General features: G+C 37.1%; 5 protein-coding genes across 6 annotated transcripts; 3 read left to right on the top strand and 2 right to left on the bottom strand.

The window, feature by feature from the left end:
• The first annotated feature begins 270 nt into the window (after positions 1–270).
• Positions 271–36,466, top strand: LOC149816013 (uncharacterized). 2 transcript variants are annotated; one of them, XM_089987082.1, is made up of 6 exons: positions 271–642; positions 1,755–1,845; positions 2,019–2,182; positions 3,357–3,384; positions 3,585–3,693; positions 36,013–36,466. In XM_089987082.1, exons 1-6 carry the CDS (start codon positions 430–432, stop codon positions 36,092–36,094), a joined length of 687 nt encoding a protein of 228 aa, XP_089843208.1. In that variant the 5' UTR covers positions 271–429; the 3' UTR covers positions 36,095–36,466. The 2 variants fall into 2 exon arrangements, with proteins under 2 accessions (XP_089843208.1, XP_089843209.1); XM_089987083.1 differs by lacking the exon at positions 36,013–36,466 and having other exon boundaries at positions 272–642; positions 3,461–3,596.
• Positions 36,467–38,013: 1,547 nt separating this feature from the next.
• On the bottom strand, positions 38,014–60,401 carry LOC149816012 (glucose-6-phosphate isomerase 1, chloroplastic-like). Its single transcript, XM_089987081.1, has 14 exons — positions 59,583–60,401; positions 58,744–58,866; positions 57,978–58,076; positions 57,810–57,893; positions 56,679–56,822; positions 56,539–56,604; positions 56,270–56,338; positions 56,061–56,168; positions 40,464–40,516; positions 40,227–40,365; positions 39,739–39,895; positions 39,554–39,632; positions 38,508–38,574; positions 38,014–38,417 (listed from the first exon to the last, which is right to left on the bottom strand). Exons 1-14 carry the CDS (start codon positions 60,114–60,116, stop codon positions 38,283–38,285), a joined length of 1,857 nt encoding a protein of 618 aa, XP_089843207.1. The 5' UTR covers positions 60,117–60,401; the 3' UTR covers positions 38,014–38,282.
• Positions 60,402–69,986: 9,585 nt separating this feature from the next.
• Positions 69,987–83,558, top strand: LOC149816011 (uncharacterized). Its single transcript, XM_089987080.1, has 5 exons — positions 69,987–70,123; positions 80,076–80,153; positions 81,954–82,029; positions 82,985–83,058; positions 83,140–83,558. The coding sequence occupies exons 1-5, from the start codon at positions 70,022–70,024 to the stop codon at positions 83,209–83,211; spliced, it is 402 nt and encodes a 133-aa protein (XP_089843206.1). The 5' UTR covers positions 69,987–70,021; the 3' UTR covers positions 83,212–83,558.
• Positions 83,559–84,050: 492 nt separating this feature from the next.
• LOC149816010 (Pentatricopeptide repeat (PPR) superfamily protein) lies at positions 84,051–85,880 on the bottom strand. The gene has a single exon (XM_089987078.1). It carries the CDS (start codon positions 85,830–85,832, stop codon positions 84,300–84,302), a length of 1,533 nt encoding a protein of 510 aa, XP_089843204.1. The 5' UTR covers positions 85,833–85,880; the 3' UTR covers positions 84,051–84,299.
• Positions 85,881–109,491: 23,611 nt separating this feature from the next.
• LOC149816009 (14-3-3-like protein D) lies at positions 109,492–112,991 on the top strand. Its single transcript, XM_089987079.1, has 4 exons — positions 109,492–110,245; positions 110,436–110,558; positions 112,335–112,451; positions 112,800–112,991. Exons 1-4 carry the CDS (start codon positions 109,757–109,759, stop codon positions 112,818–112,820), a joined length of 750 nt encoding a protein of 249 aa, XP_089843205.1. The 5' UTR covers positions 109,492–109,756; the 3' UTR covers positions 112,821–112,991.
• The last annotated feature ends 8,905 nt before the right edge of the window (positions 112,992–121,896 follow it).

Genomic DNA, 121,896 nt, shown 5'->3' with positions numbered 1-121,896 from the left:
AGAAATTGCCTTTTGAAGTTTCTAAATTTTATTTTGAAAATAACGTTCGGAAATTGGCGGTGGCTCATGAGTCATGGGACGGACAGAAAAAATTAAAAGAAAGAACAAAAAAAAAATGGAGAGGAAAGAACGGATTTCAGGGGATGAGGTGAGGAGGTCTGGTGGAGATCAATCAAGCCAATAAAGAAAATGATGAGGGCATATTAGGTATTTCGGATAACCACAAAAGAACTCCCGGCAAAGTCATTTTTCTCGCCTTTCCTTCCTTCTTTGGAGAGGTTAGAGCTTTAGAGCTTAGAAAGAACCAATCATCATAGTATACGCAAGCCCTGCGCTCTCGACCGGGGGAGCCGAGGAAGAAGCCAGAAGACACGAAACCGAAGAGGCATCGAGATGGAGGCCTGATCGACACCCAGCTCCCCTACGAGGATGGCGGATGTCCTGGACTCGAAACCCGATGCGTCCGGTCGTTCTGGGGTTGTCGCCGGGAAGGAGATGGACGAGATTCGCGTCCGGAAGCGGACGTTGGAGGCCGTCCTCCAGCAGTGCCAGAGAGCCCTTGAATTGATCGGGACGGTGGATGACCCGGCCGCCGCCGATGAGGAGGGCCCTTCTCAATCCGGCGATTCCGAGGCGGCCGAGGTCCTTTCTCTTTTTTGTTCCTGCTCTTGTTCTCGGATTCCGCATTATAACGGTTTCTAGATGCCGAATTCTTGGTGGTCAATTGAATTTGAAACCTCTCGTGATCTGTTTGTGTATCTCGGGAAACATAAGGGTTTTGATTGATGCGTTTTGGGGATCGTTTGCGTTTTCCACATTTCATGTTGAATAATCTGATGCATTGCATGTATTAGAGTTATGTTTTAAGTTCTTTGTTCTGTTTGTCGACTGCAAATTAGATTTTGGAAGAGAATTGGAAATTGAATTTGAATCATACTTCATGTTGTATGATATTTAATTGTGGTTTGAGGGAAAATTTCTGCTCTCTTGCTCGGTTCACTGGATTTTAGCTCCATCATAGCTTCGTTACGGCCATGTCCTTCCCTCTCAAGCCTCAATTGTCCGTGTGATGGATTGTTAGGGAAGCATCTTTTGTACTGAATGTTCTATTTGACAAACCTTACAATCTATCAGTGAATTTATTGTGAGAATCCTTTTTCTTGGTCTCATGAATCCCTCCCTTTCTTTTCTGATCAACTCCGACAACCCTAAGAGAAACTTCCATAGCTTTTGAAAAGACAAGATTGAGGGCGATTTCTTGGTTAGCTCCCGTTTCTCAAGTCAATAGCAGCCGCAGTGAAATTTACATGGAAGTAGAGTCGTTGTGACATACTAACTTTCTTGAGTAGAGTTCACAATGATAAATGCGTGAATAACTTTGGAGAAATGATGTTGGTTGTTGACATGCTCTGGCTATCAGATTCAGAAACAGCTGGGCCTCATCTTTGATACTTTTGCCAAGGCATTCAGATGTTTCTTTGAACTTCATACCAAATATATCGAAGCTGTCCGTCTTTGAAACCATCAGCCTAGAGAAGTCATATATTTTCATTATATGTGACTGAACTCTCTTGTGGCATCATAAATTATTATTATTATTTTTTTTTCAAGTGCCTTTTAGTAGCATAGTTAATGTCATAACCATGGATCTGAAGTCATCGCTAAGTTCTCATGTCAACCACCTTTTTTTTTTATTGTGATGGATTTGTGATTTTAATTTGTTTCTATTGTTGCTTTGCACTCCCTATACACAGTTGTGTGACCTTTTGAAGTCAAGAGTGGAGTCACCGAGCTTTCTTGAAAAGCTTGGAAGCATCCATGTGTCAATCCCTGAGAATGTGTCAGGTATCTTTTGGAAATTATATCTTTTAGTTGCCCTTTTTCTGTTTCTTTAATTTTTTCCTTGTCCTCTGTGTGATTTGGAATACCAGCTCGTGTTTGTACTCTCTGTAGAAGCTCTCCTATTATTCCATTTCTTGTTGAGATTAAATATGGACGACTGCTTGGCTTATTTGCAGAGGAATGTTGCTCATGGGATGTGGTTAGTGAGACCGATCTGTGGGGAGAACACATTGATGGAGATGGTGGGTCAGATGGGTACGTCGTGGTTAAGCAAGACGACATAGTGGAAGGAATTGCCTGTTTCATGGCTGCTTATCTGTTGTCGCTGAAGGAAACTAAAGTAGGTTGCTGTTGCATTTTATGTAGTTGAACTTTTGATACCTTTAACACTTTTTTGTTTATTTATAAAGGAAAAAACAGAAGCTTTCTTTCATAGTCACCGATATCGCCGATATATTGAAAATATTGTGAAAATATAAGAAATTTGAAGCCAAACGTTAGTAACGGGAACATATTGCGATATATTCAATATATCGGCAATTCATATATCTCGCGATAATATCGCGATATTATCACGAGATATATCGCTACAGAATCTGCATGATTTTCAGATTCTGATTTTTTAAAAAAGCCCCAAATTTATTATAGATAAAATTTTCGAAAAATTAAAGAAAAAAATGAACTTGGCCTCAAAATTTGGTTAAAAAACCAAATCAAATCGATGTGTTTTGCACATTTCGTGTTTTTTTTTCAAAAGATCTTGTTTTCAAAAAATATGAAAAATGGAGAATTTTAAAAACAAAAAAAAAATTACTATTAATTTCTATTAATAAATACGGAATGATTTGCAAAAAATCTTGACTATTGAGTGAGATTTGGGTAAGATATGAGAAAATCCCCAAATAGAGTGTCGTGAGGGGCTGTTTCTGAAAAAAGGTCATTTTGGGGATTATTCAAAACTTTAAAACATGGGGTTTTAAAAAGTTTTAAAGGGTAAAATAGGAAATAAAAGTAGAAATGTATTTTAAGGGTTTTAAAAGCTAACTTAGTTGCTCATTTATCAATTTATCTTGTCTATTTTAAGGTCTTTATTTTAGTTTTCTTTAATTTTTCTATTTTCAGTATTTTTACTTATTTTCTTAGATTTTTTTATTTAATTTTTTATATATTGCCAAGATATTGCCGAGATATTCCCGAGATTTATCAACTTTTGAAAATCTCTCCAAGAAATACCCTCGCCGATAAATTACCTTTAACGATACAAGTGACTAAGTTTCTTTTATCCTTGGAAAAACAGAAGCCTTTATCAGGAGATAATTTTTGAGTTGCAAGTAATTTTGCTGTCTATGCGTTTTTAAGGTTTTACATGTTTTCACTTGCATCTTGGACAGTTGTCGTCAGCATATTTACTTTGTTTCTGCACTTGGATTAGGATGACTTGAGAAGAATCTGATTTGTTTATTTAGCTTAGTCACTTGCTTGAAAAGTTTTTTTATGGGTTTTGCGGTTTGCAGGAACTAACACCCAATCAACTTCAAGAAGGTAAGTGTACTGCTCTTGGATCTTTTTATGAATCCAACTCTCATATGCCTCTGTTTTTGTATCTGGGTTTAAACAGAGAGAAGCAAACTTAACCATTGTGCTGGTCCTACAAAGACTGGAATGAAGTTATGAATCTTGTCCCAAGCTGTCAAAAGCGTGGAGTAATTTTGTGTTTCACTTTTGTGTTGTGAACCATGCAGCTCTTAGCAAGACATTCTCTGTGAAAAAGAAAAAAGGAAAACTACGGAGGGCATGGGATGGAAGCAAAGTTATCTACAATGTAGCTTCTTGGGGTGCCACAGCTATTGGGTGCGTGAGTATATTTTTAATGCTTTTTGGTGTAACTTTAAGTGTTATGTGTTGTTTTCGTGAACTATTCTGCTTGTTGTGCTTTGGGAATTTTAGCTGATATGTTCTTATTATGTTGACTGTTGAGTGATTTTCAAATCTTTTAGCAAGGTTTCTTCATTTCATTTTGTCCTTTTCTTGAGATTGGATATTCCTTTTTTTCCTTCTTGGGAATTAGCAGTTTTTGTGATCTACCTATGTATCTTGTTGCTCAATTCCTCAAATAATTTCACAGGACTTGATTTTATATGCTGATAAGTTTGTCTTTCACAGATATGCTGGAACTCAGTGCCAGTCCATTTTCTGCTGGTGTCATTGAATGCTTTTTGTTCCTATCAATGTGCTTCTTACTGTTCATTTAGCTAAAACCATATAGAGTGCCTTCATCCCAACCATTAGTGAGAATTGCCGGAAATTATTTTTGGCACATTTCATATGACAATAATTTTCTTGATTGAATGATCTTTTGGGTGCTCGTTTTATTCTAAGCAATCAACGCTATATTTCCTTCTGCAGTAATAATGAAATAAAAAAAAAATTGCACACGTTTTCCTGTGATCATCATAAAACTTCTCTTGATGCAAGGAGATGTCACAACAGTAATACTTGGCTATTCACAATTGCAAATCTTTCACTATACCACATCCCCATTTTCTCTTGACACTTGAACAGAGCGTCATTGGACACCAGTTCTGTTGCTTTTTCTTATTTTCATAGCCACACAAATTCGTGCAAGATTTTCTTAGGCAAAGGTGGCTTAGAAGCATGACTCGCTCATGGTATGAATTTCAGTGAGACAACCACAATAATTGGTTCTGTCCTCTTGAAAAAAATCCACTGCTAGGCTCTCAAAGACAGGCATATCATAGCAGCAATCAACTGCCTCAATGGAGTGTAGTGTGCATCTCTCATGTTTCCTGTTGCATTTATTTCCTTTGACAGAAACATAGTTCCAGAAGTCGGATAGTTTTCTCAATGCATTACAGGTGAGCTTCCATTATCCTTCTGATTCAAGAATTACAAGTCTCCCATGCATAGTCCCTTGTGCCTTGGATAAGCTTGTACTCTGAATTTTTGTGCTTAATAAGAATACGACAATACAGCTGGGATTTAGTTGACCCTGCACAAACTTCAATTTTCCAGCAACAACCGGAATTCCTGAAGTTAAATTTGTTATGCAACTCTAAATATTTTTCTGCCAATGTCCACAGCCTTATGGGTCCATTCACATTGTCTTTCTGTCCACCTAAATCAGATGGAAATTTCTCTTTCTCAACTAGTTTTATTTTGTCATCTTCTATTGTCATAGCCTCCAATTTTCTGTTAGTTCTGTAAACTTGCAGTTACACTCGTATACCAAATGCGTGTGTGTTCAGATGATGAGAGCAAGGTTCAAGTTGAACATTTTACCATCACCAACCCAATAACAATCATGCCCACACACACCCAAGCAGAATGGGTTAGTCAAGCGCAAACATCGCCACATAGTGGAAACTGGTCTAAGCATGTTGAATAGAGCATCTCTCTCGTATGAATTCTGGGTTAATGCCTTCCGAATAGTTACCTATGTTATCAACCAGTTGCCCGCCTTGGTCCTGAACCGCAAGTCACCCTATGAGATGTTTTTTTACCCAACTTCCTAACTACCATCACCTTCGTGTTTTTTGTTCTCTCTGGTATCCTCTTGTCACCCCCTACATGTCTAAGTTTCAGCCCAAAATCAAAGTTTGTATTTTCCTCGGCTATGCTTCTCGAAACAAGGGATACATATGTTATGATCCCCACTCTCACCGCACATACATTATCAGGCATGTCTACTTTGACGAGTTCACCTTTTTGCGAGTTTCCCTATCCACTTCGTCATCCTCCGTTGACCTCTCTCACTGGGGCTTTCCTGCTCCTGTTGTCCTTGCCCCTGCCTATGACAGGTTTGACAACACACACCCTGTTAAAATATATACATATACTTATATATATATACATATATGTATATACATACATATTTTATTTCTTTTTATTTTTCTGTACAACCAAAACCCGATAGGGGTGTTTTGGTAAATTACCATGTATCTTTTTTCTTTTTTGTATTTTTCTCTTTTCTTTCTTTTTACCTTTTTCTTTTCCTTTTTTTTTTTTTCATTACGAAGGACCACAAGGGGGCCCACCCATCTAGTTGTTGGGGCCCCAACAGTCATATTTATGACCGTTGGGGCTCCCAACGACTAGAAGGGAGCCCCCCTTGTGGTCCCTCTTTTTAGCTCTCCTCCTCTATAAATAGAGGAGGCTCACACTTGTATATGTATGGTTTTTTCACCCACCTTATCTCTTCAATAATATTAATCTTATGCCTTATAGGCACTTTACCCCTTAGTGGGTTACGTATGCACTCTTAGTGCTTGTGTTCTTGGCTTCTTCAAATTGTGTTTGGCATTTTTAGTGTTTTCGCCTTTTTCATTACATGGTATCAAAGCAAGGTTGGTGATTGGGATTCTAAGCAAGGAAGGTGATCGGGATTCTCTTCTTGTTGGTGTCTTGGGACTTGTGCCTATCAATTTTTTGAAGAAAAGAAGGTTATTCGGTACCTATGGAGCACGAATCTAAAGTGGAGCTCTCTTTTAAGCTCAATGAATCCAATTACTTTATGTGAGCCTCCGCTATGGAAAATCATCTAAGAGGTAAGAAACTTTGGGGTTTTGTTATGGGAACTACTCCCGAACCCTCTCTTGTTCTCACTAAAATTGAAAGTGGGATTGAAAAAGCTTTAGATGACGATGAACGCATCAAAGCTATCAATGACCATCAATCAAAAGTTGAGGATTGGGAAAGTAATCATGCCAAAATCTTGGCATGGTTTATGAACAATGTTGACCTCAAAAATTGTGCCAACATTGCTAAGTTTAGAAAAGCCAATGAAGCATGGTTCTTTCTTAAGGGTATGTATACCCAAAAGGATCTAGCTAGACAATTTTTTTGTCAAAAAAAAAATTAGATCTACTAGACACGCGGATATGAGTGTCCGTGACTACTTTAGTACTTTAACCTCCCTTTGGGATGAGCTTGTTCTTCTTGAGCCCAAGTGGGTAGCTCTGGAAGATGTTGAGATAAAAAGAGAACAAATTGAAAAGGAACATTTCTTTCAATTCCTCCATGGTCTTCGACCGGAATTTGAACAAGTTAGGGCATCCCTTCTTCATAGAAGTAAAACTTTACCCATTGAAAACGCTCTTGCCGAAGTATGCCAAGAAGAAACTCGTCTTGGCATAAGTATTAAGAGTGATGAAATTTTGGCCGTTACTAGGCCCGGATCAAATGTAAAAGCATATAGACCTCCCCACTTTAACAAAAATAATGGATATAGAAAGGGAATGATTTGTCACTATTGCAATGAACTGGGACATATCAAGCCGGTTTGTCTAAAGCTTAAAGGAAAAGTGGCCGTAGTTGGAGAAATTTTTTCAAAGAAGGAAGAAGAAAGTGTCAAAGAAGGAGATATCAAAGAAACTCTTAACCATATTTTTGAAGTTCTCCAACATCTTCTCAAGACTTCTTCTCCTTCAACATCGGGAGCCGCCATCGCTTATTCTTCATTACCTCCAGGTATGTGGATACTAGACTTTGGTGCTTCTTTTCATATGATATCTCATAAAAACTCTCTTTCTAATGTATTTTCCGAACCCATATCTTCTTATGTTTCAATGGCCGATGGGACATCTTTAAAAATTGAAAGTGTTGGAACACTTGATTTTAAAACCTCTCAAAACTTTTTTGTTCCTAAAGTAAGTGTCGTTCCAAAAATCATTATAAATCTTTTTTCCGTTTCTCAAATTACCGATCATGGATGCCAAGTCACTTTCTCACCTAAAGATTGCACCGTGCGGGATCTCCAGTCAGGAAAGCTGATTGGGCAAGGCCATAGAAGGGGCCATCTTTATTTTATGGACTTTTTGACGCTTCTATCAAAGTCATTTTGTAATCTTGTAAATGACAAAAGTATTGAAGTTTGGCATGAGAGACTAGTCACCCAAATTTTGTAAAGATGTCTCTTTTTTCTTTTTTGAACAATACTTGTAAAGTCAAACACATGACTTGTAAAGATTGCATTTTTGGGAAATCTAAAGCTATTCCATTTCCTCAAAGAAGTTATGTCACCACTTGGCCTTTTGAACTTGTTTGTTCCGATGTATGGGGACCTTCCCCTATTTTATCTAAAGGAGGCTTTTTATACTACGTGGTCTTTATTGATGATTTCACTCGATTTACATGGATTTACTTCTTAAGTCGCAAATCTGAAGTTTTCTCCTTTTTTAAAGAATTTCATACAATGGTTAAAAATCAATTTTTAGGAAACCTATCCATTCTTAGATCCGATTCGGGAGGCGAATATATGTCCAATGAATTTCAAATCTACTTGAAAGAAAATGGAATTTGTCATCAACGTTCTTGTCCAAACATCCCGCAACAAAATGGTCTTGCAGAAAGAAAGCATAGACACATAATAGAAACCACAAAAACTTTACTTGTTTCCAAGAATATTCCTAAATACTTTAAGGCCGAAGCGGTTCTAACCTCAACATATTTAATCAATAGAACACCATCTTCCTCTTTGAAAAATATTTCTCTATTTGAAAAACTTTATAATATGTCTCTTGACTACAAAAGACTAAAATTTTTTGGATGTAAATGTTATGTCTTAACTCACAAAAACGATAAACTTTCTTAAAGGGCAATTGAATGCATTTTCTTAGGATATGACGAAAAACAAAAAGGCTATCGATGTTTTGATCTATTAAATAACAAACTTTATATCTCAAAAGATGTTACTTTCTCAGAAAAAGAAAATGGTTTTTCGCATAAACTAAATGAACATGTTGATTATTCATTTTTGTTTGACTTATTGCCTCAAGAAAAAGATATAGATAATCATGTTAATATTGAACCTTGTGAGGAATATATTGAACCTACGGTTAATGTGCAACATGACCTTCAAAACTTAAATGAAAATGTACCAAGTCACACACAAGTCTATTCTAGGAGAAATGAAAGTAATCCTCCTTGTGCTCTTGAGAAATTCTCTCAAAACGAGTCAATAGAAGAATCCTCTCAAAGAAGATCAAATCGTATTTCTAAAATAGCTAATAGATTTGTATCTTATGATTCTTTTTCTCCAAATTTTCGAGCTTGTTTATTAGCTATTAACTTTTTCCATGAACCATCTCATTACAATGATGCTAAGCAATATGCTCATTGGAATGAAACAATGAAACTTGAACTTAATGCACTTAAAAGAGCACAAACATGAGAAATCATTGATCCCCCCAAATGGCAAGAAACCCATAGGATGTAGATGGGTTTTCAAAGTGAAAACTAAAAGTGATGGTTCTTTAGAAAGATTTAAGGCTCGTTTAGTAGCCAAAGGATATGCCCAAGAATATGGGGTGGATTATGATGCGACATTTGCCCCTGTTGCTCGCATGACTTGTGTACGAGCACTTATTGCAATAGCATTTATTAAAAAATGACTTATCTTTCAACTTGATGTTAAGAATGCCTTTTTAAATGAAAATTTGTGTGAAGAAGTTTATATGGAACCACCTCCGGGTATGAATTTAAATGGTAAAATTTTAAAATTAAAAAAGGCTTTATATGGACTTAAGCAAGCTCCTAAAGCTTGGTATGACAAGTTTAGTAATGTATTAATCAATTTGGGATTTATTTCTTGTTATACTGACAATGCTATTTTTGTTAAGAAAACAAGTGACTCCATTGTTATTTTACTTCTGTATGTTGATGATATGATCATCACTAGGAGTGACAAAAAGAGAGTAAATGATGTTAAGTCCATATTAATGAAAACTTTTGATATGTCTGACCTTGGATTTTTGAGATATTTTTTAGGTATTGAAGTGACATACTCTTCCCGATGATACATTCTATCTCAAATGAAATTAGCAGCAAACATTTGTACCAAGTCAGGAGTATCCGATGAAAAGAAAGTTGAAACTTCTGAAGTTATCAATGCAAAACTGAGACTTGAAGATGGTGTTCTACTTGCGGATCCACCCCCCTATCGTCAATTAATTGGATCTCTTACTTACTTATCCATCACCCATCCAGATATAGCTTATGCGGTTCATGCTGCAAGCCAGTTTCAACATGCACCTACTTCAGTTCACATGGCGGCCGTGATGCGAATTGTGCGATACATTAAAAATACCATCTCCAAAGGACTTTTCTTATCCTCTTCTTCATCTCTTGAATTAACTGCTTTTACTGATGCTGATTGGGGAGGAAATCTCAATGATCGTATCTCAACCACTGTTTTTTGCATATTTTTAGGTGAATCTCTCATTTCGTGGAGATGCAAGAAGCAACAAAAGGTCTCACTATCATCAACTGAAGCTGAATATCGGGCCATGACAATGACAACTATGAAAATCGTATGGCTTAGAAGTCTCCTTTGTGATATGAGCGTCCTCGTTTCTTCTTCCACCAAGCTGTGCTGTGATAACAAAAGCGCAATCTACATCGCAAGCAATCATACTTTTCACGAGCGGACCAAGCATATCAAAATGGACTACCACTATGTTCGAGACGAATATCTCAGAGTAACTATCACATTATCATATGTTCAGAATATCAGCTGACTGACTTCTTCACCAAAGCGCTCCCAACTCCACGATTTATGTTTCTTCTTAGCAAACTTTCAGTCTTCTCCCCGTAAAGTTTGAGGAGGCGTGTTAAAATATGTGTATATATATATTTATATATACATATATATATATATATAAGTATATATATACATATATGTATATACATACATATTTTATTTCTTTTTATTTTTCTGTACAACCAAAAACCCGATAGGGGTGTTTTGGTAAATTACCATGTATCTTTTTTCTTTTTTGTATTTTTCTCTTTTCTTTCTTTTTACCTTTTTCTTTTCCTTTTTTGTTTTTTATTTTTTCATTGTGAAGGACCACAAGGGGCCCCACCCATCTAGTTGTTGGGGCCCCAACAATCATATTTATGACCATTGGGGCTCCCAACGACTAGAAGGGAGCCCCCCTTGTGGTCTCTCTTTTTAGCTCTCCTCCTCTATAAATAGAGGAGGCTCACACTTGTATATGTAAGGGTTTTTCACCCACCTTCTCTCTTCAATAATATTAATCTTATGCCTTATAGGCACTTTACCCCTTAGTGGGTTACGTATGCACTCTTAGTGCTTGTGTTCTTGGCTTCTTTAAAGTGTGTTTTGCATTTTTAGTGTTTCCGCCTTTTTCATTACACACCCATCATCCAATCCTGCTACCCTTCCCCATGCTGTCGAGTCTGCCTCGAGTCCGACCGAGCCCATTTTCTCACCCATTTTCATGCCAGACTTGTCCTCATCGTTCCTACTGAGTAGTCGTCGGTCTGATATGCCCAGCGCTGGTCACGCTCCCCGCCCACGTTCAACTTCCTCATTTGAACCACTGCTCCCTATTTCATCAGTTTTTCCTGATCCAGTATATCTCGCGTCCCCTTGACCATGTTCATCACATGGTCACTAAGTCCATGACAGGATCTCTTAAACCCTGGTCCTTCCTATCTATGCTATATCCCATCTCTTAAGCATGTTTCAATGCTGAGTTGCTTGAACCTGAACCCACCTCCTTCAAACAAGCCAACTGGTTTCCTAAATGGTGGGCTGCCATGGCTGAGGAATACCAGGCTCTAATTCAGTACCTCAGATTGTTTTGGTTTGTGTGACCTCATCCGACATCAGATTGAGGTGAATTTCATTTCTTTGGATTACTTAGAGTGTTGGATACACTCTATAACAAAGAAACTTGGGAACTATGTCACATGGGTGCGGGTGCGGGGATTTGGCACTTCCAAAAAACTCGGGTGCGGGGGTGCGGCAGGGGCAAAAATGTAAATATATATATATATAGAGAGAGAGTGAGTGAGAAGAGAGAGAGAGAGAGTGTTCCCCTGGCACGGGTCCCAACTTTGCTATGTATTTTTTACTAAAATAAAATACAAGCAGACACGACACGGGAGGTTAATTTTTTTCGGACCCGACTTTGGTTTGAACACACAGTAGCGTACGGACCATCCGGCGGGTAAGAGACGAGTGACGCCAAGCGGGAAGGATCACGTGACTCAGCGGTCACATCAACAGCCACAGTCCCTTTAATTTTAATTTTCGAATGCGCCAAAATTCCCCCCCTCGCAACCCCGCCTCTTTGTTTCTCAATACTCAATAGTTACTATTCTTGTTTAAAGTTAGGAACGTCATTTCAGTGACTTCCTCTGACATCCATTACCATTTAAAAGTTAAGTCATGACTGTTCTGAAGCAAAAATCGAATGGCCAGATTTATTTAGAAAAAAACTTTTATACCAAATTCAATAAAGGTGGCATTAAAGTCTTGACTTTTATGTTCAATCGTTGTTTACCGCGTCACTCACTCGATGCCAACCCCTCGGTCACAGCGCCTACTTGACCCCATATAGTGAAGAGAGCGCGACCTAAATTTCCCTCCAAGCCCTAACACTCTCTCTCTCTCTCTGGGGTTAGGGGGATGGCAGATTTTGCTCCTAATGTGGAGGACGGAGAGCTCTGACTGTCGTCCGATGTGTTCCCGAACGAAATCTACTGTCCGAACCGTCACCGTCACCCTCCCTCCAAATTCGAACCGGAGTTCTGCGAGCTCACGTCCTTCGTGGAGAAGCTCGCCCACCAGCTTGCGTTTGTCATTCTGGACTATTCCCACCACTATTCTCCCCACCCTCTTCCCCACCTCAACCTCTTATCTCAAGTAAAATCCCAACGTCCCCTCTCTCTCTCTCACACACACTACCGTTTTTGTTGTTTGAAGGTATTGATCTCTCTCTCCCTCTGGGTTCAGGTGAAGCCCCAAACGAGCAATGAAGGGTACGCGTTTAGGCTACTCCACTTTTCAGGTAACCGGTTTTGCCAACAAACTGGTTCAGCAGAGCGTCTCGAGGCCGGTTCTCAGTTCTACTCAGCTTCTGATCAAACCGGGCCATAACCAGGTAAAAGAAAATGAACCAAAATGACCTTGGGTGCGTTGACCGCCTGGCACCCAGGGTCAGGTTGACCGCACCGGGTGCCGCACCCGCATCCGCGTCGCGTCGACGAGGGTGCAGCACCTGTCTAGCCGAATCCCTTTGACCTAGCTTGGGAATTATGTCAGATTTGAGGAAGTTACAATAGTTTATTGCTTAGGGCACAGAGGACAGAATTTGATCGAACAGGACAATGAAGTACAAGATTTTTATATGTTTGAAAATTCATTTCTCCCAACCCATGATGGTTTTAAACCTGAAATTTTTATTACAGTTACCCACTTTTAACTACAAACTCACAAAATTTTAGCCCCATCTGACACCTGTATAGTGAGATATAATGTTTTTCCCACAACCTGTTTTTTGCTTACTGTTAAACTATGAATTCTGTCATTTCTGACAGACCCGACTTTCCCAACCTGTTTGACCTACTTAAACCCATCTTCTTGACCTGATTTTTTTAATGATCCTAGCCAATACTACATACTTTGAAGCCACACTAAGCCCTGAGACCATACTCGGACCAAACCCAGAAGTCACAAAACCAAACCAGTTCTGTTAAAGACTAAACCTGCTGAACCACATATACATCATGTCTGACCACAAGAGTGAAAAATTCATGCAAACCTTTGAGAGAATCATCAAGGAGGTATCCAAGATGACATGGAGACATTTCTAGTAGAATGAGGAACCTTAAACCAGAAATAATCAAGGCGATATTGAATGATATTCAGGATGTACATTTGTTGGTTTTGTAGCAACAAGTGGTTGAAAGAAACCACATCATTCACCAAGTTGTGATCGTGCTCGAAGAGGCGCTTGTGAATCTTCAAAAGGCATTGTTTGGGGCTAGAACACGAGGAGTCAAGGAGCTTACCAAGGAGGTTAGAAGCAATACTTGTAAATAGTAGAAGAGCACCAAGCAAATGAAGACCGACCACAAAAAGTTGAAGCACTTCCAATATCTCTAACATGTAGCAAGCATGAAGAAATTCTAGCTGATGAGTCCCATAAGGAGTCACTCACATCCCTGAAAATAAAAGAAAAAGAAGCATCTAGTATAGAAAAAGATGAAAATGAAAACAAAGGGGAAGACCCAGATGAAATCTTAGTTAAGGATGATATTCAATTTGTTGTACATACCGAGGAATTGATATTACTGGATGCCAACCTTACTGCATTTTTTGCCAATCTTTGTGAGGAATTGGATCAGTTTATAGAAAATGCATGGTTGCCTGCTTTGTTTGCAGAACCGGGTGAAGGCTTCACTGAAACATCACAAGGAGATAGTCCTTGAGTACGCAAAAATACATCAAAACTTAGCCAATAAGAGGTGGTGTGATGTCCCTTCTAAAGAGAAATTTGTGGAACTGCAGACAATTCAAGTTGAATGGTGTCTGCTCAGTAATAAATGCACTATATTGCAACCAGTTCATCAACTTGAACCTGCGGAAACTCTATTGCTTATATAAGTTTAGCATAAGAATATCTTACTCAAGCCATCAACTTGAAGCTCCTACAGAGTGCGAGAAATTCTGTTGTTAAAAGGATACTCTATCCTCAATACCTATTTGCAGCAATGGATCCTTCACATGACATTCAAAGCTACTTATGCTAAGAAAATCCATGCATCGAATGTCCAATGTCATGTCAGCAAAGAAGTCTGTTCATTGAATAATAGAGCAGTCAAACTCGCAACGCTAATTAATGAGATGAGCAAACAAGTGATGCAGTTGTTGGGAGTAGAGTTTAGCTCAAACAAGCATGCACTCCTCTGCCCTCTACTACAGCTTTTAAATTCATTACAACAGGGATCATAACTTACGGCGTTCTTTAAACACCCATACAAGAGGCGAGTTGCTGCGAAGGGTGGATTGCTGAGTTCTGTTAAGATGGAGCTTGGCAACATCAGTTCACTTGACCATCTTTAGCTGACAGAAATCTCGGCAAAATCCCACTCTAAAACAGTAACATCTCCACTACTGCTGTGATTTCTGGATTGAATTTTTTCTTGCATCAGTACTACATCGAGAATAGAATGTCGGCACAAACTGAAATGACTTATTATCATCTGAGCAATGGAAATTGTCCATACTTCATTGTGCATTGAGTGCTTGGATGCTGGTGAAGGGGGGGGGTATCAGTTAGGGATGTAAACTGGTCGGTTGCAACCCGATACCTGATCCAAATACAAGTCTATTAAGCAGATTTGGTAGCCAAATCTGGATCCGATTAATGATCAGATCCGGTTTTGGTATTAAGTTTTGCATTCAAACCCGAACCCGAATCAGACCAAAAACTCTACCCAATTGAGTGTAAATACCAGGTTTTAAGCTAGTCAGATCCGGGTTTTGCGAATTTGAACATCGAACAGATTTTAAAATTTGTAGGTCATTTCAGAAAACACATCATTTTTGACGTATAATAAGATCATTTTCCATTTAAACAAGCTCTTTACAGCTGTACATAAGCCAAACTATGAGCAACTTGTTTCATTTCTCGGCCCTACTACTCTGGGCATTTGAGAGTTTTAGCAAAGATTTTTTTATAGAAAACACTCTTTATAAATTATAAGAACAAAAATGGGCTCAAAATGAAAATTTCTCAAAAAAGTTGGACCATGGCAACGTCAAAGAGTTTCAAGAACCCAAACCCTAGGGGTTAGCATAGTTGGAACAGGGTTAGACAGTCAATCAGGGTTCGATTCCTGCGAGCATTACTCCCCTTTGGTAAGCCGAAGCCGGTGAAATTTTTATCAAACTACCCCTAATTTAAGTAGATTAAGAGTTTTTGGATATAAATGTTTTGTACTTGTTGAGAAAAGAACAAATAAATTATCCCCCAAAGCTATTGATTGTGTGTTTCTTGGTTATGCGGAGAACAAAAAAAGGTACCAATGCTATGATTTAAAAAATGATAAGTAATATATTTCAAGAAATGTGAGTTTTCTTGAAAATGAAAAAGGTTTTAATATAGATAATCCTAAGGATGACTTCGAGTATTCCTTTTAATCTATGTCACACGGACTCGGCTAGGGGGTCGATGCATCCGCGTCGACACGCCCAGACACGGGTGCGGCTTCGGACACGGTCAACCAAGTGTCAGACTCGGTCAATGCACCAGGGTTGAGTCCTTCCACATTTTGGACTCGGTCAACTTTGGCCGAATCTATTTTGGTTCATTTTTTAGGGCAAAAAACTAAAAAAAATATTATATATATATATAGCTGAGTCCCCGTGTCCAAAATTTTTGAAATTGCGCCGTACCCGTATCGCACCCGCACTCGCACCCATGTGACATTAGCTTTTAATTTGATTTGCTGCCTAAGAAAAAATCGTGATGTTCAAACTTATTCCAGAAGAACTGTAGTAAATCCTTCATGTGCACTTGATAGGTATTCTCATAACCAAACTTGTGAAGAAACTAGTATTAGGAAGTCAAATAGAACCTTTAGGCCACCTAATAGGTGTGTTCTATGATTCATTTTCACCTAGATATATACTTTATCTTATGTCCATCTACTCATTCCATGTTTATATTTTTCCACCTGAATCCGATTAAGCCAAACCCGATTAAGTCGGACTTGGTAATGCCTAGATCCTACCCGAATCCGAACCGTTTACATCCTTAGGAACAGTGGGGTTTGTGGTGCTCCATCACCAACTGCTGACTGATATTTGGTTTTAGACTTTTAATTAAGGTCGTTTAGGGAGATTTATGTTGATGACTATTTGCTTTATATTGACCTTATCATGTATAAGGTGTTAAAAATGTAATACCATAATATAATTTCTTTTTTGTTTTTTACTTTAGTTATGTTTTCTAGTTAGAAACTAATTAGGATAGCTCTTTTAGTTTTCTTATTTTTATTTTTTAGACATTTTTGACCCTTTGCTTTTTTGACCAAAGTCAAAAAGCAAAATGTACTAGGGAGTCGTTGGACTCTCAACGGCTCTATTTAGAGCTGTTGGGAGCCCAACGACTCCCTATAGCTGCCTCTCTTATGTATTATAAATATGGGACTTCTCTCATTTGTAAAGCATGACTTTAGTAAGGGTTTTTTTACCCACTCAATAAATTCTTTTTCTCTCTTTATTGAATATCCTTTTTTTGGGTATTATTGTATTAATCCTTGTGGTTCTTGTGAGTGTTCTCTTTTTGGTATTTTGATTGAAGTGATTTAAAGCTTCTTTTGGTGATAATCCAAAGAACTCGTTATCTTACATGGTATCAGAGCTTGGTGATCAAGCTAAGTTTGTTTTCGGTGCATCGGAAAACATGCCACTTAAATTTTTTGGTGCCACTCAATTTTTCGGAAAGGGAGTTAAGTTCTATCGGGATCGTGCAAAGAACTTCGAGGAGCACTTGCACTCACTATCAGTGGTGGAGTACTTATTATCCTCTCTTTTCTCTCTTTACTTTTAACCTTGTAAAATGGATGACAATGATAATGTCACCGTTAAACCCATCAAGCTTAATGATTCCAACTATATTACATGGGATTCGATAATGAAGCACCTCATATGGGGAAAAGGGTTATGGGGATTAGTTGATGGTACCGATTTGGAACCTAAACTAATTCTTACAAAAGTGGAAGGAGAGAAAGAAATACTTCTTACCGTGGTTGAGAAAAACAAAGCCATTACCACTTACGAAAAAAGTGGAAAGAATGGAGGATGGGACATGCCAAGATTATGTCTTTGCTCATAAGTAGTGTTGACATAAAAAATGCTCAAGCCTTGCAAAGTTTGAATATACTAACGATGTGTGAGACTATCTTAAGAAAATGTATTCTCTTAAAGACACTATACATGTGTACAACCTTCAAGACAAAGTTCGCAATATGGTTCAAGGGGACAAAAATATTAGAGAATACTATAATAGCTTATCTGAGTCATGGAAAGAATTGACTCTCCTTGAACCAAAGTGGCATTGTCTACGAGACATAGAACTCTGCCAAAATCAAATGAATGCAAAACATTTTTTTTAATTTATTAATGGGTTAAGATCGGAGTTTGAATCAACCAAATCCGTTCTTCTTCATCGAGGAAATGTTCCTTCCATAAAAGACACAATAGAAGAGTTAAGTATCGAAGAAAATAGGCTCAAGAAAAGAATCTTTAAGAGTGATGATGACTCGCTTTTAGTCGTATCTAAACCGAAAAATCATATTCGTACATACAAACCTCCACACTATGGGTGGACAAATGATAAAAAATAAGGAAATGAATTGAAAAAAAAGAAAAGTCATTTGTTATTATTGTCGAGAACTAGGGCATGTAAAGACTTACTATCCAAAATTTAAGAAATCCTATGAAAAGGTAGCTACGGTCGAATCCCTGCAAGATTCAAGTGAGTCATCTATTGGAAGCATGTCTCTAGCATGAACCTAGCCCAGACCATTGGGCCCACATTAAACAAATTCTGCATTATTTGAAAGACATAATTAGTCTGGGTCTATAAATCAAAAGGGTTCCCTCTTTTTTATTGTCGGTGTTTTCTAATACTGTCAGATGATCATAAATCTACAAGTGGTTATTTGACTTATATGAAAACCAATCTATTATCATGGAGCTCACTAAACAACATATTGCTGCCAAGTTCAACACAAAAGCATAATGTAAATTCTTTGCAGGTGCAACATCTGAGCTAACCTGACTCAAACAATTATTATCAGAATTGGATGTCCTCCCTTGTGAAGTTCTTATCTTATGGTATGACAATCTTGGTGCCATATATCTTGTTGTTAATCTAGTGTTTCATGCATGAACTAAGCACATCAAAATTGATTATCATTTTGTGGGAGAGAATGTTGCTAGAGGTGAAATTGATGTTCAATTTGTTTCCTCCCAAGAACAAGTTGTTGATTTCTTGACTAAGCCGCTTTTTGGCCCAAGTTCAGTTATTTCAGAGCCAAGCTTAACCGCTTGGAGGTAGGTTTAAGGGGAGAATGTAAAGTTGACAGATTCAGATTGAAACCCAGGTCCACATCCTGGACTAAGCTCCACCGTAGATAAAGAGAGCATACATAAAGTGAAGCTCCATGTGTGCTCTCACGTTGACAAGGACTCTAATGTGAACACGTTAGTTGTTGGTATAAGTCTTAATGTAAATGAGTGTACCATTAAAAAAGACTTTCATCAACTATAAGTTGTTGGTATAAAGACTTTCATCAACTATTGGCCGAGGCCCCTGTCAGCTGTTTTGTCAGGTAGGGGCCGATGCCCCTGCCATGCGTGACCTTGTTTGGCAGGGGTAGAGGCCCTTGCCCTTCGCTTCCTCGTCAGGTAGGGGCCGAAGCCCCTGTTATTTTATTGTTCTGTCGGAAGGAGCCGAGGGCCCCTGCCGCCTTGCTGTTTTCGGCAGTGGCTCGTCCCTGTCGCCTAAACCTACCCATATCCTCATCGCACCATTAATTAGATTAGCTTAATTAAATGTTTCGCACTCTTGCAGATTTACGCAACAGGTCTCGATCGTGCTCTGCGGCTCAACCCTCATATTATCCTCACGCGTAGGCGTACGCAGTTGCACGACATCCCAAGGTAGGGTAAAGTCGCACAAGGGGCAATAAGATCTAATTAAGTTGAAATAATTAAAATGTCTATGCTAGTTGTACTTAGATTTATACTGCTGTTGCGTGACTTATTATTCTTGTCTCCATGTTTATGAGTCGAGGTACGGTTTTACTCTTCGAGTATTAATTTGTGTATTTGCTTACGTGTTGAAGGTGGTTTCGCACTTTTTGCAATACTTATGCCCTAAATTGCTTGCATGTATACTTGCCTGTACCTTTCTATGGGTGGATGTACAATTTCATTATTCGATTATTATTTTGCGTAGTGTTTATGAATTTGAGGTGTGGTTTCGTATTTCTTGAAATACATATGCCCTTGTTTGCTTGCATCCATTTTTGCCTGCACGTTTCCTTTGAGTGAGGTACGACCTTGTGTCTCGTGTATTACTTATGACCTTATGTGTTTGCCTGTCTAAGTGGTCAATGTATGGTTTTGGTACCTCATGTATTACTTATGTGCTTTTCCCTCGATGTGCGGCATCGCAGGTCGAGAGTTGTTTGTTGACATGTTATAACCTGCATATGCTCACACTCATGGTAAATATGTACTTACATAAATGTAGTCTTGTGCCTATCCTGTTATCACCTGTTTTCAAAACACTAGAAGTTGCACTTGTGCACTATAGTTCTTTTAAAGAGGATTTCCTTCTGCAAACCCAGGGCTCTTCAAAATGCACAACTTTTGCAAAGTATGATTAAGTCTTGCAGGATTGCGAAGTCACATTTGGCCCCTCCCAAGTCCACACACTTGGGAGAAATGTTTTATAACCTTGACTCAAGTTGCGGCTCATTTTGAATAACCCCGATCAGGGGCATGAGCATATGAATGAGTGGGGTTCTGTTGAAGGACCCATTCTTTATGTATCAATCTAGTGTAACTTGTCGATACTAAGATAAATTTTGGATGTAAGATTGATAGTGTTGTGTCTTGTGTGAATGACTTAATGTGGCATTATGGCTTTTAAGGATGAATCGTGCCAAATGAGCACTTTTATATTCTTTGAGTTGTTATGAAGTTGTGTGTTGGGTATCCCTTTTGAGAAGCCCACAAACCTCCCTGGTTCAGTATAGCGTACTTTTAGACATGCACAACATGTTAAGTACTTTGTTGATCGGACGAGAGATCCGAGATGACCTTGCATCATGAAATATGAAAAATGTTGTTGAAGTGAATTCAAGATTTATCTTGTCAGGCTGTGTTGTATTAATTCTTTTGCAGATAACATCTGTTGGGGTTTCTTTTGTGGAACCATATCCCTTTCATCGTAGTCGTACTTATGACATGTACGACCGTACTTTTGACAAGTACGTCTTCTTACGTTGCGATGATTGGATGAGTAGGTTGTGGCAACCTCGAAGAACGCAAATAACAAAATGTTGTGATCACCTAAATAAGTGATGTTTTCGCCTTCACCGGTAAGATACTCGAGTGGGTCGAAAGACCAGAGTATGTAGAATGAGTCTTCAGTTAACTACCCCTGATGTACTCATTCGAATCGCTGACTCCTGTCAGGAGAGAGGACAGGAAGGTACAAAACTTCGATGGACAGGCCATTAATGGCAGTTACGAGCAAAAGACTCGGCTTCCCCAGTCATCGGAGTTAGGGGAATGGGACTACCATAATTATCCTAGGTGGTAGCTCTCCATGTTTGGGATGCATCCATTGTTTATGCTGCTTTGGGGATTTCTCTCTTGGTCACCGACCGTCCCCTTAGGTGCGGACTAAGTCAGCTATCCGGGTTATCATAAAATACATAGCATAATAAACCCCCGGATCAGTCTAGGCTGTTTCTAGAGTCGTGTCTTGTGCGTACCCGCTTGGCCAGTTAATATCGAAACATAATTTAAATCCGATCACACAATGTCTTCAGTTATGCACGTATGAAAGTTATAGGGTACAACCGGTTCAATACTTATGGAATTGTGTGTGTGGTTGATGAAGCATTGTATTTTGCTAGTTAACTTTCTTGTGCAGTGCTTTGCTTGTAATAGTTAGCCTACTTGTGCCAGTGAAATGCTTGTATTATGCTCATGATAGTTTGCTCTATGACTCTGCTGAAAGCAAATTGCTATCTAATTGCCTGTCTACTTGACATATTAAATTATTCTGCTTAATTATGTTCAATATTGTCTTGTCTGTGCACCTACCAGTTTTTAGTGAAACTGACCCATTTTATGGGCAGGTTTTGGATAGGTGATACAGTCTGCGATGGCATGATGGCGTGATGAGGTCAAGATAGAGCTTTTTCCTTGACGTTTCGCTCCTGAGGACATGTTGGTAAATTTGGTATAAAGTGTGTTTCAAAATTTCTCTTTTATTAAACCGTGAGTTAATAAAACTGTTTTAGTAAGCTTCTTCTTGGTTTCAACAAATGAATTCTCAATTATTGAAACTCTGTTTCTAAATCATTTGATTTCAATGGTTGTGCGGGATTTGACAAAAGGAAAGTTTACGCTGTAATGTGCTCAAGATCCATTGACTTGTGGTTTTAAAAATATCATTTTCCGCTGAAGTATTATTTAAACTTTGATTATTGTATGATTTCAAAGCTTTCTAAACTTTTCTAAAAAGTTACAAGTCCTGGATTTTTGGGGCGTTACACTATGAAAAGGTAGCTACGGTCGAATCCCTGCAAGATTCAAGTGAGTCATCTATTGGAAGCATGTCTCTAGCGTAATTGGTGGAGGCACTTCAACCACTTCTCAAAGGAACATCCTCATCCATTGGAGCTGAAATTTCTTCCGTTGGCATTTTCAATTCCAGTAAATCTCTTTGGCTTCTTAACGCAGGTGCTTCATTTTATATGACACCAAATATAAATATGTTATCCAAATGTTATAACTCAAGTGGGTCGAATGTTTTTACCGCTGATTGAACATCTCTTGAAATCAAAGGAATCTACAATTTTGAAAATATTTTCCAAAATTCAAAAAGATTTTGTATTCCACAAATTAGATATATTCCTAAACTCAACCTAAATCTCTTATTTATCTCTCAATTAACTAATCATGAGTATAATGTTTCATTTTTCTCCTGTGATTGTCGAGTGCAAGATCACTAGTCAGGGAAGCTGATTGGAGAATGCCACAGAGAAGGAGGCTTGTACTACATAGATTTTTTGGACATACCCAAGAGTACATTATTTTGTAATGTTCAGAAAATAGACTTGGATCTATGGCACAAGCGACTTGGTCATCCTAGTATATTCAAGATTCAGTTTTTTTCAAAGATGAAAAAGTTTTGTAATTTTGAAGCTTTTACATGTGAAAAATGCATTCTTGGAAAAATAAAAAGACTACCTTTTCAAGAAAGGACCTTTGTTTCTTCTCAACCACTTTTAGTACATTCAGATGTTTGGGGATCCGCACCTATTGTATCAAAAGGAGGTTTCATGTATTATGTAATTTTCGTAAATGACTTTATAAGACATACTTGGATTTTTTTTCTTAAACATAAATCCAAAGTTTTCTCACTTTTTCAAATATTTCACAATCTAGTCAAAAATCAATTTAAGAATGATATTTTAATATTTCACACTGATTTAGGGGGGAGTTTTTATCAAAAGAATTCAAAGATTATTTGAACCTATACGGTATTTGCAAACACTCTAAATTTTTCACCTTCATTAATAAGCCTTTCTCTTTGCCACTGGGACCCACTCTCTACAACCTTCAGGGAACCAGCTGGTCAATATCTGAGTCAGGGTTGTTCATAGCCCAAATTTTATAATAAATTTCAATACTTCATCCTACAATCAAGATTCAATCCTCATTTTGGCTCAATTTCAATTATCAGTTCTCATCCTTAGATGAGAATTTTCAATCCTTTGTGTCTGCCAGGGGTTCGGGATTCCAAGTCCCTCATCCAGGGTTTACATTTCATGTGTCATTGCATATCACTACATGCATTTGGCATATCAACTTATATCATTTCATGGCATTTTTGAGATCCAACACTCTGGTTTTTCAAAATATTTAATCCACATTCGATTTTAAAACTTTTCTTTCAAAATCAATTCCAAATACCTGGGTTTTTAAATCGGCATTTTGCCATTTGTTAACCCTCAGGATCTTATGTTCTTTTATTTCAAAATATTTCCTTTGCACAACGATCTGGATTCATTTTAAAATCAATTTTTAACTGATCTCAGTTCTCAGATGAGACCCATTTAGGTGATGTCGCTTCTAGATTCTTCAAATTTCTCAAATTTTCAGAGTCCTAGTTAGATTAGGACTTTATCTTTTTACTTTTTAAACCTTTTTCAAATTTTTATTTTCGTTTTAAATCAAAGGTAGTCTTATCCCTTGTCCATTCCTGTCATTTTTGCTAAAATCTCAGAGTTTCAGTCGGATTAGGACTCTTTTCTAGAGTTTCAGTCGGATCATGACTCTACTTTTCACTTCTATTTTTATCTCTTTTCGAGAAAACCTTTTAAAACCTTTCATTTTGGCCAAAATTTTAAGGTTTCAGTTGGACTAGGACTCTGCCTTAGAGTTCTAATCGAATCAGGACTCTATCCTGATTTCATTTTCAAAAGTCCTTTCTAAATTCTCAGAAAACCAAAAATTCTCAAAGTTTTAGTCGAATTAGGACTCTTCCCCAGAGTCCTAGTCGGATCAGGACTCTGAACCTAACTTCAATTTTTATCTTATTTTTACCTGTTTTCTAAAATCCTCTCATTTGTTTTCTAGAAAACCCTAAATTTTAAGAGTTTTAGTCGAATTAGGACTCTGTCTCAGAGTCACAGTTGGATCAGGACTCCAACTCTGATTTTAGTTTTCACCTTGTTTTTATCTATTTTTGGGAAAAAGTTTTTAAAACCTCCTTATTTGTTTAAAATTCTGAGAGTTTTAGTCGAATTAGGACTCTATCCCAGAGTCCCAGTTTGATAAGGACTCTGACCCTAACTTCGTTTTTCAGCTCATTTTATCAAATTCTGAGAACACCTTTTAAAACTCCTTTATTCATCTTTCAAAAATGCCAAAATTCTAGAGTTTTAATTGAATTAGGACTCTGTCCCCAAAGTTCCGGTCGGGTCAGAACTCTATTCTGATTTCACTGCTTGTCGCTATTTTCACTTGTTTTCGAAAATTCTTTCATTTGTTTTTTAAAAGAAGCAAAATTCTAAAGTTTCAGTCGAATCAGGACTCTGTCCCAGAGTCTCAATCGGTTCAGAACTCTACCATGATTTCATCTGTTACCTTTATTTTGTTTTTCGAAAACAAACCCAAAATTTTAGAGTTTTAGTTGAACTAGGGCTATGTTTTAGAGTTTCAGTTGGATTAGGACTCTAATTCTGATTTCAAATTTCATCCTATTTTCACATGTTTTCTAAAAACTCTCTCAATTATTGTCAGAAAAACAAAAAAAATCTAGAGTTTCAGTCCGATCAGGACTCTGTCCCAGAGTCCTAATCCGGTTAGGACTTCATTCTAATTTTTGTTTCTACTTCCATTTTCATTCTCTTCATTTGTTTTAAAAAATTAGTCCATTTCGCAGAGTTCCAGTTGATTTAAGACTCTATTTCAGAGTTTCGGTTAAGTTAGGACTCTAACCCTGATTGCTTTTTCTGACTTATTTTTATTTATTTTGAGAAAATCTTTCAAAAACTTCTTCATTTGGCTTTCAAAAACCTAAGTTTTAGAGTTTTAGTTAGTTTAGGACTCTGATCTAGAGTTTCAGTTCGCTTAGGACTCTATTTGTAAATCTTCTGATTTTCATTCGGTGATTTTTACTCTGTTTTGAAACCATTTGCAACAACAACAACAACTACGCCTTCATCCCAAAACAATTGGGGTCGGTGATATGAACCAACAAAGAAAATCATTATGGGTCTTCCACATGAATCCTTCTCCTCCATTCATTTCTATCCAATGCCATGTCCTCGGTGAGGTTCAAAGCATTCATATCCTTTCTTATCACCTCCATCCATGTCTTCTTAGGCCTACCTCGACCTCTTTTAACTAATATATTTTCCCATTTCTCCATCCTTCTAACTGGAGCATCATTAGGCCTTCGTCGAATATGTCCAAACCACCGTAAACGATTCTCTCTCATCTTATTTTCAATGGGTGCAACGCCTACCTTCTTATGTATCTCCTCGTTCTGAAACTTATCTTTTATTGTATTTCCACACATCCATCTCAGCATATGCATCTCAGCTACACTCATTTAATGTCAAAATTATATAATTTTTTAATGCAATTTAATTTTAGGGTTATCAGAACTATCCATGTTGATTTTTACAGATTTTTGAGTTTATTTGATATATTATTTGATTAAATCATGAAAACAGGGTGCCCGCGGAGTCCCGATTCGAGTAAAACACTGGCGAAAGTCACTGCTTTTGTGATATTTCGATTTTTTTATAAAAAGTTTCATGTTTTTAAATGTTTGATCATGTTTATATTCATGCTATGGTACTTCATACCCGATTTGGCTTTTATTTGAATCCATTTGAGTCCTAAATCTAAAGTTTTACCAAAATCTTTTCTGAAAACCCTGATTTCAAGGCCATAGTCTTGTTTTCAGGTTTATTTTTGTCATTTTCTCTAAATTTCGAATTTCAAATTTCAAAGTTGTTTATCTTTATTATTTATTCAATTTTATATTATATTTTATTATGTTTATCTTAGGGAAACATGGAAAAGGGCTTATATCCAGATAAATCCAGTAATTTTCAGATATTACTGGATAAATCTAGAAAGGCCAACATATTTTCACTAACAAGTTTGCTAGTTTTGCAAGGACATTCAAGAGTGTATTTTATTTTATTTTCCCTTTTTATGTAAATTATAATTATAAATTTGGAATAAGAATTTACTTTTCCTGCTTAGAATAGGATTGCATTGCATATAGTTTTATTTTTCAATAATGTTAATGTGTGATGGATGATGATTCATGCATATTCAAATTCACCATGGTCTACACGAATGACACGTACACCAGCTTCTAAGGAGTTGATAAACTCTGTGGGTTTCGTATTTGTGGTCATAGTGAGAATACAAACAAAACTCAGATTTATCATCTTTTTTTAAGCCACAAATGACCTACACTCTTAGGCATCTTCAGAAATCATTGCATATTTCAAAGTTTTTTTCAAGTATTTTTTCCTTTTAGAACCAAATGAGGTATTATTCAATACATATTCGTGGCCATAATCAGGGATATGTAGAGAATTTATTTCATCAAAATTCTATAAGGTACATAATTTTTTTTTTCAAATGATTTTCTCGAATTCTTCAGAAAATATTTTTGCAAGTTACATTCATTCATTCATCTAGGTTTAGATTGCATCATGAATGATTTTCACAGGGCTACGCGCTCATCCTTTTGATCAATTCAAGGGTTCAAAACTTAGAAAAATCGATTTTCTCAAAAAAATCTTCAAAGTTTTCTCAGAATTCGATCTTTTCTTAAGAAATAGACTTTCAAAGAGGCTTCTCAAACATAATTCACGATTTTCAAGATGTCTTCATCTGTAAATATTTACAAGTATTTCCAAACCTTTGAAGCATATATCATATTTTCGATCTGCATTTTCTGAAATTCATAGCACATGCCTGATTCTTTGTGCATTTAGGAATAGAACATTGATTTAGACAAGTTAAGTAAAGCAATTGATCCTTGGTTCAATTACCCCTGATTATGGTGCCATGAACGGTTGAACCTCGTACCGACGGGCGAGTCTCATTCTTCGAAATTATCCTGCATTTTAAAACAGATGCGAGTTATTTTCAAAATCTTTTTCAAATGTTAGTTTGACTTGCAAAAGTAAAATTTTGCAATGATAACAGTATTACACATAAAAAATCATGTCCCTATACTCAACAAAATGGTTTAGCAGAAAGAAAACATAGGCATATTATAGAAACAACAAGAACTTTACTCATTACATATCAAGTACCAAAAACCTTTTAGGCCGAAGCCACTTTAATTGTAGTTTATCTTATCAACATGATGCCATCTTCCTCACTAAACAATATTTCTCCAGTTGAAAAACTTTTTAAGCAAATTCTTGATTATTCTAGGTTGAAGATTTTTTGGTGTAAATGTTTTGTTTTTACAGATAAAAATGATAAACTCTCTCCATGAGCTATTCTTTGTGCCTTCTTAGGGTATGCGAGTTACCAAAAAGGCTACAAGTGTTTTGATCTTAAAACTAAAAAATTATATGTATAAAAAAGTGTATCATTCTTAGAAAAGGAAAGTTCTTTTGAAATTGAGAATCCTATGAAAATAGATGAGTATTTTTTCTTGTTGGACTTAGTTCCAAAAATTAATGAAGGAGACATTGAGGAAAGTCAAGATGATCAAAATGATATGATAAGTACAGAATCATTTGGTGGTAATCAAGATTGCATTCAATATTCTAGGCGGAGAATTTTAGAAAAACATGTGCTTTTGAAAAATATACTAAAGAACAAGACCAAACATCAACTAGAAAGTCATCTAGAGTGTCAAAAGTTCCTGAAAAGTTTATGTCCTATGAGTCGTTTTGACTAAAGTATCAAGCCTATATTGCTTTAATACACTCCTTCAAAGAGACTTTTAACTATGCCACAGCTAAAGAACAACACAAATGTGTTAAAGCTATGACAACATAATTAGAAGCCTTAGAAAAAGGCAAATACCTGAACTATTCAAGACATTCCATAAAAAAAAAACCTATTGGTTGTTGATGGGTGTACAAAGTTAAAACAAAGAGTGGTGGCACTCTTGAGAAGTTTAAAGCCCGATTAGTTGTCAAAGGCTATAACCAAGAATATGGACTAAACTATAAAGAAACCTTTGCCCTAGTCGCTAGGATGACTACCGTTAGGCTCCTAATAGCTCTTGCTTCTCTAAAGAAATAGCATATTTATCAAATAGATGTCAAAAATGCATTTCTCAATGGAAGCCTGGTTGAAGAATTGTACATGAACCCACCGCCTGGTATCAATATTCCTAAAGGAAAAACTCTTCGTTTAAATAAGGCTTTGTATGGACTTAAGCAAGCCCCAAAAGCCTGGTATGATAAGTTTAGTCAGGTTATGTTTGATTTTGGTTTTAAATCGTCTTATTGACACAACTTTGTTTTTTAAGAATTCTGATACAGGTATTACCATTCTTCTCATCTATATTGATGACATGATCATCTCTGGAAGTGATAAACAAAGAGTTAACAATATTAAAAAGTTTCTCAAAACACACTTTAAAATGAGTGATTTATGTTTTTAAAATTATTTCTTGGCATAAAAGTTGCGTATTCTTTTAGAGGCTATTTGCTAACTCAATCTAAATTTGCTCTAGATATTGTTGTCAGGTCGGGTATTTCAAATGGAAGACACGTTGACACTCCCAAAATTGTAAATGTCAAAATGAAAATTGATGATAGAGAACCACTTGAAAATCCAATACCTTACAAACAACTTGTTGGGGCACTATTATATCTTTCCATTACAAGACCTGACATTGCGCATGTCGCTCGCACAACGAGTCAATTTCAACATGCTTCTACCATTATTCATATTGGAGTTGTTTTTGTTAATATATATATATATATATATATATAGCTATGTAAACCGAAATACCCATTAAGGGTATTGCGGTCTTTTCACTAAATAGGCGTCAGCCCCAAATGGGCTAACATTTTATTTTGTCTTTTGTACTTTCTTTGACTTTTATACTTTTTTGTTTTGTTTTTTTTATACAAAAGGGGCAGCTCATGTGACTGTTGGAGCAGCCCCAACAGTCACATGTTCAGTCCCTTGTTTCCCAATGTATTATAAATAAGCCCCAATGGGCCATGTATTTTTTACTACTCTTTTGAGTGTCTTTTTATGCAATAACAATTTGTTAAGACCCTTGTGTGGGTGGTTTCGTTAATTCAATCATGTGTATCAGATTCAATCCGCTTCATTTCATGGTATCAGAGCTTTGGTGATCCAAAGACATTTTTTCTAAAAGAAAGATCATGACGATATCAAAAGGAGGATCGTGGGCTTAGCAGCTACAGCAAATCAAGGATTGTTGCATCGAGAAGCGTGCCATTTCTCAAACAAGTCTTGTATCTCTATCTTTCTCTCTTCTTCTCACTATCTCTTTCTTTACCCTTTCTCTTTTCATTGTAAAGAAATGGAGAATGAGAGAAGTTATAATCTCCATTCCCGTACACCTAAACAATACCAACTATGTGATGTGGGCATCCATAGTAAAACACAAAATATGGGAAAAGGGGTTATGGGATTTGGTGGATGATATCGAAAAAGCGCCCAAGCTCGTTCTTACGAAAATTGAGAATGGGAAGGAGGTTGCTCTTCAAGGTGAGGAAATGGGTAAAGTCGTTTCCGATTATGAGAAAAAATGGAAAGAGTGGAGGGATGGGTCATTCTAAAATTATTGGATGACTCATCAATAGTGTTGATATTCATAAATGCTCTAGCTTAGCAAAATTTGATTTGCTAGTGATGCTTGAAAATGTCTTAAGGACATGTATAGTCTTAAATATATTGCCCACGTATGCAATGTCCAAAATAAAGTAAGAAGCATGACTCAAGGAAAGATGAATATTAGAGAATATTACAATGTTATCTCTCTATTATGGGATGAATTGACTCTTCTTGAGTCAAAATGGCATTGTCTTCAAGATGTAGAACTTTGTGAAAATCAAATTAAAACAGTGCATTTCTACCAATTTGTGAATTAGCTTAGGCCCGAATTTGAGGAAACAAGATTGGCTCTCCTTTATAGAGGAGGTATGCCATCCATAGTCGAAACTCTTGAAGAATTGACTATGGAAGAGAATAGATTAAAAAAGCCATCCGCTTCAATAGATGAAGAAACCGTTCTTGCTATGTCTAAGCCCGGTAATCACACTAGGAGTTACAAGCCTCCTCACTTTGTGAAGAATGAGAATGGGAGAAATCTCAATAACTATGTTGTATTTGTAGATGACTATAGTAGACATTCTTGGATATTTTTTCTTAAGCAAAAATCAGAAGTATTTGAATGCTTTAAAAAATTCTATTTTTATGTAAAGACTCAATTCGAAACCAACATTCAAATTTTTAAATCTGATTCCAGGGGGGAATTTGTATCAAAAGAATTCAAAAAAATTCTTGACCTAAATGTGATTATACATAAAAAATCTTGCTCATACACTCAACAAAATGGTCTAGCTGAAAGAAAGCATAGACATATTGTTGAAACCACTAGAACACTTCTTATATCAAGAAATATTCCAAAAATATTTTGGGTCGAAGCCGCTCTTACGACAGTTTATTTGATAAATAGAATGCCTTCAAAAACTATTGAAAATATATCTTCCATTGAAAATATGTTTAAAATCTCCCTCGATTATAAAAGGTCGAGAGTCTTTGGATGTAAATGTTTTGTTCTTACCCATAGAAATGGCAAACTTTCCCCAAAAGCAATCCCTTGTGTTTTTCTAGGCTATGTTGAAAATCAAAAGGGATATAGATGCTATGACATGGAAAGAAACAGGTTATATGTTTCATGAAATGTTACATTTCTGGAAAATGAAGATGGTTTTAGCAAAGAAAAAATCCAAGAAAACTATGATTATTCATTTTTTTTTATCTTATCAATGAACATGATGGGTGTGAAAACATTCGTAATGAGCATGAGAGTGAAAATGAAGACACTCATGATATAAGTGAAAATGTAGACAATGGTCTTGATAATATCGACCCACTTCATACTACCATACAAACATACACTCAGCGGACCAAAGATCACCCACCATGTGCCTTAGAAAGATACTCACAAAATCAAGATGTAGACTCTGCTAGTATTAGAAAATCAATAAAAATTTCCAAGGCCCCTAGTAGATTTGTGTCTTATGATTCATTTGAAGCAAGATACCGAGCATGTTTAATGGCTATACACTCATATACTGAACCACATCCTATTATGAAGCAAAAAACCATCAAGAATGGATTAAAGCGATGAATGATGAATTAGAAGCTTTAGAAAAAGCAAAAACTTGAGAAATTCAAACATTACCCAAATGACGAAAAACTATAGGGTTAGATGGGTTTACAAAATTAAAACTAAATGGTATGGGACATTAGAAAGATATAAAGCTCGATTAGTAACTAAGAGATATAGTCAAGAATATGGAATTGACTATGATGAGACCTTTTCTCTAGTTGCTCGAATGACAACTGTCAGATTCCTTATATCTATAGCATCAATTAAAAAATGGACTATCTTTCAAATGGATGTAAAAAATATTTTTTTAGTGGTAATTTAGATGAAGGGGTCTACATGGATCCTCCACCAGGTTTGAATTTAGCACATAGAAAAACTCTTAGGTTACGAAAAGCCTTGTATGAATTAAAACAAACTCCAAAAGCTTGGTATGATAGATCAAGTAATTTAATGTCTCAACTTCATTTTAAATCTTGTTTTACTGACACTGCATTGTTTGTTAAGTCTTCCAATACAGGGATGGTCATACTGCTACTCTACGTGGATGATATGATAATCACAGGAGGTGATATGATAATCACAGGAGGTGATATGCATGGAGTAAATCATATTAAAGATGTGCTTAAAGATATCTTTGATATGACAGATCTTGGTTTTTAAAGATATTTTCTTGGTATTGAAGTGACTTACTCACATCGTGGTTATTTTTTATCACAGATTAAGTATGCAACAGAAATTATTGAGAGATCAAGACTCTCAGATGAGAAACAGGTTGATACTCCAGGGGTCATAAATGCAAAAATAAAGAAGGATGATGGAGAACCTCTGCAAGATTCAACCCCATACAGACAAATGATTAGAGCTTTGTCTTACCTTTCTATTACTCGTCCTGATATTTCTCATGATATTCATTCGGTCAGTCAATTTCAGCATGCTCCCACTACAGTACATATGATTGCTGTAATGAGAATCATTAGATATATTAAGAACTCTATAAGTCATAGACTGTTTTTGTCATCCTCTTCCTCATTAGAAGTCATTGCATACTCAGATTCTGACTGAGGAGGGGATGTGAATGATAGAATTAGACACTCAACTATTGGTTTATGTGTTTTTGTAGGTGACTCTCTAATCTCATGGCGATGCAAAAAGCAACAGAAGGTGTCTCTCTCCTCAACTGAAGTTGAGTATCAAGCCATGGCAATGACCACGTCAGAGTTAGTGTGTCCTCCGACAATTACTGGAGGACTTGAGAATCCACATCAAAGAACCCTCTAAATTATGCTGTGATAACAAGAGCGTTGTGTATATTGCAAGCAACCATATGTTCCATGAGAGGACAAAATACATTGAAATGGATTGTCACTATGTTCGTGAAGAATTTCTGCGAAAGACTCAATTGCCCTATGTTCCATCAGAGTATCAACTAGCGGATTTCTTCACCAAAGCGCTTTTGTCACCCAGATTTCACTTCCTACTTGGCAAGCTCTCGGTTGTTCCATCGTGAGTTTGAGGGGGGGTGTTAAGATATAGTTTATATATATATATATATATATATATATATATATATATATATATATATATATATATATATAAACTGAAATACCTATTAGGGGTATTTCGATCTTTTCACCAAATAGGCATCAACCCCTAATGGGCTGACATTTTATTTTGTCTTTTGTACTTTCTTTGTCTTTTGTACTTTTTTGTTTTTGTTTTTTTTTTATACAAAAGGGGCAGCTCATGTGACTGTTGGAGCTGCCCCAACGATCACTAATGTGACCGTTGGGTGCAGCCCCAACAGTCACATGTTCAGTCCCTTGTTTCCCATTATATTATAAATACGCCCCAATGGGCCATGTATTTTTTACTACTCTTTTGAGTACCTTTTTATGCAATAACAATTTGTTAAGACCCTTGTGTGGGTGGTTTTGTTAATTCAATCAAGTATTCTACTTGATTGAAAGTGTGTTCTTGCATGTGTATCAGATTCAATCCACTTCATTTTAGTTTTACACATTATTAGATATATCAAAACATCTATTTTTTGAGGCATTTTCTTGTCTACTTCTTCTTTCTTAGATTTAAATGCTTATACTGATGCAGATTGGGGAGATGATCCCAATAATCGACACTCAACTACTGTTTTTTATGTTTTTTTAGAAGAATCATTGATTTCATGGAGGTGCCAGAAGCAACAAAATGTTTCTCTCTCGTCAATTGAAGCCGAGTACAAGGCGATGACTACCACCACCATGGAAGTAGTCTGGCTAAGGCGCTTGCTTTATAACATGGGTGTTGAAAGTATAGGAGCATCAAGACTATGCTGTGACAACAAAAGTTCTATTTATATTGCCAGCAACCAGATATTCCACGAACGCACCAAGCATATTGAAACGGATTGTCACTACGTGCGATAGAAATTTCTACATAGCACCATTGATCTTTCCTATGTTTCCTCAGAATATCAACTGGCAGATTTTTTTTACCAAACCTCTCACCGCTACTCAATTTCACTTTCTCTTGAACAAACTTTCGGTTATTCAATCAGAAGTTTGAGGGGGGAGGTGTTAAGAATATAATACCATAATGTAATTTCTTTTTTACTTTAGTTATGTTTTCTAGTTAAAAACTAGTTAGGATAGCTCTTTTAGTTTTCTTATTTTTATTTTTTCGACATTTTTGACCCTTTGCTTTTTTGACCAAAGTCAAAAAGCAAAGTGTACTAGGGAGCCCAATAACTCCCTATAGCTGCCTCTCTTATGTATTGTAAATATGGGACTTCTCCCATTTGTAAATCATGACTTTAGTAAGGGGTTTTTTACCCACTCAATAAATTCTTTTTTTCTCTTTATTGAATATCCCTTTTTGGGTATTATTGTATGAATCCTTGTTGTTCTTGTGAGTGTTCTCTTTTCAGTATTTTGATTGAAGTCATTTGAAGCTTCTTTTGGTGATAATCCAAAGAACTCGTTATCTTACATAAGGTTGGATTTCGTGAATTTGGTACTGCAAGTCCCACTTAGCTTGTAAAATCCCTTTTAATATTATTTTTAGCAGGTAAGTTTGATGGATAATGTTAGGCTTTACATAGTTCCTGTTAGATGTTTGTGTCCATGCAATTTTTGAGAGAGGGAGAGTGGAGTCCATTCATTCCACTGGGGCAGCTGGTGGATGTTGCTTGCCTTCATCAACTTCAAAGATCTGAACTGAGTTGGAAGCACAGAATGCAGCATCGGTGTCCTTGGATGGCCACCATGTGACTTCACAGATATCTCTTCTTTTTATGTTCTCTGTGCAGGATGTACTGTCTGTTGTGTTTGTATGTCCTTCCACTGCATACATCTAAAGGCTCTTTTGTTTCATGGGAAAAAGAATCTTTTCCCACCATGGGCGAGACAAACACCGACAAGTCGGCCCCACCATTTCGTAGGGCTACCTTTCCTCAGAAAACTGTTTTATGCCTCCCCATCTGGGGAAGTGGTTGCCTGCACTAGTCCCACTGACTGTGGGAGCTTTTTTGTGTACCTTATGAAAGGCACATCTCTTGCAAGTTGTAACAAATGGGCCCTAAGAGTAGGGTTATCTTCTACATGCAAATTGCTTTCATTTGATGCTGTATGGGTTCACCTATAGGAAAGACATGTATCTTGCAACAAATGGGCCCTAAGAGGAGGGTTGTCTTCTATATGCAAATTGTTTCATTTTGATGCTGTATGCGTGCACATCATTTTGATGATTTGAATAGAAATGGATGAACATGAGTAAAAGGTACGTGCTTTTACATGGCCACAAGTGAATCAATTGTCAACTATTTATGAGCTATATTCTGACCATGCCTGCAGTACACATAATGGAGGTTTCACAATGTGCCGGAACTGGGACATCTTATGCTGATATTTTGTTTGGATAAACACTTGTTGCAGTTTGTATAGAGCAGAGAATAATTTTTATCATCCATCTCACTTTCAATCTAAATTAAAAAACACACCTTCAGGTCTAATTCAAAATATCTAGTTTAGTTTTTGTAAAGTTATGCAAATGCCTATTTTCCACTCCAACCGTTAAATGTGTAATCCTGTCCATTGCACACACACACACACACACACACACACACACACACACACACACATATATATATATATATATATATATATATATATATATATATATATATATATATATATATATATATATATATATATATATAGAGAGAGAGAGAGAGAGAGAGAGAGAGAGAGAGAGAGAGAGAGAGAGTAACAATGTTAAAGTTAAACACACTTGCAATGAGGGTAAGCCGGTAAGGTCATATAACAAAATGATATTAGAAAGAAAAAGAAGAATGGAGAGGCAAGGGTAATACAGTTTCTAAACGCCCTATACCTACTAATGGATTGGGATTTGATTAACCTAATGGAGAACTTAGTGGCTCAATTAAACCAAACTTAGGTCGTCTAATTTTGGATCAGGTGTCGTGTTTTCAGAAAAAATTGCTACAATCTCATATTATGATTGGACATTCTTACGTTTGAATGTTTTTGAACTGGTTGTCTTGTATTTCTTGCTTAATATCTTGATAGATGCATGGAAGGTTTATGATCAACTTGCTATAGGTTGAGTAGATGAGCTGCATTTCTCATTGGCTTGTTTTGTGAATAAACGTGTGCATTCATCTAATCTCTGTTTCTTTTTACAGGATATATCAAAACCCTGCACTGTTTAGGGCTGCCTCGATGGCCTTCTGGACATCCTGCCGGGTTATATCGAAGCTATTGTGAACCTCTTCATCTGTCTATGACTTCATATGTTGCATTGTCATTGATTGTTGACTTTCCTCAAATGTATAGAGCCTAATGGAGTGTGCAGATGCTTTAGCATCAGAGGTCATCCAATCAAACTGGGGGTGGTTGATTGCTTATCTCATGCTTGCTCCATTTCTGTATATAACTTGATTCTTTGGTACAATTTCACCAAAAAGAGCAATGTGCGTTCTCTAGTTATCATTTCACGTGTACTGGAACAATGGCAGTTATTGTTCTTGTTCCTTGTTTAACAAAAGCCATTTGGTGAAAAGGTGCCGTGGCAAGTTGTGACTTATGAAAAAGATATCATATCTGATAAATATGATGGTTATAAGGAGGGCTTCGCAGTGAGAACCCGAAGACTTATGACCAGGGAATGTATAATGATTTTTTTTGCAATCGATGTGTTTGAAGGGTTGAAGCATAACGAGGTGTTTTTGAATAATACATTGTCTTGGTGTGAGCCTCATGTCTTTTGTGGATTTAGATACTGAAAATTGGTAATAAATATCTTGTTACACAAACCACATTAGTATTTGATTATTTTAACAGGAGGCTTGAGCTTCCAAGGCAGGTAACTTAAGAAGCCTCAATTGTAGGCTTTTGAAATCATATATGCAGGCACACAAACCACATTAGTCTTTGATTAAGAGGTTTAAGCTTTTAAGGCAGGTTGACCCAGGAAGCCTTAAAAACGAGATTTCAGAACTGCTCTTCTACGATTTCCATGAAGAAGAGTTCTTGGAGATTTAGGGAAGACAAATTGTTGGGGGTTTTGCTTTTCCCTTTGTTCTTTGTTTTTGGAAACTTATTTCTCTGTTCTTAATCTTGGCTAGTAAGACAACTGCTTTATCTCCCCTTTTTGCACTTGGGCGTAGCAGTACGGTCTCACATTAGCCGGTTTGGCTTTCGGCTCTATCGTTATCACGTGGTCATAGCTCCTCACGGGTGACAGTCCACGTGGCTCACTGAACACTAATCAATACTCGGTGAGGACCTGCTCCAACTGTGGGTGCACCTCTGTTTTGCCTGAGGACTCAGGTCATTTGGTACGACTCAGTCTCAATGGGAGGTTCTGCGGCTATAGCGGTAGACTTCTGTTGAATATTCTTAAACGCTGAAAGTTTAGATATTGTTTTGATTTATATTGATAACTGCTAAAAATAGATGGAAAAATCAATAACGGTGAACGTATTTGAGAAACCATCACATTTCAATATTACTACCTCGAGTGTGGTAAAAAATATTTCACTTTGCAATTTTGAGCCCTTTGTGTGTTCCAGCCTCTGGCAAATCTCCGGAATATTCGAAAATGACCATATACGCAGCAAGCAGGCAAACCCTGCTGTTGATTGAGGCTGGCTGATGTGTTAAATTTTTGTGTAGAATGAAGCAAGATTTTTTTTTAATCAATGGGAAAGTGCGAACGATTGCCTCGTTGCATTTCTGGAGGGGAATCAGCTTCAGACAGCATTTCTACCCTGGTTCAATGGTATGAGCATCGAGACATTGCTTGGATACACGTATTTGTTTGCTCAATTGGACCCTAGAGATGCATTAAACATGGTTCGTCTGATAGGAAACATGCCTGTCAAAGAGTAACCATTCTTTTCTTCTATGGTATGTGAAGTGAAAAGCAACTCAAGAGTGAAGGTCATAAATTCACAAGCGTCAATGTTAGGATCAGTTAGTCAACTAGGGGGCGATCAAACCTGGATGAGACGCAAAAATCTCAGGCAATGTAATCACCCTGAAAGCCTTAAGCCAGCAAACTTCAACTCCGACCAATCAGGATTGCTATTGCTGGCATACATAGTTAATCGCTCTTAATTTCCAACGTGGGGGCAACTAGGGCGCTCAGCTGCACTTCACACAAACCAAAAAGGGAGATAAAATTTAAAGAGAGCACACGCAAGTCGTAACAATATTTCCTCTCTCCTCAAAAAGATGTCTGTACTCTTAAGAGAGTTTTATTTAGACAAGGAAAAAGATAACAAATAGCCTCTCAGACAATTAGATGTACAATGTCGACAACAAACCACAATCTGTCTATGCCTTTTACCAGGAATGTAAAACGTTTCAGCCTGTACGCCAGAGATACTGTTCTGTTGACCTTGACAGTTCAGATCCTAAAGAATCAGTAAGCACAAGGTCTTGATGAAGCTCATGCAAACAGATCATCAACATTGCACTCTCCAAGAAAAACTTTGATGCTTCGTGGTGAACCGCAGCTGCCCTCTGCTATAATTGCTCTGTCATTTGCGGCCATATGTGCAATAATCTTGTATATCATTTCAATCTGCACAGAAAAAAAAAAGGTAGGTGACGACTATGCAGATGATATGGCCACACAAAGTAAATGCACAAGCAAACAATATGTAAATCATACTTCTTCTGGGGCGTGGCAAAGATCCGCAATTTGATCCAGTGTTAATGGCTCAACAGGTTCCTTGCAGCTAATAAGCCATAAAAAGAAGATAAGCGTCATTTTATCAGCAGCAAGTACTTGGAAACTTGCAAGTTTCAACGAAGTTAAACATGCTCATGCAAAAAATAGAAAAGATGACAAACTATGCATCAATATGAATGGACCCTACAATTGAATGTTATTCACAGGCAGGGTGCAATCATTACTTCCAAAAGCTCAAACGTGTTTTAATCATTCTGAAAGCTTAAAGGTGCTTTTACCATTTCATACAAGAGAGATTTCTGACCAAAAGAAATCTTTTTGTCAGTATTTTAATTCACATTTAGCTATAATAGGCCTCAATTGAGGTTGACATCCACTTCCCATACACATAACCGCTTGTGTTGATGTGGTTCCATTAGTGACAAACAATTACCATTTGATGGTCTTTGTCAACTATATCGAAAGGAGTAGAAAGAATAGAGATACAACTTTAATTGATGTAGATAAAGGACATACCTTATCCATTGAGAGTGCAACATGCACTTTTGTCCGCCTAATCATTCTACTTATCTTTTGTCTCTCAATGTTCATCAACAAACTCACCAATTTGTTTTTACAGAATCATGCCTCTACATGGTAGGCGCCCAACTCTTTCCCTTTCTCCCCCATTTCCCTTTTCCATTTTGGAGCATGTACGCCTGTCTGTGTATGGTATTTCCACCATTTTTTGACTGCATCAGGGTATTCTTATTTGCTACATCATTATATTTTATTGCTTAAAAATAACGTTATATTTTCACTAGTAGAAAAGAGAATATTTGACTCTTAAAGCATGTGTGAGTTTCCAATCAAAAGTTGACTAGAATTTCACAATTAATGGTTAAAGAAGAAAGAAAGAGGAATGTCATGAGTAATATAAGAAACTAACTTCATTTGTCTGGATCAGTATCATGAAGAAACTAAATTTTGTCGAACATAAAAGGTGCATACTTTCATATTATCACAATGGGTCCCAAATAGGTTACCTGGCCTCGTTTAGAACTGCAAGAATCCTTTTCTGAAGGGCCAATACTTCTCCTGCTGCCTTCTTCCCAGCCTCCACACCTGAGTGTATGAGAACATAAATCAGGAAAATCAGTAGTTGAGGATGTCATACATCCTACACTCGCTCTAACAGGGTCAATAAGAGATGATAGAGCAGTAAATTTACCAGGCTGGTGGTAGGCATTGATGTTAACTAGGGATGCATATATCCCAACAGCACGTTCGTAAAGCGCTATTAGTGCTCCAACTGACCTAGGAGTTACTTCTTGAACAGTAACTGTTAAGGACTCACGGTTATTTGCATAAAGGGCTGAACGTGTTCCCTGAACAAATCTACACTTTCAGAGAAGCATTTTGACAATGTAAAAAGTCAACAGCAGAAAGGTTATGGAAGTATACAGTAACAGTATATCACCAAATTGAATTATGTGGAATCAGAACAGCATAACAAGGAATATATAATGATTCATGAGAAGCTTTCAGATCATTCACCGTGCCTATTTCAAGAGGATATACAAGCAATGTTATGTAAGGGAGCGGGGGCAGTCTGGTCATTACAGTTGAAATGTTATATTACTGATGGGAAAAGAAACTCATCACATGCATTTAGTATCCATTCAGATGCAATGCTGAGTAAAACATTAATATACAGACCTGTAACATGCCAAATAGGTAATCACCACATGTAACACCAGGCTCAAGCTCCCAGTCATGGCCAGGCGGCCTGTCACGCAAAACTTCAATGAACGTAACAAAAAAGTTGTGGACGCCTTCTCTCAGTTGTTGAATGTAGCTGTTAAGAATAAAGGAGAGAAAGTGCAACAATCTATTATTTATTATATCTGAAGATAGAGAAAAAAACTAAGGTTCAAAACATAACATAGAACCTACGCATGTTGATCGGTGCTCCCTTTGTTTCCATACACAGTAAGACCCTGATTGACCTATAAGAGAAGGAACCACCTGTTAGACTGTCAATATAGATAGGAGAGGCCAATATGTAGAATAAAAACAGAATTATGAGCTGTTATTTTTCCGTTTGGTTATTCTAGCTGTTAAAATACTGTGTATATATTCATACCTGATTGATATACGTATATTTATACAGTATACGTATATCAGGGGTATTTTGGTCATTTCATAAAATGTAGTTTAGTACAGTCCATTAGGGACTGAAAAGTCTTTTTTATTTTTTATTTTTGTTTATTTAATGTATACAGTCATTATGACTGTTGGAGGACAGTCCAACTAGTCGTTGGACTGCCCCCAACGGTCATAAATATGACCAATGTTATTAAAAACATGCCTTGAAGCACGCCTCGCCTTGAGACGAGGCCCTCTGCGCCTCAAGGCGCCAAGAAGAAGAAGATATATTTAATTAGTTTCTTAGTTACGTTTTATAGGTTAATCTCATATTTTTTAACTTTTATAGGTTAATCTCATTTTTTAGTACTTATTTGAGATTTTCTAAGTTTCTTAGTTACTTTTTATATGTTAATCTCATATTTTTTAACTTTTATAGGTTAATCTCATATGTTTTAGTACTTATTTGAGATTTTCTATTGCTTATTGGTTGTTGCTTTATAGGACATATATTTTCAATTATATAATTAGTTTTTCAGTTATGTAATCAGTTTCTTAGTTACTTTTATATGTTAATCTCATATTTTTTAGTACTTATTTGAAATTTTCTATTTCTTATTGGTTGTTACTGTAAAGAAGCCCTCAAATATGGGCAGCAATCAAGTATATCAAAGACTTGAAAAGAAATATCTCTCGCAAGATACACTAAATCACATAGATTTTACAAAATGCACCAAGGCATACACTTAGAAACATCAGAATATTATTGAGAAGAGGCATGCGAAAAGCTTGAAATCAAGCTTACAATACAAGAGGGCTACAGCCCTTTTTATATACAAAAGAGTGAGGCTGGCTAGCCGTTGGGCCAGCCTCCAACGGCTCTAACTGTTGGAAACTGGCTAACGGCTAGTCAGCCCGTCAACTCCTAACAGAATAAAATAAAAAAAAAGGAAATACAAAAATAGAAAAAGAACAAATTACAAAAATACCTATATACGAAATACATTTGATAATATATATATATATATATATATATATATATATATATATATATATATTATACTCTCAAGCATATACGTATGTACAAATTCTAACACCCCCCCTCAAACTTACGGTGCAATCACCAAAAGTTTGTCCAGAAGAAAATTGAATCTTGGCGAGCACTGAGCCTTGGTAAAGAAATAAGCAAGTTAATATTTTGATGCCACATAGGGAAGATCTTCTTTAGGTACTTTTCATGAACGAAGTGACAGTCCATTTCGATATGCTTAGTTCGCTCATGAAAAGTGTGATTCCGAGCTATGTATATGGAGCTCTTGTTATCACAACATAATTTGGTAGGATTTTGAAGATGCACTCCCATATCTGAAATAAGTTGCTTGAGATATACGATCTCCATGGTAGTAGATGTCATTGCTCTATACTCAGCTTCTGTAGATGACATGGATACTTTTTGTTGCTTTTTGCACTTTCAAGAGATCAAGGATTCACCTAGAAATATACAAAATCCAGTTGTTGAGTGTCTATTATTTAGATCCCCGCCCCAATCCGCATCTAAGTAAGCAATGAGATATAATGAGTAAGATGATAGAAAAACTCCCTTATTGATGGTGCTTTTAATGTATTTGATGATTCTCATGATTGTAATTTGTACCCATATGAACTGATATAAGCATGCTGAAATTGGCTAGCAACGTGAACAACATGAGCTATATCAGATCTTGTAATACTTAAGTACATAAGAGATCCAACCAGTTGTCTGAAAAGAGTTGGATTGTCCAAAGGGATCCCATCATCTGCTTTCATCTTTGTACCAACAATCTCAGGAGTATCAACAACTTTGTCATCTGTCAATCCTGACCTGTCAATGATATCTAAAGCAAACTTTGTTTGTGACAATATATATCCTCTGTTAGAATATGCTACCAAGATCAGTCATTTCAAAAGTATTTTTCAAAAGTTGTTTTACTTTTTTTAATTTTTTCTGTCACCGCCTATAATTAGCATATCATCAATATATAGAAGAATTCTTAACAAACAAAGCCGTGTCAGTAATAACATGTTTTGAAACCATATTCAGTAATAACATGTATCAAATCAGGCTTTGGGTGCTTGATTGAACCCATATAGGGTTTTTTGCAATTTAAGCACCTTGCCTTTAGAAACCATCAATCCAGGTGGAACATCCATGTATACTTCCTCATTAAGTTCACCATTTAAAAAGGCATTTTTAACGTTCATCTAAAATATATTCTAATTTTTAATAGAGGAAATTGCAATAAGGGTTTTTGACTGTGGTTATCCTGGCAACAGGGGCAAAGGTCTCTTCATAATCTACACCATACTCCTGAGAATAACCTTTAGCAACTAACCTGACTTTATGTCTCTCCAAGGAACCATCACTCTTGGTCTTGACCTTATAAATCCATCTACAACCTATGGTTTTCTTTTCGGGAGGTAAGTTTATAATTTTCCATGTGTTGGCACTTTCAAGGGCATCTAATTTCATACGCATGGCCTTTTCCCATTAAGGTAGTCCTCTGGCTTCATTATAACAGGAGAGTTCAAAGTAAGAATGAATGGCTAAAAGGCAAGCTCTATGTTTGGGAGAGGAGTCATAAGAAACAAATATATCAGGAATCCTCGAGGTTCGCTCAGATCTACGAATGACAAGTTGTTTAGTGGAAAATTCTAATGATTCGTGAACACCTTGATTTACATTTTCGGTGGATATGTTTCTATGTCTTCAAGTGTACACTATTGGTTCCACTGATATTCCACCCTCAATAGAAGACTCGATAGAAGTTTCCTGATTTTCATAATGATCATTACAACCATAATTGGAAAGGAATTTAAATAGAAAAGAGTAATCAATATTTGCATTTTGTGAATTACATCCTTCAAATCCACTTTCATTTTCAACAAAGCTAACATTTCTTGAAACAAGGAGTTTATCATTTTTGACATCATAACATTTATACCCTTTTAGCGATTCAGAATAACCAATGGAGGCACAAGGGATAGCCTTGGAAGATAGTTTATCTCCTTTATCATTCAACACATAACACTTACAACCAAAGATTCTAAGTCTTTGGTAATCAGGCTCATACTTAAATAGTTTTTCAAAAGGTATTTAATTTGATAAAGATTTTGAACGCATTCTATTTATAAGGTATACCGAGGTTAGGGCAGCTTCAATCCAAAGATTTTTTGGAACATTCCTAGAAATAAGTAGAGTCCTTGTAGTCTCGATAATATGTCGGTGTTTTCTTTCTGAAATATCATTTTGTTGTGGTGTTCTAGGACAAGATCTTTGGTGTAAAATTCCTTCATTTTCTAAGTATTGTTTGAAATCATTTGATAAATATTCTCCTCTATAGTCTGTTCTTAAGATTTTAATTATACTTTCAATTTGAGTTTTGATCTTGTTATGATAGCTTTTGAAGGATGCAAACACTTCGGATTTAAACTTAAGAAAGTAAATCCAACAGTATCTAGTATAATCATCAATGAACACAACATAGTAGGAGAAGCCTCCTTTGAAAACAATAGGAGCGGGACCTCACACATCCGAATGAACCAACTCAAAAGGCATAGAGGAGTAAAATGTCCTTTGTCCAAAAGGTAGAGAGATCATTTTTTCAAGTATGCATTCATTGCATTCAAAACTGACTTTACAAAGATTCTTAGTAATAGGTACAAAATTTAATTTCATTATATTTGGATAACCAAGTCTATGATGTCAAACTTTGATATCTTTGGTTTGGATAGAATTACAAAAGGATTCTTTTGGAATACTCAAGGAGTTCATATAATAAAGATCTTGCCTAAAACCCCGTGATCCAAGATTTGAGAAACAAAAAGTAAGTTAAGATTTAATTTGGGTATGAATCTAACTTTTGGAATAAAAAACTCGTGATTTGATAAATTGTTTTTAAAATTTCCAACACCTTTTGCTTCCGAAGAAGTTCCATCGGCGGTAGAAACAAAAGATGCACTTGAGTTAAATTGACATTCAGATAGAATGGATTTGTGTGGGGTCATATGAAATGAAGCTCCAAAATCTACAAGCCAAGAACACATATCGAGAGTAGAGGAAGATGCAATCGATGCCCCAGATGTAGATCCTTTGAGCAATGGTTGTAATGCCTCTGTCAATTGCGATAATGACTTGGAGAGATCCTTAAGACTCAAGTTGTCTTCTTCTTACTTTGATGAAGCTGCGGCGGCCCTTTTTTCATAGGGTTTATAGTCCTTTTTGAATTTTGGACATTGAGGTTTAATGTGATCGGGCTCGTGATAATTGTGACAAATTACTTTAAATTCTCATCTATTTTGATTTTTGTTGAAGTGAGGGGGCCTATAAGGTTTGATATAATTTCCCGATTTGGAGGCGGCAAGAGCACAATCGCCTGCTTGATTGCTACTAAGCGTAATAAGAACACTATCACTTTTGCTCATATTACGCCTAGTTTCTTCTCCACTAAGCTTAGTGAGAATTTCATGAATAGGAGGAGATGATGAGGAAGATAGCAAAGAGGCCCTAGTTTGTTCAAACTTGGGTCTCGAACCATAAAGGAAAGCAAAAAATCTATCTTCTTCAACTTGAGCCCTCCTCATTTCAATAAACTTACCTTCCCATTTTGGTTCAAATTGCGCAAGTTGGGTCCAAATGGAAGACAACTCCATGAAGTAGTCTTTAACACTCTTATTGATGCAGAGCATTCGGAGATTCAGAATTCAAAAGCAGAGTTGGATCTCAATCTAACTCTCCAGACCAAAAATAGTCCAAATCAAAAATCGTTTTTTGGAGCATGGCTTGGGAAGGCCATACCATCTTTATGGTGGCTCTTCCCCAAGCTCTAAGCCTATTAATGAAGGGAGGTCGACCAAGGGGAGGGGGGGGGGGCTTCTTTATTTTAAAAAAAAAATTGTTTGGTGGCTGAAAACTCGGTGGAGAGAAATCTTGTGTGGAGAATACTCATTTCTTCTTGGGTGTGAGGGTGATCTTGTCTAGATCGACCTTGCGAGTTGAAACAAATGTTCTTGGTTAGAGTTGGTTGTCGATTAAAGCTGATGTTCGTGAGTCGTCATTCCGGTGTCAATTGCTTTCCAGCGACATCCATTGTCATCTTCATCCGGATATCATATTCTCTGGTAGATTATTTGTTGTTAATTAGAATAAATGTTTGAAGTATGCATGTTATTAAGTGATTCTACTAGTCACAAAACATTCGGTTCGATTTGTTATTTCATAATTCAATTTCCTGTCAAAACCCGAATTCCCGAATTGTCTGGGATGACTCAAAAAAACAGTCGTATCAGCCTCAATACTAATCGGTTTCTGACGTTCTTTAGCTTCCCGGAAAGCTAAAACGATCATCTACAACTTTGTAGTTGAAGCCATTGCATGAATCGTCCTTCTGCACCCTTGAAAAGTGCTGATAAGATTTCTATCAGACAGGAGTTCACTGTCACCTGTTTGGTTCAGAACACACTTGGAGGTGTTCGGTATTTTTTAATTATCTGGAGATTCCCTGCAAGTAAAATTAATTTGTTTGATTTTGTGGAAAGCTAGAACCTAGATCTAAAACTTTTGTGTTCAGAGTCATAGCTGAATCCTTGTTTAGGTGTCTCAAAAATATCAGTCTTTTACTGTTGTTGAATAGTTGGAAATTTAATTCATTTGATAATATCTCATACAATTTTCAGAATTCAAAAATTTGTAGACTCATAGAAAACTCAAAAAAATCTAAATCTTAGTTCGTTGGAAAGGTCTAAATCTAACCTACATTTTCTCAATTGGTGATTTTCGCAAACTCCACCGTCTGAGAGGTGGAAAACCCCTACGAACAAACTGTCCACGGAGTTCGAAAGTCTGTCATAGGCTCGTTTGTCTGTCCCAGTATCGAGTCCGTGGAACGGACACCTCTGATCTGAATCCAGTGATTTCGGATTCGTTGGAAAGGCGTGTGAATCGCGCACAACTTTCCTTTAGAACGCATCTGTCGAAATAGAGCGCACAGATCCCGAAAATCCTATTTCCCTGAGTCCTGTTCGGACTCATCTTTCTGAAAGCTTTCGCGCATGTTAAGATTTGTTTGGATCTTAGACCGTGGATCGGTGTTCACCGAGTCCACATCACTTATCCCCTTGTTTGATGTTTCTAGCTTTCTGATGCAGTGAAGGAACCGATAACTCTCGCTAATGGATGTCGGCGTCGGCACTCGTTGATGCAGAGTGAAGATCGGATTTGGTGATGCACTTGAGGTGTAGCAAGTAGGGGCACAACTTCCACGATCGTGCGATGTGCCAAAATGATTAAAGAGATCACCATAAACTAACGGTGTTGTACTGCTGGTTTTATTCAATAGGCTTTGAAACAAGCAATGGGAAATAAAACCAAAGGCAACAAAAGAAGCAATGAAAAAAAACAAAGTTGTTGCAAACTGACATGACAGAGAAATAAAGAAATGAAAAGAAAAGCTGTTGAATGAGACAAAAAGGAATAAATGCAAGGAAAAATCTGCAGAAAGACAAAATAATGGAGAAAGGGGAAAACCGACTGGAAAAGAAAACGACTCAGCAAAAAAGAAACAAAAGGAAAAACCAAACTGACGGCTGCTGCAATTCTGAATTCTCTATCTCCCCGCACGCAACCCTAAGTTGGGTTATTTAAAAGGGTTTGGTTGGATCCGGGTCTCGGATCCGGACCCAAACTCAAAACATGGTTGTGTGTTGTTGGGTATGGGACGTGCTCTGCATCATTCTCCCTGGGTTGGGAAGAAGTCGGCTCTGACGACTTGTTGTCACCACGATATGCATATAAATCAGACACATTGACGATAGACAACATGTAGCGATATTCCTGGACTACTCTAAATCAAAGCCTATAGATTTATTTTGAAATTGATCGTCTATAGCATCTGCTATGGCACTCATTGGAAGCATAAGCTGAATTTTTGTCCCTCCAGCACGCGGTCTTAAGGGTTTGGCTAGAATCCCAACAATACAAGCATGCTTATCAAAAACTAGACCACCTCCTGAAAACTTCACTAAATCTGCCCTGAATGCATAGTGGCTCTGCTCATCGTCCATAGAGAAATCCCTGTTCAGGATCTTTTTCCCAAAAGCAAACCCAAACGGCTTCAAAAGATCAATCATTGCTGGAGTGTTCAATGTTCTGTAAAGAGACCCGTCATTCCCAATTGTCGAAACCATAATAATATTATTTACAGTCAACTCCCAACTCATTTCGACCAATGGAAGGTCTAAGTAATCAGGTCCACCAATACGCAAATTTAAGACGTCCATATTAGTTGAAATGGCATAATTGAATGCATCAAGAAACCATGATGGATATGACACCACTTGTTGGATGGACGCGCGACCGACATCCCTGCGCAGGCCCTGCGATGCAGTCGCAGAGGCTCGTTGTCATTGCTGGGGTGCATTCGCACCTTGATAGTTCGGTTGGAGGGTACCTAGACATGGGCGACCCAGGGTCGTTGCTGATTCGAGATGGAGGGAAAGTACCAAATGGGTAGAACTGCCGCAACCTGCTTCCTTGTGCAAGGTTTTCTTAACGCTTTCTAGTCGCGCCGTGTGCTGAAGCGTCATCGGGGCTAGATCGACGACGGTAGTATCAACAGGGTTAACCGCGCGCGTGCCTAACTGGTTCAATTGCACTGTGTGCGCATCCACCTTGGATTCAAGCGCATCCATCTGTGCTTCGACCCCATCCATGCGCTTCAACAGACCGACTACCTCCTTTTCTAGGGATAGCATATCTTTCTGCATCTCCGTCAACTTGTTGAGCATCCACTTCATGATCTCCTCTCGCGCATTTCCGCTTATAGGATCGTTCCTCGCTTCTTGCGTCATGTCGTTGATGAAGGAGGGGCTGAGCTCTGATACCATTTTGATGCAGTGAAGGAACCGATAACTCTCGCTAATGGATGTCGGCGTCGACACTCGTTGATGCAGCGTGAAGATCGGATTCGGTGATGCACTTGAGGTGTAGCAAGTAGGGGCACAACTTCCACGATCGTGCGATGTGCCAAAATGAGTAAAGAGATCACCATAAACTAACGGTGTTGTACTGCTGGTTTTATTCAATAGGCTTTGAAACAAGCAATGGGAAATAAAACCAAAGGCAACGAAGGAAGCAATGGAAAAAAAAAAAGCGAAGTTGTTGCAAACTGACATGACAGAGAAATAAAGAAATGAAAAGAAAAGCTGCTGAATGAGACAAAAAAAAATAAATGCAGGGAAAAATCTGCAGAAAGACAAAATAATGGAGAAAGGGGAAAACCGACTGGAAAAGAAAATGACTCAGCAAAAAAGAACCAAAAGGAAAAAACAAACTGACGGTTGCTGCAATTCTGAATTCTCTATCTCCCCGCACGCAACCCTAAGTTGGGTTATTTAAAAGGGTTTGGCTGGATCCGGGTCTCGGGTCCGGACCCAAACTCAAAACATGGTTGTGTGCTGTTGGGTATGGGACGTGCTCTGGATCACTTTCTCTTGAAGGTAATATTTATGTGCCATGTCATTTTCGGTGAACATACCTTTAAGATATTCTCTTTTTTTAGCATAAAAGATTTGAGGCAATCTTAGTTTCAACACCACTTAGCATCCATGATAAGATTTTAACTTTTTTCATGTCCCATTCATCTAATTTTTAATAATAGTCTTTCATTGCTTTTTCTTTCTCTTTTCCTTCAATATTTGTTTCAACACTATTTTCACATATAGTAATTTTAGGAGTGGGTTCGAAGATAGTACCTCTAACATACCTCTGTAATCCTTGACTTTTTATGAATGTCTCCAAGTGTCCCGCCCAAATAATGTAGTTGCTACCATCAAGTTTGAATGGAGGGACGAAGTTGGAGTTGCTTGAGTTGTGTGACGAGAAATCAGCCATGTTGAAACAAGGAAGAAGAACCCATGATCCAATGAAAGGTAAAGAGAAAGATCACGGGCATGCCTTACGAGGTGGCTTCCACAAGCACCAATATTCTTTACGAGATAGCTTTCCATGATTAAGCACGAACAAACAACCTCAAGGCTATGATACCATGTAAAGAAGCCCTCAAATATGGGCAACAATCAAGTCTACCAAAGACTTGAAAAGAAATATCTCTCACAAGATACACTAAATCACATAGATTTTACAAAATGCACCAAGTCACACACATAGAAATATCATAATATTATTGAGAAGAGGCATGAGAAAAGCTTGAAATCAAGCTTACAATACAAGAGGGCTACAACCCTTTTTATATACAAAAGAGTGAGGATGGCTAGCCGTTGGGCCAGCCTCCAACGTCTCTAAATAGAGTCGTTCGAAGCTGGCTAACGGCTAGTCAGCCAGTCAACTCCTAACAGAATAAAATAAAAAAAAGAAATACAAAAATACCTATATATGAAATACATTTGATTATATATATATATATATACATATACTATCAAGCATATACGTATATACAAATTCTAACAGTTACTTCATCAATAAAGCATTTATTTATTTATTTATATTTTTAGATATTTTTTATAATTTTTTTAAAGTTTTCAAAAAAAAAAATTGTGAAGCGCCTCACTACGCCTTAATGCTTTTCACGACACTGAATATGACCGTTGGAGGCATTCCAATTAGAGCATGTGAGGCTCTATAAATAGAGCCTCACCTCCCTCTGTATTCCTATGCTTTTCTAAAGCATTTGATGAAGTCTTAATATAATATTTTTTATTATGCTTGTGTGAGCCTTGTGCTTTTGTGATATTACGGATTTCATATTTTTGTCTTTTTTATGAGATTGTTATTGGTCCATTAGAGACCATATTATATTTGTGCACTAGTGTACCCCTTTGTTGGCATTGTATTTGTGCAATCTTGTTTTATTACATGGTATCAAAGCTTGGCTCTTGAAGTAGTGAAAGATATCTTGGGATTATCCTCCTTGTGGCGGTGCTCTTCAACTTTTAGTTCTTATCCATTCTGTCTAGACAAGAATTCTTCATTACGGGAGAAAGAGATTTTGCCTCCGTCATCTCCTACAAGCTAAACAAAAACAATTATTTTATGTGGGCAACCGCTACGAAGAATCACATTAAAGGTAAAAAGCTATGGGGTTTTGTTAGTGGAACCACTAATGAACCTCAACTCAAATTGACAAGAAGAGAAGAAGATAAAGTCAAAGCTTTATCTGAAGAAGAAAAAGACAGCTTTGCAAGAATATCAAAGCAAGTTGGAGGATTGAGAAGCTAGCAATGCTCAAATTCTCTCATGGTTCATGAATACCATGGAGTTCAAAATCGCCACCAACATCATCAAATTTAAAAAAGCGTGTGATGCATGGATTTTCCTAAAAAACACCTTCATCCAAAAAGATATGGCTAGACTATATTATCTTCAAGACAATGTATGTAATACTAAACAAAAAGATAAAAGTGTAAGAGACTTTTATGGTATTTTATATTTTATTTGGGATGAACTAGCCATGTTAGAACCAAAATTAGAAGGTTCGACTATTGAGATGAGAAGATCACAAGCAGAAAAAAAACTTTTCTCTTTTCTTTATGGTATCCGACCGGAATTTGAGCAAGTTAGGTCATCCTTGCTTCATAGGACTTCGACTCATTCTATAAGTGAGTCCCTTGCTCAAATTTGTCAAGAAGAAACAATACTTGGAAAGCACAAGTCTAATGATGAGGTTCTTGTCGTATCAGGACCCGAAAATTTTGTACAAACATATAAACCACCTCACTTTGAAAAAAAATCAATAGAGAAGGATATAATGAGGGAGAATACAAAGATAAAATCATTTGTTATCATTGTAAAGAACCGGGGCATATAAGACCAGATTGTCCAAAGTTCAAGAAAGTGACCGCAATAAGTGAAGAACCTCAAGAATAAAAAAAAGGGGGCAAATTCAATGATTTGACAATTGCCCAAATAGCAGAGGCCGTCTCACAAATTCTTAAAGTCACTCCTTCTACATCCGACGTCGCCATATCCTCCTCTTCTCCTCCAGTTAAGTCTATTTGAATTTTCGATTTGGGTGCCTCTTTTCACATTACTCATAATGAGTCTCTATTATCTGATTGCACTAATTCATATTTTTCATGTGTATCAACTGCCGATGGTACTTCTTTAAAAGTTAAAAGTACATGAAACCTCAACAATATTTCAAAAAACTTTTTTGTTTCAAATGTAAGGGTTATTCTAAAATTAGACTTGAATCTTTTTTCAGTTTCTCAAATTTTCGATTATGGGTATAAAGTATCCTTCTCATCTAAAGCTTGTTGGATGCAAGATCTTCAGTCAGGGAAGCTGATTGGGCAAGGCCATAGAAGAAAAGATCTTTACTATATGGATAAATTATGTTTACCCAAAAACTCTTTTTGTAATCATGTCAGACATTAATTTAGATCTTTGGCATAAAATATTAGGACACCCAAGTATATCCAAATTATCTCATTTTTCATTTTTGGAAAAATTTTGTAAAGATAAAGATTTTGTATATGAAGAATGTATGCAAATGCAAATGATGCCTTTTGGATCTAGAACCTCCTTGACTAATGAAAATTTTGAATTAGTGTATTCGAAAGTATGGGGTCACGCTCCCGTTATGTCAAAAAATGGTTATTCATATTATGTTACATTCATAGATGATTTTAGTAGACACACTTGGATATACTTCCTTAAACTCAAATCTGAAGTCTTTTTGTGTTTTAAAAACTTTCATAATCTTGTTAAAAATCAATTTGAAACAAATATTAAAGTCTTCCGCTCTGACTCAGAGGGAGAGTTTCTTTCAAATGAATTTCAATTATATCTAAAAACTCATGGTATTGTACATCAAAGATCTTGTGCTAGGAAACCCCAACAAAATAGTATTTCCAAAAGAAAGTATCGTTAATTTATTGAAACTACTAGGACCCTACTTATTTCAAAAGAAATTCCAAAAAAAAATTGGGCTTCAACCGCCCTCACCGCGGTATATCTAATAAATAAAATGCCTTCTCAAACGTTGAAAAACAAATCTCCTATTGAAAAACTTTTAAAAATTTCTCTCGATTTGAAAAGACTAAGAGTATTTGGATGTAAATGTTTTGCGCTTCTTTAAAAATATAACAAACTCACTCCTAAAGTTATAAAATGTATTTTTCTTGGATATGCCGAAAATAAAAAAGGCTATCGATGTTATGATCATACAAATGATAAAATTTATGTCTCTAGAAATGTTACTTTTCTTGAAAATGAAAATGGATTTGATTTTGAAAAAACTAAGGAAGAATCCGAGTATGACTTTTTATTTGATTTGTTACCTAAATCAAATAATGAAATTATTGATGATAATGACATTGATGATTTTGAGTCTATTAATGACTTAAGTGAAAAAAGAGAACCAATTCATGATCTCTTACAATACTCTAGACAAGATAATGGAGAGCATCCATGTGCTTTTGAAAGGTATAATCAATCAACAAATGTTGAAGAAACTAGTGTCAAAAGATCTGAACGAATGCATAGACCTCCAAATAGATTTGTCTCTTATGAATACTTTTCTCCAAACTATAGGGCTTGTCTTCTAGCAATTCATTCATATCATGAACCATCTAACTACAATGAAGCTATAAAAGAATGGGTTGAAGCTATAAAAATAGAATTAGATGCATTACACAAGGCTCATACATGGGCAATTCAACCTCTTTCCAAGGGAAAGAAGACAATAGGGTGTAGATGGGTCTTTAAAATCAAAACAAAAAATGACAGATCCCTAGAAAGATATAAAGCAAGATTAGTTGCAAAAGGATACTCTCAGGAATATGAAATAGATTATGAAGAAACATTTGCCGTAGTAGCTCGCATGACCACAGTTAGGACTCTAGTTACAGTAGCATCTATTAGAAAATGGCCTATATATTAGTTAGGCGTTAAAAATGCTTTCTTAAATGAAAATTTAAATGAAGAAGTGTCCATGGATCCTCCCCTTGGTCTAACTATTGAAAATTGTATGGTTCTTCGTATTCAAAAAACTTTATATGGGCTTAAATAAACCCCTAAAGCATGGTATGATCGTTTTAGTAGGATTGTGTTGAACCTTGAATTTAAATCTTGTTACACTGACATTGCGAAGAAAATTGAAGAAATCAAAATTATGCTTAAAAAATCTTTTGATATGATTGACCTTGGGTTTTTGAGATATTTTTTAGGAATTGAAGTAGCATACTCGCCAAAAGGGTACATTTTGTCTCAAATCAAGTTGTAGTTGATATTGTTGCACGTTCGGAAATCACTGATACAAAATATGTCGATACTCCTGAAGTGATAAATGCAAAAATGAGAGCTGAAGGCAGAGTGTTATTAGATGATCCAACTTCTTATAGGCAACTTATCAGATCATTAATGTACTCGTCTATTACCAAGCCAGACATTATGCATGCAATACACACTGCAAGTCAGTTTCAACAAGCATCAATATCGGTTCACATGAGGGACATATTAAGAATAGTTCAATACATCAAGAAAACTATATCTAAAGGGATTTTCTTATTATCTTCATCATCTTTAAATCTTATTGCTTATATTGATTCTGACTATAGAGGAGACCCCCAATAACCGTCACTCAACTACAAGTTTTTTGTGTGTTTGTAGGTGATTCCCTCATTTCTTGGCGATGCAAAAAAATAATAGAAAGTGTCTTTATCTTTCACGAAAGCTGAGTACAGGGCGATGGCTACAACAACCACCAAGGTCGTGTGGATGAGATCATTACTTTTAGATATGGGTGTTCATGTTTCAGAACCTTCAAAACTATATTGTGATAACAAAAGCGTCATATATATATAGCCAACAATCACACATTTCATGAGCAAACAAAACATATTGAGACGGATTGTTACTATGTTCGAGAAGATTTATTTTTGTTTATTTAATGTGTACAGTCAATATGACTGTTGGAGGACAGTCCAACTAGTCGTTGGACTGCCTCCCTTAGAGCATGAACCTCACCTTCCCTTGTATTCCTATGCTTTTCTAAAGCAGTTGATGAAGTCTTAATACAATATTTTTTATTATGCTCTTGTAAGTCTTGTGCTTTTGTGAACTTGTGGATTTCATATTTTTGTGTCACTCTTTTATGAGATTGTTATCCGTCTATTAGAGGCCATATTATATTTGTGCACTAGTGTAGCCCTTTGTTGGCATTGTATTTGTGGACTCTTGTTTCATTACACTAGCCACTAAGCAGATTAATGCAGGATATCAGATATGATTATCTGTAGTAAGGACTTCACACAAGGCATGGTTAAATTGGTCCTACTACTTCTCCATAACTTTATGAATAGTGGTATAATTTTATTCACTTGATAGCACCTGCCATAAGAAACTTACTTGAAAAGCAAACTGCAAAGAAAAAGTATTCGAGTTCTGCGAGATGGTTACTCAGAGTTACTGGAAGCTTCTTAGGTAGGTGAGAAGCACACTTGTTCCATGCTTCTCCTATACTTCCCACACGCTTCGTCCATGCTTCCTTACAAGCTTCCTATATGCTTCTCTCACTTTTCTTTTCATGTTTTTCATGTACTTCCTCTCATGCTTCCACTCACTTTCCATGTGTTTTCTCTAAATTGGTAACCATCATTATTAGATTTTAACAAAAATTTAATTCTTTTGCTAATGAACCATGAAATATGAGAATAGTCATTGTTATTTAGTTTTTATTTGCTTCTTGTTCAATTCCTATTCAGTTCTCATATTGCTTCCTTGTTTATTCATGTTTCATTTTTAAATTGATTCATCGCTTCCTGTAAATTTTAAAATGTCTCGTTTCTTGCTTTTGCTTCCGGCTTCTGCTTCCTAGTCTGATAACCTTGGGTAGACCACTGCAGGTTTCCATAGCTTAGTTTGAACTTTGAATAAAACAACTGAATTTTCTTTAAAAAATATGCACTATCGAACTTTGAATAAAGCAACTGAATTTTTATTTTCAGGACAAACAAGAAAGAAATGCTACAGAAGACCAACATTATCAAAAGAGAGAAACATCAAGAAACATAACCTAGATCAACTAACAGTTCGATTCATAGACCATCAAGCTTACCCAAGCAAATATGTAATCATATGACCGAGATGCTAATTTTTGAACAGGGAAAAAAAGAGACAAGTCCTAACAAGTGGCTGCTGCTACATGCGATTTGTCGCACTTATCTCCCCAAAACATCCTTCATTTTATTCATTAAAAAAATTATTATATCTGGCAGCATTACAAGATGGACCTACTTGTGGAGGTTTTATCCTGGATCACCCCCTCATTACTATAAGTGCTTATGCATTAAAAATAAATGCTAAAAGGTAAGTGAAACATAAACTTTTAAACAGGTTGGTTGTAGGCACACCTTATTGCCATCTAGGTCAAGCTCCTTTCCAAGGGATTCCATGACAAGTTGCTGCAGGTATCTACTGAAAAGGAGGAGGCTATCCTTGTATGGAAGTACAGCCATATCCTAATGAAAACAAGATGGGAGAAACAGAGAATGATAAAGATGACAAAATAAAGAAAGAAACCATGTACATAAGCAAAAGCAGCAGCTAGGGAGATGCAGACCTTGGATCCAACCCCATCCGAAGCCCAATACCAACATAAAGCTAGCAAGGCAGCAGGATTATTCTTCACCTGCAAAAACATACCCATTGATGAACAAATAAAAATGAAAACATTAACGGGAGTAGATCCTATGAACTATGTAGCAAAACCCGTTCTCCACAATACAAATGATTTACTTTCTCAACAACCAAAATATTACCAGCCAATGCAAGCATGACAAGAAGACCAAGAAAAAAGATAAATGTATATCATCATTGATGGATACTTACTACAGTAATCCGAGTAGCCTCATCCATCATAGATGCACCAATAAGCATTTCTTTGATGTTGATACCCTGAGCATGCGACAAATTGGAAGTTAATAAACGTCCGTACAGATTGCAAACTTTAGATTATCAGAGTATCATGCCTGCAAAGCAGCTGGAAGTAAACCAACTGCAGACAATTCTGAGGTCCTTCCTCCCACCCAATCAAACATTGGAAACCTAGCTAACCATCCCTCTATTCTTGCTGTGTTGTCTAACAAAGATTTTTCTTGTGTAATAGCAACCCCCTGCATAAGAAGGCCATAGTGAAGATTATGGCAAAAGGAAAATCATATTGAGAAAAGGAAACATGCAGATATTTAGCACCTACATATCATCATTGACTATGCAACCAAAGATGATGCCAGCTATTTTCGAACTTTGAACACAACCTCCAACTAGATGAACTTTTGAGCTCTAATAGCAGAGCTTATCTATGAAAAACAAATACATGATTTACTGTTCCATTTGACTGACATTTGAAAACTTGCGAAGAACTATAACTTTGATTTGAGAAGTTGCTTCTAGAAATGGCCTATGGAATACTTGTACTTATTAACAAGCATTCTCATTGCATGTGGTGGCATGTTAAACCTTTTCATCCGGCATGTGTTTTGATCTGAGTCATGTATGCACATAAGCAACAATCATGTGAATCAACTGATAAACATGGAAGGGCACCTATGTTCATAGAACTTACCTTTTTAGTGTAGTAAGAAAAACACATTCTATAAATGATTCCCAGTCTCACAAACTTTGCTTCATAAATTTGTTTTGACATCTATGATGACCAATTGCTAATCGACATCTAATTTTCACATTAAGCTATATAGATGTGTTTATGAGTTCAAAGCTTGACCTTCAAACCATCAAAATAGGCATGTCGAAACTCACTCCAAATATCTTTTTTTTGTCCGAATATATGCATGTCAGGAAGCTAGTTCTTCTATATATAAAATAGATGAAAAATGGGTGGATGACTGGATTTAGCCCATATTGGTTTAGTTACTGCACAGACTAACCTCACTAATTGCTAGATACTATGCTTAAAAAAGGATACTTGTTTCCATCCTTCTTAACAATACCCTTTTGTTTTGTGTCATCTTAAGAAAATAAAGAAAGAACAGTTATAGACAATCAAGAGATAAGTAGCAACACCACCAAGTTAGCACATTGAAAACCAATCAAGCTTCAAAAACGAAAATCATCAAGAAAAATAAACCAGAGAACCAAACCTGTTTTGCAAAATCAAGTCCTGCTTCACGAAAAGCCTTCTGTACTTCCAGCAAACCGTTACGAGTTTCCGGTGTCCCTCCACTCTGAGCTCAAAAACATCTATTTCAGATCTTTCACGATCACAAAAATGTTAGAGAAGATTCAGGATAGGAAAGATCTAAACATACCTTTGAGATCACGATTACAAGGGTAGAAGCTAATTCTGGTCCAAGTTGTGCAATTTGATGGTCAATTCCAGCTGGATCTGTATTGTCAATGAACCTTATCTGCCACATGCAGTAGACTAAGACAAAGTCATTAAAGAACTCACTTAATCATAAGTACCAAAAGCTAATTACAGGTGGAAGTAAAATGCTAATGTGCCACTTTGATGGGAATGTCCAAATCCTTCAAGTAACACAAGCAAGAGTTTATGGCACTCAAACAGCTAAAAGTCACAAATACAGTATGCAGAGTGAATTGAATCATGTTGTTCTAAAAGTTATTACAAAACATCTAATTCTAAACAAAGATAAAGATGGCATAATAACAAAGGTCCTCCATAAGATCTACCCAAAATAGTTACACATTTTCCAGGCATCTATACAAGGACACCAAAATTCCAGAGTCTTGTCAAAACAAATATCTGTATATTTAAGATATTACAAATATGCCAGGATTTAAGTGGCTTCATTTTATTTTCCATTGATCTGACATATCAACTCCCATACAACAACAACAACAACTACGCCTTCGTCCCAAAGCATTAGCTCTGACATATCAACTCCCATGAATTTTGATAATCTGGCAGCTACAGAGAAAGTGCCACTTCATGCCGAATTCACTTTTAGGTAATTAGTTCCCTACTTGCATGGACACATGCAAGCCCACACTGTAAGCCACAGATCACAAATATAAAAGAGCTCTTCCAATATCAACAATTCAACACCATACCTTCAAAGGAGGATTGTCAGGAGCTAATGCTTCTGCAACAAATTGTGGCCCCAAAGATGATCCTCCAATCCCCACGGAGAGCACATGGGTAAAGCGGCCGTCCAAAGCTGATGGTGGTTTTATCTGTTTCCACAAAGTACAATTAGAAAATGGCATCAACATATCAATCAACCATGAAAAGGAAAGGTTACGATAACCGGAGGGGGGGGGGGGTGTCTCTGGGGATGAAGCATGCCCTTGAATCCAGTTTTCTTTCATGGCCAATTTTATAAAAAACCATTCAATCCTCAGACAAAAACAAGTGGAATACTTTTTATATTAAACTCATTCTGAATTAAGAAGAAACCATGTCAACCAAGCTACTGTGCAGGCAGACACTCAGGTGCCTACTGTTTAGATCAGCCTACAATACAGATAAAGTTAAAGATTTCAAGCCAGAAAACTCAAAACAGGGAAGAATAAAAAAAAGAAGAAGACAACTATGAGCAAAGAAAATAGTGGTTCCACATATGCACTTTGTTCAGAAAGAGTTCCTGCGTCTGCATTTTTTAACTTCGCAGACCATGGAACAGTGAACTGCAGAGCATGCAAGTCAAGAGTGTTGCATGTCCAAAGTCCACTGACGGAAGGAATTTTTTTTGCACCCATTAGCTTAGTTTAGTCATCAATCAAAGTAAGAAACGGAGGTCCCTATATGAGCATGGATTCGAAGCATAAGATTGGCACTTTCTCAAGGTTCAATTGAAAAGGATTGCTGGTTCCGAAAAGAACCCAGCCAAGATATTTATTTGCGCAAGCTTCGATTAATAAGAGCGGACAAAACTCAAATGCGTGTTTACCTTACCACCGATCACGTCATCGGCGAACTTGCAGATGGCCTCGAGGGTCGTTTCGATCTGGGTCCGAAGGAAGGGTTTAGGGGCCAAATGCGGGCTGCGCAGCCAATAGTGGCCGACCATCCGCTTCTCGTCCGGATTGGCGATGGCCCCTCGCTCGAGCTCCTGCATGGCCAGGAAGGCCTTCTGGAGCCTGGGCTCCATCTTCTCCACGAACTCGTCGGTGAAACCAATCCGGCTCACGTCCAGGAAGAGCCCCAACTCCTTGTGCTGGTACAGCCAATCCAAGTAGCGACTCCAAAGCGCGATCGGATCCTTCTGCAAACCCTCCATCTTGCCCTTCTTCAGGCTCTCACCCCTCGACAGCTCGGCCGGAATCTCGCGGGCAACAGAGAGTGGTCGGAAATGGAAGCGCCGGGAAGAAGCAGAAGAAAGTGAGCCGGCCGGATTTCTCGGGGTGTAGAAGGAAGAGGGGCGGCTTAAGACCTTCTTCGCCGTTAGAGTTGACGAGGAAGAGAGGCCCGAGAATGACGCCATTGGATGGGGGAAGAGAGATCCCCCGAAACAGATGATGTGTCCCTGTCGCTCTTACGACAGATGGAGTGAAAATTCGCAAGTTATAAAAAGGGAATAAGAGAAGGGAAAAAGTCTGAGTCTCGGCCCTTTCTCATTCTCTTACATCGACGAGCTCCTTTCTTGTTTTGTTTCCTCTGGTTTTCTAAAGTTAGAGAGAGAGAGAGAGAGAGAGAGTTCAGCCTTTGGTGGTTTATAGGCAGCACTCGCCGGTAGTCTTCCCCTCGCGATGAGATAATATTATTGTCTGAAGATGGAGGCCGTGCGGAAGATGGAGGAGGTTATCACACGCGAGACGGGGATTGGATTGGATGTGTTTTTTTGTCCCTTTTTGGCTTCGAACAAGCGACCTCACCCTCCCCTGTTGTTGGTAGGATTTTTTTACCTGTATACACGACGACGAGACGAGTCAATGTGGGCCTGCGGTAGCCCAACCTCATTAGTCAATCACTCTAGTCTAGTGTGTATTCTTCTTATACATTGGAAAGTTAATACGTAGCAAAGAATTGCAGGAGGTGTATTTGATTCGCTTTGCGACAACAAAATTACCATGGAAAATATCTTGCAAATTGCCCAAGCTGATAATCATCTGCTTTTGCAACTTGTAGTTTATTTTTCCTAAATATCTTTTTGAAATAGTTCCCTAAAATGCAGAAATATCGACCACTATCTTCAGTTTGAGATTTGCCCTTGCACGTCCTAAAGCCAAAGGGGTGACCGGAAACCTTGCAAGTTTTTTTTTTGAAAGGCAAGCTGGGGTTAGGCAGAGACCCCTACCAGTTATACATCTATACCCTTGGGTTTTGAACCTGCAACGTCCCAACACAAGGTGACGTGCACTGGCTGCTCCTACCAGACAAGCGGAGTTGTTCTTTTTGGACGAGCAAGCTTTGTGGGATTACAGTCAAAGTTTGAGTGCCCTTGCATATGAAGAAGTTGAATTTTAGTGTGCGTGTCTTTGCCAAATACTCAAGCACGTAAGACAAAATGAAAGTCATTGGTAGGGAAGTCATTTCTTCAGCCATTGCCCAAACGGCCACGATCTCACCCATTTCCTCTACTTCAATCTTTGGATCTTATTGTTGTTTTGATCAAATCTGATCCAATAGATGCGATTTACATGATCCATCTAGTGAATATCGTCATTGAATTGCCAAAAAACTGACTTGTATGTAAGATTTTCGAGCGATAAAAAAGAAAATTAACTGTTATGAAATTGTCAAAATCTGTTGATTAAAAAAAATCATCGTTTTGGTCCAAAAAAAAAATGCAATACAAAGGTTGATTCATGTCCATTGATTGAGCTATGCTGGACTAGTTACCCATCTAAGAACTGTTGGACCCTGTACTGGACTCGGACCCATTTGGTTTTGGGGTCTGGGTCTGATCCATACATGATGGGTCGGTCCCAATCCACATATCAGATCCATTAAGGAACTGGGTGGATCAGGTCAGGACTCGATCCATTGGACGAGACCAAATCCTGACCCATTTGTGATATCGGGTCTTGGTCTAACCTGATCCATACCTGATCCACGGATCCAGCCCAAAACTTTTATGGATCGGGTCGGGTTCTTTGATCCGAACCATATCCTATTTGGACCAAGTTTGGATATGGATCACATTATGAATTTGAATCTTATCTAGATTGGACCATGGATCTAGATCAGGTCTGGATCATTGGATAAAACCGGGACCCGGTCATACATGGGTTTGGATTCATACTGCATCTGGACTGGAGGGATCCAACCCAAGATCCATTCGAATTGGATATGGATCCAGATTGAATCAGATCATGTTCGAAATAAAGTCCATGTACTATTTAAACCCATTTAAAATAGAATCGGTTCTATGACTGATAGCGAAAGTTTCAGGACTGGTTCAGAGCCATTTTTTACTAGTTCCTATCTATTTTTCATCGGTTCTTGGATATAGAAACTCTGATTTTATGAATTAATGAAGTAACAGGGATTTTTTCGTTCGGTATTAGGGGTTTATGAGACTTTGTACATGTTTCAGACCGGTTCAACTTTTTGTAAACTAGTTCAGGCCCTTGGTTGACCGGTGCGGGCCATTTCAGATCGGTTTAGAGTACTTTTAGACTGGTTCCAACTTGAAGACCCATAAGAGCATGTTTTTATCATTTTTCATGTCTTTTAAGTGTTTATTGTTAATGAAGCATGATTTATGTATGTTTAATACATGCATTTTATGCATAATGTTTTAACCATGTATTATAACTAAATTCATGACATCTATAATGTGTTTTCATCAAAATTTATTTGTGCATATAAGTTGAAGCATGAATTTATATGTTTGATGGTATAATACATGTTTCATCATGAATATATATGCATTATTATATGTGCATGAACATGTTTCATAATACAATTATGTTTGCGGTAAAAGATCTCGATTAACTAACTCATGCAATTACCAAACTAAAGTGATCTGAGTTGTGTTGATTATGGATTCTTTGGACTGTGTTAAGATTCAATATTATGATTGTGTGTGACTTTATAAAATAATTATTCTACCTAAAGGTGGGTCGTTGCGTTCCAAATTCAATAGGGTGTAATAGTTGTAATATCGTGTATATTCACACTTAGTTAAATTTGAGTTATTTAAAAAATTGGCTAAAATAGAAGAAAAAATGGTAAAATCTTGATTTTAGGCCGATGCTTCTAAATCTAGGCTTGACCCAGGTCTCATTGCCAAGGCCTAAACGAGCCAATCGAAATGTGAGAGAAAGTTTTATTTTTTACTTTTAAATTCAAGCCAAATTTGAGCAAAATTTAGTTTTTTTGGGGACAAATTTTAGAAGCAAAATTCAAGTTATATATCATTGAATGTGTCGCAAAATTTTGAAAGTAACGATATCTTATTTTCTTTAATTCGGGCCACGGTTGGCCCAAAAATTATATTTTTTTAAATAGTGAGCAGTTTATCGGTTCAGATCTGGATTTAGATTGAACTGGATCTTATAGATTTGATCCAAATGATTATGGATTTTAGACTCTATCTAAGACCCATATTAATCTGGATTTGATCTAGCCTAAGACTCATTTGGATTTTTAATATGGATTTGGATCTTGGATTCAAATCCAAATCCAAATCTATGCCCAATGATTTTTTTCAACTTTAAATTCATTAGTAACATTTAAATTAAAGTTAACTAATGTTAAGAAGTCTTCCAATTTATTTTGGTAATTTTTGAAAACTTTTAGGTTTTATTTATTAATAAAAAATAATTAATTAGTTTTAATTATTTCTGATATTTATTTTTAGAGTATTTAGAACTCTTTATAGAGATATTGTTCATGCATTAGAAGCTTTAATAAAGACTTTTAAAAACACTAAAATTAAAAAAGTCAACACTTGAAGAGTTTCAAAAAATTAAGAAAGTGGGTGAGAGAAGAGAGCCATAATGGGCTTCACTCTCTTCTCCAACCCATCTAAAAGGGGGAGGGGGGGGGGGGGGGGGGGGAGCTCCCCCCCTCTTGGTTTATAAATAGATAAAAAAAAGGGTAAGAGAAAGAAAGAAAAGGAAAAGGAGAGAGAGAGAGAAAAGAGTGGAAGAGGAAGAAGAAAAAGGTTCCTTCTTCAATCATCCTGCAAATTTTACCATCGTTCTTGTTTCTTTTTTTATTCATGGCCAATGCACGAGTTTTTCTCTTGTTCCAAATAAGAAAAAGGGCATAAATTGGATTTTTATGCAAGATTGTAGTGAAAATCCATGAGAAAAGAGTAAATCTGAAAATTTTCTCTAATATATAAAGTTTGGGTTTTACTTTTCTTTTTTTCTGTATTTTATTTTAGAAAGAATACATATATCGATACATGATTCAGAATATATAATTCGAGATAGATTTGTCATGTTGTAACATGCGCAAATCTGGTCCAGATTTAGTGTATTAGACTCTTGTTGAAAAGAAAATAAATGATCTGCAATGTTTTTATGAATTTTCTTACATGTTTTTAGTATATGCTTGTTGTATGATAAAACAAAAATTCTGTTTTAGAATAATTCTCATGTGTAAACAACATATATTAATGCATGTTCCATGTTAAGCTTGATATTTTAGATCTATGCGAACTCTTGAATGTAAAAAGCAACATACATATGTTTCTTGATGCTAAATTTGTTTAGTACATGCATGATTGAGTTTGATTGTGCATGCATATGAGTACCTGGATTTTTTTTATAAACCAGTTCATGCATGTACATTTGACAAAGATTTAAAATATATATATATATTATCAGGGTGTGCTGCAGCTGGGCAGTAGGCTTGGCTCTGCCAGGCCCAGTCCAGCCACTTGGCTAGATTGGTGCAAGCCTGGCAGACCAGTCTACATGATTTAAAAACAAAATGAAACATGTTTAAATTCTTGTACATTGTAGTTTTTGCTCATGTTTTATACTTGTTACTGGGCGGACTGGCAGCCCAGCTGAGTCACACTTGGCTCGTCTATTAGGCCCTGGCAGAACTGCACAGGTTCAGCCTGTGCAGGGTATTAGCCAAGTTTTTCTAAAAACAAAAAAAATAAAATAACAAAATTTATTTAATGGGCTGGCTGGGCAGGCATACACCAGTTACAACAACTATTAGTGACATATATCCAAAATGGAAGAAAACTATTCACGTAGTTTAGCCTTCTTGTATCTATTAATACCCGAAGAAGCCATTTTAGCCAGTCTATAAGCAGTGAAGTTGCTTAGCCTAGAAATATATCTGCACCTGAACTACTGACGATAATTATAAGACAATCTATGCAAAGTTGAGAATTTGGAGTAGTATTGAGTTTATTGATTATCAGGCTTGTATCTCATCTTGGAAGGAACAACCCATGGTTAAAGTCCAGAGTAATAGCAAAAACTGTGTGGAATCCCGAAGTGCAAATATCAACCTACCACTGATATGTATATATAAAGTAGATAGAAAGAGAGAGCCAACCAGGGTCAAGAGGAGCCCATCTATTAGTGTAAAACCACCGAAGAAAGGTTGGTCCTGCAACCAACTTTAAAATTGAATAATTCTCTCATGAACTGCATTGAGAGCGCTTAGCTGAAACCTTAGTGACTAACTGTAACAATTATATAAAAAAGAGAGTTATCAACTGAATGGTCGGATCAATGTGTGAATCTAAAAATTTAACCCACGTTTTGTTACTTGAACAACATGTTACTGTTTTCCTAATGAGAATAGTCTGGCGTTGTCCAGAATCATACATACCGATTGTGCCTATTGAGCTTGCAAAATTTTCAGATTTGTTTATTGTAAAAGCTTTGGCTATATGCATGCTAAAAATTATAATTTTCACCTGCTTGACTTGATATACTATGCTTGATCAAGATATTGTTGCATAGTTGCTTTCATATGCACATGCATACATGTAAGGGATATGTTTTGCATATACATAGTTGCGTGAATGATCACATGTTAAATTAAAATGATCTATGAATGAAAGCATACGTTTGACATAAATATGTGTATTGAATGGAAGCATACACTTAATATGAATGTGTGAATACATGCATATAAATATCATTGTTACATGCACATCCTTAAATTAACATAAATGAATGTGCATTGAGAAGCATTTAAAAAGACTACATAGTGGCACGATATTTATGATTTTTGCATGTGAATGTATCAATGATCAAAATGGATAATTATGGTCTCTATGAGCCTTGCATGTGTTGCTCTTTGTTTGATATGTTGTTATGCATTACAAAAATCAAATATGATATTATTGTTCTAATTGCACGGTTCTATATTGTCACATGTTGTGGTCCCATGAATCGTTTCACATGTTGAGTTGTGAGCTTGTGTTATTAATTATGCATGTTGAATTACAATTTGAAAAAGATTAATTAATATCAAGATAAAACAAATTAAAGAACAGTGTAATCTACATTTCCTTGATGTCTATTCTATAATATAAGAATCTTGGACATTGTGGTTTTGGAGAACTGTGAGAATACTAAAACTCCGTGTGCGTTGTTGTTGACCATGAACCCGATATTGAGGTTCTTATCTTGGCCACGATTTTGAGAAGAATCTGATACTTTAGTTAGGGGTGGTGTGTTGACACAGTTATTGTTTTGGTATAACAATAAAGTGACATTTGCGGATTTGGATGTCCCTGGTGTCCCCGACATTAAATTTTGATGTCAAATGTTCTGAATGTTGTTTCGATCAAAGGCTAAGTTTGAAACCCAATAATAAAATACAAATTGTGTGTTAAGCTACCCTTAGAAACTGACTTGACCTCGATGATTTTACCTGTTTGGAGTATCCGCAGACAACGATAATTAAAAAGAGAAACTTAAATTATGTGTATTTAATAGAGACATGCATATGAAAAAAAAATTATGATAAAAGATAATAATTTATTCATACATTAAACTCAAATCATGTATATTTCTGTTATGCATTAGATCATGCATATTTACTTATTTTCTTAATTTTGATATATTGATGAATGCACAATGTTTGTTTCTTAATGCATGTAAAATATCCTTAATGCTTAAATTGTGGTCCCTATTGATAGTAATTATTCCTTCTTGCTTTGCAATGATTCTATATTGCATAAATAGTTAATTGAGTTATGAATTTGTTATAATTGTATTCCTCCAAAATATTGCATAAATTTCATTTATGTTCTTTTTACTTATTTGTTTCATTAGAGGGTTTCGTACACATAATTTCTAGAGTTTGACACCCTACTTTTGTGCTTTTTGCAGTCTCAGATGCCAAGTGAGGCGACTTGTTTTTGAGAGGAGTCACGGGAGGACTACATGATTGCTTGGTAGATTCTTTTGGACAGTGTGGTTCTTCTTTTTGCTTTATTTATATTTTATTTGCTTATGTCTTGGACTATTTGTATTTTAATAAATAAAGTTTGGTTTGGTTTAAAAGATGAGTATAAGATCCCTTATGGTGGCGGTTGTGTTTAGTTGTAAGTGGCTCGGATTTTTAGGAATGTTTTCACACTTTAAAAAAAATATTATTTTTTTATGAATACAAGTTGGGGCCGTTACAATAATAGATATGTATATCATCTCATTAAGCATGTTTGTACCCAAAGGTACAATGTTGAATTATTTTTTGTTACATGATATGCTAGTTTCACAAATTGAAGTTAATTCTTTATGAATTTAGGAGACGAAGCAATTATGCGTATTATTGTTTTCACCAAAGTGGAACGATAATGACCCAATTATACTTGTCTCAAAAAAGGTAAATAATAAAAGGTATCACATTTAACTTTTCAATATGAATCTCGTATAGAGCAATTAATCTCTCACTCATACAAAGAATAGAACAACTGCTTTGAAGGTTGTCTATGAGAAGTAAGAGCGCTTAAAATGATATCTATGGGAAGCGAGAGTGCTCAAATAATCTTAGTATGCGGCTTTTGCAATCATGAGTGGCTAAAAATATTTGAAGTGTTATCTCTCATTGTAGGATAATGAAGAAATTTCTAAAATCTATTGGGGCAAAATTTATTGAGTTTATACGAGATTTTATCTCAGGCCATTTGGATAAGAAGCTTCGTTATGGATCTTGGTATAATGGACTCTATTAGAAGATCACTAAAAATCTTATGTGATAATGAAACTGTTATGTCCTTCTTAAATAACAATAATAGCTCAACCTTGTGTCAACACATAGAGTTAAAATACTTTGTTGTTAAAGAAATGACTGAGAATCATCTAGTATGTATTGATACAATCGATATGAAGGAAATGAATGTGGTTCCTCTTACTAAAGGGTTAGCATCGAGATTATGTTTTCAATATATAAAGAAGATGAGTCTGTTTGATTCTTTCTTATGTATGAGAATATATTATGGTTATATATGATCACATTTGTGAAATTAAATTGATTCTCTATGGCTTTGTATATTCTTGATTTTGCATAAAGGATCTCTCATTTGGCTAGAGAAAATAATATAATAACAACATTAAAGAACCAATATAATGGGTTACATACCAACTTATTTATAAATATAATATTAACATGCTAAAACACTGAAAATGAGCTATATTGTAGTACATGAAAAATATGACATTTTCATAAAGAGGTGTTCATCTATATCACTCATGTGATTCATTATTGCAATATCAGATATCATGTGAACCTACATGAAGAATTAAGTCGAGATAATGGTATGAACATTGATTTTGAATCTTTTCGTGTCAATGGGCCAGTGGGAGAATGTTTGACATTTCAGATTGGGTCCAACCTTAAGTGTGACCCGTTTTAATACTAATGAAGACTTTAGTGGAGCATTAGTAGAAAATTAGTGAGGAAGGGGTTACGTGAATATAAAAGGTTCACATTCAATATGACATGTGAAGGGTTTACGCACATGAAGGACATGTATATAACCCCCACTTTCCTCTCCATATAAATTGATGAATGACGGTTTGATGAGAGCAACCAAGGGTGTCCTCATTTCTCATTGGGTTTAGGGTCCTGCTCACCATCGACTTGATGGTCTGACCTCATCGTGGACGTTGATAGGCTAAGGAGAACACCATGCACTTGCACCAACACATGTTTCTTCCATGCCGAATACTGGCATGTGCTATTTCTTTAATACATTCCGTTTATGGTTTCACATGAATGCCAAAAAAAACAACTTACAAGGGATTAGTGGAATTGAGAGCATGTGATGATGGGATAACGGTGCAAACAGCAGCAGATGGGGTGTGAGTTATCCACCATGGCGTGGCACCACTAGGCCACGGCTCAAAACGGGTTGAATTCGTGCTTGAATACGGTTGCACCAGAGTCCAATTGAATTCCACTTAAGTTCAGCACAGCGGGTCGTGATCTGAATTGGGCATGGCATTATCAATATCGGTCCTAACAGTAACAACAAATAGTTGAGAACAAGGTTTTCGCATCAGATGAATCTGAACACCTATCTCTGATCCATATCCAAATTTAAATATATTACAAAGTACTGATAGGAAACCGAATCCAGCTCCTGCAGAACCGTCTGATGATAAAATCCAAAATTCGATCTAAACACTGAAATAGATCCTATTTTGACTTCAAACTGGAGAAAATGTTTTGGATCTAATTGAACCCAGTCTATGAAAGCCACGAATCCTGGTCTAGATTACAAACTATGAAATCCTTTTCGAACCAACTAGCCGGCTGCGTCAATAGAATCACATATGTAACTCACCCTTTCCCGCATTCTTAGAGGCTAGAACCCACAAAAGAGTAATGGTTCCTTGCATTTATAAAGAATTTAGCAGGACAATAAGCTGGATGAATCTGAACTATAACCCCCAAGAAAGGAGATCGGGTCATACGGTACACAACTGATTCATCCGTTACCACTCGCAGTTTTCTATTCACAAGTGAAATGTGCAGTGGGGGTTGAATATAACCGATGATCGGTCATATACAACAAGACCTCATCTGCCTTCAACCAGCAGCAAAATGGTTTCCATATTACAAACTAGCTCGAGCCTTGAGAGGGTGGGTTACTTATCCACACAAAGCGAGGACCTTGACAGGTGGGCCTGGTGAGCTCGACTAACTTGACTGACTGGGTCTAGATTGCTACAACTGGCCCAATGTACTCGGTCAAGTCGTCCGGGTCGAATCATTCCCAAGCCCAGTTGATTCCGTACCAGGCCAACGGCCCAACCCCCGTGAGTCCTGAGTCCTGCCCGCCCGTCCGCTGGGGAATGATTCGACCCGGACCACACACCGTTTCGTATCTATCGAGCCTTATGGAAGTTGCAATGATCTGAAATTCTGGCGCGCAACGCGCACACGAACACGAACACGAACACTCCAGACATACGGTACCTACCCATCCAGAGAGAGACAGAGAGGATGGTGGTCGGTGAAGAAGAAGAAGAAGAAGAAGAAGAAGAAGAAACGCAGGGAGAAAATTCGTGGGGCTACGATTTCTCCTCACTCTTTTCGAAACCAAAGGTAAAGATAACTCTGAACCACTACCTCTCTACTGGTTTTCTCGAGTACAAAGGCTTTGCGCTATTAGCAGAGGAATACAATACGAAAACCTCTCCTCTTTTTCGGTTCTTATAATCTTCGCTGTCTTCTGTCGCCTTGATGCTATTATGCAAATTGTATTCTTCAAGAGACACGGCTATGGAGCCGTACACCTTTAGACGGTATTGATGGGCTCTGAATGTTTTTCTTTCTTATCGTCTCTGATGTTTTCAACTCGTAAACTATACACATGGATGAAACAAAAAATGTGATGTTTGTTTTTTCTGTTACCGTCCTAAATTGCTCGTTTAATTGTTCGCCTTTTGATTACATGTCTTCCCCTTCTTTACCTGTTCATATTCATACCTTAGAAATGCTATTTTGAGTATTATCTGATTCGTGGACGTTGGTTTCAAGTTCTTAAAATGGACGACTCCTCTCATTTGAGTTACTGAGCTTCTGCCAAGGCCACCACGTTTGGGCAAGAAAGGATAATACGTTAGCTGCTGGCAAGAAAACAGCTCTATCAGTTTGTAGTGAGAATTCATCGCGTTCATGTTAAGGTAACAACATAAGCACATCCTAGGAAAAAAAAAAACATACACCAGAGTTTTTGGCTGGCGATGCCAGAAAATGCTACAGAAGGATTTCAATTGATTATTAACACAATAACCAGGGAAATCTTGGCCTAAGGTTCACCAAGAAAGTATAAAAAATATAACATGGGGGTTCGCAGTCTCAATAATACAACGATTCTTTCATTCAACAGTACCTTTCTCTTATAGGCTTAAAAACAAGAATGCTGTGGGCAACACTATAAGGGACCATGGCAGGGTGAAGACACACACGACATATCCTAATTCCTAATCTGCATGAGAACACGAACCTTGGATAAGAAATAGGTTAAATATAATTCAGAAGCAAGTAAACCAATTATTTTTTTTTTCTGCATTGGCTATATGCAAAGTGAAACTGTGAGCCAGGTCTTATTCAGATGACGCTAACTCAAATGTCCTCTGTTGTATGTCTGTGGAATTGGTCCAAAGCATTGAAATGAAACAAAGCATAACAGACATGTTTACAGTAAGTATGGCTATTTGCGGAAATTGAAAGCTTACTTTGAGGACCATCAAACAAGTCAGGCAAACTTGATGAACTCCTGGAAGTACCAAACAATGAGCACTCAAATTTGATTTCAAGTCTTGGCTTTGATGCATAACATAATAGCATTCAAGTTTGATTCAAAGTCTTGGCATTAAGGCATAACATAATAGAATTCAAGTTGGTTCAATGTCTTGGCTTCGAGGCACAACATTGTTTTCAGTGCCTCAAAATAGGTAGAACAATCCAACTCTTAAAATCTAGACGATCAGTGGAAGCAGTGGGGAAGGTGAATGCTGACACCAGTATTACTGTTCATCCATTTCTTATTGCTAATTTAAAATCAAAATTGGAGGCAAGGAGGTAGGATTTAAATTACAGAAGCATAAGCAGCAGTACTGGGTAAGCATACAAATAAATTACTGGACAAAAAAACTAAAAAATAAAGAACAAAATTAAATTCAAAACCAAACTTAAAAACAAAAATAACAGCTGCACATCATTGATTCAGTATTCTTGTTAATTGCCAATTGTTATTTAGTATGATATATGCGGAATGGAACGTGTTTAGCCATTATTATTTGTGTAAAATCATTCCATAAATTCAATGAAAAGAACAAAAAATTGTACATAATAAATTTAACAGTTTCACCAAATTGCTGATTGCCGAGTCAGTGCATATGTTAAAAGTGGTGGTGACTATGGTTCCGTCCATAAGGGCAATCTATAAAAATATTGCAATAAGTAATCAACTAACTAAGGAAACCATTAGTGTTTGAAGTTTGTACTGAGGAGGAAATATGAATCTAGCACAAAAAAGTGACAAAACAAAATGTTTGGCTGAAACAATTGAGCATCCTTGTGAAAGTGGTTATCATTAAAAGTTTTCATTGGGGGAAAAGTAGATAAACACATTGATTAGGGTGGAGAACTGTATGCTTTATGTAGATTGTAGACTGTAGAGGCATATGCATATCTAAGGAACCGGAAGCTTCTTAGCAGTGTTATTAAAAATGCGCCTCAAGGCGCAAAAAGCGCACCTCACCTCAAGGTGAGGGCCTTTGTGCCTTGAGGCGCAACATAAAAGCACAAATGCCCTGAGGCGTACGCCTCGTACGCTTTGAGGCGTACGCCTCGTACGCTTTGAGGCGTACGCCTTGAGGCGAGGCGTACACGCCTCAAATTTTTAGTCAAATGGGGGTCAAAGCCCCCATTTGACCAAAAATTAAGGTTAAATATTAGGGCCCCCGACCCTAATTAGTGTTGGGGGCCCTCATTTTGTCAGCCTCGTCTCTCACTCATTTTCTCCCACCTCTCGCTCGTCTTGGTCTCTCACTCACTCTCTCCAACTTCTCGCTCGTTTCCCACATCTCTACCCATCTCTCACTCACTCAGTTTCTCGTCTCTCGCGCATTTGCTCGTCTAGGTCTCTTCCACCTCTCTCCTCTGTCAGCCTAAAAAGAAGAAGAAGAATGGTAATTTTTTGACTCAACTTGGTTTGGCTTGTCATGAGCTATGTAATATGGCTACTTCATGAAAATGCCAACCTGTGTCAACACAGGTATACCTGGTACTGGTACTTCAATGGGCATGGGTAAGACCAGTTTTGAATTTGACCAATCAAACCCAATCCATTACCTATTTTGATCCATTTTAAGGTGCATAAAGGGTTGTTTTTATTCATTATTGTATGGTGCTTGATACACACAAACACACATGCATGTAGACCTATTTTTTCTCAAACAAAAAAAATACACACATGCGCACATACACACACATAGCTGTGTAGTACCCCTATACCCCATACTTTTGTAAAGTCTGATGTTGTACCCTATGTGCCCACACCTGCATCCATACCCATAGCTGTACCTATGTGACAATTTATAGATTCAACGAGATTTCATTAGAAAAAAGTGAACAAGAAGCTCTTTGTAGCCAACCTTTATCTATTATTTCATATTAATAGATGAATTCTGGCCCTTATGTTGACAAGCTACTTTTAGTGAATGCTAGTGGCAAAAAGTTAACACACTACATTTGAATAATAAAGTTACCCAATTTTTTAATTGTTTGATATTAAGTTTTTTTGTTGAATATTCTTATATGTTAGCGTATATCTGTGCTTTACTCTCATTTTGAAGAGTTTTGGACAAATATATTAACATTTGGTTGTTAATGCTAATATGCATTTTCTAATTATGACATGATGTTAATGCTAATATGTATTTTGTTGTTAATTTTTTATTGAATGAATGCTTATATTTTATTTCTTAGATGCTTACGTAGATCAACTTGTTGCATTAATGTTACTTTTACATGTTAATCTCATATTTTGTCAATATTTATTTGAGATTTTTTATTTCTTGTTGGTTGTTGCTAAAAAGATGTCACGACTGACCCAATTCGTTTTTATTTAAACACATGCTCATTAATGGCATGTGTTGTAATTTTCACACATTATGTAATGGGTATTCTTGTACCCTAATTGTTGTATCTCTATATAGTTAATGAAAGGCAACATCGTAGACCCTAATTTGGGTTTTGTGCAGCCACAACTGACTCTCTCTCCTCTTAGCTTCTCTCCCTGTGAACGTATGGTGGAATACCATTCTCTAACATGGTATCAGAGCTCTAGATCCACCTTTGAAGATCACAGTCACCTTATGAGCTTCCAACCAAGGCTTCTTCTTCTCTTCTAAGGTACTTTCCTATCTGTTCATCTCATTTCTTCTCCTTTTACAATCCAAAAAAATTTTTGTTTTTTCCCATTAATCACCCTTTCTCCTATTCTCTTGGCTGTTTCTTCCTTCATCGTTCTTTCAAAAATTTGTTTGACGTGTATTTCTTTCCTTATCGTTCTTTCTTTCATATTGCTTAAAGATCATCGTTCTTTCTTATAAAAAATTGTTTATTGCTGCACACATATTCTCCCAAAAATTAACCTTTCACGATCACGCAATATTGGATCTCATATTTGCGTGATTTTAAAGGTTGAAATCACGTCAAACTTGTTTCTTCTGTTTGACATTAGAACATATTCTGATCTGGATACAATATTGGTTCTTTCCTTGATTGATTGACATCCCTTTGAATTCTTTTCCTATCTGTTTTGGATTTTCTCATTTAAAAAAGAATACAAGTTATTCTCATAGTAACGTGCTTCTAACTAATTGGATCATGTTTTTCCTCCAGAACAGTGCTTTCCTTGTTGCACAATCTATTTTCTGCCTCGGGTCTGTTAAAAAAAAAGGCTGAGCTCTGAAATTCGAATATCTGTTCTAAATCTTTATTTTCTTTGCTCTCAAGTGAATTTTCTTTTCGACCCCTTAATCTTCTTGGTTTTTCGTTTTCTATCGACTATAGAGTCATTTTCTTCTTCTCAATCTGGCCTTTCTTCTAACTTTCTCAGTCAACTTGTGTCTGAGAAACTAAACAATTCTAACTTTCTTACCTGGAAGAGACAAATCATCCCATTCATAAGAAGTCAGGATCTTTCTGGGCATCTGGATGACTCTGTTCCTGTTCCTCCAGAGTTCATATCACAAGAGGGAAAGAATGGGGAGGGTGACACTTCAATTACCTTTGTTATAAATTCAGAGTACATATCCTAGATGAAGCGAGACCAGGCGTTGGTTGCCTACATCACTTCCACTCTGTCTCAGGAGGTGCTTGTGGCAATCCCAGATGACTGCTCAACTATGCAGCTTGTGGCAATCCCAGATGACTGCTCAACTATGCAGCTATGGCATTGTCTTGTTCAGTTGTATTCTCAAGTTTCTCAAGCTAGAGTTTTATTTTTAAAGAAAGTTTCAAATGCTGAGAAAGGACTCCATGACTCTCATGGAGTACTTAAACAAAATGAAGACTATCACGGATCAGTTGGCCATCGTGGGTTGCACGGTCAGTGACAAAGATATGGTGCATCAAACTTTGAGCGGGTTGGGACACGATTATCATATGATGGTTACTTTCTTATTGTGTTTGCCAGACTTACCTACATTTGAAGATCTTCGTGCTAAGCTCTTACAATATGAGATGACTTTGAAGGGATTCTCTGAAGGTATTCACGCCTCTATTGGAGCACACGATGTTCTTGCCACATGAGTTACCTATGGACGAGGACGTGGCAGATATGAACCACATGAAAGAGGAGGTCAAGAGAGGAATGAACAAGGAGCTCATGGAATATTATCTACTCCGAGTATGCCTCCTAATCTGCAAAGGCAAAGGACAATACCTACCTGATTTTTCTGCAACAAAAGGGGGCACATCAAGGCAAATTGCTGGTTTAACCCGCAAAATAGAGGAAAGCAATTGGAGACAAGAAAGGGCACAGATACACTGAAGAATAGTGGAGAAGTCAAGGAGTTGTTATTTATCCGCCTTGGCTGAATTAAATATCAAATAAAATGACCAAGGCACTTTGTATGTTGATTCTGGTGCAACCACTCATGTCACTGGTGATGCTGGTAAGCTCCTCAATCTTGTTCCTTATGTTGGTAGAAATAGTATAGTCACTGGAGATGGGTCTCACCACCATATTTCGCACATTGAAAATTCTGTAATTCCTATGTCCAACTCTTCTTTTGCTCTTTCAAATGTCATTCATGCTCCTAATATCAAGAAAAATATTGTTTCTGTCTCTAAGCTTGTAGATGACATTAATGCTTCAGTTGAGTTTACTCATTTTTCTGTTCATGTCAAGGACCTTCACACGAGGGAAACGTTCGCTGAAGGAAAACGACAAGAGAATATGTACGTGTTCCAAGAGAATCCTTCCTCTCGTGTTTAACCTGTTGATTCCATCTTGAAGCTCACATCATCACCTTCAGTCCCTCCTGAGAGTGTTTTTAATCTTTCTGAATGTATAAAGCCAAATCTTTGGTATGGTCGTCTGGGTCATTGTAGTAGTCATTTTATTGATAAGCTTGTTTCAAGTAGTCTTATTCCCAAGTCAAGTCTGACTTTGAGTGTCGATAATAAAAAATGTTCTAGTTGCCTTCAGTGTAAGAGTCATGGTCTTCCATTTCATTCCATTAATAAAAGAGCTTCAAGACCATTTAAAATTATATGTTCTAATGTTTGGGGTTCGACTCCAGTTCCTTCAATGTCTAGCACTAGATATTATCTCATTTTTGTTGACAACTATTCTCGATATACATGGATCTTCTTTATGAAAAGTAAATCTGAAACTTTAAAGTTATTTCGGAATTTTCATTCCTTTGTTCAAAATCAATTCTCTGAGAATATTATTTGTTTCCAATGTGATGGAGGGGTGAATTCTCTTCAAATGAATTTATTAATTTCCTCCAGACAAATGGAATAAGTAGGCATGTATCTTGCCCTCATACACCTCAACAGAATGGGATTGCTGAATGGAAGCATCGCCATATTGTCAAGAGTGCAATGAGCATGATGTATAATAGTAATCTTCCAGTTACCTTTTGGGTAAAGGCTTTTCATACAACAATTTATGTCATAAATCGATTGCCCATGAACATCTTGGAAAACAAATCACCTCATTACTCTTTGCATGGTGTCCATCCAAATTATCATGATTTGCGTGTATTCGGGTGTGTATGTTATGTTCATGTCGACAGTTCAATGCGGCACAAGTTTCAGGATAAAGCCTTAAAGTACAGATTTGTGGGGTACGCTGATGATTACAAAGGATACAAATGCTATGATCCCATGAGCAAGCACATCAAAATATCCAGAAATGTTGTGTTTTATGAATCAAATTTTGATCATAATGCTAACACTCCTTATGAGATTGAAGTTTACCACCCTTGGTTGAAATCAGATCTCTTTTCTAGTATTGATGATGTTTGTTCTTCAGAATGTAATCAAAGTGATGAGAAAAACGTGTCTACTGCTACACAAAGGATTCAGGAGAGTAAGATTTCTGAACCACTATTGGCCCTCGACAGGTATAAAGGCATTGTTTACTCTCGACGTGAGAAGGAGATACTCCCTAGCTCTAATCAGAATTCTCCTTCTATTTTCATTCAATCACCTACTCACAGGAGGTCTACCCGACCTCGACATCCTATTGATAGGTGGGTTAGTTATGAGAACTTCACGATGGATTTTCAACTCTTCTTAACCTCTTTGGGTAAGGAAGATCAACCCACAACATTCTATCAAGCAATAAATTCTAGGAGATGAATTGAAGCTATGAACGAAGAAATGAAGGCTCTTCATGAATGTGGCACTTGGGATATTGTTCCTAGACCACACAATCGAAATGTGGTTGGGTCAAAATTGGTGTATAAGATAAAGTATAAGCCGAATGGTACTATCGAGCGATATAAGGCTAGACTGGTTGCCAAAGGCTTTACACAGGAGCCAAGACAAGACTATGATGAGACCTTCAGTCCGGTCGTGAAAATGGGCACTATCTGAATCATATTATCATTGACTGTTGAGTACCGGTGGACTCTCAGTCAATTGGACGTGAAAAATGCATTTCTACGTGGAACTCTGAAGGAGGAAGTATACATGGAGCAACCCACTGGGTATGCCGAAGGGAACTCTAAAGAATACGTGTGCAGGTTAAAGAGAGCTATATATGGTCTGAAGCAGGCATCTCGATCTTGGTTTGACAGTTTCTTTCTTGAAATTGAAAAATATGGCTTTTGTCGGTCTCTTCTTGACCATTCTCTTTTCATATTCAAATGTGAAGATATAGTTACCGTGTTATTGGTAGATGTATCATTACAGGCAACTCTAATGAACATATTGAACAGGTCAAAGAAACTTTGAACCATACATTCAAGATGAAGGATCTTGGTAAACTGCGATACTTTCTTGGAGTAGAAGCTGACAAGACTCCTGAATGCATGACACTTACTCAATATAAGTATATTGTTGATGTTCTTAACAAGGCAGGTATGGTAGATTGCAAGCCTCTAAGCACACCCAGTGTATTGCATTAGAAATTCAGTTCCCAAGATGGAGATTTGTATAAGGACACTACAGGATATCGCAGGGTAGTAGGAATGCTTTAGTATCTTACCTTCACTCGGCCTGCCATTGTCTACTCTGTCAATCAGGTATCTCAGTTCATGCATGAACCGCATATTGGACATATGAAAGTTATTAAACGCATTCTTCGATATTTGAAGGGAACTATTGGAGATGGTTTTCTGTACAGAAAGAGTATGCATGACCATCGTCTGCATGAACTTCTCACTTACACGGATGCAGAATGGGCAGGAGATCCAGATGAGCGTAGACCAGTTTCAGGATACTGTGTTTTCATTGGCCTAAATCTTGTCTCTTGGAGCAGTAGAAAACAAAAGCACATAGCCAGGTCAAGCACAGAAGCTGAATATAGATCAATGACAACCGCTACAGCCGAAGTAACATGGATCAAACACCTGTTGGCAGAAGTAGGAGAATCGATTTCTAAAAGCGTTCTCTTGTGTGACAATCAAAGTGCTATCAACATGTCATTCAATCCTATCTACCACAGTCGTGTCAAGCATATTGAAATTAATCAACATTTTGTAAGACAAAAGGTCAAAGAGAAGGAAATTGAACCAGAATACGTTCAGACTGATGATCAAGTTGCTGACTTGTTTACAAAAGGACTTATCAAGGACAAATTTTGGATATTAAAAGGCAAGTTGTTCATGGTTCAAAACCATGTGCAACTTGAGGGAGGGTAAAAAGATGTCACGACTGGGTCTGAATCTCATGATCCAGACCCAATTCGTTTTTATTTAAACACATGCTCATTAATGGCATGTGTTGTAATTTTCACACATTATGTAATGAGTATTTTTGTACCCTAATTGCTGTATCTCTATATAATTAATGAAAGGCAACATCGTAGACCCTAATTTGGGTTTTGTGCAGCCACAACCGACTCTCTCTCCTCTCAGCTTCTCTCCTTGTGAACGTATGGTGGAATAACAGTTGCTTCATCAATAAAGCATTATTTATTTATTTATTTATAATTTTAGATATTTTTTATAGTTTTTTTTTAAGTTTTCAATTTTTTTTGAGGCTTACGCTTTACGCCTCGAGGCTTACGCCTCGCCTTAGATTTTGGTAGAGCGCCTCGCTATGCCTCAACGCTTTTCACAACACTGCTTCTTAGATAGGTGGGAAGCTCGCTTCGGAATCACGATATTCCTTGCTTCTGAAACTTGATGAGAACCTCGATTCCCCCACGCTTCTCCTATGCTTTCTACACTATTCATCTATTCTTCTTATATGTTCTCTTACTCAACTTTTCTTGTTTTTTATGTGTTTTCTCTCACTCTTCTCACTCACTTCCATGTGCTTTCTCTAAATTGCTAGTCATCATTTTTAGATTTTGTTAAAAATTTAATTCTAAACTAAATAAACATGAAATTTAATATTTGTCACTTTTATTTTAGTTTTTATTTGTGTTTCATTTTGATTCTCATTCAATTCTTATATTTCTTTTTTTATTCCTCGCTTCCCGCTTCCAATACATTTTAAAATGCATCACTTCTCGCTTCTGCTGCAACCTTGGGACTAACAAACTTATGGAAAAAAATTCAGCTGCTGTGATCTTTGAATTCATGGGCTTAGGAATAATTATCATTTTCTTGTCTTAATGTTTGCATTGGGTAGTCTACAAAATGAGGATATATGTTTTTCTTTATCATACGAATTGTAGATTGTTTTGTAAGATTACCCCTAAGTTATCCTTGTTGAATCTGATTACCAACTGTAGTCTTGCTTCGTTGGATGACCAATATTTGAGTTATATTCAAATATATTTTTTTAGTATATGTGTGCTCTTTTAATTTTCTATTATAAACTTTTATATTTTTTGTTGCCTGTTTATGTGTAGGATTATTATGGAATATTGGAAGTTGATCCTGATGCTACAGAGGATGCCATTCGATCCAACTATATTCGACTTGCATTGGTATGTATTTTCTCTTCCAAGGAATTTCATCTTTGTCCTTGTTTTCTTTTATTTTTCTTCATTCTACTGCTTTATGCCCTGAACTGATTGAGTGCAGGTTCCTTGTTTTTCCTTCAAGAGTTTCTTATCTCAGGACCTATGTCACATTAGGTGCGGTGATGCGGCACTTTAAAAAATACTTGGGGTGCGGGGGTGTGGGGAGGGTATATATATATATATATATATATACAATTTTTAACAGTTTTAAGTTAACACTACATGCATGAGTGTGCATTTATGTATTTATATATATAATATAGATAAAATTGGACTTGGTTAGGGTTAACTGAATCTACTTTTGGACAGAAATATACCTCAAAGTGGTTGACTTTACCTGACACAAAGGAAGCCGTGCACAAGTGTCGCACCCACATGGATGCGGGTGCGACGCGGGTGCAATGCCCTGTTAGAAGAGTCAGTATTACATAGCTCAGGACACTCGGGAGAAGTTGTTGCTATTATTATTTTGCCTGGATTCTTTGAAGGATATGCAAGCTAGAAAAAGATCGTAAAAAAGACAAAAAAGTGAAAACATGAAAAAGAGGATTTAAGTATTATTTTTGCATCCCCAAGAGTTTCTTTGTGATTCGAAAAGAATTTCAAGTAACATACAAGCTGTGCTGTGACAACAAAAGTGCAATTTATATTACGAAAAATCACACTTTTCATGAGCGGACTAAACACATATAGATGGACTGTCACTATGTTCGTGAGGCGTATCTCAAAGGAGTCATTGACGTTTCATATGTCACGTCAGAATATCAGTTGACAGACTTCTTCACTACAGCTTTGTGTGCTCCGCGCTTCAACTTTCTCCTTGGCAAACTCCCTGTCATTTTGCCCTAAGCTTGAAGGGGGGTGTTAAATTATGTAAATCAAATGTAAGCTAATATATATATATATATTATATATATATAAGGTAATACATATACATATATTACATATATGTATATGTATGTACTTATTATATATATATATATATATATATATATATTATATTGTTAGCTGTAGGGGTAGTTTAGTCTTTTTACACATTCTTTTTCATGAATATGTTTGTAACCCTTTTTTGTATTTTCTTATTTTTCTATTTCTTAAATTCTTTTTCTTTTTTAAATTATTGTACTTTCCTTGGGAGGGGCCAACACACTAGTCGTTGGACCCCTCCAACGACTATGTGTGGAGCCCCTTCCAAGGCCCACTAAGCCCTATAAATAAGGGCACTCCTTGTATTCTTCAAGGCTTTGGGACTATTGCCCAAGCTTATTTCTTAATGCTTATGATTCTTGCATATGCATTTGTGCATTTGTGAGTTTTGTATTGTGCTTTTGTGCACAAGTGTCTCAAGTGTTCTTGTTGTGCGTGTGTGCACGTATTTATTTCCAAGAATATTGTAATCTTGATCCTAGTAAGATACTTTCACAGTAATTGGTGCAGATATTCCTGCAATTTGATTGCCATAAATAGGATGTTAGAGAGCACTTGGGATGCAAAAATGCAAACAGAGAGTAAGCATTGGTTCACAATGATTCTGTACTCCTCAATTTGCAGAAAACCAATCCTATCATACTCGCTCCTTTTGACAGGATCACTTAAAACTGTGAACAATCAACGTCCAGCAATCAGATTATGGTTATTGCTCATAGAAAATTCATGCATTATCACTTTTGACTTTCAAGTTTTGACAACTTAGACATCATCTATGCCTTTCATTGCTTTAGATAGAAAATTGACATTTTTATGCAACCTGCTTGCTCATTGTAGAAATGGCACCCTGATAAACGTAAAGATGAAGAAACTGCTACTTCAAAATTCCAGGAAATAAATGAGGCTTACAAGGGTCAGACTTCTTTCCTTTGTTTTTCTTTTATGCTTTCTCCCAGAAGTATAATTTTATTTTAGCTCAGTATCCTAAGGTGCATAGTAAGTGAATTTTTGTGTGCACCAAAAGAGGAAAAAAACCCCATGGTGGTGAGCATGACTACATTACCCTATTGCTTCTTCCAAGAGCATTGTTGTCGCCTAGCACTACCTGTGGCATGGTCACCAATTTTGTTGTTAATTTGGAAACACTGATATTTGCTGTCAGGAATGTCAAGCCAATTTTGAATGTTATTTTGAATATTTGTTTCATTGAATTCCTTTCTCTTTGTTTTATAATTAGAGTAAAATTTTAGGTAGATGTCTCTGATTTTTTGCCCTAAGAGTTCTTTTTGTTTCTAATGATTTTTATTGGAAACACCTTGCTGATACTGTATGATGCTTAGGGGTGATTTTGATGTGTACACACTTGAGTCCTAGTTAGAGTGATAGTTGAAAAAAATGCCCCACGTAGATCAAAACGATGATGCTGTATCAGCTAATTGCCTTGCAAATGTTTTATCATGACTGCACGTGAACCTTTTCATAAATTGATAAAATTGTAGGGAGGCAATTTTTGCATTATTTCCAAGGGCATTTCATTCTCTTCAACTCATCAAATGGGTGAAACCATTGCAGCAACTGCAATACAGAATGTCATTTGATGTGTTGAAGGACCTGCTTTGCGATTCAACAATAGTTGTCCCCATCCAAAACGCCTCGCAATGTGTTTTTCAGCTACATATCTTCTGTTATAACCTGTACGTCCAAGAGATTCCAACACCTTGCCTTTTAAATGCAATTCACGTATCCCGCATTTTAATTTGAGGAAATCACTCAATAGCATATGCATATTTCTTGTACATGTCATATTTATTGTAGTTTACTGAAGCTGCTAGAACCATATCTGATTGCTGGATGTTGATTGTTCACAGTTTTAAGTGATCCTGTCAAAAGGAGCGAGTATGATAGGGTCGGTTTCCTGCAAATTGAGGACTACAGAATCATTGTGAGCCAATGCTTACTCTCTGTTTACATTTTTGCACCCCAAGTGCTCTCTAACATCCTATTTATGACAATCAAGTTGCAGGAATATCTACACCAATTACAGGGTCTAATCTTGACGTGCAATGGCTTGGGAATCAGAAGTTATCCTGTTTAATAGTGGGATACTGGATATCTCTCTGCCAAGTTCGGTTTCTGTGTCCTTTCTTTTGGATACAAGGGAGCCAAAGAGCAGCGCTTCTGTATGTATAGGTGTACTTAGAGGATCCGATTTGCAGCTTTAATTTGTAGGACATGCACTTACAATCATGTATCGGGAAACACAGTCAGATACTGTCGCCGGAACAAATAGTTTGATCAGATGATCACCCAATCACTGTCTCCCATGCTTGATAGGTTCTTTTGGGTCCATGCTGGACCTTGGCCGGCTTAGATTTTTATCCCCAGGACTACTGATTTTGTATGTTTTATCAATAGCTTCAATGTTATTAAGAAAATGGACTTTACTCTCTCTCTCTCTCTGGTGTTGTAAGGTTAATGTTAAAAGGTAATGGATTATACTAGTTTCAAAGATTTTTCCTTTTGGGTTACACTGGGAAGAAAACGGGATGACTACAGAAATTGATCAACTAGACCATGGGGACAGCAGTCATATGCTCCCTCATCTTTTCACTTTTAATGACAGTGGCTCTATTTCCAGATTTCATAAAGGAAGCATTCCTTTGGGTAGTGTTGCGTCGGACTCTATACGCATAAGACTACAGCCTTGTGCAACACTTCGGTCTTTATGTCTAAAACTTCATAAATGGTATGAGGATTCACCATGCATCCTTTTGATGCGTGATTGCATGCCTTTTAAAAAAAGTTCTGTTTTTTGAGAAGAAAAAGTTGGCTTAGTTGTCATACAAAAAAAAAATCAAGTACCAAGCTTTGTGTTTCACATTGCACCTTCGGTTAAAACTCCATTTATGTGGGCAGAGATCATTCCCCCTGTGGTTCTCTTAAATTATTGCTTCATCATTCAGCAACGAAATTTAATGCATTGGCGAGTACAAACAGTTGGAAAACAAAAGGTTAGTTTCAATCTTAGCAGCGCATCATTCAAGGATTGGCAAGCCTAGTTCCTATGTTGCCGCCAAAGCAGAAACTAGTCATGGTCCACCCACATACAGCATGGGGTAGCTACAAGATTCGGCATATCGATTGTCAGCATTCCAACATCTCTTACCAACCGAGTAAAACTCTTCAATCTCCATTCCAACCTTGTAAGGAATCGGCACGTAGAATCAAATCATCTAGCAGTTGGAGGTCCTTGATGGTTTTTCTTTCCTTGCAAACCAACTCTACCAAACGAGCCCAAGAATCCGGTTCAGGAATGAATCCCTTCTCTGCTAGACAACACAGCGCATTTGTCGCATCGACAGCTCTGCCCAGATTACAGAGAGCAATCAAGAGATCGTTCGAAGTTGCATAGTGCGGTAAGAAACCTCTCTCGAGCATCAATCCCAACAGAACCATTCCCTTGTCCATCTCCATTTCCCTGCACAAGAAATTCATCAAGATCCTGTAACTTGCCTTGTTCAACCTCACGCCTTGGTGAGGCATCATGTCTATCACGTTCATCGCCTCCTCGAACCTCCTCTCTCTGCATAATCCTCCAATCAACACGTTAACCATAACCGTATCGACTTTGCAGTTCCTCCTCTCCTTCATCTCTTCCATCATCTCCATCGCCTCATCGATCCTCCCGATTCTGCATAAACAGCTCACCAACGTAGTGTAGCTCACGGTATCGACCTCACAACCGGACCTCACCATTTCTTCAAAAACCAATCTCGCCTCGTCGACCCTTCTCTCCTTGCATAGCCCATTCATCAAAGCCGAGTAGTTGTAGACATTCGGCTCGCACCCGTTCTTCCTCATAAAGCTCACGATTCGTTTCGCTCCGTCGATGTTCCCCGATCGGCAGAACCCGGAGATCAACACGTTGTACGTCAACTGATCGGGCAATATCTTGCACGAGATCATTTCCTCAAACAGTTTGATCGCATCCTTGAGCCGACCCGCATCGCAAAGACCAGCCATCATTGTGGAGTACGTGATCACGTTGGGGGCGCACTTCTTCCGTCTCATCTGTTCCAGTACTCCGAAGGCAGCATCGAGGTCGCCGTTCCTGCAGTGGTACTTGATCAAGACATTGAAGATGCAGGCGTTGGGCGCCAGGTTGAGGTTGCGCAGGTCGGAAAGGATCTGTTGGGCGAGGTCGAAACGATGGGACTCGAGCAACAGGTTGAGGGCCGTGCTCAGGGCCTTGAGGGAGGGGCGCTGGCCGACGAAGGGTTGGATGAGATAGAAGGAATCGAAGATCTTGTGGGGGAGGGAGGATTTGGAGTAATGGGTCATGAGGTTGAGGAAGATGGTCTCGTGGAACCTGCAGGAGTCGAAGGACATCTGCCTGATAATGCCGTCGACGGCTTTGAATTTCTTGGACCTGGCTAGCTTGTCGAGGATGGTGAAGTAGGTGGCGTGGTTGTGGCTGAACCCTCTCTGGGATTTGGCCTTGTTGAAGACGTTGAGAGCTCTTTGTGGGTCCCTTTCGTTTCTGATGAACTTGATGGTGGCTTCGTGGGTGAGGAATTTGGATCCCCTTCTGGCTTCCTGTGCCGCGTTTTGGGTGTCTGCAACGGCAAGCGGGTTCTTCTTAGATGTGGGCTCGATGGTATTCAGAGGAGGAGAAATCCATGGACGTTCACGGAGGATTCTCGTGGGGGTTTTCATCCTTACCTACCGTGTGCTGTAGCCCCATTCTGCACGCACACCAGCCATGAGAAAAGCAAAGCACGACACGGGAGGCGGGATTCTGTTGGTGTCGCAGTGCTCGTTTGGACTTTGGAACCAGTCCAGTCAATACGCGGGGCAAGAGGTGCACCTACCTACATTCTGGTTCTTCAACTCTTTTATTCTACTTGAAAAAGATTCAAAACTTGACCCCCCTTTTGTTTTTAATCTTAATTGAAATACTCACTTCTTTCGTATATCCTCCAATCGAAAGTCATCCATTATGACGGTTTGGAAGTTTGTAGTATTGAATCGAGTTCTTCAGATGTAATCCTCTTCAAGCAGTCGTCTTGAGGCTAAGGCTCCTAGAAGAAGATTGCTTCCTGCAGTTGAAGATTTTTATAAATTCAAGTCTTTTTTACATATTCGTCCGTCCCTTAATACCAAAGAACCGCCTCTACTTTATTTGATTTTTCACAATCATCCTTACATTTCAAAATGTTAGGCCAAATGCACCTTTTCATGATGTGATGCCCAGTAGCCTGAAGGATGGTTTTGCAATGATGAGGAAAAAAATGGGGAGATGATTTTGGGTTTGCTTTACAAGGGAGGTGTGTCAGTGTCAGAGAAGCTGGATTAAAAAAACAGCGGATCAACAATGGCGTTCCTTTCATGGAAAAGATGTTCCTTAGGTGGTGACTAGAATGCAAGGTGCAGGGCCGACCAAAAAAATGAGGGACGACAACTTTAATTCAACTTATACAGCCATTTGATGACTGCCTTATCAAACACGGCCTTCATGGCAAAAATGCAGTTGCTTGATCACCAGCAAGTGACAGCTATCCTTTCTGAAATGGTTATTCTTCAACATGACCATGTCAATGGTCTTTGTTGATATCCGCACATGCTGCAGCGAAAGGCATGGTTGCATTACATGGAGATGTGTCCCAAGGGCCAATGCAATCCAAATTCAAAGATCAATTCAACCTTTGCATGTTTATTTTGGAAAGTTATCTCTGTCAAATTCAAAGTGTACAAGGCATGATTGTTATATTCTCTATAAACAATGATTTCCAAGATACAAAAACAAAAGGACAAAATATTTTATGAAGCAAACTTGGCGTGGGATCAATGGTATGATCATCTTAAAGGGTTTAGGAGAGATGGCGTACTCTTGTTCCCTATGGATTTCATTCAAAATTCACAACGACAACACCTGCGGTTCTCAAGCATGTTTAACATCAAGGAAACAGGTCCATAACCACCTAGATGAAACGTAGAAATAGTTTAGAACATGGCTGGTGAAAGTATAAATTGAAAGCTCTAACCCAGGTAAATTAAATAAATTAACCTCTTTTAATATATTATGATTACTTAACCTGACTGATTCTTATATCCTTAATGGCCAAAGTAAAAATAGGCATGACGAAAATAAATAACAAGAAAAATGTTCATTGGACAGAAATTCATTGATAAGAAACAAGCCTCACATACTTCAAAATATATCAAAAAAAGGAGTTGATCAGACAGACATCAAGAAACTAATAGACACTAAAGAACCCGATAAAAACAAAACTTTTAAATTTCAACTATTGCTTTCCCAAATAAACATTGATAGCCTCTGTAAAGTTCTTGATGGCATCAAATGCACAGAACTGGAAGAAATACTGGCCATCTTAGTCATCAGATGACCCCAAAATCTTTCTCTTCAGCTCATCAAACTTTGCTGCCAATTCATTCCTGTTTTTCTGCCAAAGGCAGTAAAAAGTTCAACAACCAATTCTTTAAGAAGACCGAACAATGTCAATTCCAAGAGAATTGGGAAATCACCTTAAAGATCAGGTAACGATAGCTGAACCATATTGTGAAGGAAAGACCAACGACTTCCATCACCTTTGGGATCTATTCATATAAAAGTAATGCTTTATCATGAGGATTTCATCTGTTTCCTTGCGACTTACATTGTAAAGTTGCACTTAGAGTTTGTTTTGCTTTTGTTGAGTCTGATGTAAGCTGCCCGGTTCAGGTGAATCAATACCCCGAAGGGGCAGCCCATATGCTTGAACTGTAATAGCCCTTGGACAAAATTATGAATGAATTAAATGCGTTGAGATTTCTTTTGTTCACCCTCGTTGTGATTGCAATTCCTCTCCATCTATTCTCTCTTGCACTCTGATTACAAGCTTCCTCGACTGGCAAACGAATTGACAAGTAGGCTTGCGGCGGTAAGAAAGGACCGTCATGCCGCACTAGCCTATTGAAGTAAATAGGCCCGTGACAAGTGGTATCAGAGCCTGTTCTCGTGCTGGGGAAGGGACTCCGAAGTCGGTGTCGACAGACACGCCGACAGGCTGCGATTTGTGAGCAAGACATTGTGACACTTTATCAAAACTTGCGCAACACCAAAGGCAAGGCAGTTACCGAAGCTGAGGAGATGAGTTCACCTCGAGGCCAAGAGGCGATGGCTGCAACTGTCAACAAGCTGATAGAAGATGTGACTTCACACAAAAAAGTGATTTCACGCGTAGTTGAATCATTCAGTGGACTGAATGATGCGGTGGCGAGCCTGCAAGAGCAAATGAACTTACTGATGAGGTAGGTCACTTCGTTGACGACAATAGTGGCCGACTTGCAGACTGAAGTAGGGGAGCTTCAGTTGAAAAACCGCACATTGCATCGGTCAGTGACCCTAAATGGGAGAAATGGTGAGAGGCCGTCAAAGATTGATGTGCCAAGACCAACAAAGTTCAATGGTTTTCGAGACAACAAGGCCATTGAGAACATTTTATTCAAAGTAGAAGACTACTTGGACATTCAAAATGCGACACTTGAAGATCTCAGGATTAAGGCTGCAACAACGTTACTGGATGGTAATACTATCGTTTGGTGGAGGCAGAAGCGTAGTGACATGGAGATGGGTCAATGCATGATAGACACCTTTGACGACTTCAAAATAGAACTACGTAACTACTTCATGCCAAGGAATGCTCAGAGGCAGGCGTACCAGATGGTTCGTGAGCTTAAATATACTAGTTCATTGCAAGACTATGTCAGAATGTTCCAGATGCTTATGCTGGAGGTGCCTAACATGCCAGAAGACGATAAACTCAACTGGTTCATTGCGGGACTTCAGCCATGGCACAGTCTGAAGTGAAAAGGAGCAACCTCCGTATTTTGGAAGATGCATATGTGGCAGCCAAGCGCTTAGTTGACACTCAACGCAAGCCTTTCATCCCATCAACTAAAGTCGGGAAGAAGCTTGACCACGGAGGCAAGAAGGACGAGCGACGCGATGACAAAGGTGAGGCATCGACACACCATCAATGTGACAAAAAACAGAACTACACAAAGCATAATAACAACAACAAGGGTGAGGTTGTGACATGTTGGTTTTGTGATGATAGACATATCGTCAGACAGTGCCCCTAGCGCCTCGTGAAGGACGACAGACAAGCTAATGCAACGTAGGAGGATTGCAGTGATACTGAATGCAGTGACACTGAGACCATGCAACCAAGGATGAGGGCCATGCGATCGATTAATGCAGCTAGAAGTTGCGCAATTAAAAACATGCAGGTCAGTAAGGAACTTATGTATCTCGAAGTCATTACGAATGGAAGCTCTACTTCGACTATGGTAGACTCCGGGGCCACACACAACTTTGTCTCACGGGAAAAGGCAGAGCGGTTGAGCTTGAAGCCCGAGCCAAAGCAGATGACCATCAAAGCGATAAACTCTGAAGACAAGCCCATCCTTGGTGAAGCAAGAGATGTGACTATCCAAGTGGGGAGTTGGGCCAGCAAAGCCAACTTCTCTGTGGTGCCCCTGGACGATTTCATGATGATTCTAGGTATGGAGTTTCTGCGGAGCCAAAATGTTACGATGCTGCCAAAGTTTAACACGTTAACGATTATGGGGCCAAACCTATCCCACACAATGTAGTGCCTTACATAGAAAGACAAGTCTTCAGCGTTATAGATGATGCAATTGAAGAAGGGTGTTAAGCATGGGGAGCAGACATTCTTAGTTGCTGTGCGCGTAGAAGAAGGAAAGGTAGAAGCAGCAGTGCCACCGACCCTAGCCCCACTGTTGGAGGAGTTTCGGGGGGTGATGCATCCAGAATTGCCAAAGCCTCTTCCACCAAGACGTGAGGTCGACAATAAGATTGAGTTGACCTCGGGCGCGAAGCCTCCCACAATAGTTCCATACCGCATGGGGACAGTTAAGTTGAAGGAGTTGCGCAGGCAGCTAGATGAGATGTTGGACGCAGGCATCGTTCGTTCATCGAAAGCCCCATTTGGCACCTTGATCCTTTTTCAGATGAAACATGACAGTGAAGAACAAGTATCTATTGCCACTGATATCGGACTTGTTCGATCATCTAGGCAGTGCCCGTATTTTTTTCAAGTTAGATCTGCGATCGGGTTACTGGCAGGTGAAGATTGCTGAAGGTGACGAGCCAAAAACAACTTGTATCACCCACTATGGTGCTTATGAATTCTTAGTAATGCCATTCAGGTTGACGAATGCTCCAGCCACATTCACGACTTTAATGAACCAAATTTTCTACCCTTACTTAGACAAGTTCATGGTAGTTTACCTGGATAATATCGTGATCTACAACAACAACATGGAGGAACATGTCGGGCACTTGCGATCAGTGTTTCAGGTGTTGAAGGAGAATGACTTTTGTGTCAAACGAGAGAAGTGTCTCTTCGGGCAGGAGAAGATCAACTTCCTTGGCCACGTTATGGGGTGTGGTGTGATGTGCATGGATGGACAAAAAATAAGGACTATCCAGGAATCGGTTCCGCCAAGCAAAGTGCCAGAGTTGCGGTCATTCCTTGGTTTGACAAACTACTATCGATATTTCATCGAAGGCTATTTCTTCATTGTTGCGCCCCTCACAGATTTGTTAAAGAAGAATCAGGTATGGCTCTGGATAGGAGCGTGTCAAGATGCCTTCGATGGCTTGAAGAAAGCCTTAGTGAGGGAGCCAATGTTGTGATTGTCTGATCGCTCAAAACCTTTTGAGGCCTACATAGACGCCTCAGACTTTGCCATTGACGAAGTTATTATGCAGGGGGGTCATCCAATTGCATATGAGAGTCGGAAGCTGAAGGATGCAGAGAGGCGTTACACGATGCATGAACGTGAGATGACTTCCATCATGTATTGCCTCAAGACCTCACGGCACTACCTTTTGGGTGCCAAGTTTGTCGTCAAGACGGAGAATGTGGCTACGAGTTATTTTTAGACACAGAAAAAGCTGACGCCCAAACAAGCTCAGTGGCAAATATTTTTGACTGAGTTCGACTTTGCCTTGGAGTACAAGGTTAAAAAGACTAATGTTGTTGCAGATGCCCTAAGTCGCAGGGATGAACTAGCAGCTACACGCGCGGAGCCTTCTGAAGTGCATTTGGAGGGTGCATTATTGAGCCACATACGTGAAGGGACACAACATGATCCAATAGCACAACACCTTGTTTCTTTGGCGCAGGCAGGGAAGACTCAGCGATTTTGGCTACAAAATGACTTCCTCATGACAAAAGGGGGACACATCTTCGTGCCGCAGTGGGGAAGCCTCTATCGAGAACTGCTTAAGTAGTGCCATTGTAATGCCCCAAAAATCCAGGACTTGTAATTTTTAGAATAGTTTAGAAAGCTTTGAAATCATACGATTATCAAAGTTTAAATAGTAATTCAGCAGGAAATGATATTTTTAAAACAACAAGTCAATGGACCTTGAGGGCATTATAGCATAAACTTTTCTTTATCGAATTCTGCGCAACTATTAAAATCAAATGGTTTCAAAATGCAGTTTCAATAATTAAGAATTTGTTCATCAACTTTTACAACTCATTATATTTATTGAAACCAAAAAGAAGTTTACTATAACAGTTTTAGTAACTCAAGGTTTAATTAAAAGAGAATTTTTGAAATACACTTTATACCAAATTTACCAACATGTCCTTAGGAGCGAAACGTCAGGGAAAAAACTTTATCTTGATCTCATCATGCCATCGCAGGCTGTATCACCTATACATCATCTGCCCATAAAATGGGCCAGTTTCACGAAAAAATGGTAGGTGCACATACATGATAATATAGAACATAATTAAGCAAAATAATTTAATATGTCCAGTAGATAAGCAATTAAATAACAATTTAATTTTAAAAGAGTCATGGAACAAACTATCAAAAACACAATGTTAAATTTTTTACAAGCATTTCACTGACACAAGTAGGCTAACTATTACAAACAAAGTACTGCATAAGAAATTTAACTAGCAAAATACAATGCTACATCAACCACACACACAATTCCATAAGTATTAAAACCAGTTGCATGCTATAACTTTCATACGTGCATAACTCAATAAATTGTGTGATCAAATTTAAATTATATTTCGATATTAACTGGCCAAGCGGTTACACACAAGGCACGACTCTAGAAACAATCTAGACTGATCCGGGGGTTTATTATGCTATATATTTTATGATAACCCGAGTAGCTAACTGAGTCCACACCTAAGGGGATGGTCAGTGACCAAGAGAGAAATCCCCAAAACACCATAAACAATAGATGCATCCTGAACACGAAGAGCTACCACCTAGGATAATTAAGGTAGTCCTCTTCCCCTAACTGCGATGATTGGAGAAGCTGAGTCTTTTGCTCGTAACTGTCATTAATGGCCTGTCCATTAGAGTTTTTATACCTTCTCATCCTCTCTCCTGACGGGAGTCAACGGTTCGAATGAGTACATCAGGGGTAGTTAACTGAAGACCCATTCCATATACTTTGGTCTTTCGACCCAACTTGAGCATCTTGCAGGTGAAGGCAAAATCATCACCTATTTAGGTGATCTCAACATTTTGTTATTTGCACTCATCGAGGTTGCCACAACTTACTCATCCAATCATCACAATGTAAGAAGACGTACTGCTCAAAAAATATGATCGTACTTGTCAAAAGTATGACTATGATGAAATGGAAATGATTTCACAAAAGAAAACCCAACAAATATTATCTGCAAAAAAAGTAATACAACACAGTTTGGCAAGATAAGTCTTGAAATCATTTCAACAATATTTTGCATATTTCATGATACAAGGTCGTCTCGGATCTCTTATTCAATCAACAAAGTACTTAACATGATATGCATGTCTAAAAGTACGCTACACCAAAAAAGTGTGTGTGTGCGCGCGCGTAGGCTTCTCAACATAAACCCCCAACACACAACTTCATAATGATCCAAAGAATACAGAAGTACTCATTTGGCAAGATTCATCCTTAAAAGCCACAATACCACAATGAGTCATTCACATAAGGCACATCGCTATCGATCTTGCATCCAAAATTTATCTTAGTATCAACATGATTCACACGACGCACGACACACAACACTAGGTTTGATAAATGAAGAATGAATCCTTCAATAGAACCCCACTCAATCATAGGCTCATGCCCCTGAGCAGAGTTATTCGAATTCGGTCGCAACTCAAATCGGGGTTATAAAACATTTCTCCCAAGTGTGTGGACTTGGGAGGGCCTAATTGCGACTTCGCAATCCTGCAAGACTTAAAACTTAACTTTGTAAAAGCTGTGCATTTTGAAGAGCACTGGGTTCACAGAAGAAAACCCTTCTTAAAAGAACTATAGCGCACAAACACAACTTCCATTATTTTGAAAACAAGCAAAACAAGATATGCACGAGACTGTATTTAGGTAGGTACATACTTGTAATGAATAGGAGCCTGTGCACATTATACCATGATGGCAAAGCGCAAATAAATTTTCGATTTGTAAAGCCACACATCAAAAAGCATATAAGTAATGCACAAAGTAGTAAATTGTACCTCAGACAACTAAAAACTGTAGGCAATACACAAAGTATGAGATTGTACCATAGCCAAATATACAAGCCATCAAATAAGATCATAGGTAATACACGAGGTACTAAATCGTACATCGCCCAAAGGAACGTACATGCAAGTATATATGCAAGCAATTAAGGGCATAAGTATTGCAAAAAGTATGAAACCACACCTCAACCACATAAGCAAATACGCAAATTAATACTCGAAGAGTGAAACCACACCTTGACTCATAAATATGCAGACAAGAAAATACGCAATGCAGAAGCAATATAAATCTAAGTACATCAAGCATGGACATCTTAATTATTTCAACTTAATTAAGTTCATCTATTTCCCCTTGTGCGACTTTACCCTACCTTAGGGAGTTGCGAGGTGGCAATCAACTCCGAGCATGGGTGATGACGACTTAGGATAAGGGGTCGAGCATGATGTGTTGCACAAGCTGTGAAAAAAGAATAGCTAGCATTTTATAAAAGAAACAAGAGGGGCAAGACAGGCATCCAGCCTTTGCTGGAACAACCAAAGGGAGTAGAGAGACAGGGCTCCCAGCCGAAGAAGCCATCGTAGGATAGGGGCTGAGCCTTCCTGTCAAAAGGAAAAGCCGAGTTGGAACAGAGGCATGCCCTCTGTTGGAAAACTGTCACAAAGGCAGGGAAACCTAAACAGAGGCAGGGACTTCGCCCCCTGCACGAAGAATGATCTGAGGCAGGGGGTGGAGCCCCTCCTGCTGGAGCATAGATCTGAGGCAGGACTCTGCCCCTGCCAGAAAAGTGACAGAAGCAGGGGGGCACAACCCCCTGTCGGAAAGCCAGACAAAGGCAAGGGGCAGAGTCCCCTATCAAAAACTCTACAGAGGTAGGGTCGAAACCCCCAGTCTAGAAACAAAACAGAGGCAACAACAGGATCAGGGCAGGAGGGTGCTACCCTTTGCCGAAAAACTCCAAAGGAGACAGAGCGAGAGAAAAAAGGGGAGGAGAAGAGAGGGGAGGGGCACAACAGAGGTCGTCGTGCCGCTGCCATGCACGGTGGTGTAGAGCTGCAACCTCAGTCCAAAACCCATTGTGCGCTCACGTGTGGTCTGAACGTTTTAATTTGTAACACCCCAAAAATTTTAACCTTAATTATAGTTCAAATATTGAAATTTCAAGACCATTTTTTTTATAAGTATAAGTAAATCAAATCTTATAATGTGGAAACAATTTTTAAAAACGGTTAAGACTTTGGACGCGGTTATACTAAAGATAATAATCAAATCAAAATGTACGGGATATACACATTTCAAACCACGTACAATATAAGACTGAAATATGAAGAGTTTAAATTTTATTTCAAATCAGAGTATGAAAACAATACTTCAGTCTCTACATGATCGAGTACTTAACACGAAAAGATCATGAATACAAAGATCGCAAGTTAAGAGTGGACCCTCGAGGATGCAGCTCAACCAACCCTTCTCTCTAACTACTCATCATATTTTACCTGCATTACCTGTCCCAAATAAAATGGGGTCAGACCCACTAAAGTCTGGTAAAATAACCCAAACTCAAACTTAAAGAAAATATATCAAGCATTTAAAAGTAAATATATATTATTCATCCATTGTCAAGTGATCGACAAGAAAACAATGTCCTATAAGTCATTCATTTCAAGCATTCAAACATAAAACATTTAGAAGTATTTCATCACTTAATATTCTATTCAACCTTAACTCACGTAATAAAGCATAATCTATATGCATTCAAGTCATACAAGTCATCACACACACACACACACACACACACACACACATATATATATATATATATATGCATCTAAGACATTCAAATCATTGCATCATTTTAATATGCATTCATAATTCTTATAAACAATAAGTCAAATCACATTTGACCATTCCAATATGAAACACACACACACATAAAGTAATTTAGTTAGATATTCATGATATACATCAATCATGATACATAGGTGTGATATATTTACTCAGACAATCATTTGTAATGAAACTATGTAGGCATGATGTATCATTCACCTAATAAGTCAAAACTAGTTATTTGTAGGCCTAATGTTTCATTCACCTATACGCTAACATAAGTGTCACAATCATAACCTCATACCAAGATCTAAAATCAATAAGGATCTGATTATCATATCTAAGTTCAATATATAATCATGCTATAATAGAAAAGCCAAATTTATAGATTCATAACTGGCTATCTCAATCAACTCAGAAGATGATCACAATTCATCATAACATTTCATTTATTCATAATAAAGATTTACAAAATTCATGCCGAATCACCTGGTCTGGGAAATGTACAACCTCACAAGGAGTTATCGCCTAAGATGGATGGTCTGTCTGGTCTTGGACAATGCACTTCCTCAAAGGAATATATCGTCTTCGCGGGCTACCCACTCTTGGACAATGCACTTCCTCACAGAGACTTACTGCTCTAGCTGGATTACCTGATCTGGTCATGCACACCCTCATAGAGAATCCTTTGGAAAAAGTTTCTCAACGGTTACTATATCCAGTGAAAACTATTGTGATACATACATTAATACATTTGACCACTCTCAAGGTCGATAGCCATCAACACTAGCATAAGCATGTATACAATCAAACCATCACACCATACATCACTTCATATGGTATTCAAATTATAAAATCACACATTTTAACCAATAAGGCTGAATGAACCAAAGTTCACTATTGAACTTAAACATTTATCGCATGCATTCATAATTTCATTTCACGTAGCATTTAAATCATATCATACATAAGCATATTATCCTACGCATCATATCATCGCCACAAAGGATATTGCACTTCATAAATTGAACCTCGAAGCATGCATAAAGAAAACATGAGTTCTATGCATGCATACGTGAACATGCACATTTCATAATACGAAGCAACTAAACCTCAACATACATAACTCCTACGTAGTTCGAGATTTACACACACGATAAAGGTCATGCATTTTTCACCACATAAATCGATATATCACCTTAGATATAATTGTGTAAGGGTTGGTCAAAATCTCATTGACCATTCTACCGTACATCATACACATATATTTCTTAAGCAAACAAGACATACAAGTTTAAAAGACTCATTTATTCTTCCATACAAGAATAAATGAGTCTATCATATGACAAGACAATATATATAACATTCACATTATGCATCGAACATGACTTATACATATCTATAGTAGTTATATGTGCACCATGTATCAAATTCATATAAACACGCAAAGCAACATAGTATGCGCAAACCAAAGTATGATGGCACACATTGCATATATATTATATATTCATAAGTGCATGAGCATTCAAACCCACACACAAGTGTACTTGCAACAAACACACTCTATATTTCGCTAACTATAATCATGACAAGCATGATCTTCGAATTACAATCACAAGAGTTCTTGATATTCATAGTTAAGTGAAGTGTGTGAGCATAATTTATATTTGTAATTTATTTAAATATTCAGTGCAACGACATCATGCTTACATAATTAGTGCCTAAACATGCTCTCTACAAGTTCAGTTAAGGCATCTTACCTTAATAATGTGAAGAACAATGAATCAAAACTCAAAAGATCGAGGAGTTTTGAAGTTTGCAAAGACCGCTACCCAAGCAATACAACGGACCCTTCTTGTGTGATTCCAAATGGCAAAAACACAAAAAATGCCAATTATAACAAGATTAGCCAAAAATAGTAAATTGCCCTATAAATCATTACCAAGAGCCAAATAACACACAAATACATTCTAATAATTTACAAACTCCATCAAAAATATATTTAAATATTATATATATATATAAATAGTGATTTATAGCCCAAAATAGTTCTATAAATGCAAATTATACCTTGATTGGCTTCAATAAACAAATGAATATGTAATAAATAAATAAATAAAATTCAAAAGCTAGAAATACATTTCTAATTTAGAGATAAAAAAATGAGTTATTTATTTATTAATAATCCTTAAAAATTATGAGTTTTACAACCATGACACACTATGGGTCGGCCATCCTGGTCAGGAGCGGACCTTAGCACTCCTTGAGCGCGACTACTATTGGACGCAAATGAGAGACGATGTTGAGAGGTATGTGCAGACATGCCTCATCTGCCAACAAGATAAGGGAACAAACCAGAAGGCTGCCGGTCTCCTTGAGCCTCAACCAATTCCAGAACGTCCTTAGGATAACATCTCCGTGGACTTCATTGTTAGTCTGCCAAAGGTAGAGGGTCTCAGTTCTATTTTGGTTGTGGTGCATCGTTTCTCAAAGTAACTCATTTTGATTTAGAGCTACATCAAATGATGTGAAAACTACCTTTTTGAATGGGGATCTGGAAGATGAGGTATACATGCAACAACCTTCTGATTTCAATGTAGATGACTCGAATCATTTGTAAATTGAAGAAGCCAATTTATGGACTTAAATAAGCCTCTCGCTAGTGGTATAAAAAGTTCAATCAGGTAATTATAAACTTTGGATTCACTAAAAACATTGTTGATTAGTGCATTTATGTTAAGACTAGTGAGAGAAGTTTATAATTTTGGTTTTATATGTTGATGATATTCTTTGCAACTAATGATTTGAGTCAACTACATGAGACACAAGATTTTTTTTCTCTCATTTCGATATGAAGGGTATGAGTGAGGCCACATATGTCCTTGGAATCGAGATTCATCATGATAAAACTAAGGGTGTCCTTGGTCTCTCTCAGAAATTCTATATCCTTATGGTTCTTAAAAGATATGGGATGGATAATTGTTCTCCTGGTTTGGCACTTATAGTGAAAGAGGATAAATTGAGCCAAAAGGACTGCCATCAAGATGATAATGAAAAGTCTCAGATGGTAACTGTTCTATATGCTTCAGCGGTTGAGAGTTTGCATTACGTGCAGACCTGCACACGACTTGATATAGCATTTATTGTGAGAATGCTTGATAGATATTAATGTAAGTTATGAAATAGATTTTTAAAACAATATTTTTGATGAAAACGTTTTATGCAAGCCAGACACCAACTAATAAAAACTGCCTCACATGAGTGGTGGAGTCCGGGTCGATCTCAGAAAATGGGAGAAAGTACTTTGTATTCTACAAAAGATAAATTGCTCTTTATTACCTTGAAAATAAAAATAATTAATTAAATAAAACAGAGTGCAACCCTCTCTGAAGGGCTTAAACAAATAAAAATAATAATGAGTGGCCTTATTACAAACCCAATTGAATTAAGTCAAATAAAATGAACCCTAAGCTAAAAATAAAAGAAAAGGGTCTTTAGTGCTCAAGCTTCTAGTCTCTTCCTTCATTATTGGTTTTCATTGGATATGCTCCTTGAGTGCTCTAAGGGGCTCTCTGAAGAGCTTTTTGAGGGGACCTTTTAGGGACCTTAGAGGGCTCTTTTAGGGTACTTTTGAGGGCTCACTGTACAATCAATCGCTTTCCTACAAAAAAAATAATATTAAACACAAAGCAAAACACAAAAACTCATAGAAATTCAATATTAGTTTCAGCAAAAAATCACAAAAGCATGAAATAAACTAACATAAAATAACTCATAACATGTAACTAACCACTACACTAAAAGACAAAATAGTAAAACTAACTATTGACAAGAACTAATCCATAACAAACTACTAACAATCTAACTAAAAGCCAAGAACTAATAACAAACTAAACTAAATTAACATGAATTATATGATCTATGGATTCTAAGAATTAATTAATAAAGATAGAAAATAAAAACTAACCTAAACAATCTAACTAACTAACATATTCTTATGAATTAACGCACGAAACAAGAATCAACTATTGATTTCTAATCTAATCTAAACAATTTACACATGAAATTAAAAGCTAAACTAACTAACAATAAAAAGAATCTAAGCTAACTAATTAATTTCGGAATCAATAACAAAATAAAAATATTTAAACTAGCTAATTATTGATGTATATAAAACTAATAAAAATTGGTTGAATAATCAGACTAAACTAATTATGCTAAACTAATGTCAATTAATCTAACATAATTAACAAAATTATTTTTGATCTAATTAATGTGAAAACTAGAAATAAAATATAAAATTAGAATAACAAATTATCAAGAATATCTCCAAACTATCTAAATCAACTAATTAATCTATTTTACGAAAAATGATATTTGAATGAAAACATGGTTTTCTAATTTGAATACTACAAATTAATTTTTGGAAGTAAATACTAATTTAACTAACTAATAAAGTCAGTAAATAAAACTATTTATTCAATTAAAATAATAACAATTAAAAAAACAAATCTATTTATTTACTGATTCTAATTTAAGCTATTAATTAAATAAAACAAACTAAAGCACTTAACCAAAAATCATGAACATGAATTAGGCATTGAATAAACTAACCTAATACTGAAAAATAATCAAAAAATATTTAGATATAATTAGGACAATAAAAAAAGAATTAAAAAGATTATAAAAGCCCTAATTGGCTACTAAAGAAAATCTAATTAATTAACCTAATAAAATCCAAATAAAAAGAAAATTAGTCTGGATTAAATTTAACTTAGATCTACCATAAATTGAATCAAAACTCACAAAAATATCAGAAAATGCTAGGCTAAATCTAGCATTTTGAATAAAATATTATTATTCTATACGCAAATCAAGAAAATCGGCTAAATAAACCATTATATATATATATTATATTTTTATATGAAAAAAATATGATGAATCTAAACTAGATCTGATGAATATGTCATGAATGAACAAAAACTATATGCAATGTTATGATGTATGTTATGCGAAAACTAAAACTACAAAACTATGGTGAAACGGGAGAGAAGAAGCAAATTGTGTGATTTACCTCCGATGGTGGGGTTGAGAAGAAGAAGATGGTTTTACTCTTCGAGCTGCACGAACCTCTTTCGACAAGGCAAGAAGAACCGCCAATAAAAAAATGTTAGAAGCAAGACGAATTAAAGAGAGAAACGAAGAGATTGAGGGAGAACCGGTTGGGAACGAAGAGGTAGAGTAAGAGAAGAGAAGAGGCCCTCATTTTCTTAACGTGGGTTGTAGCTCTAAAAATATTATTTATATCAATTCTTAGGTCAAAATATAATATTCTATGGAAGTCCAAAAATTTTCATAAATTACAAAACATGTCTTTCTCTAAAAACTTGTTTTTCAAAAGAAGTTTTTTTAAACTAATTGAGATTAGTAAATACACTCCTAACCTAATTAGACTACGAATTAAAAAAATTCTAAACTAAATAAAACACTAAAAAATGTAGGGTAGGTTCTGAAATGTGCAATTTTCTCGTATTTTTTTTATTTTAAAATGATTTCTCAAAAACAAAGATAAGACTAAGTTTTTAGTATGATTTTTCAACGGATTATGCACAAAATAGTATAAATAAAATGCAAAAATATATGTATGATCGGATATCAGTCAAATCCCTACATTGTGTACTAGAAGACAACAAAGAAGGTCATGCATTATTTATAAGGAATGAGGGACTATATGTTGACCTATAGAAAAGTTGACCACCTAGAGGTCATTGGATACTGATTATTCTTTTTGTAATGATGATTTTAAAAAGATATTTTCAATAAATGTTTTAGAAAATCGGCAACCAAATATGTAAAAACCGAACTTCCACAGTTGTGGTAAGTACATGTTGAATCCACAGGGAATGAGATAATATCCAAATTCAATTCTAAATACTTCAATTTATTAATATTTCAAAATATCTATAGGAAGAAGTACAAGTTAATTCAAACACTAATCATGAATAAAAATTAACTAAAAAATTATAAGAATCTAAACTATGTTGCTTGAGCACTCCTTCAAGTCCAAAAGGGTATTTTTGTTCTTTCACAAGTATGGCATTCAATCTATTGGTGTAAAATTGCCTTTTGACCTGCAGTGTGCTTGTAAACCTATAAAAAAGAGAAATAACAAGTTAGAAAATGAAGTTACTACTACTAATTTTAAAATATAACTAAAATTAATTCTAAAAAGAATTCTAACAATTAATCTACATTGAAAGAAAAACAATACTACTGTGCTAATTCCGTAAAAACAACTAATTTATTCTAATACTAACTATGTTAAATTCTATAATTAAACTATGTAAGCTGAAAAAAAATATGAAAAACTACAAAAATCCAATTAACTACTGAAATGTCTATTTTACCCTCGCTATAGTGCATAATCGACTATCTGACAGACTTTAGAAAATAGATGATTTGAAGGGCCAAATGAAATCCAATTTTGATGAAATTTGTTTTGTTGGATTTTTGACATGTGCAGGAATCATACCCGTTTTATAGAACTTAAAAATTCATCCAAAATCTTCAGGTATTAGGGTTTCAAGAATACCTAAAATCAGAAAATTGGTCTGTCTCGAAATGTGATTATATGATAAACTAGTTTTTGAAAAATGCTTAAAAACCTGATCAAATCAACTCTAAATGAGTTGATATTTAGTATGTAATCAGAGAACACATGGATGGAGAAAATAAAACTGATTTGAGTTCAAAAATCAAAAAAATTTGACATGAAATAATGAGTGCAACCGACTGCAAATTCTGGTTCTAAAATTCAATTCAAGAATGAAAGATAAACCAATTCAAGCACTAATGGCACTATACTGATTTAATAAACAAACATACCAGTTCTACAACTATGCTAAACTATAGAAATCAGAATTTTAAATGTGCTAAAAAAAATAAAGTTTAAAAATAAAACATAAATTATTTTGAAGGGGCTAACTCAACTCTAACATACAAGTAAATACACAACTAGGATAAATGAACAAACCTAAGCTAATGTGAATATTAACTAACATAATTGCACACCAATGTTAGTCCCCTATGTGGGACCTACTCAAACATTAATTAAAAAAAACATACAAGACATAAAATATCAAACATGGCGTACATGACTTACCTAACTAATACAAGCTTGAATTAATGCAAATATTATCTAAGGTGAGCCATCCACTATGTAGGATCTCCAAAAAAAAAAAAAAAATTAAAAGAAAAGAAAGCAAGTAATCAGGAAAGGATGACTGACTCACTTAGTATGCAATGTTAATTCTAATTGACATAAAATAAAATAAAAATGTCTAATTGAAACTTACCTAATTAGTTGAACTATAAAAAAATGTGCATAAAATTAACCTAAATAAGAGAAGGGGAATTGAATAAATATTAGGCTGAAGTGGATTTAGGTGGGACCCAGGTAAGCTCTTGCCTTAGATTATACTTTATTACCTTTCAGAACAAAAAATGTGAATCCCAATGGGCCCACGTGTTTTGAGCTAAAATCCTCTAATTAAGAGGATATCTCCTAAAATCCAAAGAAATCCAATTTTAAGTAAGGTGATTCAATTTTTGAATCACTTTACTTAAATGGGACAAGAAGAAGATACCTCTAAGCTGGGTTTTCAAAGAAGACCCAAGCTTTCCAAAAAATGATTCAACAAAAATTAGAAACCCCTTAAATTGCAAAAGTCACCTATTGCTTTGAATTTCCAAAAATACCCTTTATAAAAATTCAAAAATTCCAAATTATACTAATTAAACTAATTATATTCTAACCTATGTAGTATCTAAAGTAATAAATGCATGGGCAAAATATGAAATAAAAAAATCGTGAATTGATAACTATGACTAACAATATAACTATACTAATTTAACTAATTACTACTTAATGAAAACTCTATTCCCTAAATGCCTTAAGTACAAAATTAAGACCTTACTAAACTAAATTAAACTTACTAAAAATAAAAACTTGACCAAGCAACAATGGTTGTCGTCTTCTTCGGAAAAGATGACAACCTCTATGAAAATTGATTTTACACTAGAACACAAAAACAATTTTGATTAAAACATAAACTAATTAAAATAAAAAATTTCTAAATAGCAAAACACTTCAAGACTCGATCTTAGGCTATCAAAAATACTGATTTTTGGATATTTTGAACTGCTGTAAAAATCAGAACAACAACAACAACAACAACAACAACAACAACAACAACTACGCCTTCATCCCAAAACAATTGGGGTCGGCGATATGAACCAAAAAAGAAAATCATTTTGGGTCTTCCACATGAATCCTTCTCCTGCAATCATTTCTATCCAATGCGATGTCCTTGGTGAGGTTCAAAGCATTCATATTCTTTCCTATCATCTCCATCCAAGTCTTCTTAGGCCTACCTCGACCTCTTTTAACTAATATATTTTCCCATTTCTCCATCCTTCTAATTGGAGCATCATTAGGCCTTCGCCGAATATGTCCAAACCACCGTAAACGATTCTCTGTCATCTTATTTTCAATGGATGCAACACCTACCTTCTTACGTATCTCCTCGTTTCAAATCTTATCTTTTATTGTATTTCCACACATCCATCTAAGCATACGCATCTCAGCTACACTCATTTTTTGAATATGATGTCTCTTGGCAGCCCAATATTCCGTACCATATAGTAAAGCGGGCCTAATTGTCATCCTATAAAACTTTTCCTTCAACCACAATGGCATTCTACGATCGCACAACACTCCAGTTGCACTTTTCCATTTCATCCACCCAACCTTTATCCTATGATTTACATCTCCATCAATTTCTCCATACTTTTGAATGATAGATCCCAAATATTTGAAACAGTCAACCACTAGTATTTCTTGCTCACCAAGCTTCACTACACTCCCATCACTACTTCGTTGCTTACTAAACCGACATTCCATATATTTTGTCTAACTCTTACTCAACTTAAAACCTCTTGCTTCTAATGTTTGTCTCCATAATGCTAACTTAGCATTAACCCCAGCTCTAGACTCATCAATCAAAACAATATCACCAGCAAACAACATACACCACAACACATTTTCTTGAATTGATCTCGTAAGCTCATCCATCACTATAGCAAATAGGAAAGGGCTTAATGCAGATCCTTGATGTAACCCAACCGTTATAGGAAAATTGGTTGTCACCCATCCATAAGTGTGGACATTGGTTACTACTCCTTCGTATATATCTTTAATTATACTAATGTACTTGGGAGAAACACCTTTCTTCATCATTGTTCACCAGAGAACATCTCAAGGTACTCTATCATATGCTTTCTCCAAATCAATAAAAACCATATGCAAATCTTTATACCTCTCTCTATATCTCTCAATAAGTTGTGTAAGAAGATGTATAGCTTCCATAGTTGATCTTCCAGGCATAAAACCAAATTGATTCTCCGATATCATGACAACCTTTCTTAACCTATACTCAATCACCCTCTCCCAAAGTTTCATAGCATGACTCATGAGTTTTATACCACGATAGTTTGTGCAATCTTGTATATCACCCTTATTCTTATATAGAGGCACGAAAGTACTCTTCCTCCACTCATTAGGCATATTATTTGTCCGCCAAATCTTGTTAAAAAGATTTGTCAACCATTCTAAACCTTTCTCACCCAAGCATTTTCAAGCCTCGATAGGTATACCATCTGGGCCAACTGCCCTTCTTGATTTCATTTTCTTCAAAGCCTCTGCAATTTCTTTCTTTTGAATCTTGCGCATGAAGTCACGATTCATCTCATGAAAAGGAATGGAAAAGTCTCCAAAATCCTGATCATGACTTCCATTAAATAGTTTATCAAAATAATCTTTCTATCTCTCCTTAATCTCCTCTTCTTTGACTAAAACCCTTTATGTTTCATCTTTGATACATCTAACCATACATAGATCCCTTGATTTCCTATCTCTCATCTTTGCAAGCCTATAAATATCCTTCTCGCCCTCTTTGGTATCTAACTTGTCATAAACCTCCTTATATACCTTATCCCTCACGTTTCGAACTACTTTTTTAGCTTCCTTCTTTGTTGTCATATACTTCTCCAAATTCTCATTATCACGACTCTTACGTAGATTTCTATAACACTCTCTTTTAACCTTTATAGCTAATTTGACATCCTCGTTCTACCACGATGTATCCTTACCTAGCAGTGCACTGCCTTTAGACTCACCCAATACCTCCTTAACCACCTTTTTCATGCCACCCGCTATCTTATTCCACATTTATTCTGAATCCTCCTCGAGACACCAATCATCTTTCTTAACTACTTGCTCTACAAACATTCCTTGTTTAGCTCCTTTCAGTGCCCACTACTTAATTCTAGGATCTATCTTATGTCTATCCCTTTTATGACATTTTCTAATTCTAAGATTTAAAATTAAGACTCTATGTTGTGTAGCTACACTTTCTCCCAGTGTAACCTTACAATCGATGCAACAATCCCTATCTCTCTTTCTAAGTAAGAAAAAATCTATCTGACTCGTATTAACCACACTTTTTAATGTTACTAGGTGAGACTCCCTCTTCCTAAACCAAGTGTTTGCTAAGATCATATCATAGGACAAACCAAAATTTAAAATCATTTCTCCACTTTCGTTTCTTTCTCCTATACCATAGCCTCCATGGATACTCTCAAATCCATCCCTACTAATGCCTACATGTCCATTAAGGTCACCGCCGATGAAAAACTTTTCTCCATAAGATATCCTTTGTACTACTCTATCTAAATCTTCCCAAAATTGACGCTTAATGAAATCATCTAAACCTGCTTGAGGTGCATAAATACTAATAATATCCGTACCTAATACTAATTTAATAAGTAAAATCCTATCACCCTTCCTACAGACCTAAACTACATTATCTATAAACTCATGACTAATAACAATCCCTACTCCATTCCTATTCCTATTTATTCCTGTATACCAAATCTTATATCCCCAAGGTTCTATCACTTTTGCCTTCTCACCTACCCATTTGGTCTCTTGTAGACATAAAATATCCATCTTTCTCCTACACATAGCATCTACTAACTCTACCAACTTAAGTTAAAGACCCTATGTTCCAAGTGGCTAACCCAATTTTATGGTCTTGAACTATCCTCTTTACCCCCACCCGTCCAACAAAGTGAGGGAACCCTTGCCTATTTGACACCACACCCGGGCGTCGGTGTGACGTATCGCTTCTGGGCGATGACCTAGCAACACTTTCTCATTTATCACTGCCTCCGGGCCTATAGAGTACAACACATCGCTCAATAGGAAACACCTTAATGAAATTCTCATATTGGTTCATATTCATAGGGTGTGACTAAGTTTTTATGCTGGCTGTCACTGACCTACCGCAACCCTCCTCCTTTATCCGAGCTTGGGACCGACAATGTATAACTAAACAATTATACATAGGCGAAGTTGAGCCGAACATAAAAAAAAAATTGCAGCCTAAAAAATAGCTAGACATAGTTTAACTGATTTTCACAAAATAATAATTAAAATGAAAAAAACAAAGAACGAGGATTTTACCGGATGTTTCATGCTTGGTCCAAGATTTGAGGCCTCCCACAATTTCTTCTAATCCTCTAAGAAGGTCTGCAACTTCCAGCAACTCATGAAGGGAATGGTGGTCGGTGGGTCAAAGGACGGTAGGTGGGAAAGAAGGACGAACCTGAAAAACTCCTCGGCTCGCTTGAGAGCCCGAAAAACTCCTCGGCTTGCTTGAGAGCCCGAAAAACTCCTCGGCCAGATAGCACCAAGAAAACTCCTCGATGCGAAGATAAAGCTCGTTCAATGGCCTCTGTATTGCTTCAAACAAAAACCAAAAGTTAGTAGAAACTAGACAAAAAATAAAATATACAAAAAGATACGAAAAGAAGAAAATGGAAGACGCTCGAAAAACTCTTAAGTGGCGCAACACCCGAAAAGCTCCTCGGTGTGATGAAACGATAATGGAGGATGGGAAATGGAGGTGGTTGTTGCTGTGGAGGGTTTCTCAAAATTCTGGATGAATTTTCAGAAAGAGGGGCGTCATCCATATGTTTGTTTCTTTTTTCAAAAATTTCAAAATCACTCTTATGAAAATATATTTTCAAAAACCCTAAAAATCTCTTAGAATTTGTTGGGCGCCTCTTTTGGAAAAACATGAATGGATGTGTGGATTGGGTCAATGTAATTCAATCTGATCCAAGATCCAAAAATTCATTATTCTTATATGGGTCTGGATCGGGATTCCGATTGGATTCACTCAATTACACGAAAAAACTCATAACTTTGCCAATTTAACTCGAAATTAGATAAAATTCGAAATGTAGCTTCCTATGACTTGAATCAACATAAACATGAGTTTTAACTCTAAAAATATGGATAATGACATGCATATGATGCTTAATTTATAATATATTTCATGCATTATCAGATACTCTGATGCAGAATTAAGAAGATGTTTTGATAATAAAAAGTTCACTATTGGATACATCTTCCTACTAGCAGGTGGTGCCATCTTATGGAGAAGTGAAAAGCAGTTTACAACCGTTGCTCATACTATGAAGTCAAAATTTATTGCTCTATATGAGACTTCATCTCAGGCCATTTGGATAAGAAACTTCATTATGGGTTTTGGGATTGTGGACTCTATTGAGTGACCACTAAAGATTCTTTGTGATAATGAAGCAGTCGTGTCCTTCTCAAATGACAAAAGCTCAACCTCATGTCAACACATGAATTTAAAATATTTTATTGTTAAAGAAAAAATTGAGAATCATCTGATATATATTAATATAATTGGTACGAAGGAAATGACTGCATATCCCCTTATTAAAGGGCTAGCACCCAAATTGTATTCTCAATATGTAAAGGGGATGGGTCTTGTTTTTATTCCTTCTGATGTATGAAAATACATTATGTGATAGATATTTGTGAAAATGAATTGGTTTTCTATGGCTTTGTGTATTATTGATTTTGTATAAAAGATCTCTCATTTGATTATAGAGAATAACAAAATAGCAATATTATATATTTTGAGTTAATTGAAAGTTCTAGAAAAGACTCAATAGCTAAGTCTAGGTATGATTGATGAAACACTTTTTCAACCCTTTTTTTTTTTTTGATATGCAAAATGGGGTTCGGCAGACCCCTACCAGTTACACAAAGTTACCATTGGAATTCGATCTTGCAAAGTTGTAGGGTCTGCCTAACGCCAGCTTTCTATAAAAAAGAAAGAAAAAGAAAAAAAGGATTGGCCCAAAGGAACATCCAATTGCGCATAGTTTGTGCTATCATCGCTGATTATTGAAACCAATTTCTTCGTCGGGTTGTTTTCGAAGCATCTGGGTTTCAGGCCATCTACTCCCGTACGTAACTGCTCTCTAGATAGAGTAAGATGAAATTTGTTGAGTTGACGCAGCAAGTTAAGGAGATCAGAGCCTGAGTATCAAACTACCAACCATGTGTGGGACGATCATACATAGGAGTGTAGCATAGATGTATTGTCGAGTGGGATTTGGGGGCAAACGGTTTCTGCACCCTCACGGCGCAGGGGCTTTGGCATAATAAAGAAAATTGGAAAATGAAACAGGCATTTCGTCATGATGAGATCTCAATTCTCAATTTCTTAACCGCATATCCAAAAAAAAAAAAGAACAGGGTGTCCTGAGTTCCGAATCCCAACGACAAGCGTGTCCTGCATCTGGCTTTAGGTAAAGAGGTTTTTTTACGGCGTGTGATCTGCCAAACAAAGTCGGGCTTTGAAGTAAAAGTTTTTTTAAAAAACTTTTATCTCGCATGCGAAATTAAACCCCTACGTGGGTGGTGTGTGGGGGGTGGGGGGGTGCTGGCTCGCAATAGAACATCATGCATGTTCATTTGATTTGATTATTTTAATTTGGGCAGATAAGCAAAATAAAAAAGGGTAAAAGTAGACAGCAGTCGGCAGTGGTAAGACTCTTGTGATTGAATTTTCGCGTCCCTCCTTACAATGAGTCAGCACCGTCATCCGAATGTGAATGAAACTCCTCGTTTTCCACCCTTTTTCTTTGATGACTTATACCTAATATAGTATTGTCAGGAAGAAAAGGAGAGAAAAAGAGGAACAGAAGGGAAAGCAGAAGAGAGGGGGAGGCAAAAAGGGGGAGACGAAAAAAAGAACCGAGCAGAGAGTAGAAGCAGAAACAGAAGAAGATGTCGCCGGAGGGGCTGAGCAGAGAGCAGTGCTTGTATCTGGCGAAGCTGGCGGAGCAGGCGGAGCGCTACGAGGATATGGTGTCGTTCATGGAGGGCCTGGTGAAGTCTCTGGGGCCTGGCGGTGAGCCCACGGTGGAGGAGCGCAACCTGCTGTCGGTCGCCTACAAGAACGTGATAGGGGCGAGGAGGGCGTCGTGGCGGATCGTGTCGTCGATCGAGCAGAAGGAGGAGGGCCGCAAGAACGAGGACCAGGCCGCCCTGGTCAGGAGCTACAGGGCCAAGGTAGAGTCGGAGCTGTCGGAGGTGTGCGCCGGCATCCTCAAGCTGCTCGACTCCCACCTCATCCCCTCCGTCGCTTCCAGCGAGTCCAAGGTCTTCTTCCTCAAGATGAAGGGAGATTACCACAGGTACCTCGCTGAATTCAAGGTCGGCAATGACCGCAAGGAGGCCGCCGAGGACACCATGCTTGCCTACAAAGATGCTCAGGTCCTCACTCACACCACATATACACCCTCCCTTTCTTTTTTTCTTTCTCCTCCCTTCCCTTCTTTTCAGGGCTCTTGTTTCTTCCTAAACGCTTATTGTTCCTGTTGCGGGGAGGGTTGATTTTGGTTTTTTTTTTTTAATTCTTGTTTTATGACTTTGTTGATGGGTTTCCCGTCTCTTTCTTTTGAAGGATATTGCTCTGGCGGACCTTGCCCCCACGCATCCTATAAGGTTGGGGTTGGCCCTGAACTTCTCTGTGTTCTACTATGAGATCCTGAATTCTTCGGAGAAAGCTTGCGGTATGGCCAAACAGGTTGGTTTCTCTCTCTCTCTCTCTCTCTTGTTTGGTTTTTTCTTTTCTTTTCTGACTAAAAATGAGGTTGGGTGGTCGTTTCTTCTGCTTCTATTTTTTTCTTACTAAGAAATTTCTATTAAGGTTTGACGGCATCGGGTGCGGATGGGGTATCGTTAGATAAATAGTAGTCATTTCGTGTATCTCCCACGAGCAGCTGATTGTAATTCTGAAAAAAAAAACTCATCTTTATACACCATTAGGAGTATAGCAGACAAAGTCATCTTTGACAGAGCTACAAACGTTCGGTTGTTGGGAAGAAAAAAATTGGAATACATGGAATTATAAAATATGAACAGACCAATTTGTTCTATAACACAGAAGCATTCCATTTGCTCCTATTTATGCTGATGCAAACATTCCAAAAATGTTGGATCCAGCGGAACCTAACATTTCTGTTGGATGCGTGCTGTAATTTTTTGTTGAAAACCTAGGACTAAAAGGATGGAGTGTTAGAAGTGAACTCGGATTTATTGCATTGGCAGATGGCTGACTCATAACTTTCTTTTTATTATTTTTCCTACACATCTTATGTACCAGTCATCGACTCGGCAGGATTCATATCTCCTCGGTATTGTACAATGGTAAAACAATTTGCAACAAATCTATAGGTAAGCATTGTAGAAGATTCACGGGTGTGAATGCTCTCGGCATGTGACTCCTTTGTTGGAAAGCTGGTCAATGGCAAGCGACCATGCTGTGGAGCCACCTTTCGTATGGTTGTGTGCAGTGAAGACCGTGTATAGCGGCTCCCCTACGGTTGTCCACAGTGTGAAGATTCCCACCTAGGTGCTTTCATATGAAACTTTAGGTTTTCGGTGGCCGATTGGATGTTTGTGTCTGCGTGGGAACGCAAAAAGCGCTGGGACCATTTGGCTTTTACAGCTGCCAATAATGTTAAAGCTATCTAACGACATTTTTGAAATAGATTGATTGCAGGTGGAGTTGAGGATAAAGGGCGTGTGTGTTGTCAGGACGGGACATATCATCGTGCCCTATCCCTTTTAGGGTGACGTGGAGTATGACTGAAGATGAGAATGAAAATGTCGTCCTTAACTCCTCTAAGCTCCGTTTGGAAACTGGTAGTTTGAGGGAGTTTATGCATTTGGAGAAGTGGTAACTCCCTAATCCTGGATTTGGTAGCTACCAAATCCACTCTTCAGTTCAAATATAAAGGGGAAGACGGTCTCACTTCCTCTCCCAAATGCATAAACTCCCATCCCAGCTGCCACTTTCCAAACAGTGTAAGAGGAAGGTGCTTTGGGGGTTCAATAATCTCTTCTATAGTGTAAGGGTATGGTTATGATCACTAGTTTTCTAGCGAGAGATATTGCTTGAACTGACTATATCCATCAACCTGTGTTTTTTCCCCAAAACTCTTTTTTTGCTTTAAAAATAAAGAGCCAAAAGGATAATTGCCACATATTTTAGTCAGGTTAACTTGAACGTCTTTTTCAAAAAGTTCAACGAGTTTGTTAGCACTCGTTGGCTAGAGAGAGGTGCTAGTATCTTACATGTTGGAGTTTGGCATTTGTGAGAAATCGATTGTTTATGGCAGATACAAATCTTTCAATGATGCTACTGTTTGATGAGATTGTCGTTGATTCACTCAAGCAGAGATATCTTTACTAAGAATTCTGGTGATGGTTTGGCATCTCTTTTAAGATTGACTTGCTTTCTGTTATCATCAAAACATGTTGTCTTTCTTTCGCTTTACAAGATTTGATTTCTGTACAGGCGTTTGAGGAAGCTATAGCGGAGCTGGATACATTGGGTGAAGAGTCATACAAAGATAGCACTCTCATCATGCAACTGCTAAGGGACAACCTCACTCTGTGGACTTCTGATGCACAGGTAAAACCAGATAAAACCTCGTTTCTAATATCTTCTGAGTATCCACTTTATGGGATATTTGAACCACAGTAGCAGAAGTCCCGGGACTCTCAGTATGTTGGGGACTTTTGAGTCAAGTTATTCGTTGAATTGCTTAACTCAACACTGTCCTTTAACCAATCTATTGGGCCAAGCGGCTAGAACCTGTGGGTGAAGTTCTGCCCAATCTTTCTCCAGATTCTTAAGCATATGGAATGGGCTCGAAATGAGTGACAGCACAATCTTCATTCGATATTGTGAAAAGCTCGCAGCAATAAAAAGCCTTTAAAGGTTTGGCTGACCTTTTGGTTGTCATATTCAACTGTGCAGGAGCAACTGGATGAAGCTTAAAAGGAAAAGCATGGCATAGGGACATCTCTGCAGGGGAAGCATAACTTTAATGTCATATATATAGCTTGCAAATATCTTTGGATAACATGTTTGGTTTGTGTTTATAAGCACTATTTTCTACATTCTGATTGCATTATGTATCAATGAGATTCCTTGCTTGCATTTGGTGCATGATGATCAAGTATCTCTGGTGCTGTTCTTGAGCCACTCTAAGTACTGCACGTTTCCTCCTTGGATAGGCAGGGCGATGACTTCAGGAACACTGAAAAAATGTGATTATGTTGGTATGTTAACAAAGGACCATATTACAATATCCTAGCTTGCAAGTATATTTGATCATGGGGAATGACAGCTATTGACGACAATTTATGATTGACAGTTAGGAAAAGGGAAGCCACTGCAGTTCTACTTAACAGGCGAGTGAGAGGTTTACTCGTATTCATGATTGGCTTTGATATGCTCTGATAAAGCATTCAAGAGAAACTCCCTGGTCTTGATTATCGGTAATTCCTCTGCATCCTTTGGACCTGCCATATTTCATAATTGTTACAAAATTTGACACTAATAGGCTACATCTGACGGGGGGCTTAAGACTAAGCAACTTCTGCAACGTGAAGTTTGTGTGCATACGTTGTGAGATAACGTTACAATATACTTCTTGCGGAGACCTTCCCTGACCATCCCACCAATAAACCGACTCGATACCGGCTGCTCAAAACCACAAACATAGGTTTCTGAATTGAATTGCAGCCATAATATGGCACAAAAAAAATTAAATGACTAGGTAATAAATGTCCGCAATTCAATCCAAATCCAGATTTTGCTATAATATTTGCTCAGCCCAAGCATTAGCTTATACAAATCAAGAAAACTACATCAACTAAAAAGGGATGGACAAGCATATTGTCAAATATACAGAAACTGTTAGGTTTGTTTATGATACAAATTAATATATCTAATCTACCATTATCAAGTAGGAAAGGATGGACACATATTAGCGAATACATCGAGATTGAAACGGTAGTGTTTATCATGGCCTGTTTGATCCAAGATGTGCTTTGTTCAAGCTACGGAGAGAGAGAGAGAGAGAGAGAGAGAGAGAGAGAGAGAGAGAGAGAGAGAGAGAGAGAGAGAGAGCATTGCATTTCTTTAGACTGCATACATATGGAGCAGAATGAGAGCTGGATTATAAAGTTACACCATCATAACTGAGGAATCCCAGGCTAGAATACTATGGGGTTACCCCACAACTTGTCTATCAGAACAAAAAAGAAGAAAACATACATTATTTGATCAAGCAATGCCCTAGGATTCTTGAACTTGGTGACTGAAGGAGACACTATTACAAGGTGAGATTTGCAAGTCACATTTGGTGACTGCAAATTGTGCTGAGAGAATCCAAAAACAAGTCATATGAAAGAGCTTAACTCATCCTATAAAGGAAGTTATTGGACTGGACTGACCACTTGTTGCAGCAAAGGGCATGTTAGAGAGGTTGAAAAAGCACCTTTTTTTTTTGGAAAGCAAACTGGGGTTAGGCAGACCCCTACCTGTGTATTGAAAATATCAACAAAACCATTTTCCTAAAAGATGCGATTCCAATTCAAGGGCTTTACTTCTCCACCACCATCACTACCAACACTTCTCCACCATCATCACCACCACCACCACCACCATTACTATCACCATCATTACCATTGCCACCACCACCACCACCACCATCATCATCACCACCACCACCACCACCACTATCACCATTGCCATCACCGTCATTACCCACCATCACCATCCACTACCACCATTGCCACCACCATCTATGGTCACCATCATCATCACTACCCACTAATATTCTTTTCTTCATTATAATTTAAACAGTTTGTGATAAAAAATACATTCACTTAATTGAAAATAAAGGTAAGATTCTTCTTTATAAAAATGTGCTTAAATTTATATATCTAAACAGGCTTGGATAAATTAAAAGACCTTATATGTAGCACCACTGGAAAAGGAAGATACAAAGTGTTGATCTACTTGGACAATACAAAGGCTTGAAACAACTTCAGTGTGAAGGGAGGGATTTTGTATGCACTGAGGAGGAGACATGGAACAATAAAGAATTGAAGATAGTGAGAAGTGACACTGCATGAATCTACAAACAAACACACATGTATGAGAAAATATATGGTGGCACCAAATATTAAATCTAACCATACAGATGTGTTTAACATGGTTTATTTACTAAATAAGGAGGTTTTATCATGTCTAGTATACCATAAGATTCGGTTTCTGAGATAGTGAAAAATCAATGCTTTACAATTCTTGACAGATGGTTTGTAAATGGTCTAAAACACCATGTTTGAGCCAACTTTAACACATGAAAATAGTATATAGAACATGGTAAAGATGATTCAAAGGTTAGCTTTTGGTTTCAGAACTTAGATCTATGTAATGTGTACCACCATATGTTATGGTGGTTCAGTACCACAGTGGAAGCACCCTATATATAAATATAAATTTCAATAAATAAATATGTATGTATGCATGCATGTATGTATGCATGTATGTATGCATGCATGCATGCATGTATGTATGTATGTATGTATGTATGTATGGAACACTAAGTTTGCATACATCTGCCCACCCAAAGCTAAAACAAACACTTGGAACATGTTGAGCATATCCTACTGATGATTAGGCTAAGGTTGAGCACAATAATAACTACTGGCATAGTCACATAAACGATGAGTGATATAGATTTTAGTGCCACGCCTATCGAATAATTTATTATTACCATGGCGTATCATCATTCAAAACCATAAAGTATAATGTTAAATATGATATAATAAATTTAAACCATTAAACAAATGAGATATTCAATATTATTTGCTACTCTCAAACAATTTCTAATTTTCATTTCACATATATTTCGTCATGAGAAAATATTTTAACTTTTTATTTCTTTCATAAAATTCAGATTAAAGCCTATTTACAATGATGACCTTCTAACAAATAAAACAAGTGATTAAATTAAGCCAATCACTTATATATCACAATAAATTTTCTTCACGAAACATGCATATTGTTTACCCTTTTTCATAGTTTTATACGAATTTGAGATTCACATGAAGCAGTTTTGAACTCATTGTGTTTACTAATTAGTAGTCGTTCACACATTTTTCTTGAAACAGATAAAAGATCTATTAGCAAGAAGAGATGTATAAGCCAATCCCGTTATATCGCCAAGCCCAGTATATCAATCATGACACAGACTAGCATGATAACTGATCCAATTAGCTGCAGAAATAGCACACCTCATGAATTTCATCAGAAAAACAAACAAAGGAGTAGTATTCTTAGATCTTACATCTCCACAAACTAATGCATTTGTACCAGAAATATCAAGAGGGTTTGAAGTACAGGCCTGAAAGGCTTCTGCTAGAAATGTCAAGAAGGTTTAAAATACATGCCTGGCACTCGATTGACACATGCAGTAAGTTTTTCTTTGATTATGCTCTCAGCCAATTTTTTTCTTGCGTCCAAGCAATTGTCAAATATTCCAAATTAAGGATAAGATTGTTTGATATTCTAAAGCATGATTCTTAAAGAATAAAACCATCGTAAATAGTCAAGTATTTCGGCATCTCAGCCGTATGATAGCTAACATGTATATCAATCTAAAGGTAGCTCTAGTTTCATGAAAAACACGATCAACCACATCAATGTATGCGTGTGCATGCATGTGGGTGCCTATGCATGTGTGTGTGTGTGTGTATGTGTGGAAGTCATGACATTGGTCATATGTTCAATGTGATGTCTATGTACTACCATCTATATCACATGGACAAGGACAAAAACATGTATAAAACAATTTTATAACACACGGGATATATGTGTGAGTGTCCAAATTTGTATTGCACAATTACAAGTTGCAGCATGAAGACATACAATCAATAAAAGCAGGGCTGGTACATGCGCTGATGAAGCCAAACTTGCCTCATTCAAGTTTGACATGTTTGGGCTCAATAGAAGCTCGAGCTTGAGCACCCCTATCACAAGCTCACGCTAAGTCTGAGGTTAGCTTAATGTAAAATAATAAATATAATTTTAAAAAAGAATCAAGGAGAGGAATTGAACTTCCAGTCTCGTTTAAATGTTCCCATAGGATGATTAAGTGAATAAATGAACTGTGAACCACTTTCTTGTATCCAAGTCATGTCTGTGTGTGAACCAAGCCAAGCAGGCCCTTGTTCAAACTTAGCTCATTAACTAACATCTTTTGTGAATGAACCGAGCATTAAAATACAAGAACAAACTTCATCATAAGACTGGCTATAATAATGAGGTCCCTCATTTAACTTTTAGTAGCAACACAATGTACCTCGATGTTTTGATTGATTTAGTTTCAAAATTCTCTTAGCAAAATTATATATGTGGTTTGAGCTGATCTGAGTCTGCTTAAACCTTGAATTCAAGCCCTTCACCATGGCTTCATGATTTAGGAATAGATGTAGTTTCTCAATAATCAAAATATATGTGTTAGACATTTTGCCAAAACTTGTGATACTTGCTAAAACCAGAATGAGGATAAACTACATCAAGGTCAATGTCAATACTCGGTTATTCTTGGAGATTGTAACCCTTAAAAGAAATTTGGATAATGGCAACAAGGCAGTCAAAGAGGCCTTTGATTCACGGAATACAGAGGGCAGGAGGTTCCATGGACAACACAAGCTAAGAGAAAGCTTACATGACAAAGCCACAAATTTCCCTGCTGTCAATTCCTAAATAGAAACACTAAAATTAGCCATATGTGGTCGCAGGTTTCCATTTGCTTAAGAGCTGAAAGGAAATTCTCATAATTGTGGCATGGACTTACACCAGGAAGGAGTACCATGTTTGCTTCACAAGAAAGTAATAGCTGGAAAGGCCACTGGAATAATTCATCTCATTGAAGTGAAATGATTGTAACTTCTGAATAGGGACAACCAACCGACGGCAGGTGGTACATGCACCTTCGCTTGCCTGCACTGATGCAACAATTACAAGTGTGGTTGCTCTGCAATCTCAGTGATTGATCAAACAAGATTCAACCTTGTTACCACTTATTAAATGTTTAGAGTTGCTAAGACACATGAGGGTTTGGGACAGAGTTACCGGAAGCCCCTATGCCTGAGGGAAAGCGCGATTCGGAAGCGCGAAATGTGGCACTTCCAAAACACACGGGGAAGCACACTCTTATATCAGGAACGCGTAACCTATTTTACTATTTTGCCATTTTTTTTAAAAGAAAGAGTTTTTTCACAAAGTGTGGAAAAATAAACCCCATGCTTGTAGGGGTCCGCCTAACCCCAGCTTGCCTTTCAATATATATATATATATATATATATATATATATATATATATATATATATATATATATATATATATATATATATATGAATGAAAAACATTGATAGCTAAGGGGAAGTGAGTGGAAAGGGAGAGGGATTCAAGTTAAGAAGCAAGGGGGAAGCCCGCTTCCCATGTAATGAGAAGCAGGTTTCCCCACGCTTCCCACTTTGGAAGTGTGCACTTTTCATCCCTATGGGGCCCTTCCGGTAACTATGTATAAACCCAAACCCGAACATGATTCATATTGGTTTGTGTTACGGTCAGGATCAAAGTTGGATCAGATGTAACTCAACTCTATATATTAATGTATGGGTTACGTGAGTTCTTAATTCCGTATAACAATTTGGTGTGTCAATCAAAATGATGAAAAGCGCTTCAAGAGCATGCAGCAATATCTTCTTGATTGCAGTAAGGTGTGGTTTTTAAGTTTGAAGGGAGTTCAAAGAACATAGAGCCTCAGACATATAAGTGAATTGGGCCCTTGGATGTAAAAGTTTATTAATCAATTAAGACACAGATTACCATTTAATGTGCGTCGGGCATAGAACTTTCGGGTAAACAGCAAGCACAGTGATCAAAGTGAGTTAAACTGAATAAAGAATAATAGCGTGAGCTGCTGATTTCATAGGTGATATAGTCAATGGTTGGTATATGTAATAAACAATCTTAATTAGCAGTTGTAGTCAAGTAGATTGATGCATGATTCATTACATAGCAGAAGTTTGGAGTAGATAAATAGGAAGCCTGTACACCAGCATCGACTACTTTTTTCTTTTTTTTTCGAAGCAAGCAAGGATGCAGTAATTTATATAATTTGGTATCTATGGTGCACCTGTTGGAAATGGTTTGGTGCACTTGCAACTTGTGAAAGTCAATGCTGTTTTCTTGAAACGGTAAAACAGTTCAAGGAATAAAACATATATATATATATATATATATATATATATATATATATATATATATATATATATATATATATATATATATATATATATATATATATATATATATATATATATATATATACATATATATACGGGGATTCGTAAATATATGCATGCCAATCGGAGTAGGTTTACCTAAAGCAATCAAGATCTCCAAGCATTCTACTTCTCATATTAAAACCACCACTCTCTTGCATGTCGAGGGGACTGCCTGACCATAGAGATTTACTATGAAGTATGCACTCCCTTGTCAGACAGTCCGAATAAATGCTTATGCAGTAATTAACTATACTTAAGAAAATTGGGTGTAATTAAGTTACAAGAATGCAAGCTTTTGATATGCTATATTATGGATTAATTAGGCTTCCAGAACAATGGATGTTGCTGTACATTTACAATATCGAAACTATAACCAACTATTTTCATGTCGGTACTTTTGATATGCTATATTATGGATAATTAATTAGTTGTTCAATGTCTTGTGATCAACTTGAGGAAACTAAATGGCCTTTGATGGCCCGGTCTGAAGACATATCTGGTTGTGTCTTAGGTTAATGGTGATTTCTGGCTCCTTGATCACAGTGTACTCATCGTGTGATGCCAAAATTTCCGGAAGGAAATAAATGCAGAAGTGGTAGTTTATTCTTTGAAAAAAAAGGATAGAGTGGTGGTTGGTTTATGTGAAGAGTAAATCAGATGGGTATGCTGCCCTCAAAGCAGTGTTACCCTGAGTGAGTGAGAATGCTTTAGTGCTCTAAGCAAAAACTTGGACAATTAAGGTTATCATATTATATGCCATAGTTATATATCTTGTACATGTGTGAATTAATTAAACGACATCCAAGCGCTGAGTTTCAACGACTCATAATTACTTAACCACAGAGCCACCTGCCTAGATCTAAAGGTTTTGTTATATACCCACCCACCCGCCATCGCTGGTAAAGAGGAAGTAAAAGGAGTTTCCATTCCACTGTATTTTGTTATAGGAAATTACTTGTACCTTCTATGTTTCGTGTCCCCTTCAAGGGTAAAATCACCTGATCCTTTTTCAGGGTGTGACTACCATAAGTCGGTATAGATCTAAAGGATCCTATTCATCCTTTTCCTCCGAATAAGAGAAAGACGAAAGGAGGAGGAAACGGACAGATCCTTTTTCAGGTGTCTCCATATGCGCAACGCTCTGGTGATCACAGCAGGTGCTAGCCGTTTGGGAAAAACAGGATCAAGTGCTCAGGGTGAGATTACTGGATCACCTTTTTTATTTTTTATTAAACAAACATAATGATTAGATTTGGCACATAAAACCTTTTGAAAGAAATCTAGCCTAGGCTTAACAAAGCCGATTAATATTTATTTGCCCACAAAGTCGGTAATGAGATTCAAACATTTTTGGTACTAAGCTAGATTGATATAAGGCAATGATGAAACTGCAACTGGAGCTTAATTTCGAAACCATCCCCGATCACCTATCCGACCAATGGCCCAACGCTGTGTTTGGATTAATTGGTAAAAGGGTGATCTCCCCAATCACCTGATCCTATTCCTCGTGTTCGCATGACATGAAATCAACCTATTTTCTTGATATGTATAATAACTATATAACTATTCGACCCCGACAGACAGCCAAGTGTGTTTGGATTGGTGGAAGACTAATGCAGGTGATCTCACCCAGAGTACTTGACACCATTCCTCATGTTCACATGGCGCCAAATATATTCTTTCATATGTATTAATTTACTAGCATGATATAGAAGCCCATCTCTACATAATATTTTGACATTTTTATTAATGAAGATATAAAAAGGGTAGGTTGTAGGTGTGAAGTGTGAACTACGTATATATGGATGGAGATTTTTTTGTTGTTTTTTTCGTAATATAATCATGTGTGATATACATGCTTGTTTTTTACGTGAATCAACTCTTGTAATACTGTCCGATCCCACCATGTGACTGAGGCTAAGTTTGGGAGCCTTGCAATGGGATGGAAACACGGTTTCAGTGTATTGCCAATGTATATATGATGTTGAGAGATGGAGTTGCCAAAAACATCCTCTCGTGAAGGAATATATCTAATTAAATATATATTTATTACTAATTAACACATTTGTATGTGCTGAACTAGGTCAAAACACTTGTTGTTCGTATTGTGCTTTGTCGATCTTATTTTGCGAGTCTGATTGAGCTCTTTGTGAGCCAAGCATGAGTCGAACCACAAGTAGGTCATCTCATTTCTTAGCCCTATGGTACTCCAAGATCTATTCAGATGTGGGTTGCATGTCCAGTTTTTTATTCATGGAGTGACTAGGGCTAGCTCAATGCCTTTGTCTGACTGAAGATGGTAGGGGTATTTGGATGGTCCCATAAGGCCGTCGGGTAGGTTAGAGAACTTGTAGTCAGATTGAGTTGCATTTGATGCTTTAGATTTGGACATGGGTTGACTTGTTTATATTCTATTATGTTTTTTTTTTTTTAAAGAAACTTGGAACAATTGCTTGATGTTGATTGAGGACCAAAGGTATTAACAGTAAAAAACACCTATAAAGTTTTTGGTGTTCATTTCAGATTTCCCCCCAACCATCACTACACCATAACTCAGCAATGGTGATGGCCCTTATAAGCCATCACTGAAAATGGCCAAGTTGTCGCTGCTTGCAAGTAGCGATGGCCCTAGGGCGTCACTGAAAATGGCATCACTGTTAGTTTTAGTGACGCAGAATGTGGTGTTGGGGCAGCCAACACCA

This window comes from Nuphar pumila, chromosome 14, assembly GCF_984573655.1.
Source record: "Nuphar pumila chromosome 14, dmNupPumi1.hap1.1, whole genome shotgun sequence".
Lineage (NCBI taxonomy): Eukaryota > Viridiplantae > Streptophyta > Magnoliopsida > Nymphaeales > Nymphaeaceae > Nuphar > Nuphar pumila.
Note: the sequence above shows the minus strand (reverse complement) of the source record. Positions and strands in the feature narration are given on the sequence as shown.

Coding starts and splice junctions, on each gene's coding strand:
- LOC149816013 (XM_089987082.1), top strand. CDS start 430: ATGGCGGATGTCCTGGACTCGAAACCCGATGCGTCCGGTCGTTCTGGG. Junction 643..1,754: donor GCGATTCCGAGGCGGCCGAG/GTCCTTTCTCTT, acceptor CCCTATACACAG/TTGTGTGACCTTTTGAAGTC. Junction 1,846..2,018: donor AATCCCTGAGAATGTGTCAG/GTATCTTTTGGA, acceptor GCTTATTTGCAG/AGGAATGTTGCTCATGGGAT.
- LOC149816012 (XM_089987081.1), bottom strand. CDS start 60,116: ATGGCGTCATTCTCGGGCCTCTCTTCCTCGTCAACTCTAACGGCGAAG. Junction 56,339..56,538: donor AGGCTACTCGGATTACTGTA/GTAAGTATCCAT, acceptor ATGTTTTTGCAG/GTGAAGAATAATCCTGCTGC. Junction 38,575..39,553: donor GCAGTTCTAAACGAGGCCAG/GTAACCTATTTG, acceptor ATGGCTTATTAG/CTGCAAGGAACCTGTTGAGC.
- LOC149816011 (XM_089987080.1), top strand. CDS start 70,022: ATGGTGGTCGGTGAAGAAGAAGAAGAAGAAGAAGAAGAAGAAGAAACG. Junction 70,124..80,075: donor CACTCTTTTCGAAACCAAAG/GTAAAGATAACT, acceptor GTTTATGTGTAG/GATTATTATGGAATATTGGA. Junction 80,154..81,953: donor ACTATATTCGACTTGCATTG/GTATGTATTTTC, acceptor TGCTCATTGTAG/AAATGGCACCCTGATAAACG.
- LOC149816010 (XM_089987078.1), bottom strand. CDS start 85,832: ATGAAAACCCCCACGAGAATCCTCCGTGAACGTCCATGGATTTCTCCT.
- LOC149816009 (XM_089987079.1), top strand. CDS start 109,757: ATGTCGCCGGAGGGGCTGAGCAGAGAGCAGTGCTTGTATCTGGCGAAG. Junction 110,559..112,334: donor CTTGCGGTATGGCCAAACAG/GTTGGTTTCTCT, acceptor ATTTCTGTACAG/GCGTTTGAGGAAGCTATAGC. Junction 112,452..112,799: donor TGTGGACTTCTGATGCACAG/GTAAAACCAGAT, acceptor TCAACTGTGCAG/GAGCAACTGGATGAAGCTTA.